The 144,179-nt window shown below is 38.0% G+C and overlaps 2 long non-coding RNA genes and 1 other non-coding gene across 4 annotated transcripts; 1 reads left to right on the plus strand and 2 right to left on the minus strand.

Annotated features, from left to right (window-relative positions):
* Window positions 1-12,299: 12,299 nt before the first annotated feature.
* On the plus strand, window positions 12,300-12,406 carry LOC140840343 (small nucleolar RNA R71). The gene has a single exon (XR_012119930.1). It is a non-coding gene; the product is annotated as a small nucleolar RNA R71 (small nucleolar RNA).
* A 20,197-nt stretch (window positions 12,407-32,603) lies between these two features.
* On the minus strand, window positions 32,604-35,723 carry LOC140837836 (uncharacterized). Its single transcript, XR_012119477.1, has 2 exons — window positions 34,922-35,723; window positions 32,604-32,803 (listed from the first exon to the last, which is right to left on the minus strand). It is a non-coding gene; the product is annotated as an uncharacterized lncRNA (long non-coding RNA).
* A 4,841-nt stretch (window positions 35,724-40,564) lies between these two features.
* On the minus strand, window positions 40,565-101,638 carry LOC140839338 (uncharacterized). 2 transcript variants are annotated; one of them, XR_012119694.1, is made up of 3 exons: window positions 101,529-101,638; window positions 100,409-100,501; window positions 40,565-40,764 (listed from the first exon to the last, which is right to left on the minus strand). It is a non-coding gene; the product is annotated as an uncharacterized lncRNA (long non-coding RNA). The 2 variants fall into 2 exon arrangements; XR_012119693.1 differs by lacking the exons at window positions 100,409-100,501; window positions 101,529-101,638 and adding an exon at window positions 42,883-43,674.
* Window positions 101,639-144,179: the final 42,541 nt, after the last annotated feature.

Raw genomic sequence — 144,179 nt, forward strand, 5'->3', positions numbered from 1 at the left:
GGGATGGAATTTGGACATATCGGGGTAGATTGTGTGTGCCAAAGAAAGGAACGATCAGAAATGACATTCTTATTGATGCTCATGCTACTCCCTATTCGATCCATCCAGGAAGCACGAAAATGTACAAGGATTTTAAACCATTATTTTGGTGGCAAGGTATGAAAAAGGACATTGCTCAATTTGTTGCACAATGTCTAACTTGTCAACAGGTCAAGGCTGAACATCAAAGACCAGCAGGACTTCTGAAACTGCTACCCATTCCTGAGTGGAAATGGGAACATATCACAATGGATTTCATCCTTGGTCTGCCAAGAACACAAAGAGGATTCAATGCTATATGGGTTATTTTCGATCGACTTACAAAATCAGCTCACTTTCTTCCGGTGAAGACCACATACACGATGAATCAATATGCTGAAGAATACATCAAGGAGATAGTGAGGCTTCATGGTATCCCAGTGTCCATTGTATCTGATAGAGATCCAAAATTTACATCAGCATTTTGGAAAAGCTTGCATCATGCTATGGGAACTCGATTGTCATTCAGCACAGCATTCCACCCTCAAACTGATGGACAATCAGAACGAGTGAACCAGATCTTAGAAGATATGTTGAGGGCCTGTACTATTGACTTCCCAGGCAGTTGGGACAGTAAACTACCATTGGCTGAGTTTACATATAATAATAGCTATCAGTCAAGCATTGGAATGGCACCATACACTGCATTATATGGTAGAAAATGTCGCTCTCCAGTACATTGGGATGAAATAGGAGAACGAAAGTTGTTAGGCCATGAATTGGTACAACAGACAGCTGAATTGGTAACCAAGATTAGAGAAAGAATGCACACTGCCCAAAGTCGATAGAAAAGCTATGCTGATGTGCGACGTCGTCGACTGGAATTTCAGATTGGTGACCATGTATTTGTAAAGATATCACCATTGAAGGGCATTTTACGTTTTGGCAAGAAAGGAAAATTGAGTCCAAGATATAACGGTCCATTTGAAATCTTGGAAAGAATAGGAGACAGAGCCTACCGAGTTGCATTACCACCGAGTTTATCAAACGTTCATAACGTTTTTTATGTTTCCTTGCTACGAAAGTATTTGGCCAATCCTTCTCACGTTCTTCATTACGAACCATTGGAGCTTGCATCGAATCTCTCGTATGAAGAACGGCCGGTCCAAATCCTCGATAGGAAATCAAAAGTGTTACGAGGCAAAGAAATACCCTTGGTGAAACTGTTATGGCGAAATCATGCAATCGAAGAAGCAACTTGGGAACGAGAAGACGAGATTCAACAGAGATATCCTGAACTATATAGTACGTCAAATTTTGAGAACGAAATTCTTTGAAAGAGGGGAGAATTGTAATGCCCGGTTACTCGTACAAATGATTAGTAATACGTTTATGTCATTATTAGATAGCTAATTAGCTCATTATGTTTTACATATTGATTGATGTATTGATATTGAGATTGAACATAACTTTTATATTGTTTATGGTGCATTGAGAATGAATATGTGTTAAAATAGTGATAGTAAGAGGTGTACATAGAAATAGTGTAATAGAAGTTGTAGGAAATGAGATGTAGATATTGTAGTTCGTACGGGTTTTAGCATATTGATTTGAATATTGATCCAAATTGAGTGAGGCCATAACCATTAGAAAGCTAAGATATAATGCTACAACTTTCAAGTTTTGAGTTTTGTCCAAATCATTGTGGAAGACAAGCCAAAAGCGGCCCGAAGTGTGTCGTGTATACCGTCATTCCTTCACTGACACATGTTAGGAGAATGGGCATAACTTTTTACTCAGACCTCCAAATGACCTGAAATTTGGGGAGCTTAAAGCCAAGACATAGGGCTAGTACTTTGTAGTTTACGACTTTTCTAGATTATGAAGGGAAGAGCCGTTTCTGGAGCGATTTCTGATGAATCAGTGCGCAGAGCCGAAACTCGCTCGCCCTAGCGGTCAAAAATGTCCGCCCTAGCGATCTTGTGCAGAAATAAAATGTATAGGGCCGAAACTTGCTCGCCCTAGCGGTCAAAAGTGTCCGCCCTAGCAAACCTGTGCAGAAATAAAATGTGTAGGACCGAGATTTACTCGCCCTAGCGGTAAAAAGCGTCCGCCCTAGCGAACCTGCTGTATAAAAAGATAAGTATCGACTTTCTAAACCATTTCCATCAGCTTCCTTCCTTTCTTCTTCAGCAAAACACGAAATAAATCAAGAAAACTTCCTCCCAAAGCTCCCTTCTTCCTTTCCTTCAACATTTTGAAGATAGATCTTAGTTCTCCATCACTAGAACATCATAGAGGTGTAAGTTTTCTTCCTTTTTAGTTATCCTACATGTATAGGAGTGATTTTCAGCTAGTTTATACAATAGTGACTGAATTATTGGTATATTTGACAGTATAGGAGCGTGAAACACCGTCTCAAACCAGTGTTATTAAGCTTGGACTGTAAGTTGGCATGTTCTTGAAGTAATACATGAGTAATATTATGAATTTCAAATGCATCTCATTGTCTATTGATATATGTACATTGTTAGTATGTTTATTGATGAAAACATAGCACCATATTCCATTGTTATGTACTAAATATGTAAGGAACTCATGAATATTGATGATGGGTGCTATGTCATGAACAAGAACATGAACATGAAAAGAAAAGGATTGATTTACATGATATAGAGCTTGTTGACATAATGGGTGGTTTTAAGTCCACCAAATCTATTGGCCAATATATGTTCATGGGGCGTGGGGATGCCAAAGGTTGCTCCCTGACGTCCAACACAGTAGTAGCAATATAATAAAGCAAGCACGGTAGTACAGGTCAACTAATGAGGCTCAAGTACAAAAATGAACATTGAATATATGCTTCGGTATGACATGTTTTTAAGATTCCTTGTTGATCACGACTTGATATGTATGTTCCTTCGATGCATATTGATACGTACAAGTGCCAATGATCGAGCAAAACTTGCACAGTGAATAGTCCCAAAATTTGTTGTATAATTAAAAGCTCGATTTAAATATCGCAAGTGCACGATAGTCAAGTTATAATAAACGTAAGTGAATACGAGTATCGTTCCCCAAGGACTGCGTTACAATATCTTTATTTCCATGTAAATTTCTTTAGCAACGATAGATTGAGTTGGTGATTAAACTAAAGTGAATTTAATAACTAAAATAATTGAAGTGCAAGAAAAAGCAATCAAGAAATCAATGATTAAATTGGATTAAAATCAAATGAGAAACGAATTTGTTGGGAATTATCAGTTCACCTACCGCTCGTGTTCAAATAATTATACTCGACTTTTACTCGTGCATTCGACGGAATTCCCTAGACTAATTAATATACTCTGTCGAGCTATATTAATACTAATCGTAAACATGCAGTAATCAAGTATCCTCAATTATTTAACAGTTCACGATTGCATTACGTTCTATGGAATCCACTAGCTTTCATCCGGGTGAATTATCACTATCGACACGTATCCAATTCCGTATATCTACTAAAATTGTAAATCCGTGGTCTATACTATTCGATCCTATTGTCAATTATTCTATCGAAATCATCAACAACATGAAATAATCAAAGGAAGTTAGCTAGACTTCAATTGAAATAAGAAAGCACAAAAGCATAAACAAATCACTCATAGAAACGTCGAGCAATAATGTTAAACAACGAGTACGGGGTAGGATCCCCTCAAATCCCAACAAATCTAGAGTTTAGCCACTAAAATTCATAATAAAAACCAACAACAATCTAAGAAATAAAAACTGAATAATGAAAATACTAAAGATGACGACGGATGACGGCCACCACGCGTGGAAATCTCGAGGTCTTCGAAATCTCCTTTGCTCCTCGCCTTTTCTCCAAGAAAATCTGATGAAAGTGATGAAAAATCGCCCAAAACGCCGCCTCTCTCGTGTATTAGGTCTATGGTGTAGAATAGAGTCCAAAAAAAAAGGAAACATATCTTTTCAAATCTCGCAGCTCGCTAGGGCGATTACTTTTGACCGCTGGGGCGAGTGGTTCTCGAATTAAAATCATCGGCTATGTCCATGGTCTCGCTGGGGCGGTCACTTTGGACCGCCCTAGCGAGAGGTTCACGCAAAAACTCCTCGGCTAGACCAACATTCTCGCTGGGGCGGTCACTTTTGACCGCCCTAGCGAGACACTCGCGCAACAACTGCTCGACCAAATTAAAATGCTCGCTGGGGCGGTCACTTTTGACCGCCCTAGCGAGATCTCTTCGCTGCTTTGTCAAATAAAATCCCACTTTTCGGTCCAATTCCTACAAAACAACCACAAAATACACGAGATCAGCCATATGCTAAATAATGATAGAAAAATGCTAAATTAAACTAAAACAAACTAATGTGATGCATAAATGCGACTCAAAAACAACACTAAAAACACGTAAAAACGAGTCCTATCAACCTCCTCATACTAACCTTTTGCTCGCCCTCGAGTAAAATAGGTTAAAGCACGAGATACTAAACAAACTCAACAACCACAAAATTACTCAAACAAGAAATAACTAACACGAGTAAATGTCAATGGTCAGTTAACAATGTTTATGTTCATGCCTCAGTTTACTTTCCCACTACCAATCAAGTCAAATCGCAACCGAATACTCATTCTCATCTATACATAAATTTCGACACTAATTTGAACGTGTGTGTGTTTCATGATGGGTCTAGTCATTCGTACTTCAAATAGATCAATTATCAAATCATGCGAGTCACTCAATTAACACTTCAATACAAGTCTCACTAGCATGCATCCCCGTGTCCATTCATCACTAGCCACAAATTGAACTTTATTCAGCTTTTAAGCATAGATAAGGGTGTCGAAAAGAAGGAAAATAAGCTCAAGTGGCTAAAAATTGGGAGTACACCGATCATTTTCATTGTGCAATCGTCAAGACTTTTCGTCTGACTTTCCTCGTCTCCTTACATCTCCAACTTTTAGCCTAGGAATAGAATTTCATTCCTTTTATTTCGGCTCCCCCTCACCTTACATCTCCTTCTTTTTTCTTTCTTTTTCTGTTTTTTTTTTAATTGCACAATTTTCACACATGTACTCCCTAGGCTAAGAATATAATACTTTGGATCACAGCTGGTTAGGAGTATGACATTGTAATTCAGTGCAATGGAAAAGAGGTAAATGTAAAGTTCAAGGCAAATCAAATTTTTTCATTCAAGGTCCCAACTAGCGACTTATTTTCACGGGTTTACATGCCAAATCAACTCATAAATGGTGCCTTTCAAGTTAGCCACACAAAACTTTCAAATTTCACCATTATTCCTACAAAGTTCTAGTCCCCACACATGTGTGCTCAAAAAGTTCAAATTTTGTACCAAAATTCATGCTTTAACAATCAAGAGTATCATTCACGACGTGACCCAATCAACACTTTTGTAAACTATCAATTCAAATCATCATTGGCTCATAAACGATGTTTTCTCACCATAAACGACACCCAACAAAAGAAATGCAACGAAACTAAACCAATTAACTAAACAATCAAAACAATCTACCCATCCCCTCATACTAGAGTTGTGCAATGTCCTCAATGCACAAAACGAAACACACACTAAAAACTAAAAAAAAAAACTCATGAATGCAAATGCAACGACAGAATAAATAAAAAGAAAGGGGAAACAGTAAACTCCCCTGATCAGAAATCCTCCTCCTCGTCATGCTCAGGCGGTGCAACTCCCTCGTCAGCAGCTGGGGGTATAGGATAATGATACTGAAACTGGAAGGGTGGCGGGTATGCGGGTACAGGTGGCCGGCCGGATGTGTCGATGCCCAGATGCGTGGAGATCCCCTGTACCAAGTACTCGACGTTCTGAATATGAGCTTGATTCACGGCCTGATACTCAGTTTGATAAGTGGCCCAAGCGCCCAATTCGTTGATGCGATCTCGCATGGCACGGCGGCTTGGCTGCGGAGGTGGCGGTGCATGTCCTAAAGCCAGAGGTGGTTGAGCTGCTCCCCCATACTCGAAAAATACATCCTCGGGCAGCTCTGCCTGTCTCTTCTCCCTCTTGGATCGATAGAGAGCGTCATCAATGGCTCTCATCGGTGGTAGCCACTCATCATCATCAGCAAATATCACCCCCGCTCGGGCACATAGCTCAGTCACGATCGTCGGAAAATAAAACGCCAAATTGCTGCTGTTTATGCACATGTTGAGCTGTCCAAAGATGAGTCTGCCCACATCAATCGCCATCCCAGTCTGGATGGCATACAGAACAACCGCCCGCTCACGCTGGACATCACTCGTGTGCCCGACCGGCATCAATCTCTTAGATAGAAACGCATACCACATTGCCGCCTCCACTCTCAAAAATTTTTCAAGAAAAACCGTATACGTCCCCGGTTGTTTCCACGTGGTTCTCGGATAACAGAGTGTGTGTATAATCGAATCATAATCCGGGTTAAGTGCCCACGCCTGAAACTCAGAGTCATCCACCGACGGTAAACCCAGCAAGTCATTGATAGTTCTCGAATCATATGGGACTCGACGCCCCCGCACAGATGCCTTATGCTCACTCCCCTCCGGAGCATTCGCATAGAATTCACGCACAACCGGAATCACCGCGGCATTCGGTTGTGCTAAAAAATTACTCCACCCTCGTCCCTCTACTAAGACGTCCGGAAAATAACGAAGTGCAGATGTAGTAAACCCTCGCTCAGGGATTGGTTTTCTATGTAGTTTAGCATGCTCAAACCGCTCCCGAGCTTTCTCATTAACAAAATTAGACGGAGTCGAACGAGAACTAGAGGCACCGTGAGTTACCTTAGACCGTTTAGGTGCCATGTCGAGATGGGAGTGCAAAGAGTCTGAAGTCGCCGGAAAATTTTTGAAGTTCGCCGGAGAAGCTCGCCGGAATCCTTGGAAGATGACCGGAGTAGAAGAAATTGTAGTCTAAGTGCTTCCGGGTGGATTGTAGAAACCAAGATCGAGTCTTTTCCCTGAAAATATCACAAAATAAGAAGATTTGAGCATAAAAGATGGAGGAGGCGCCGATTATTTGAGAGGAGAGGGGTAGGGTTCGAAGTGGGGAAGAAAGGGGAAAGGGAAAGGTTTTTATATCTGCACGACTCGCTAGGGCGGTCAAAAGTGTCCGCCCTAGCGAGTGGTTTTCGGTGACAGACTATTTGAAAAATATGAGGGCTCGCTGGGGCGGTCACTTTTGACCGCCCGAGCGAGTGGTTCTCGCCAGTAAAACAAATTTAAAAAATTCGCTCGCTGGGGCGGTCAAAAGTGACCGCCCTTGCGAGGAGTTTTCGCCAGGAAAACCAATTTTAAAAAAAATTTCTCTCGCTGGGGCGGTCAAAAGGGACCGCTCTAGCGAGGCATTTTCGGTGACAAATTTTCTGAAAAAAAAAAAAAAAAAGGGCGAGAGCTCGAAAGTGACCGCCCTAGCGAGACATTCTCGAAAAAAATAAAATAAAATAAAAATTTTAAAACAATGAATGCCATGCCATGCACTACCTAAATGCAAGTGATGCGATTAATGAATAAAGAAACAGAATAAAAAGGAGAAGAAGCAGTTCTCAATTTACAGTATAGAGCTCGACTTGTCACCCCTGTCCTTAATGACTGTCATGGAGCCGAGTGACTCCAATTTGTGGCTCAAATGTGCCACCGATATAATGCTTCAGTCTTTGAGCGTTCACAGTGAACGTCCCCTCCTTGCCGTCATGCAATACCACTGCACCTGATGGGAACACCTGGGCTATAGTGAAAGGTCCTGACCACCTTGACTTTAGCTTGCCCGGAAAGAGGCGTAAGCGAGAATTGTATAACAACACCGCCTCACCCACTTTAAATTCCCTTCGTACGATGTGTTTATCATGGGCTCGTTTGGTGCGTTCCTTGTAAGATAGTGCCAGGTCATAAGCTTTTCCTCGAAACTCATCCAACTGATTCAACTGCAGCAATCGTTTCTCACCTGCAAGAGCAAAATCAAAGTTTAGTGCTTTGGTCGCCCAATATGCTCTATGCTCTAATTCTACTGGTAGATGACATGCTTTACCAAAAAGCAACCTATATGGTGTAGTTCCTATAGGTGTTTTAAAAGCAGTACGATAAGCCCACAAAGCATCATCTGACCGAACGGACCAGTCCTTCCTATTCACATTGGCCGTCTTCTCTAGAATCCTCTTAATCTCTCGATTGGACACTTCAACTTGTCCACTAGTTTGGGGATGGTATGGAGTGGAAACCTTGTGGGTGACACCATATTTGCCCAGCAGTTTATCAAAAATTTTGTTGCAAAAATGGGTGCCACCATCACTTATGATTGCACGTGGTGCACCAAATCGATTAAAAATGTGTTTCTTCAAAAATTTTAACACCACTTGTGCATCATTAGTGGCACAAGCCTCCGCCTCCACCCATTTCGAAACATACTCCACTGCCACTAAAATAAATTTCTTCGCAAAAGACGCAGGAAAAGGACCCATAAAATCAATCCCCCACACATCAAATATTTCACACTCAATAATGTTATTTAAAGGCATCTCATGACGGTTGGAAATATTACCTGTGCGTTGGCATCTATCACAATTGAGAACATACAAACGAGCATCCTTAAAAAGAGTTGGCCAATAGAAGCCACATTCAAGTACCTTAGACGCCGTCCGTATGGGTCCAAAGTGACCACCTACCTCACGGTCATGACAATGGTTCAGAATTTGTTTGGTTTCCTCCTCCGCCACACATCTTCTTATCATGGAATCTGAACAGATCTTAAACAAAAACGGTTCCTCCCAAAAATAATATTTCACGTCTGAAAAGAATTTCTTTCTTTGGTGAAATAATAAATTAGGTGGAGGTGTGCCGGTGACAAGAAAATTTGCAAAATCGGCATACCAAGGGCACGCATTTACCTCAAGCAATTGTTCATCAGGAAACCAGTCATCTATATCATCGTCATTGCCCTTAATTCTAACATGCTCAAGCCTAGATAGGTGGTCAGCAACTACATTTTCCACACCCTTTTTATCTCGAATCTCGAGATCAAATTCTTGCAGTAATAAAATCCACCTAATTAACCTAGGTTTCGCATCCTTCTTAGCAAGCAAGTATTTCAGGGCAGAATGATCGGTATACACAGTTACTTTAGACAGAACAAGGTATGAATGAAATTTGTCGAAAGCAAATACTATAGCAAGCAATTCCTTTTCAGTAGTAGCGTAATTCAATTGAGCATCATTTAAAGTCTTACTTGCATAGTAGATGGTATGAAATACCTTGTTCTTCCTTTGACCCAGCACCGCACCCACAGCTGTATCACTCGCATCGCACATCACCTCAAACGGTAACTCCCAATCAGGGACAGTCAGAACAGGTGCTGTCACCAAGCTCTCCTTGAGTATCTCGAATGCCTGCAGACAAGTAGAATCAAAATTAAATTCAGCATCTTTCATCAACAAAGAGGATAAAGGTTTAGCAATTTTTGAAAAATCTTTGATGACGCGCCTATAAAAACCAGCATGCCCAAGGAAACTTCTAACTCCTTTTATTGATGAAGGTGGGGGTAAGTTTTTGATTACCTCCACCTTGGCTTTGTCGACCTCAATTCCATTCTCCGATACCTTGTGTCCTAACACAATCCCCTCTTGAACCATAAAGTGACACTTCTCCCAATTCAACACTAAATTGCTCTCCTCACATCTAACTAACACCAAGTTCAAATTTTCTAGACATTCATTAAATGAGGAGCCAAAAATAGAGAAGTCATCCATAAAAATTTCAAGGAAATTCTCATTCATGTCATGAAAGATAGCGGTCATGCATCTTTGAAATGTGGCAGGTGCATTGCATAAACCGAAGGGCATACGCCTAAACGCAAAAGTACCATAAGGACAAGTGAAAGTAGTTTTCTCTTGGTCCTCTGGTGCAATTGTGATTTGATTGTATCCCGAATATCCATCTAAAAAGCAATAGAATTCATGACCTGCTAATCGTTCAATCATTTGATCGATAAATGGCAAGGGAAAGTGATCTTTACGGGTTGCATCATTCAGTTTCCTATAATCTATGCACACACGCCAACCCGTAACAGTTCTAGTGGGAATCAACTCATTTTTTTCATTAGTAATAACAGTAATCCCACCCTTTTTAGGCACACATTGTACAGGACTTACCCACGCACTATCAGAGATAGGATAGATAATACATGCATCCAGAAGTTTAATTGTTTCAGCCTTTACTACCTCTTGCATCTTTGGATTGAATCTCCTTTGTGGTTGTGCTAGAGGTGAGTACTTATCTTCCATCAGAATTTTATGCATGCAGATCGAAGGACTTATCCCTTTTATGTCCGAAACCTTCCAAGCGAATGCTCCTTTATGCTCCTTAAGGACTCCCATGAGCTTACTCTCCATATCATCTGTCAAAGAAGAGGAAATAATAATAGGCAATTTATTATCTTCTCCTAAATATACGTACTTGAGATGTGGAGGTAGTGGTTTGAGCTCCAAAGTAGGTGGCTCCTCTAGGCTTGACTTCTGAGGCATTAAATTTTTTCGGTCTCCCAATTCCTCTAATCTAAGCCTCACTTGCTTTCTCCAAGGTGGAATGGCATTCAAATGAGCTACCATCTCCATCTTTTCCTCGTCTAGCTCGTCCTCCTGCTTTTCAGTAGTGAGAGTGGCCTCCAATGGTTCTTTCAATCCATCCTGCACAAAATCACAAACAATAGAATCTAAGACATCAATACGAAAGCAACTATCATTGTGCATTGTGTGCTTGAGAGTATTGAAAACATCAAAAATAATTTCTTCTTCTCCAACTCTCAGTCTCAACTTCCCCTCTTCCACATCAATTAGCGCTTTCCCTGTAGCCAAAAATGGTCTCCCTAGGATTAAAGGCATCTCTAAATCTTCCTCCATGTCTAGTATCACGAAATCTGCAGGGAAAATGAACTTATCCACTTTCACCAAAACATCTTCGATAATCCCACGTGGATACTTGACAGATCTGTCAGCCAGCTGCAACGACATCCTAGTTGGCTTGGGTTCACCTAATCCCAGTCCCCTAAACACAGAAAAAGGCATCAGGTTAATACTCGCACCAAGATCACATAGAGCTTTATGAAAATTAATATCACCAATAATGCAAGGTATAGAGAAACTCCCTGGATCTTTTTGCTTTGGAGGCATCTTGTTTTGAACTAAAGCGGAGCAATTTTCAGTCAAATTCACCGTCATATGATCTTCTAGCTTCCGCTTATTTGCTAAGATATCTTTCAAGAATTTTGCATAACTTGGCATATTCAATAAGGCATCAGCAAAAGGAATGTTAATATGTAATTTTTTAAATACCTCAAGAAATTTACCAAATTGTGCATCTAATTTAGCTTTCTTCATCGCTGCAGGAAAAGGTGGAGGGATAACAATTTTATTTTGTGCAATAGGTGTTAATGTAGAGTTATAAGACTTACCTCCTCGAGTTTCTACCTCATCCTCGCCATGCTTGGTCTTTTCCTCATGAGACCCGAGTGATTTTCCACTCCGCAATTCCACAGCCTTCACATGCTCTCTTGGGTTAGTTTCCGTGTTGCTTGGCAAAGCTCCTTGCTCCCTATTAGAAATCAACTTTGCCAATTGTCCAATTTGATTCTCTAACCCCTTTATGGATGCATCTTGATTCTGAAATCTCGTCTCTGTTGCAGAAATAAATTTAGTCATCATTTGCTCTAAATTGGACTTCTCCTCCCGAGGCGGCTCTGGTTTGAATCCTTGGTGCATCCCATATGGTGGACCTCTTTGTTGGCGATTTTGGCTATTTTGGCCTCCCCACGAAAAGTTTGGGTGATTCCTCCATCCCGGATTGTATGTATTCGAATAAGGGTCATTTCTAGGACGGTTCTGGAATCCCACTTGTTTCACCGGTGCTCCCTCAGGCACATAAAATGGATTGCCATCTTGGCAATCCTGCACGTCATGCCCACCCACACATTTATCACAGAAAATTTCTTGCAGACGCATAGCCGACCCACTCATGCTCATTCCATCAATCTTTCTACTCAAAGCCTCTAACTGTGCTGAAACCGCAGACAAATCATTAACTTGATGAACTCCAGCACCTCGTCTCTGCCTATCAGACTGAGGATGATAGCTACTCGCAGCCATCTCCTCCAATAACTCATATCCTTCCTCAGTCGTCTTTCTCAGTAAGTTACCACATGCAGCAGCATCTATCATAGTACGGTTAGGAGTAATCAAACCATAGTAGAAAGTTTGAACAACTAACCCAAGCGGTAGCTCATGGTGTGGACATCTCCTCAACAAGTCCTTGTAGCGCTCCCATGCCTCGTAAAGTGACTCGTTCTCATATTGAGCAAACGTAGTAATGTCGGCTCTAAGCTTCATAGTCTTCGACGGAGGAAAGTACTTGATCAGGAATGCCTTTGCCATATCCTCCCATGTAGTGATAGACCCTACAGGCAAACAGTTTAACCACGACTTAGCTTTATCTTTCAGTGAAAATGGAAATAAGCACAAACGAACAGCATCATCAGACACGCCATTAAACTTAAAAGTATCACAAATTTCAAGAAAGTCAGCTATATGAGAATTAGGGTCGTCAAGTGCACTTCCCCCAAATTGAACACTGTTCTGAATCATCTGGATGATAGCTGGCTTGATCTCAAACTGATTAGCTCGGATGACTGGTCTTACGATGCTTGGACGTGCTCCATCAATAGACGGCTGTGGATAATCCAACATTGGAATGCGACGTGGTATCTCAACTTGTCTATTGTCACGCTGTTCCTCTCCACGTTCTTGCTCGTGTCTTTCCATCTGTTCTTTGAGTCTTTGTTGTTGACTTCGACGTCTAGCTGTGCGTTCAATCTCGGGGTCAAAAGGCTCAAGCTTAAATTCGAGTGATCTTCGCATGCACCGCAAGAAAGATCTGCAACACAATGAGAGTATCAAATAACAATAAAATAAATAATACAAAAAATTTAAACGAGAAATAAAAATTGTGAATCAACAGTCCCCGGCAACGGCGCCAAAAACTTGATCGAGCAAAACTTGCACAGTGAATAGTCCCAAAATTTGTTGTATAATTAAAAGCTCGATTTAAATATCGCAAGTGCACGATAGTCAAGTTATAATAAACGTAAGTGAATACGAGTATCGTTCCACAAGGACTGCGTTACAATATCTTTATTTCCAAGTAAATTTCTTTAGCAACGATAGATTGAGTTGGTGATTAAACTAAAGTGAATTTAATAACTAAAATAATTAAAGTGCAAGAAAAAGCAATCAAGAAATCAATGATTAAATTGGATTAAAATCAAATGAGAAACGAATTTGTTGGGAATTATCAGTTCACCTACCGCTCGTGTTCAAATAATTATACTCGACTTTTACTCGTGCATTCGACGGAATTCCCTAGACTAATTAATATACTCTGTCGAGCTATATTAATACTAATCGTAAACATGCAGTAATCAAGTATCCTCAATTATTTAACAGTTCACGATTGCATTACGTTCTATGGAATCCACTAGCTTTCATCCGGGTGAATTATCACTATCGACACGTATCCAATTCCGTATATCTACTAAAATTGTAAATCCGTGGTCTATACTATTCGATCCTATTGTCAATTATTCTATCGAAATCATCAACAACATGAAATAATCAAAGGAAGTTAGCTAGACTTCAATTGAAATAAGAAAGCACAAAAGCATAAACAAATCACTCATAAAAACGTCGAGCAATAATGTTAAACAACGAGTACGGGGTAGGATCCCCTCAAATCCCAACAAATCTAGAGTTTAGCCACTAAAATTCATAATAAAAACCAACAACAATCTAAGAAATAAAAACTGAATAATGAAAATACTAAAGATGACGACGGATGACGGCCACCACGCGTGGAAATCTCGAGGTCTTCGAAATCTCCTTTGCTCCTCGCCTTTTCTCCAAGAAAATCTGATGAAAGTGATGAAAAATCGCCCAAAACGCCGCCTCTCTCGTGTATTAGGTCTATGGTGTAGAATAGAGTCCAAAAAAAAAGGAAACATATCTTTTCAAATCTCGCAGCTCGCTAGGGCGATTACTTTTGACCGCTGGGGCGAGTGGTTCTCGAATTAAAATCATCGGCTATGTCCATGGTCTCGCTGGGGCGGTCACTTTGGACCGCCCTAGCGAGAGGTTCACGCAAAAACTCCTCGGCTAGACCAACATTCTCGAAAGTGACCGCCCTAGCGAGACACTCGCGCAACAACTGCTCGAACAAATTAAAATGCTCGCTGGGGCGGTCACTTTTGACCGCCCTAGCGAGATCTCTTCGCTGCTTTGCCAAATAAAATCCCACTTTTCGGTCCAATTCCTACAAAACAACCACAAAATACACGAGATCAGCCATATGCTAAATAATGATAGAAAAATGCTAAATTAAACTAAAACAAACTAATGTGATGCATGAATGCGACTCGAAAACAACACTAAAAACACGTAAAAAATAGTCCTATCAGCCAACTTATTGAGTTTATAAACTCACGTAGCTCATGTATTACAGGATCAGGTAGTGAAGATGCGTAGGATGCCGGTTCGACAATGGATGCTAGTGACGTGCCTCACCTCGACAAGAACCGGGCTTCTTATTGTATAGCTTCCGCATATGTATTATAATGAATTGAATGTCAGGGTTTGAAACAAGTTTTACAATGTTTATGTCCTAGGGGTATGATGGTACATAATATGTTTGTGTGTAAGAATACGATTATATATATATGGGTTGATGTAATGCCCGAGATTTAATCATTTTAATCAGACGTTGATTAATTGACGTAATGGAAGTCATAGGAACTCAAATGACGAAGCCGGGCGTTGGTTTATGTTAAGCCAAGATGTTGAACCGAACATCTCAAGATGTTAGGCCGAACATCTCGCGCCCGAGCGGCAGAAAAGCACCGCCCGAGCGCGCATGTATAATTGTGAGGGCCGAGAGTTCTTCGCCCTAGCGAGCAACTTTTGACCGCCCGAGCGACAGGAGATGTTCAGCCGAGGATCTCGACCGAAACTGACTCGCCCTAGCGGTAGGTTTTGACCGCCCTAGCGAGAAACGTGCAGAACATGCACAATGCCACTTGCCCTTATATCATGCAATGTATATATATATATATACATACAAACGAAAAATTCTTCAGAAATGAAGGAAACCGAGGCAAGAGGGAAAGAAAGGGTTCGACGCATAGATTTGTGATTTACGAGAAATCCGTCCGTCTGATTTTGAATCCGACTGCAGTACTGTGTTCCTATCAACACAGGCGACAACTGGACGTAAGTTTTGCTAAGTTTTGACATGCTCTGAAATTATGATGTTGTCAGAATTGAATAGAATTCATATATGATGTTCTTGACATGTTAGACATCATAGAATCGAAGTCAGATTTAGAAACTGAATGATTATGAAATTGTTATGATTTTCGGAGTAGTTTTGGAGTCGATTTGATATCAGAATTGAGTTGTTATCGATTATGAGATATTAGAGTTGATATCTGACTGATATGGTATTGCTGGATATATTGGAATTATGACGTGATGTCGTTGAAACAGAATTTGATTGAATTCTGATTATATCCAGTATTGGTTGGATGGTGTATTGATATTATACCCTCAATATCGTTATTGTCAGACTGAGTATTGACAGGCTTGGGGTTCGAGACTTCGACAGAGTCAGAGTATCAGAAAGAAAGGTATAAATTAATGTTGAGTTGGGATTGCACAACTCGAGTGAGGTTTGACTCGAGTTTACCTAAATCACATACTTTTACTTATTGCATTGATATTTGCAATTAATCAGATTGATGATTGTAGTTTATTGAGTTATAGCTACTGTGTGATAAGATTGATAATTGTAGCTTATTGATTTATAGCTACTGCATGTAATGACTGCTGATTCGCTAGTCATTGACTGATTTGCTTAGATACTGACTGTATGTATGGATTACTGAGGCGTTGAGTCATAGGCTGATTCGCCTAGTCACCAGCTGATTCGTCGGGTTATTGTCTGATTCGTCCATTATAGGCTGATTCGCCTAGTCACCGGCTGATTCGTCTGGTGATTGACTGATTCGTCTAAACTTAAGCTGATTCGCTTAATTACAGGCTGAGTTGTCTGATTATGGGCTGATTCGCCTAATTACTGGCTGATTCGTCAGGTTATTGACTGAGTCGTCAATTCTGCGGCTGATTCGCCCAGACACTGAATATATGAATTATATCGATGCCGTTTAGGGATTGAGTCATTCCTATCGACTGAGATTCGGTATATTATCATTATTCAGACATCGGGATCCCTAGGATAGAGTTGAGTCGAGTCTGAGACGACGTGTTAGTTGAGTCGAGTCTGAGATAACGCGTCGGTTGAGTTGAGTCGGATATGACAGGTTGAATTACATTGTTTATATCATTCATGTTTATTGAATGCTTGATATTGATTATGTTTCTGATTTGAGACATGTTATGAATACTTCTTATATGCTTTCGTATATGTTTTTATATGACTGCATGTTTACATTGTTTATACTGGGATATTTATATCTCACCGGAGTTATCCGGCTGTTGTCTTGTTTTGTATGTGTGCATGACAACAGGTGGGGCTGGAGCAGGGTCAAGAAGAGGATGAGAGAAGATTAGATAGCGTGGAGGCTCCGGACTTGGTTAGAGATAGGGTTAGACACTTGATATTAGCTGTTAAACCCTAGTTGAATAAATGTATGTAGTACAGGACTTGTACTTTTATACTGAGTTGTATGTTCATGTTTAATATGTAATTTGAGTAAATTGCATTACGTTTCCGCTTTGTATTTGGAAAAAAATTTAGACCCTGTTTTATAATTGATTAATTAGTCCCAACATGATTAAGTACTTGATTAGCGTCCGGGTCCCTACAACAGGTGGTATCAGAGCCGTAGGTACTAGAACTGTAGATTCTTTAGATTGAGATAGAAGAGGCTAGTGAGCGGGGTAGATTGAATTTTCTTTCCTTGCTTGTGATTGCTAGCATGACTTACTGCTTTATATAATATATATTACTTGATTTATCTGATTTGATTTTGTAATATGTATTATTGGCACGAATCTGAATGGATTCTCGATCAGCAGTAAGATGATCGGGAGGGAGATTGAATTGAAACAGATGTGTTGGATTGGGTCACTAATCCTTTTGGGTTTCAGATATGCCTCCTAGACGAATTCCAGAACAGGGTAGTACATCGAATCCTCCGATGGATGTAACACCGACTCCAATGGAAACCTTACTGAAAAGGTTTCAATCATTCAAACCACCGACTCTGAAAGGTATTGAGACATCAGTTGAGTGTGAGAGTTGGCTGAATGATATCGAAAAGCTGTTTGAATTGCTGGAGTATAGCGATGAGCGCCGAATTAAGTTGATTGGGAACCAGTTGCATGATGTTGCAAAGAGCTGGTGGAGTACGATGAAGAGGGCCTTGGAGCAACGAGGTACGATTATTACTTGGGATGTATTTAAAACTGAGTTTTATCAGAGATTTTTCCCAATATCGTACAGAAAAGACAAGGGGGCGGAGTTTGCCAATTTGAGACAGGGTCAGCTGAACATTGAAGAATACGTGACCAAGTTCTCTACCTTGTTAAAGTTTGCTCCACATGTGTCTGAAAATGACGAAGCCGTTGCTGATCAGTTCATCAATGGCTTGAATCCCGACATTTTTACATTGGTGAACACAGGGCGACCGAATAACTTTGCTGATGCAATGAATAGAGCAAAGGGCGCTGAAGCAGGCCTGATAAGACAGAGAGGAGCTGCATTTGTGTCTCAAGAGTGGAGACCACCGCAACCACCTCCCAGATTTGAGAGTGATAGTAGTGGTGGAAAGACCGATTTTCTGAAGGCTAGAGGAAAGCAGTTTAAGAAGTCTGTCGGCAGTTCTTCTAGCTCTAGTGGTTCTCAGCAGAGTTATACCGGCGTTTACTGCGGAAATTGTGGAGGGAGACATTCCACTGAGCAATGCCAAGGAGTACTTGGTAGTTGCCACTTCTGCAAGCAACAGGGACATTTTGCCAGAGTATGTCCACAGAGGGGTCCCCAAAGATTCCAGGGAGCTGAACCATCTGGATCAGCGGCACAGTGGGGTAGACGATCAGCTGCCGTTCCTTTATTTCAGCCAGCACCATCTCAGTCACAGGAGAGGCCAGGAGGAAGCCAGACAGTCGGCCAGCCTCCTAGACAGCAGGCCAGAGTATTTGCTTTGACCGAGGAGCAGGCTCAGGAAGCACCAGATGATGACGTTGCAGGTAACTGATTTGTTTGATTATCCTGCATATGTATTGAGGGATGCCGGTGCTTCACATACTTTTATTTTTGAAAGATTTGCATTGATGCATGCATCATCTGTTGAGTCTCTATTTACTGTAGTATTTGTTTATTTTCCTTTGGGGAAAAGATCTTGTATCAGTGATTTCTGTTAGATCTTGTGTACTACAGTAGGATGAGAATGAGATCGAGTTAGATCGTGTGGTAGCTTGTGTTGTGCTAGTGTTCTCTGATTTTGGGACGGCATTACTGATATTGATATGCTGACTAAGTACAGAGCTACCCTAGATTAGTTCCAGAAGATGGTTAGAATCAGATCTGAGATGACCAAGAATGAATATGGTACGATAAGGATTCTAGATTGAGAATTCCTTTGATCTTCGTACTAGCTATGACTCGATTATGACAGAAAGGAGCAGAGTGACTCCTTATGTATTCAGTTGATTTACTGAAATTGAGTCTATCATTGGCTGATTTACCAATGATATAAAAGTTATTAATGTTTTCTCTGATAAGACTTCAGATCTGATTCCAATCAGAGAGATTGATTTTAGCCTTGAATCTGATTGAATATTGATGCTTATTCTGAATACGTGTTTAAGACAAATGGTAGGCAATGGAGATTACATTGTACCGTCCGAACCAGAGCTGATGTTGAAACGTTAGCAGTTCAAAAAGCTGATTAGAATGGTTAGAACTCAATAACGATAGTCAGAACAGAGTGTCGATCAGAGTAACAGATATGTGATTTTGTATTTTGTATGAGATTGATTATTCTGTGATGTCAGATGTGTCAGAATGGTACAGTACAGCTTGATATTGATAGGCAGAGCCGAATACCAGGTAGGTATTTCTTCTTTAATTTATGTTATTAACTGATTTGTGTATATCAAATAGTTCGAATCAGAAAGAACAGATATTGTCAGAAGCTTACAGTCATGGATTCAGTGTTCAGTCTGATGATTGAGACTGTATTGTATTCGAACAGATAGTGGTGATATAGACAGATGAGATCAGTTATAACAGAATTGTATTTAAATGTTGGCAGAAATTGTACTGTTATGTCTATATTGCTAACAGAAAAGATAGAAAGATAGAAATCAGAAGAATTATTACAGAATTGTAAAGTTCTAAATAGAAATGAGAGTACATTTCTATAGCCTTCGTAATGAAATTACCGTCTTTTTACAGATTGTAATATGATATGATTGTGATTGACAGATTGTTCAATCTATATCTATTAGTTTGTGCAAGATAACGTACAAACATGACCAGATGACACAGATTGATGTCAGAGAGCTGGTCAGAAAGAGCAGAATGCCACAGTAGACTATGTCAGATTGTAACTTTGCTTGAGTTTGTATTCGTGATAGAGTATATCATGAACTTTCTCTTAGATGGTTTTACAGATTGACAGACCGTCAGAATGTATTAGCCAGATATTGGAAGATTTTTGTACAGCTTTAGTGCTGGATGTTAGCACTACTTGATATAACTTATTATCACTGTGTGAGTACAGCTTTAGTGCTGGATGTTAGCACTACTTGATATAACTTATTATCACTGTGTGACAATAACTATCAACTTATCAGATGGGTAATGAGATAGTTATAGACAAGACAGTATACGATGAGTACTACAGATTTCTTTTGAAGACAATTCGAAGGAAGAGGCAGATAGTTCAGAATGGACAGATTTAAGAAACCAACGTCGGATGATGACGATTGGTAGTTGAAGCTAAAGATTGTTTATGTCTTTGGTTGAGGTAAACAGATTTGTTAACAGCTGATGATACTGATATGTGATAAGATGTAGATTGGTTTATACGGATGTTGTATAGCCAGTAATGCGATATTGATTCCGTCAGAAGGATTGGAGAAGTATTATGATATGATACTTAGTGAATTCTCATTCCAGATTGGAATCAGAAATATGAGTTTTGAATTAAACTCTGTTATATATTTCTTCTGATATATCTGAATTGATTGCTTGTGAGTTCGAGGACGAACTCAGATCTAAGAGGGGGAGAAATGTAATGCCCGAGATTTAATCATTTTAATCAGACGTTGATTAATTGACGTAATGGAAGTCATAGGAACTCAAATGACGAAGCCGGGCGTTGGTTTATGTTAAGCCAAGATGTTGAACCGAACATCTCAAGATGTTAGGCCGAACATCTCGCGCCCGAGCGGCAGAAAAGCACCGCCCGAGCGCGCATGTATAATTGTGAGGGCCGAGAGTTCTTCGCCCTAGCGAGCAACTTTTGACCGCCCGAGCGACAGGAGATGTTCAGCCGAGGATCTCGACCGAAACTGACTCGCCCTAGCGGTAGGTTTTGACCGCCCTAGCGAGAAACGTGCAGAACATGCACAATGCCACTTGCCCTTATATCATGCAATGTATATATATATATATACATACAAACGAAAAATTCTTCAGAAATGAAGGAAACCGAGGCAAGAGGGAAAGAAAGGGTTCGACGCATAGATTTGTGATTTACGAGAAATCCGTCCGTCTGATTTTGAATCCGACTGCAGTACTGTGTTCCTATCAACACAGGCGACAACTGGACGTAAGTTTTGCTAAGTTTTGACATGCTCTGAAATTATGATGTTGTCAGAATTGAATAGAATTCATATATGATGTTCTTGACATGTTAGACATCATAGAATCGAAGTCAGATTTAGAAACTGAATGATTATGAAATTGTTATGATTTTCGGAGTAGTTTTGGAGTCGATTTGATATCAGAATTGAGTTGTTATCGATTATGAGATATTAGAGTTGATATCTGACTGATATGGTATTGCTGGATATATTGGAATTATGACGTGATGTCGTTGAAACAGAATTTGATTGAATTCTGATTATATCCAGTATTGGTTGGATGGTGTATTGATATTATACCCTCAATATCGTTATTGTCAGACTGAGTATTGACAGGCTTGGGGTTCGAGACTTCGACAGAGTCAGAGTATCAGAAAGAAAGGTATAAATTAATGTTGAGTTGGGATTGCACAACTCGAGTGAGGTTTGACTCGAGTTTCCCTAAATCACATACTTTTACTTATTGCATTGATATTTGCAATTAATCAGATTGATGATTGTAGTTTATTGAGTTATAGCTACTGTGTGATAAGATTGATAATTGTAGCTTATTGATTTATAGCTACTGCATGTAATGACTGCTGATTCGCTAGTCATTGACTGATTTGCTTAGATACTGACTGTATGTATGGATTACTGAGTCGTTGAGTCATAGGCTGATTCGCCTAGTCACCGGCTGATTCGTCGGGTTATTGTCTGATTCGTCCATTATAGGCTGATTCGCCTAGTCACCGGCTGATTCGTCTGGTGATTGACTGATTCGTCTAAACTTAAGCTGATTCGCTTAATTACAGGCTGAGTTGTCTGATTATGGGCTGATTCGCCTAATTACTGGCTGATTCGTCAGGTTATTGACTGAGTCGTCAATTCTGCGGCTGATTCGCCCAGACACTGAATATATGAATTATATCGATGCCGTTTAGGGATTGAGTCATTCCTATCGACTGAGATTCTGTATATTATCATTATTCAGACATCGGGATCCCTAGGATAGAGTTGAGTCGAGTCTGAGACGACGTGTTAGTTGAGTCGAGTCTGAGATAACGCGTCGGTTGAGTTGAGTCGGATATGACAGGTTGAATTACATTGTTTATATCATTCATGTTTATTGAATGCTTGATATTGATTATGTTTCTGATTTGAGACATGTTATGAATACTTCTTATATGCTTTCGTATATGTTTTTATATGACTGCATGTTTACATTGTTTATACTGGGATATTTATATCTCACCGGAGTTATCCGGCTGTTGTCTTGTTTTGTATGTGTGCATGACAACAGGTGGGGCTGGAGCAGGGTCAAGAAGAGGATGAGAGAAGATTAGATAGCGTGGAGGCTCCGGACTTGGTTAGAGATAGGGTTAGACACTTGATATTAGCTGTTAAACCCTAGTTGAATAAATGTATGTAGTACAGGACTTGTACTTTTATACTGAGTTGTATGTTCATGTTTAATATGTAATTTGAGTAAATTGCATTACGTTTCCGCTTTGTATTTGGAAAAAAATTTAGACCCTGTTTTATAATTGATTAATTAGTCCCAACATGATTAAGTACTTGATTAGCGTCCGGGTCCCCACAGTTGATGTTGTTGCTTGAGTTGAGTTTGTGTCTATGTATATATGAATATTGTTGCTTGGTTTGGGCTTATACAAAATATAGGGACATCATGCCAAAATTTTTACAAACCGTCAAAGTGATGCCCCTTGTTTGATTTGATTCATAATATAGTTATATCATTCAAACCTTATTTTGATTATGGTAATTATGCTAAGTATAGATTAAGGGTGTGACACCCTATGAATGTCATAGTTATGTTTTTGTATTTGCTACACACTAGTACATGTTGTGCTCGATTTTCTCTTGCAAAACCGAAATTTTGAGCTTCCGTTGCTTTTCGAGCACCTAAAATCGATCCCTATTAAGTGGTATTATGAGCTAAGGGTACTAGTTTTTGTAGCATATACATAATATTATATTGAGATCGATTTCTAACCGCATGAGAAATATTTTTTGCAACAAAACCGAAGCTTATTTTTGGGGAAAAATTCGGGCAGCTTGTTGCTGCCCATTTCTGGCAGCAAGGGCAGCCCGAGGGGCTGCCCGAATAGCCCCTATATTTTAATTAAAAAAATAAAAAAAAATTTGGGTTGGCTGGAATCTGGCGACGGAGCTCCGACGACGGCGATGACGACTAGGGTTTTCAAAAGGTGTTTTTAAATATTAAAGTGTCATGGGCCTTGAGTTTTTGGGCCATTGGATGACTAACATATTTGTGAATTTAAATGGGCCAAAATATTTTTGGTGAAAAATGATTTTTTTGGGATCCTTAAGTTTAAATTTAAAAAAATTGCAAATATTTTCTCATAAAATAAATAATTGAAATTGGACTTCAATTATTTATAGTAAATTGTGATTTACAAGAAATTCGTTAATAAATAAATTAATTGGAAAGTAAACAAAGGTGTTTGTATACTTTGTTAATTTAGTTTATAATCGTGGCGGTTAGTGATTGGATCAAGATATATAATATTGGATCAATTAATTATTTTGATAATTAATTGATGGTGTATGATATGTGATATTATGCATGAAAGATGATCAAAAGCCCAAGCCCAATTTACTAGCTATATGCTAGGATATTTTGTGTTGAATGATTGTAATAATTATCAATTTATAAAGTGGGCTTGGTTTATGGCCCGTTCCCACCCCCATGAGATGTATCCCTATTTGCCATGGATATTTATTTGTAAATATTAGTATAGTGGATGATCAAGATTGTAACATGGTGGCCATGAAGATTATGAAGATCGAAGACATGTATATATTGGAAGCTAATGTAATAATTGCATTTGCATCCCTTGCATTTCCCTAGGATTGGACCTAGGCCCGTGTTTAGCTCACACGGGCCATTAGTTTTGGGGCGATTGATCATCATTATTTTGTTTACTGTTTATAATATATGCATGATATGTTATAAATAATGTGTATGTGCGTTATTATTATGATAATAACAAAGTTGCATGATCCGGCAAACATACGATCAAACATGGCAAGATTTTAAATAAAATTAATGATGAGACCTTTCAAAATTAAAAACTCTCATTTTGAATAAGATTCAAAATTAATATCAAGCCCGAAAAGGGAAATTATAAATTTGTCTTCCATCGACAATGGGTGCATGATGGACGCTACCCGTGCTCAGGGCTCGGCTCATATTATTGGGGGGGGCCCTGAGTGCCGGAAAGCTGTGACATCCATTGACATGGTGATGTGAACTACGTGGAACTCCCATGATTTCGGCTCATATTATTAAGGGAACTCATGACGACCGTCCATTAAGGTTCAACATCGATGGGTAAGGCTTGACACGTGAAGATGAACGACTTCATATTATTGGGTCCTAATCAAACGCGAGACAAAAGTTTACGTAAAGGGTTGCATGGTGATGCAATTGGAAACTACCTTTTAGGAATTGTGATTGGCTAATATTATTCGGGATCATAATTCGCTAATTGGACCTTGCGTACCTACTGAGGAAAAGAGTTTCCCGTTTTCACTAGAGGGTAGTGAAAATGTCAAAAACAGTGGGAGCGAAAATTTATAAAGTAAAAGTCCATACTTTATATCTTACTAAATATTTTAAAATAGTCATTAACATTTATCTGTTTACTTTTCAGTACGATTTATTGACAATGTCTTCGATTCGCAATCCGCTGTCTGCTATACTCGAAAAACACGTATTAACCGGACCTAATTACCTCACTTGGCTAAGAAACCTGAAAATCGTCTTAAACTCGGAAAAGATTGCATATACACTGACTGAGTCGCCCCCTGTTGAGGCTCCGACTAGCTGCACTCCTGAGGAATGACAGACCTACAAGGATTGGTGTGACCATGACTTGAAAGCCAAGTGTTATATGCAGGGTTCTATGAACGATGAGCTGCAGAGGCATTTTGAGGATGAAAAGAATGCTGCTGACATTCATATGCATCTCAAGGAGCTCTTTGGTGAGCAGACTCGACCTCTGAGGCATGCTACCGTCAAGGAGCTTATCACTTTGCGCATGCGAGATGGGGCCTCGGTCCATGAGCATGGCCTAAAGTTGATTGGGCTCGTGGACAAGCTCCTTGGCAAGGATTTGTTGTTGCCTTCGGAGCTGACCACCGACGTGTTGTTGTCGTCATTGCCTAGCTCATTTGATCCTTTTGTGGTGAACTTCAACATGAACAAGATAGAGCCGACACTTGGGGAGTTGGTGAATATGCTTGTGACTTTTGAGTTCACTATCAAGAAAGAGAAGCCGGTTCTTTTTGTGGGCTCTTCATCTGGTACGAAGACCGGTCCACCTGGGAAGGCTATAGGAGATGTTTACTTGCATTTGAACAATGATTTTAAGTTTATTTTAAGAGATGTTTTGTTTGTACCAGACTTGGTGAAAAATATTATTTCCATTTCAATGTTAGATAAAGATGGATTTTCTTGTTTATTTAGCAAAGGTGTTTGCAATATTTACAAGAATGAATGTTTAATTGGTGCTGGAGAACTTGAAAACGATCTCTACACCTTAAAATTAAAAGATATTCCACTAAACAATGTCCAAGCAATAACAACAACAAACAAGCGAAAACAATATGCTCTAAATTCGACACAATTATGGCATGCTCGATTAGGACATATTTCCCGAAGAAGGATGAACAAGTTAGTGGGAGTGGGCATGTTTGATATGTCTGATATTAATGCTCTCACGACTTGTGAATCATGTCTGAAAGAAAAGATGACCAAAATACCCTTTAAGGGCCATGTGGAGCGAGCCAAAGGGTTATTGGATTTGATCCATACCGATGTGTGCGGTCCGCTTAGCATCACCACTAAGCACGGACATGCCTACTTCATCACCTTTACCGATGATTTTTCGAGATATGGGTATGTGTATTTGATGAAATACAAGTCTGAAGCCTTTGAAAGGTTCAAAGAATTCAGAAGTGAAGTAGAGAAACAGTTGGGACGAAGCATCAAGACACTTCGATCGGATCGAGGTGGTGAGTACTTGAGTGCCGAGTTCCAAGAGTATCTTAGGAAGAATGGGATTCTCTCGCAGTGGACTCCGCTCGCTACACCACAGTTGAATGGTGTTTCGGAGAGTCTTAACCGGACTTTGATGGACATGGTTCGGTCTATGATGGGGTTCACGGAGTTGCCGCCATCCTTTTGGGGATATGCGCTTGAGACAGCGACACTGTTGTTGAACAATGTCCATTCAAAGGCAGTTGACAAGGCACCATATGAGATATGGATGGGTAAGCCTCCCAAATATTCTTATCTTAGAATATGGGGGTGTCCTGCTTATGTGAAGTAGGTAGTGGGAGATAAATTGGATAGTCGATCCATTTTATGTTACTTTGTGGGATATTCAAAGAATTTGGTTGGATACTACTTCTATCATCCCCAAGAAACAAAGGTGCTTGTTTCTAGGAATGCAACCTTTTTAGAAAAGGAATTTCTATTAGATAGAAAAGGCGAGATGATAGAACTCGAAGAGGTTTGAGAGACACCCACAATTGTAGAACCCACACCCGAAGAGCCAAGAGAGGAGATACAAGCTCATAGAAGATCCGAGAGAGTCTCGAGACCACCTATGAGGTATGGTCTGCTTCTTGAAGAGGGCCATGATGAGCCTATCCATGGATGTGATCCAAGAACCTTCAAAGAAGCATTATCTGATGTCGATTAATCCAAGTGGCTTGAAGCAATGGAATCTGAGATGAATTCCATGCATTCGAACCAAGTGTGGAATCTCGTGGATCCACCTGAGGGAATTGTTCCCATAGGGTGTAAATGGATTTATAAGAGGAAACTTGGGGCGGATGGGAAGGTATTGACCTTCAAGGCGCGATTGGTGGCAAAAGGATATACTCAAAGACAAGGAGTTGACTTTGAGGAAACCTTTTCTCCAGTTGCAATGTTCAAGTCCATAAGGATATTGCTAGCCATAGCTGCATGGTATGACTATGAGATATGGCAGATGGATGTCAAGATGGCCTTTCTTAATGGGGATATTAAGGAAGAGATTTACATGTCTCAACCTGAAGGGTTTACATCTGTCGGAAGTGAGCATATGGTATGCAAACTTCAAAGATCTATTTATGGTCTAAAGTAGGTATCTAGGAGTTGGAACCTCAGATCCGACAGTACAATCAAAGAGTTTGGTTTTACTAAGAATCCTAAGGAACCTTGTGTGTATAAGAGTTTGGTTAGTGGGAGTGCTGTGACATTCCTAGTGCTTTATGTTGATGATATTCTACTCATTGGGAATGATGTAGGAATGTTGCAATCAACTAAAATATGGTTAGCGAGTAAGTTCTCGATGCAGGACTTGGGTGAAGCATCTTTTGTATTGGGAATACAGATCTATAGAGATAGATCAAAAAGATTGCTTGGTCTCACCAGTCCACATACATTGATACCATCGTGAAGCGGTTCTCGATGGATGGGTCCGAGAGAGGACATCTACCAATGTGTCAGGGCGTGTCCCTATCCAAGTCAATGTCTCTCAAGACTGATGCAGAGATAGCGGCGATGACAAGCATTCCTTATGCATCTGCGATTGGTAGCATCATGTATGAGATGATATCTACACGTCCTGATGTGGCTTTTGCACTAAGTGTAGTGAGTAGATATCAATCGAACCCTGGTCTTCCACATTGGAAAGCTGTGAAAGACATCCTCAACTATTTGAGAAGGACCAATAAGTTGTTCTTGGTTTATGGGGGTGGGGAACTGAAATTTGAAGGCTATACCGACTCTAGCTTGCAAAGCGATATCGATGACTCGTAGTCAACCTCTGGATTCATATTCATGCTCAATGGTGCTGCTGTCTCTTGGAAGAGTTCCAAGCAAGACAGTACAGCTGATTCCACCACTGAGGCAGAATATATTGCTGCATAAGCTGCAGAAAAAGAAGCTGTTTGGATAAGGAATTTCGTCCAAGAGTTGGGCGTCAATCCTAATCGAGTTGCTCCTGTCCCGGTGTTTTGTGACAACACGGGAGCCATGGCTCAAGCAAAGGAGCCGATGTCTCATCAGAAGTCCAAACATGTACTGAGAAAGTACCACATCCTCCGAGACATAGTGGAAAGAGGAGATGTCACGATTGACAAAGTCGGCTCTGCAGATAATGTTGCTGATACGCTAACTAAGCCTTTACCTGGACCATTGTTCGAGAAGCATCGCAAATCGATGGGTTTGAAGCATATGGGTAGTTGGCTCTAGTGCAAGTGGGAGATTGTTAGAGTAGGTGAACGTCGAGCCAAGTGTTGTCCGAGTGTTCACAATGAAACTCTATGTATAAACAATCTTTATTTTAATAATATTTGAATTTTATTGTTTTGTCACTTCTTTATCTGTATACCCATGCTAGTTGCAAAGATAAAGACCTTGAATATACAAATAGTAGAAAGAATACGAAATGCTCATATTATGAGTATCATGAAACTCATATTTGTAATACTGTATATTCTAAACGGTTCCTAGTCTATTCAGCCGCCGCTAAGAAGGATATAGGCAGCTCGAGTTCGAGACTAGTATATGCGATGTGAATATCATGTTTCATTGGTTGGGGACATTGTGATGTCCGAACATGCAGATAGGTGCTCCTTGTAGAGTGCACTGAACAACCCTCCATAAAGGACTTTCCAAGTGGTTCTCACTTATCGAGTGGAAAAGTCCTAGTTTATGGTTTTACAACATTAGTCCTTATGACCCGAGACAACACTTAGACTCTATGTGCTAAAATTACACTTTGACGTGTTTACCGACTCTCATGGGGTCATCAGGTGGCAAGGTTGGGTGTTTTGTCGAAACATATAGGAGTCGATGCATTGTAGTCGGGGATTCACCGCTTACCTTCGGGTATGGATATCCTATGTGTATGTAGTATGAAATCTCTTATCAGAGTATGGTGGTAATTATGAAAGGGGTTTCATAGATTACACCATCGATGTAACTACGACATGACACATAGTATCGATTCATTGACAACTCTCGATAAACCAATGGTTGTCGAATCGGTCGAGATATATGAGTTGAAGGGACCGTACTGTACGCTAACCATAATTGAATGGTTCTTGCAGTCACTATCATTTGATACCTAGGGAATCATGTAAGCGATGCTGCTAGGCGTTTAACATGATTGGTTGAGTACTATCAGACTTGAGTTCTGACGTTCTTATTATCAAGGAGTTGATAATTAAGAATGGATCAATTGAGGTATGCTCGTATAAGGACATGTTTAGTCCGAATCACATGGAGATGTGAACCCACGGCTAGTTGTATCAATGAACCATTGAGGGCCACACAAATACTAGCTTTCTAGATCCCGCTGAGAAGTAAAATAGTTCAATGTGTTGAACGGCTTATAAATGAGTTTATAAGCATAAGGAAAAATAGAAGTATGACTTCTATGAGGGAAATGTAACTTTTAATATTTGGAAGTGTTCCTAAATTAAAAGTTGGCCAAATAAATAATGTATTTGAAAATTGTGATTTTCATAAACATTATTATGGACTAAATTAAAATAATTCAAGTGTTGAATCAATTAAACACTAGTGGGCCTAGTAGAGTCCAAATAATTAAATTAATTCAAGTGTTGAATTAACTAAATCATATTGGGTCTTGTAGAGCCCAATAGTAAAATAATTATTCAACTAGTGACTTGAGTAAATTCAAGTAATGTTTAATTAGTCTCAAATTTGTTTGAGATAATTAAATTAAGTACATGGATTTTTAATTGTTTAAAAAATCAAATAACATTGCATGCATGGGAGGTGAAGGGTTGGAGATTACTTTTTCAATCTCCAAGGCTTGGCATGCTAAAAGTGGTTTTAGCTTTTTACACTACCAAGACTAGTCTTCCTTCCATTCATTCTTTCATGCCTTGGCCGAAATCTTCTTGCTTTTCCCCCTAATTTTTGTTCTTCAATTGTTGAGGAATCCTTACACTTCTCTTTGAAAAATCCTCCTATTTTTCTAATGAGGGGATCTACCTAGCAAATGGTGGGCCTAATTTTGAAGGAAAGGAGGAAGCTTGTAGATCAACTCATTCCTTCAAGAGCTAAGTTGTTTACACCTTAGTTGGAGCCATTACATCAATCTTTGAGATTGATAGGTAATTATCTTAACACCCTATGAATGTCATTGTTATGTTTTTGTATTTGCTACACACTAGTACATGTGGTGCTCGATTTTCTCTTGCAAAACCGAAATTTTGAGCTTCCGTTGCTTTTCGAGCACCTAAAATAGATCCCTGCCAAAACTAACATTTAAATGGTACCAATAAATTTATATTAAGATATATTGATATATAATAAATCAAGACATCTACTTTAAATAGTTGGTAAAACCAAACTAACATTTAAATGGTAACAAGAAATTAATATTACGATATATTCATATAAAATAAATCAAGGTATTCACTTTAAATGGTTTGTAATATCAAACTAACATTTAAATGGTTCCAAAAATTTAGTGTAACATATAGCAACAATAAATCAAAACTCCCACTTATAAGTAGGATGTAATAATGCTTAAAGAAATAAATAAAACATAAACAATAAATAGTAATTAAATAATATAAAACATAGATTCTTTGTGGGGCCATTAGCTCCTAATCGTTATATCAATGTAATTTGATAAAGGTTAATTAATTTTAGCGGAAAAAATTAAAATTTTCTTTACAATAAGCTCAAAATATCTTGTTTGAATATTAAAAATAGTATTTCATTTCATATCACAAAATATGTCCACACAAAATCAAAACCAATCACATATAAACAACTCTTATTCTTGGGACATACCCCGGTATATTGATACATATATACACTGGGAAAAACATAAAACCTCAGCTCAACTGTGATTTCCTCCAGAAACACCCTCTCCGGTCTCTTGATATCCTGGAGTACCTGTCATTATCCATATACAAAGACAGCAACAGCCCCATCTGGGGTGAGCAAAGCTCAGTCTGAAACAACCACAATATATACCACAAGTATCTAAACAATGATATATGATATGCAATGCATGTATGTCATGGAGGTATCGGGTCAAATGCTCATGATCCACTGAGCACACATGTCAGAATCAAAAAAATCGCTATCAAATCAATGCTCGACCTGACACACCGACCTCAATCAGGGATACTCGTATGATAACGTCAACAAAGTGCTATCAAATCCCAAATATCAATCAATCACCGGGGCCACAAATGACTATGCTTTAAGGGCCACATAATGCCAAACATAGCATCGTGTTCACAAACCCAAGAATCAAATCCAATCATATCAAGGTATCCAAATATCCAAAGATCATAGCTCAACGTGTATGTCATGTATGCCACATCAACTCAAAAAATAAGGGATATAGACATATATTCTCAATCAAATCAATCAACATATATCATATGATATAGATACACGTCGTATGTTACTCTGTCACAACATACCTCAATTCTTCGTTCCAGTCGATGTAGCTTGAAGATATGAGTATAAAAATCTATCTACATCAATAACATATTCATTTCAATCAATATATCATTCAAAATCAACAATATAAGTTTCAAATATCTTTTGAAACTTTGAAATTACATATCAAATTGAAATCATAACATAATTCAATTCCGCCTTCAAAACTTAGTTTCTTGTCGGTTATTCTACCGCATATATAATCAAAATTAATAACAAATGACAAGTAATTCTTCAATCTCAACCCAACGATAAAAATTCCCTAATTATAATAAATTGAGAATAATTCAAAATAACATCACTATAATCATTTGTTCTTCGTTAAAATTATACATTATTCAACAATCTTCAATTTCTATATGATTTAAAAATTTATCGGATTTATTCCAAAAATCAACGAATTTCAAACACCATCAAAAATATAAAATTTATACCTCAATTCGAAGACCTCGTGTCAACAATCTCAGAACTGAAGTTGATTCGTCGATTGATAAACCGATAAGTTGCAATATCGAAAAGAAAATTCGAAAACCCTATTTCTTTTCCTCTTTCTCCTCTCGACTCTCTCTCATGTGGAAGATGAATTCAATTCATTCTTTACGTTTAAAATTTATCTTCTTTTTTATTTTTAATTTTATATTATGTTAATAATATTAAATAATATTAATTTTATTATTTAATAATAACTTTCATGTGTTCGAAAGCCACTAAAGAAAAGTTTGGTAAAACAATGCCACGTATCAGATTCTTCTTTTATTTCAAGCCTCAGATGGTATCAGAGCCATGAAATTAGTCTGGTTAATAATTTAACACATTTATTCAAATGAATATTTTCAGTGTGAAAGAAACCGTTCAAAACAATTTAAATGAAGAATATGATTTACCTGAAAATTTAGATTTATTGAATAAATAAACTATTCCTAAAATAGAATCTAAAATGATTTATAAATTAGGAACATTTGAAAGAATTGGTTTCAAACAAGTAGTAAAAACTACAGAATCTTCGCTAACTCTTCGTAATGAAGATGTAAAGTCCCAAAAATCCTTACTTTGAAAATTTGCGGAAAATTTAAAATTTTCTTTTTAAAAGAACTTAAACGGTCTCATTCATAAAATCACAGGTGAATCAAGTTCAATGTTTCAAATTATTGCAGCGGAATAAAAATAAAGTTGCCAAAAATAACTACTTAAAATTTGTCCAACGACTGATAAAAATTATTAGCGGAAAAATAACAACTGCTGCACTGAGGTCCTCGGGTGCCACTACTGCCGACCCAAGCTGGCTCACTGGTCCCCGTCCTCGGCCCTGGCCTCATCAATACCTACAACAATCAAGTCTAGTGAGCCTAAAGACTCAGCATGCATATATCGCAGGTAACGAGTAAAATCTGAAGTAAAATATGCATGGGATAAAATATCATGTCATGAGACGTGCTGAAAGTAATCTGTACTGATGCTGAAAATAATCTGTACTGATGCTGAAAATAATCTGTACTGAGCAATTATAATACGTGCATAACTGAACTGATAATCATAGTAAAAACGTTTGCTCCTTGGAGCCCTGTACTGAAATAACTGGTAAAATTTTCTGTTGAGATTATGTTTTACGCCTGTGGCCACTGCACTAAGCTGAACTGATCGGTAACTGACTACCGGGGAGCCTGAAACTGAGCTGGCGGTCACTGAAGACCCGATGGTACCATCCTGAACTGATAGGTCACTGGCGACCTGATGGTACCAACCTGAACTGAGCGGTCACTGGCGACCGTATAAATAATGCTCCCACATAGTGAATGAACCACAAGCCATATCGCATAAATCTCAAAAATAATCATTTTCTGTTTTCATGCACGTAAAATAATTAACTGGCGATAATGAAAATATCCTGTAATTTTACCAACTGGAGTGGGTTGGATCGTCCCCCAGGCTCGCTGCAACCTAAAGGTGCCATGAAAATATGCAATAGCTTAAACTTGACCAACTATGCAATTTACGTTCAAAAGATGCGGTTATGACGTCTAATGACTTCGTATTTAATCGTGACTCCGAACCAACCCGAACCAACACTGAACCGACATATAGTCATGATTAAAATACGCTGAAAGTAATGAAATAATGCTCCCAAAATTATGATGGTCGAAATCTAGGTGGAATGGAGGCCAAAACAAGAAACGCTCTTTCGAGAGTCAATTTGGCACATCGCACCGTAAATTCTCGTACGACTTCAAAAATGATCCGAATGACAAACGGCCAAAAACATGACCTTCCTAACTTAAAGTAGCACTGTCCAGTCCAAGGCCATAGGCTAAAAGCCGACCGAGAACTCGAACAAGCCTCTGAACCGACACAGCAACTTGCTGTAAAATTTTCCAGCAGCTGCGCAAATTGGCACATCGCACTGTAAATTCTCGTACGACTTCAAAAATGATTCGAATGACAAACGGCCAAAAACATGACCTTCCTAACTTAAAGGGCACTGTTTAGTCCAAGGCCATAGGCTAAAAGCCGACCAAGAACTCGAACGAGCCTCTGAACCGACACAGCAACTTGCTGTCCAAAAATACAGCAGCTGCGCACTTGTTTTCCTTGTGTCGTTTTCGAGTCCGCCGGCCATTGGGGCTTACACCACTGACCAGAGACCCTTACCAACATCCCAAGGAATGATTTGAACCATGGCTAAGGGCACAAGACCAGCCACAATTCGCACCAATCCAGCAAACATCAGAAAAGATTCACCCGAGAGCACAAATTCTGCGCGTCGGACATTGTTCTTGTTTTGTTGTCACGGATCGTTCCATTGGCCATTTGATTGACCATGGCACAATCTAGACATATAGGGGCATGGTATGAACCGTGGCTAAGGGCCATAGGCCAACCAAGATCCATACCAAACCACCAAACTCGAAATACATATGCTGTCCAAAAACTGAAGGGCCGAGAGGGGAGGGGCTGTTGTGATGTTTTAATTAAAAACCGAGGAGTCATGGACCAAGCCACCAAAATGGAGACTTAGTCATGTCTTAGACATGCTAGGGGAGTGATCCAACCATGGCTAAGAGCCCTTAGAGCAGCCAAGATCAGATCCAACCCTCAAGACAAGAAACTGAAATTTTTCGAACACCATTTCCTGCACCTATGGGGAACTTGCTGTCATTTCGGTTTCCAGCAAGGGTGGGGGCTAAATGAATGGACCAACATGGTCCTAATACATCCTATTACATGTCTAGGAACAGCCTTGAGAGCCTGGAGTCGAATCATAACCTGAAATCCACAACACAAAGCAAACCATGAAGCTGCCCAAGAAAAACCGAAAAATCTTCATGCATTTTCTTTTGACAAATTTGATATGTGTTCGGTTTTTGCATGATGAAATCTGATCATGTACTGAAAAATACTTGATAATATGACTTGATTGAGGTTTAGAAAAAGTATATACATGCCTTGGATTCGTTTCGAAAGAAAACGAAAAGATGAGACGATCCGGCGCGGAGGAGATGGAGCGATTTCTTTTCTTGCTACCTTGCTGGATTTTTCTCCCTTGCTCTAGCTATGAGGGTCACGAAATTTCCCCTCTCAAACTCTCTGAATTTCAGTGGGGAGGGGTGTGATGGAGTGGTTATGGAGGTGGGGAGAAAAATGGTTGGAAAGGTGAGAGGCAAGATCCACAAATATAGGATCTCAACTCAAGACTAAGTCCCACACTCCTTAAAATTTGCACATGCTTGTCAAATCTCCTTGGGAATGCCTTGACCGATGTATTGTATGGTATCCAAGGCTAGGATCATGCTTAATAACTAACTAATTAAGGTTTGGTTAATAATTGAAAAGATTAGCATGCTAAAAATTTACATGGAATGGCCAAATGTGGGTTGGCAAAAATAATTGTCTAGGTACTAAGGGGTGGCCGAAATTTCACTTCTAAAAAATGGATGGGGAGTGTTGTTTATCTAGTCAACTAATAATCCTTAAAGGCCTTACTAATCCTTTAATTAATTTAGTGAGCTAACCTTTTAATTATGCAACTTAAATGGGCTTATTTCTTAATCACCTCAAGCAACTTAAATTAAATCCTCACACCTCCCTTATTAACTTAAATGAACTTACTTGCTAGTTAAATTAACTCCCGGAAATAATTCTCGAATCTTAAATCCTATCTCAAAACTCCAACTCCAGTCCGGCCTCACTGAAATAACTGAAATGCTAAAAATCAACTACTGAGATGAAATAATAAAATAATTAACTTCAAAGAAGTGCATTTAAAATAATCATGCAATGGAGTCAATTAAATTTAAAAATCTAGAATTATGCATGGTTTAAACGTAGACTGATTTTCGGGTTCTACAATCCTTCCCCCCTTAAAAGAAATTTCGTCCTCGAAATTAGAACTCACCGAATAACTCGGGGTAACGATCTCTCATCTCCGGCTCAGACTCCCATGTAGCTTCCTCCTCAGAATGATTGAGCCATTTGACTTTGACTCGCTTAACCAGCTTGTTCCGAAGCTTTTTCTCCTGTCTGTCTAGGATCTGCACTGGTCTCTCCTCATAAGATAGGTTCGGAGTAAGCTGCAACGGCTCAAAGTTCAAGACATGCGAAGGATTTGCCATATACTTCCTCAGCATAGAGACGTGGAAGACATTGTGTACTCCGGCCAAATTCGGCGGAAGAGCAACACGATAAGCTAGCGTTCCAACTCTGTCAAGGATCTCAAATGGTCCAATGAATCTCGGACTGAGCTTCCCTTTCTTCCCAAATCTCATGACACCCTTCATAGGTGCCACTTTCACAAAGACATGATCGCCCACTGCAAACTCTAAGTCTCTCCTCCGCTGATCAGCATAACTTTTCTGTCGGCTCTGAGCAGTCCTCATCCTATCACGGATCTTGACTACTACATCTGCTGCCTGCTGAACAATCTCTGGACCCAACTCTGCTCTCTCTCCTACTTCATCCCAATGAACAGGAGATCTGCACTTGCGGCCATACAGTGCTTCATACGGAGCCATACCAATAGAAGATTGGAAACTATTGTTATAGGTGAACTCTACAAATGGCAAGTTCGACTCCCAACTCCCTGAGAAGTCAATCACACAAGCACGAAGAAGATCCTCTAAGATCTGAATAACACGCTCTGACTGTCCATCTGTCTGCGGATGAAAGGCTGTGCTAAACAGCAACTTCGTACCCATAGTCGAATGCAAGCTCTTCCAAAATGAGGAAGTGAATCTGGGATCTCTGTCGGATACTATAGAAACTGGAATACCATGAAGTCGGACTATCTCTCGGATATAAAGCTCTGCATACTGAATCATGGTGAATGTCGTCTTAATAGGCAGAAAGTGCGCTGATTTGGTAAGACGATCTACAATCACCCAAATGGCATTTGATCCTCTGACTGACTTCGGCAAACCGATCACGAAGTCCATGGTAACATTCTCCCACTTCCACTCGGGAATGGGAAGAGGCTTGAGCAAACCTGCTGGTCTCTGATGTTCGGCCTTCACTAACTGACAAGTCAGACACTCGGACACAAACCGTCTGATGTCTCTTTTCATACCCGGCCACCAATACAATAACTGCATATCCTTGTACATCTTCGTACTCCCAGGGTGAATGGAGTACGGGGACGTATGGGCCTCTGATAAGATGTCTGCTCGGATAGAATCACTGCTAGGAACCCATATCCTGTCTCGGTATCTCACAATACCGTCGCTGACTGAATATAAGACACTGCCCTTGGCCTCATCTCTTTTCTTCCACTGTGCCAATTGCTCATCTGCTGACTGACCGCTGCGAATACGGTCAAGAAGAGAGGACTGAATCGTCAAGGTAGATAGACGAGGAACTCTACCGCGAGGATAAGTCTCAAGATCAAACTTATGTATCTCAATCTGAAGAGGTTTCTGAATCGTCAGGTGAGCCATCACTGCGACTTTCCTGCTCAAAGCATCCGCAACTACATTAGCCTTACCCGGGTGGTAGCTAATGTCACAATCGTAGTCTTTCACAAGCTCCAACCAACGCCTCTGACGCATGTTCAGCTCCTTCTGCGTAAAGAAATACTTGAGGCTCTTGTGGTCGGTAAAGATCTGGCATTTCTCTCCATACAGATAGTGCCTCCAAATCTTCAAGGCAAAAACTACAGCCGCTAACTCCAGATCATGGGTAGGGTAGTTCTTCTCATGGACCTTCAGCTGTCGAGAAGCATACGCTATCACTTTCCCATGCTGCATCAGAACTGCACCTAAACCAAGCTTCGAAGCATCTGTGTAAAGGACAAACTCACCGGGTCCTGCTGGCATGGCCAATATTGGTGCTGAGATAAGAGCTTGCTTCAAAGTATCGAAGCTCTTCTGACACTCCTTGCTCCACACAAATTTCACATTTTTCTTGGTCAGTGCTGTGAGTGGAACGGCAATGGAGGAGAATCCCTGAATGAATTTCCTGTAATATCCTGCCAGCCCAAGAAAACTGCGGATCTCGGATGCATTCTGAGGCACAACCCAATCTCGGACTGCTGCAACTTTTGCGGGGTCTACCTCAATACCACTGCTAGAAACAATGTGGCCCAAGAACGCCACCTTCTCTAACCAGAATTCGCACTTGCTGAACTTTGCGAATAACTTGTGTTTCTGCAAGGTCTGCAACACTGTGGTCAAATGTCTGCTGTGATCCTCTTGACTCTTGGAGTAGACAAGAATGTCGTCTATGAACACTATCACAAACTGGTCAAGATACGGCTGAAATACGCGATTCATGAGATCCATGAAGATCGCTGGAGCATTTGTCATCTCAACCTCAACTGATGATAACCAGAACGCAGATCTATCTTAGAGAAAATCGAAGCTCCCTGCAATTGGTCAAACAGATCCTCAATCCTCGGCAGTGGGTATTTGTTCTTAACTGTAACCCTGTTCAACTCCCGATAGTCAATGCAAAGCCTCATGGAGCCATCCTTCTTCTTTACAAATAAGACTGGCGCGCCCCATGGTGAAAAGCTCGGGCGAATGAATTCCTTGTCGAGAAGTTCCTGAATCTGCTTCTTAAGCTCTGCCATCTCTGTCGGTGCAAGTCGGTATGGCGCTTTGGATATCGGAGCCGTACCTGGCATAAGCTCAATGGAAAACTCCACCTCTCTCTCGGGTGGCATACCAGAGACGTCTTCGGGAAAAACGTCTAAGAAGTCTCTGACAATCGGAACATCTGAGGCTGACTGGCTGGGTTCCTCGGGGACAGATAAAAAGGTCGCTAGAAATGCTCGACACCCTCTATGCATGAGTTTCCTAGCCTGAACATATAGAATAATGCGCGGTAACGAAAAGTACCTGTCCGGCTCAAATAAGAACTGCTCCATTCCAGGTGGTCGGACAAGAATAGATCTCCGCTGGAAGTCTATCAACACTCTGTTCTTCAGTAGCCAGTCCATTCCTAGGATGATGTCAAATTCCGGCATCGGTAGCACAATCAGATCCGCATAAACAAGATTACCGTGCAGCTCAAGGTCTATATCTCTGATAACATTGGTAGCTGCCATCTCCTCGCCTGACGGCAACACTACTGAAAAGGCTATGTCTAGCCCAATGGTCTTGATCTTGAGAAAGTTTGCGAAGACCTCCGAAATGAACGAGTGCGTGGCCCCTGAATCTATCAAGGCCTTGGTAGCTGAGCCGGCTATGAAAATTCTTCCTGTCAACAACATGGTCTCCGGGTTGGTTTCTGCGGCATGGAGCGCAAAAACCCTGCCCTGAGTAGGCAGATTCCACTGAGGGCACTGCAGCAACATGTGGTCTGGGCTGCCACACTTGAAACACTTTCCTGAGCCAGACATACATGCTCCAGGATGACGACGTAAGCACCTGGGGCAGACTGGGTGCTCCTGAGTCCTCGGGGCTAAGCGTCCCTGCTGCTGCTGGCCTCTGTTCCTCGGCGGTCCATGGAAAGGCCTCTTGTTCTGCTGCTGATGCTGATGAGGAGGAGGGCGGTGGGGTACCTGGACTGGGCGCTTGCCCTGGCGATCCCTCTCGATGTCCCGCAGATCCTGCTCTGCGGCTAAGGCCTTGGAGACGGCAATCTCATAAGTGGCAGGGTCAGACACCCTAACATCCCGGCGCAAGATCGGTCGTAAACCCACTAGAAAGTGCATCAGCTTCGCTCTGGCATCATTCGCGATCAGGGGCACAAAGTGACAGCCCCTCTCGAACTTACGGATAAACTCCGTAACCGTCATATCCCCCTGTCTCAGGCTCATGAACTCTGTGGTCAGTCTGGTGCGGACCTCCTCAGAAAAATACTTGGAGTAGAAAACCTCCGTAAAGCGGTCCCAAGAAAGTGTAGCCAAAGTCAAGGCTACCGAAGCTCCTTCCCACCATAAGCGAGCGTCTCCAGTGAACAGGTAGGTGGCACATCGGACTCGGTCTGCGTCTCCTAGCTCCATAAACTCGAAAATGACCTCGAGAGATTTGATCCATCCCTCGGCAACCATGGGGTCGGACGTCCCAGAGAATTCCTTCGGACGCATCTTCATGAATCGCTCATAAACAGCCTCGGGTCCTGTCGGCCTGGCTGCGGCAGCGACAGCGGCATTGTTCCCCGCAAACTGTGCGAAGAACTGCGTCATCCCAGCTAGCATCTGGGCATTCATATCAGGCGGAGGGGGTGGAGGTAAGTCTTCCTCCCGCCTACGATCCTCACCGTACTCATGACAGCGCCTCGCGCCACCTCTCGGGCGCCCAACCTGGCGTCTAGGGGGCATACTGTTCCATACATAACCCGTACGTAACTAACATGCATAATTCCATAATTTATTTTAACTGAACACTGAAATACTGAAAATCTGGAAGCATGCTGACAAAATAATTCATGCTTTAAATAAAATGCTGAACAAAATGCTGAACTGTAAAACTTACAGACCGAAGACGTGGCTTCGTGAGTTTCTCGGAGTCAGTAGTAGTGTAACCCTTTACAAGAACATAGGCTCTGATACCAACTGTAAAGTCCCAAAAATCCTTACTTTGAAAATTTGCGGAAAATTTAAAATTTTCTTTTTAAAAGAACTTAAACGGTCTCATTCATAAAATCACAGGTGAATCAAGTTCAATGTTTCAAATTATTGCAGCGGAATAAAAATAAAGTTGCCAAAAATAACTACTTAAAATTTGTCCAACGACTGATAAAAATTATTAGCGGAAAAATAACAACTGCTGCACTGAGGTCCTCGGGTGCCACTACTGCCGACCCAAGCTGGCTCACTGGTCCCCGTCCTCGGCCCTGGCCTCATCAATACCTACAACAATCAAGTCTAGTGAGCCTAAAGACTCAGCATGCATATATCGCAGGTAACGAGTAAAATCTGAAGTAAAATATGCATGGGATAAAATATCATGTCATGAGACGTGCTGAAAGTAATCTGTACTGATGCTGAAAATAATCTGTACTGATGCTGAAAATAATCTGTACTGAGCAATTATAATACGTGCATAACTGAACTGATAATCATAGTAAAAACGTTTGCTCCTTGGAGCCCTGTACTGAAATAACTGGTAAAATTTTCTGTTGAGATTATGTTTTACGCCTGTGGCCACTGCACTAAGCTGAACTGATCGGTAACTGACTACCGGGGAGCCTGAAACTGAGCTGGCGGTCACTGAAGACCCGATGGTACCATCCTGAACTGATAGGTCACTGGCGACCTGATGGTACCAACCTGAACTGAGCGGTCACTGGCGACCGTATAAATAATGCTCCCACATAGTGAATGAACCACAAGCCATATCGCATAAATCTCAAAAATAATCATTTTCTGTTTTCATGCACGTAAAATAATTAACTGGCGATAATGAAAATATCCTGTAATTTTACCAACTGGAGTGGTTTGGATCGTCCCCCAGGCTCGCTGCAACCTAAAGGTGCCATGAAAATATGCAATAGCTTAAACTTGACCAACTATGCAATTTACGTTCAAAAGATGCGGTTATGACGTCTAATGACTTCGTATTTAATCGTGACTCCGAACCAACCCGAACCAACACTGAACCGACATATAGTCATGATTAAAATACGCTGAAAGTAATGAAATAATGCTCCCAAAATTATGATGGTCGAAATCTAGGTGGAATGGAGGCCAAAACAAGAAACGCTCTTTCGAGAGTCAATTTGGCACATCGCACCGTAAATTCTCGTACGACTTCAAAAATGATCCGAATGACAAACGGCCAAAAACATGACCTTCCTAACTTAAAGTAGCACTGTCCAGTCCAAGGCCATAGGCTAAAAGCCGACCGAGAACTCGAACAAGCCTCTGAACCGACACAGCAACTTGCTGTAAAATTTTCCAGCAGCTGCGCAAATTGGCACATCGCACTGTAAATTCTCGTACGACTTCAAAAATGATTCGAATGACAAACGGCCAAAAACATGACCTTCCTAACTTAAAGGGCACTGTTCAGTCCAAGGCCATAGGCTAAAAGCCGACCAAGAACTCGAACGAGCCTCTGAACCGACACAGCAACTTGCTGTCCAAAAATACAGCAGCTGCGCACTTGTTTTCCTTGTGTCGTTTTCGAGTCCGCCGGCCATTGGGGCTTACACCACTGACCAGAGACCCTTACCAACATCCCAAGGAATGATTTGAACCATGGCTAAGGGCACAAGACCAGCCACAATTCGCACCAATCCAGCAAACATCAGAAAAGATTCACCCGAGAGCACAAATTCTGCGCGTCGGACATTGTTCTTGTTTTGTTGTCACGGATCGTTCCATTGGCCATTTGATTGACCATGGCACAATCTAGACATATAGGGGCATGGTATGAACCGTGGCTAAGGGCCATAGGCCAACCAAGATCCATACCAAACCACCAAACTCGAAATACATATGCTGTCCAAAAACTGAAGGGCCGAGAGGGGAGGGGCTGTTGTGATGTTTTAATTAAAAACCGAGGAGTCATGGACCAAGCCACCAAAATGGAGACTTAGTCATGTCTTAGACATGCTAGGGGAGTGATCCAACCATGGCTAAGAGCCCTTAGAGCAGCCAAGATCAGATCCAACCCTCAAGACAAGAAACTGAAATTTTTCGAACACCATTTCCTGCACCTATGGGGAACTTGCTGTCATTTCGGTTTCCAGCAAGGGTGGGGGCTAAATGAATGGACCAACATGGTCCTAATACATCCTATTACATGTCTAGGAACAGCCTTGAGAGCCTGGAGTCGAATCATAACCTGAAATCCACAACACAAAGCAAACCATGAAGCTGCCCAAGAAAAACCGAAAAATCTTCATGCATTTTCTTTTGACAAATTTGATATGTGTTCGGTTTTTGCATGATGAAATCTGATCATGTACTGAAAAATACTTGATAATATGACTTGATTGAGGTTTAGAAAAAGTATATACATGCCTTGGATTCGTTTCGAAAGAAAACGAAAAGATGAGACGATCCGGCGCGGAGGAGATGGAGCGATTTCTTTTCTTGCTACCTTGCTGGATTTTTCTCCCTTGCTCTAGCTATGAGGGTCACGAAATTTCCCCTCTCAAACTCTCTGAATTTCAGTGGGGAGGGGTGTGATGGAGTGGTTATGGAGGTGGGGAGAAAAATGGTTGGAAAGGTGAGAGGCAAGATCCACAAATATAGGATCTCAACTCAAGACTAAGTCCCACACTCCTTAAAATTTGCACATGCTTGTCAAATCTCCTTGGGAATGCCTTGACCGATGTATTGTATGGTATCCAAGGCTAGGATCATGCTTAATAACTAACTAATTAAGGTTTGGTTAATAATTGAAAAGATTAGCATGCTAAAAATTTACATGGAATGGCCAAATGTGGGTTGGCAAAAATAATTGTCTAGGTACTAAGGGGTGGCCGAAATTTCACTTCTAAAAAATGGATGGGGAGTGTTGTTTATCTAGTCAACTAATAATCCTTAAAGGCCTTACTAATCCTTTAATTAATTTAGTGAGCTAACCTTTTAATTATGCAACTTAAATGGGCTTATTTCTTAATCACCTCAAGCAACTTAAATTAAATCCTCACACCTCCCTTATTAACTTAAATGAACTTACTTGCTAGTTAAATTAACTCCCGGAAATAATTCTCGAATCTTAAATCCTATCTCAAAACTCCAACTCCAGTCCGGCCTCACTGAAATAACTGAAATGCTAAAAATCAACTACTGAGATGAAATAATAAAATAATTAACTTCAAAGAAGTGCATTTAAAATAATCATGCAATGGAGTCAATTAAATTTAAAAATCTAGAATTATGCATGGTTTAAACGTAGACTGATTTTCGGGTTCTACAGAAGAAATGGTTATTAGATTATTGAATAATAAAGATATTTTACCTTATATGAAAAATTATAGATTTATTCATATAGGTTTAATACAAATAGCATTCAGACCTTTAATCTTAGAAGGTTTACCAGAAAGCTTTATAGCATTTTTAAGAGATGGTAGAAATTTGAATTGGAAACAATCCCTTATGGGATTAATTCAATCTAGTCTGGCACATGGTCCAGTATATTTTGATGTTTATCAAAATCTATCTTTATCTTTGTCTGATATAAATATTTATATTCTTTACCATTAAATGTTAAAACTCATCGTTATAATTATACTCCTGGTACAGAAGTAATATGTATCTGTTATCGTATTTATTATAGACCACTTTTTACACTGAATCCTATGTGTAAAAGAATAGATAAAAAATTAAATGAAACTATTCTTATAGAAACTAATTTTAATGGATCTAATATTACAAATCGTAGTTCTATAAAATGAGGAGAAATAGAATTCCAGAAAGCTGGATAATTGAACAAGATGTTCCTAGAAGTCCTATAATAAATAGGGATTTACAACAAGTTATACAAATTAATGAAGCATCTGTTCAAATACAATTCAATAATGAACAAAAATACGCTCTTCTAATTATGCTAAATTAAGATCTAGTCATTCTTTTATTTCTCCTTTGGATTATATTGTTGATATACCACAAACTTCTAGAGCATCTACTTCTCAAATAAGAGAAGATTTAGAATCTACTGATACAGTAGATGATTTAATTATAAATCAAAATAATATTGTTCATAAAAGTAGCTTTCAAAAAGTTAGAGAAACTGATACTGTTTCAGAGATGAATTTTAGTATTTAATGGATAGTAAATCAAAAATTGATTTTACTAAAGGATCTCTTGCAAGAGCAAAGATCAATAGAGAATTTTATTTACCCAAATGGAAATCTTTCAGAGATTGATATTTTAAAAGTTTCTTTGAAGAAAAATTTGAATTTATTTTTTCAGCATTTTATAAATATTATGAAAACCAAAATAAATTAATACATTTTGTTCCTTGGTTTTTCAAAACATTTATTATTGATTATATTTCTATACTTGAAAGAAATTATAAGCTTTCTTCAGGACAGATTTAAAAATCTGTTTATCCTCCCCAACAATCTTTTATTATAGAAAAGAATAATAAAATTTAAAATTTGTTGCTTTTTCAAAATTATTTAATAATGATATGTTACAAATAACTGTTAAACATATTAATCAGATAATTGAAAAACCAAATTATACAAATTTATATTTAACGATAATAGGAGAAGAAATAAATTCTGTTAGAATTAAAATTATTGTCGAGATGCTAAGGAAAAACCAGTAGATGTTGGATTAGTACAAAACCAGTAGAATCAGTAGACGTTGCAAAAAAAAAGTACTGGTATCACGCTAAAAAAAAGGCTCGAATAATTTCTTAGCTAAAACCAGAACGAGAAGGATACAAAATTCGAAATATACACTAACAGAATCTTGCGTATCTCAAGAATCTCGAAAAATACCGTTGATCTATTAACATGATAGCAGCATTTATTGCTTCACTAAATGCCATTAAATGCTTTACAAGAACATTTAAGACGGTATATCATTTTTGGTATGAACTGCAACTGATTACTTTTGATGTATTCTGCAGGGTCCGTTTTTAGCAATAAAGCTGTACCACCAAAAGAAAAGAGCCGTTCAGTTTTTTAAAATGTTGAATAGAGCCTATATATGGAGATGAAGGATTATGTGAAAGACCACCGAATCATTGAACAACTATCTGAATTGAAATACATCATTTGAGCAATTGTTAGAACTTTCAGTTATTTGAAAGAGCTCAACACTGAAAAAGGCAGCACACGCTTCATTGCATACTGTTGATCATTGAGATCATATTGTGCTAGCTACTTCAGTCATATCTTCTTAAGCTATTCATTTCATCAATTCATTGATAGAAGAATTTGTAACTGGAAAAGAGTCTTTTCCATAAGTTGAGATTATTCAAGAAGTTGAGTTGTAAAGCTAAGAGTTTCAATAGGTAAAAGGCAAGTCCTATTGAAGTGGGTGTGTACAATTGTTGTGCTGTATTCACCAAAGTCTTTTAGTGATACCTTCTGGAAATAGAATAAGGGGAGACGTAGAAGATTTATCTTCGAACTTCCAGAAACAATTCTTGTGCTATCTACTGCTTTTCGGCTTTATCATTTTTCACCACTAACCAACAGATCGTTTTCCGCACATTATTTTGTGATCTGCTGGTCTTTATACTTGAACAAGAATCGTTAAAATCTCTAACAGGATTTTAGCACATCATTCGAAAGAATTTTATAAGTTGGCCACTGAGTTTATTCAACCCCCCTTCTAAACTCAACCCGATCCTCAACAAGTTGTATCAGAGCAGTGTTATTCTTGTTCTGAAAAATACTTAACAGACATGGCTCATTTCAGCAAAGTTCCAATGTTCTCAAAAGAAGATTTCGATGATTGGAAAATCAGAATGCACGCTCATCTTGCAGCTCAAGATGATGACATGTGGTATGTCATCACGGATGGTCCATTAAAGATCCTAAAGCCAAATCCAGCTATTGCTATCACCGAAGGTGCACCTCAGATGCTTGAAAAACCAAGATATGAATGGACAAGTGAGGACAAAAGAAAGCCAATATTGAAAACGTTGCGAAAGACATTTTATACAAGACACTCGACAAAAATACCTTCAACAAAATCAAGATGTGTCATACTGCCAAGGAAATCTGGGAAAAATTAATTCAGATATGTGAAGGAAACGAAGAAACAAAAGAAAACAAACTATCTGTAGCCATGCAGAAGTTTGAGAATATGAAGATGAGGGCTGGAGAAACTATGAATGAATTTGATGAACGATTCAGCAGCCTCGTCAATGAACTCACAGCTCTTGGGAAAGACTTTGGCAATAGAGAAATTGCATTAAAGGTTATTAGAGGCCTACCCAGAGAATTGGACGTCAAAACAATGGCAATGAGAGCTTCCAAGGATCTCAACAAGTTAGAACTGCACGACTTGTTCTCGGATGTAAAGGCATATGAGTTTGAACTTGAAGTTCGAAGTGGAGAAGACCCCTTAGAAAATCCACCAACCAAAGCTCTCGCAGCTACTGCCAACCCTACTGCTACAGTTGCTCCAAGCTCATCTTCTGCTGCTGCTTTAGAGAACACTTCTGAGAGAAGTGCTGAAAAATAAGCAATGACGCAATGTCATTATTTGTTAAGAAGTTTTCCAGATTTATGAAAAAGAATCATAGAATATTTCAAAGTCCCAACCGCAATTTCAAAAAGGAATCATCACCTAGTGATATGGCATGCTTTAACTGTGGAAAAGTTGGACACTTCATTGCTGATTGTCCAAAACCAAAGAAGGATGACCCAAGGAAGAATGGTGTCAAACGCAATGATAAAAAGACCAGAAGAGATAGGAAGGCAATGATTGCAGAATAAAGCAAGTCCAAATGGGCAGACTCAAGTTCTGAATCTTCTGGTTCTGAAAGCCGTTCGAGTGAAAGTGATGAAGATGAGATCAAATGTCTGATGGCGAATACTGATTCAACCTCGACATATGGAGAGGTATTTAACTTTGATTCTGATGAATTTACACACACTGAGTTAGTCAAAGCATTACACGACATGGTAGAAGAGTATTCTAGACTTTCTCAATCATTCGAGGAAGTTAAAATCGAAAATCAAGACTTAAAGGATCAGAATAGTAAGTTAACTTGCTTGCAAGTAGACAACTGTAATGATTTACAAGATGAGTAAATTAAAAACGGAGAATGAAAGAGCAAAAGCAGATTACCAGAAGATGCTTTCTGAAAACCAGAAGTTGTCACTACTGGTAAATACTTGGAACAAGTCTTCTATTTCACTGGAAAAGATGCAAGAGTTACAAAAACAATCTGGAGACAGGAGTGGTCTCGGATTTTGTAATAATGAAGGCACCACTGAAACGAATACTAAGCCAAAATTGGATATGTGCAAAGGGAAGTATATTCACTTTGTGAAATCCAGTGTGGTACATAAACCAGAAGTACCTACTGTTTCAGTAGAAAGGAATGTAAATCAGATGAACAAAAGGGTGCATTATGGTCTGGGTTATGTTGAACCCAAGGAAAAAGTTGACCAGAGTTCTAGAATCAGAAGAGGATTCAACTCAGGAAGACAACCTTCTATGAAGGTTAAAAACTACCAGTACTACAATTCTAGACCTGTTCAGAAGAGATACAGGCTGGACAACAGAAACAGAAGGGAAGAACAACATACTAAGATATACAATGTTAGAAACGACAGACCCTCTGTTGCACACACCTCCATGGATACCCGAAGTACAAGAATTGTACAAATGTGGGTTCCAAAGGGACTAATAAGGTTTGGACCCAAATAGATTGGGTACCAGATACTAAAATTTGTGTTTGCAGGAACAGGTGAAGAAAACCAAGATCAGTAGCTCTACATGGTATTTAGATAGTGGATGTTCAAGACATATGACTGGACAGAAAAGTCTACTATCAGAAGTATTAAGTTGTGCTGGACCAGAGATAACCTTTGGGGATAACTCAAAAGGTAAGACCGTGGGTAAAGATAAGATTATCCATGGTAACATCACTATTAAGGATGTGCTCTTAGTTGAAAATCTTTGTTATAACTTGATCAGTATTAGTCAATTATGCGATAATAGATTTTCAGTAGCATTCCAGAAGCACTCTTGCACAGTTAAAAATGCTGATGATTCTACTGTTATAACCGGAGTAAGAAAAGGCAACACCTATAAAATCTCATGGAACATAGATCATATTATTGCTCCTACATGTTTAGTTGCATCTCTAAGTAATAAACACTGGTTGTGGCACAAAAGATTGAATCATCTAAATTTTAAGTTTATCAACAATCTCAAAAGGCAGAACTTAGTAGATGGATTGCCATACATAAAATTTATTAAGAATCATGTTTGTTCTGCATGTCAACTTGGTAAGCAAGTAAGATCTAGCTTCAAAAATAAAGGCAGCAAATCATCCTCAAGATGTTTAGAATTATTACATATGGACTTATTTGGTCCAATCCCTATCATAAGCTTAGGGGGAATGTGATACATCATTGTTGTTGTTGATGATTTCTCTAGATTTACTTGCGTAATTTTTCTTGCTGGAAAAGATCAAACCAGTAGCCTCCTGATCAAAATTCTGAAAAAGATTCAAAATGAAAAATCATTTTCTGTCATTAGAATCAGAAGTGATCGAGGTACTGAATTTACTAACAAGACTCTTGAGATATATCTAGATGAACAGGGCATTCATCATGAATATTCAGCTCCCAGGACGCCTCAACAAAATGGAGTAGCTGAGAGGAGAAACAGAACACTTAAAGAAGCTGCTAGAACAATGCTAGCAGATGCAGATATCTCTCAGGGCTTCTGGGCAGAAGCTATTAATACAGCTTGCTACACACAAAACAGAACGATGATCAACAAGAGAAACAATAAGACTCCTTATGAAATATGGAAAGGAAATAAACCGAACGTATCTTACTTTCATGTTTTCGTTGCAGATGCTTTGTGCACAATAATGGGAAAAATCTTTTAGCTGCTTTTGATTCAAAATCTGACACTGGTTTATTTCTTGGATATTCAGCAGTTAGTAAGGCTTTTAAAATTTCAATAATAAGACTCTTAATGTTGAAGAATTTATTCATGTTGTCTTTGATGAAGACAACAGTGCTTCCGAGATTACTAACATATCTAATTTAAGTAAGAGATTAGACAAGGTTCATCTGGAACAAGACAGTGAAGATGATGCAGAAGCAAGTGTCAAGGATATTCAAAATCCAGAACCAGACATTCACATTCCAGAACCAGCAGCTGACATTCCAGAACCAGTAGCTGATACTCCAGAACCAGCAGCTGACACTCCAGAACCAGCAGCTGACATTCCAGAACCAGCAGTCGATACTCCAAACAATCTACTGCCTTATATGAAGACAATCTAAATCCTTTTATTTGGAGAAAATCTCATCCTCCATCTTTGGTAATTGGAAATCCAGCAGCTCCACTAAGGACTAGAAAACAGATGATAAATGAATACATGCATGCTGCATTTATTTCTCAAGATGAACCAAAGAAGATTGAAGAAGCTCTTCTGGATCCCAGTTGGATAGAAGCTATGCAAGAAGAGCTGAATCAATTCGAGAGGAATAAAGTTTGGTTTCTAGTACCTAGGCCTTCTCACCAAGCTGTCATTGGAACTCGGTGGGTATTCAGAAACAAACTAAATGAGGAAGGAACAGTTGTAAGAAACAAAGCAAGACTGGTTGCACAAGGTTTTAGACAAGAAGAAGGGATAGACTATGATGAAACCTTTGCACCAGTAGCTAGGCTCGAAGATATCAGAATATTCTTAGCCTTTTCTGCCTTCAAAAACTTCCAAGTATATCAAATGAATGTAAATAGTGCGTTTCTTAATGGTCTACTACAAGAGGAAGTCTATGTTGAACAGCCTCCAGGTTTTTCTAATCATTTGTTACCAATTCATGTTTTTAAATTATATAAAGCATTGTATGGTCTGAAACAAGCACCTAGGGCTTGGTACGACACACTTTCACAATTTCTCATTAATCATGGTTTCATCGTTGGTACTGAAGATAAAACCTTGTTTACCTTAGCAAAATACAAACACATATTATTAGTTCAGATTTATGTTGATGATATCCTATTTGGGTCAACTAACCCCAAATTATGTGCAAAGTTTGCTAAGTTAATGCAGGACCAGTTCGAGATGAGCATGATGGGAGAATTAACATTTTTCTTAGGACTTCAAATCAAGAAACTTGATACTGGAATCTTCATAAACCAAACTAAGTATACAAAGGAACTACTGAAAAAGTTTGGGATGGAAACATGATCTGCTGCTTCCACTCCTATGAGCTCATCTACTAAACTTGATAAAGATGAAGTGGGAATTTCAGTACAGGTAACTCAGTATCGTGGTTTGATTGGTTCATTGTTATACCTTACTTCCAGTAAACCAGATATCATGTTTGGTGTTTGTATTTGTGCTATATTTCAATCAAACCCAAAACAATCATATTATATTGCTGGTAAAAGGATTTTAAAATATCTTAAGGGTACTCAAAATGTAGGCCTCTGGTATCCCAAGGACTCATCGTTTAATCTTATTGGATACTCAGATGCTGATTATGCAGGATGTAAACTGGATAGGAAAAGCACAAGTGGTTTTTGTCAATTTCTTGGTGATAGGTTGATCTCCTGGTTTAGCAAAAAGCAGACTTCCATAGCCACGTCTACTGCAGAAGCTGTATATCTTGCTGCTGGAAGCTGCTGTTCTCAAATACTTTGGATACAACAACAACTCAAAGACTATGGATTTCAAGCCTCGGAATCACCTATATTTTGTGACAATACTAGTGCAATTGATATATCACATAATCCAGTACTCCATTCCAGAACTAAACACATTGATATCAGACATCATTTTATCAGAGATCATGTGCAAAAGAAGAACATTCGTCTGGAATACATTCCTACTGATCAGCAAGCAGCAGACATTTTTACAAAACCTCTGCCTGAAAATAAGTTTTCTTATTTTCGAAATACACTTGGATTGATAGATTTAACTTGATTATTTCTCATCATCTTATATTTTGACTTAACTTTTCCTCTATGATTATTCAGTTTTTAATTTTGAAGAAGGTAAAAGCTGAACGATAGAGACAATCAGTAGACATAATATTTCATTTAAAATAATAGAAGCGGGGGCGTACATTTCTCACTTCTGCTTTAACGAAAACTCTCCAGGATGCCAACCAAGTGGTCAGCTCTCCAGTAGAGGTACGAAGAAACTCATCTGAAAAAGCAATCTTTTTCAAAGTTTTTAGCTCTTTTAAGAGCATAAGAAGGTAGACGCCATCATCAGAGACAACGTCTTCACTATCAGCACTATGGAGACGTCGATAATATTTCGACATCATTATCAACTCCTTGGTGGAAGATGTTCGCCCACTCTCGAAGGAGGACTTAAGCTCCTGGATTTTAGTCCAAGTAGCAAGTGTCTTCTTCAGCACCTTGTCTTCTATTGCCTTCTTTCTTGCAGCAATCACCTCCCTCATGAACTCATCAGCCAAATCAGGACTATTATCTCTTGCCATCTCTCTTAAGAACGATTATCTGGTTTACCCCATGTTCATATTTATAGATGAAAACCAGGGACCAAAGCTCGAGAAAGTCTTGACTATAGTAAATATATGAAACATCCCATATCAAGCTATCATCGATTTAGTTACCAAATATTGCACTAATTTAGGTAGAACTTTATTCTGATCTTCTGTGATTCTGTGTCAGATGCAAAAGGTATTTTGTCTCATTAACAAAACTAGGTTTTCTTTAGTTTCCAGTAGAAGTTATCTTAAGACGACTTACTTCCTTCTGAATTTATTCATTTTATTATTTAACATTGAGTTGTTTACAGAAAGGAATAAAGGAACATCAAATACTTCAACTGAAATTTTATTAGAAATTTTCCACTACATTAAACAAAGCAAAAGTTACAGAAATCTGAAGACAATTGAAATGTCTTCTAGAATTCTAGACTAATCAAGCTTATGTCTTCAGTAATATCAGCAGCTTGTAGTATTCTTGCAAAATACTTCAGCAGAAGAAGGAGAGTCTTTCTCGAAAAGAATCTTGCAAGCTTGGATCTTGTTAGCACTAATGTATGATCAGATACTTTGCAGGGCATCATCAATATCGATCCACCAGCTCTCTCTTATTGCATTAGCATGCTTATGGAAGGGATCGATGCTACATATCAATCTCAATGATAGCCAACAATCTTTTTGATTGTTAATATTACAACTCCAGGAGTATGATCCATGGATCATTATGTGCAGAACGACTTTTTCCAACATCTTCTTAGAAATCGCAGCAAGCTGTCTTCTGAACATTGTTGCTTCTGCTTCTGGATCTGGATCAGTTGTTACCTCTTCCCTCATTTGATTTTTATGTTTGTTTAACCTTGTTTAACCCTTGCAGGTATTTATAGTGATATTCAAAGGAGATAAGGATCCATACGACTATTCAAATTCAACGGTTTAAATTGCAAGATTTCCAAGAGTCATTTAGCATTTAATATCCATTACTACTGCATTTATTGAGGGGGAACATCTTTATGGAATTTATATTAGAAACTGATTTGTCTTTTCGATAAAACAGTATATCAACCAGAAGTTGCTGAAGTGCTGCATTTGTTTCAGCACTTTATCCACTTCCAGTAGATATTATCATAAAATGACAAATCAGCTTCTGTTTAATTAGCGACCGCCTCGGACAGCCCGCCAATTTTTTTACAAAATATTTTGAAATGAGTAGAGTAACTGACACTCTTGTCTCTCTCTCTCCTGACATATCGACACGTGTCCCTATGTTCACTGACGGCTGTATATTTAACTTTAACCGTTCATTTTCTTTTCTTCTTCACTACGCTTTAGGAACTCAGATTATTTCCTTGTTTCTACTGCTTTCTCGCATCTACTGCTAACATACTTATATTCTCTTTCAAATTCAACAAAGTTGCCGCAGCATATACTTTGAATGCTTATCAGGTGAATTTTGTTTCTGTTCTCACTATCAAGGATGAGAATCTTGTTAAGATGTTTAAATCATTGGAAAAGTCAGGGCTTCGCATGTTTTTGGAATCACCTGCTGTCATCTACAAGTCTGTTCTTCTGGACTTCTATGCCAAAGCAGAAGTTGTGGAAGGCAAGATTACCTATACACAGGGAGATGCATCGATCTCTATTGATGCTGCACTTCTGGGTTCTACCTTCTTCCTACCGATTTCTGGACTTTCCGAGCTCTCGGACATTTCAAAGGAAGACATGTCAATCGCCTTGACCAATTTTTCAGCCACTGGAGAAGAACTTTCACCCTCTTGCTTTAAAAAGCTACTGAAGATTGAGTACCAGGTACTCGTCGATATAGTAGCCAAAGCCTTGTTATTTAAGGCTGGAACCTTTGATAAACTAACAAAAGAAAAGGTTCAAGTGATGGTGGCCATCACATCAGAAAAGAAAGTCGACTGGGGACGTTTTCTGTTTCGAGTCATGAAGGATATGATTCTCAGGAAAAGTACCGGTTTTGCTGTACAAATCAGTACAATGTTGAAATATGCTGGTTTTCCCGGAACATCAGAAGAGGATGGTTCTTCCGTAACAATGACTAATGCTGATAGCGTGCTTGCTTTAAGGCCAAAGCTAACCGTTGGTGAGTTTGTGGCCATTAAGAAGGAAATTGGAGAATCTAAAACTGAGGGGCAGAAGAAAATTAAACAAAAAAGAGTTGTGGTCTTGACTGATTCTGACAAAACAGAATCTGGAGAATCAGCAGCACCCACTCAGCAAGCTTCACTGCCTCCCACCCCAGCTAAGAAGAAGTCTCGCACAACAATTCGCATCAAGAAAACAACAGTTCTTTCTGAACTGGAGAATGTTCCTCTCCGCCAAGTTTTTTCATTTGTTGTTCCATCCACCAAAGCCAAACCTATTGAATCAGGGCCTTCACCTGCTCAAAGCTTTAGACCAAGTTCTAGTTTGGTCATTCGAGAACCAGCTGTTGGTTCTTCTGCTTTTAAATCAGCAGTCTCCGCCACCTCTGAAAAAGGGAAAGGTAAGGTTACTTAATTGTCTGAATCACAGGTGGCTCCCTCCTCAATCCAAACATCAATAAATCTACATCTGGAAGAAATTGAGGTCTCCACCAGAGAAGATATGAAATTTTTTGACGATTGGCTACAGTCTACCATCCAATCACATTTTTGAAAACTACTGGTGTTTATGCTCAAACAATAGCCAATGAGAAAAGAGTTTTTGATGCTGTCGGGACACGGAATGTGATAGAGGCTATAAATCGTCGCAATTACATTCTGGAAAAATTCAAAATGCAGAAGATGGACAATGTTATGAAAACCTTAAAGTCAAACTTTTACTCTGCAAGTCCTACTGATTTTCTCCATCAGAATGTTATTCAAATTTTGTCAGAGCAGCTGAAAATTCTCTCTGAACAAATTGCTAATAAGGAAAAAGGCTTTTCTCGGCCTCCAAAGTTCAGTCTTCCCTCTGTTTCTGCAATATTGAAGAGTCAGACAGTTGAGGAACCGACCGAAGCTTCTCCTGAAGTCAAGGTCTCTAGTACTCCTGTCCCAGTAGAAGTTCCTACTCAATCTTCGTCTCTGATCTCTGTACAAGATCTGGCCTCTGTTGATGAGGTAATCAAATCGATTGTGCCGACCCAAACGGCACAAGATGAATTGCTTCAAGCTATTCCTGCTTCTACTGATCCTTCTCCAGAATCTGCTTCTGCTAATGCAACTGCTGCTGCCAGTGCTACTGTTATGACTACTGCTTCATCTTCTCTTCCAGCACTTGAGCAATTTTCAGAAGCTCACCAAGCTGAGATGGCAACTTTGTTGCATACTTCATCCTCTGTTGTTGAGCCACAAGCTGTTTCTGTTCCTACTGCTGCTTTGCCGCAACCAGAAGAAGGGCCAACAGAACAGTCTACTACTTCAGAAGGACCTTCTGCTGAACCAGAACCAGTTGTTACAACTCAAGCAGAAGCTGCACAATTCTCTATTCCTTCTTACAGTCTCCTGAGCGTATTGCCCGACTGGAGGAAATGAGACAAAGATTGCGAGCAAGGACTCCTTCCCCAGCTGTGGAACCATTTGATCTAGAATTACAAATTGATGCTCTCCAAAGGGATCTTGTAAATCTTTCAGACGTGGTCGAGCGGATATCTTATGAAAATGCCGCCGAAATTCATGATGCTCAATTCTTCCGAGAACGCATGTCTAAGGAAATACAGACCACTGCGGAATCTCTGAGTAAAATGCATGCTGAGATCATCGTATTTCGACAGGTCATAACCAGAAATGCCAGTCAGATCGCGCTTGCTCAATCTGATATATTTACCAGAATCACCGAGCATGATGAAATGTTTCGATCAATCTCCACCACCATGGACCTGATGGATGCCAAGATTGATTCTCAATCTCAAACGCTCACTGCTATTAATGATCGAGTTTCCAATCAGACTCCTTATCTAGAGATGCTGACAAATGGCATTCACAACTTACCTGGGAGGATGGATGAATTACTTGCTAGGGTCATTCTTGATGATGCCAAAAAGGGGGAAGATGATAGAACTAGAGCAAGTAGCAGCAGACCAACTGGAAGGGATCAAAATCCAGATCAAGCTACCTTCAGGGATATTGGAACAAACTAATCTTTTCTTTGTGTTTTTATTAACTAACTTATATTCACGCTTTACGTGATTTTCTTTGGATATAAATTGTTTTGATTATCTAATCAGCTCTTATCTCGATTTTATTAACACAGAACATCTAGGTTTTGGCATCACCACAAAGGGGGAAATTGTTAGAATTAAAATTATTGTGGAGATGCTAAGGAAAAACCATTAGATGTTGGATTAGTACAAAACCAGTAGAACCAGTAGACGTTCCAAAACAGAAGTACGTGTATCGCGCAAAATTGTTGGAATGGAGACGCTAAGGAAAAACCAGTAGATGATTAGATTAGTACAAAACCAGTAGAACCAGTAGACGTTGCAAAACAGAAGTACTGGTATCACGCTAAAACTTGCTCGAATAATTTCTTAGCTAAAACCAGAACGAGAAGGATAAAAAATTCGAAATATACACTAACAGAATCTTGCGTATCTCAAGAATCTCTAAAAATACCGTTGATCTATTAACATGATAGCAGCATTTATTGCTTCATTAAATGCCATTAAATGCTATACAAGAACATTTAAGACGGTATACCATTTTTGGTATGAACTGCAACTGATTACTTTTGATGTATTCTGCAGGGTCCATTTTTAGCAATAAATTTGTACCACCAAAAGAAAAGAGCCGTTCAGTTTTTTAAAACGTTGAATAGAGCCTATATATGGAGATGAACGATTATGTGAAAGACCACCGAAGCATTGAACAACTATCTGAATTGAAATACATCATCTGAGCAATTGTTAGAACTTTCAGTTATTTGAAAGAGCTCAACACTGAAAAAGACAGCACACGCTTCATTGCATATTGTTGATCATTGAGATCATATTGTGCTAGCTACTTCAGTCATATCTTCTTAAGCTATTCATTTTATCAATTCATTGATAGAAGAATTTGTAACTGGAAAAGAGTCTTTTCCAGAAGTTGGGATTATTCAAGAAGTTGACTTGTAAAGTTAAGAGTTTCAATAGGCGAAAGGCAAGTCCTATTGAAGTGGGTGTGTACAATTGTTGTGCTGTATTCACCAAAGTCTTTTAGTGATACCTTCTGGAAACAGAAGAAGGGGAGACGTAGAAGATTTATCTTCGAACTTCCAGAAACAATTCTTGTGCTATCTACTGCTTTTCGGCTTTATTTTTCACCAACTAACCAACAGATCGTTTTCCACACATTATTTTGTGATCTGCTGGTCTTTATACTTGAACAAGAATCGTTATCTCTAACAGGATTTTAGCACATCATTCAAAAGAATTTTATAAGTTGGCCATTGAGTTTATTCAACCCCCCCTTCTAAACTCAACCCGATCCTCAACAAATTCTCTTAAAGATCGTGTTGATAAAATTATTTTAGCCATTAATCAAATTAAACCAGATGTTCATATACAAGAACCACCAACTAATATTGTTTCTATTGCAACTTCATCTATTCAATCTCCTCTTGATATAAAGAATTTTAAATTTAAATCTTCTGTTTCTGATATAGAAAAATTATTAGAAGAAAAATTTAAAAATAAATTAATAATTTGTAGAAAATGTAAAAAGTCAGGACATTATGCTAATCAATGTTGGGCTAAAAATAAAATTAATAATTTAGATATAGATGAAAATATAAAAGCAATATTATTTAAAATAATAATGGATTCTAATAATAATTCTGATAGTGAAATTGAGAATTCTTCATAATCATATAATTCCGAAGAAATTATAGATAATGAATCAGATATTTTGATTTAGAAGAATGTAATAACTGTATACAAGAAAATCTTGTATTAATCCTATAGAGGAAAATCATAATAAAAATGATGATTTTTATAAATTTATGTCTCAATTTCAAGACTTAAACATAAATGTTTTAACTAATAATAATATTTTAGAAATCCTTAAAATGATCAAGGATCCAATATTGAAATCTACAATTATTGATCAAATGGAAAATACTGCTTCAACAAGCAATAATAACATTCTTGTCAAACAAGAACAAGCTTATTCTACGAAAGAAATAAAAAATCTTTTACAGAGAAAATATAGTCAACAAAATCCAGTTACTATACATGATTTAGTTAAAGAAATAGAAAATCTTAATGAAAAAGTAAAAATTTTACAACATAACAATAATAATTTAAATTATCTTATTTCAATTATTGAAACTAATAATTCAGTTAATAATACTGAAAGTTTTGAAAATATTCAAGATAGTTCTTTCCCTGATATTGATTCAAATAAAAAACATTTACCTGTTTTAAGTATGATAAAATCTCAAAAATGTTATACTAAAATTCCTTTATTAATTGATAACTCATATAAGAGAAATTTCATTATTATGATAGATAGTGGTGCAGATTTAAATGTTATACAGGAAGGATTAATTCCTACTAAATATTTTCATAAAACTACTCATTCTCTTTCTCATGCAGGAGGAGAACCATTAGAAGTAAACTATAAATTACCAAAAACTTATATTTGCAAAGATAAAAACTGTATTCAAATATTTCTAGTCAACTTATACTTGGTCTTCCTTTTATTTATCAAATTTATCCATTCACCTATGTTGATGAAATATGTATTATAGGAACTTATCAAGGTAATCATATTTCTTTTCAGTTTATAACTAAACATGTTCATAGAATTTTAAATGAATTACAAGAACAGATTGAAAGAAAAACCAATAAAATAAATTCTTTAAAAGAAGAAATAAATTTTCTTACAATAGATGATAAATTATAAAATCTTAAATTACAGGAGAAAATTAAAATTATTTATAATAAATTTTGATTAGAAATATGTAATGATCTTCCAAATGCTTTTTGGAATAGAAAGAAGCATATTATATTTATTCCATATAAAGAGAATTTTAATGAGAAAAATATTCCTACCAAGGCTCGTCCTTTTCAGATGAATTTAGAATATTTAGAATTATGTAAGAATAAAATTCATTCTTTACTAGATAAAAGTTTAATAAAACCTTCTCAATCTCCTTGGTCATGTATTGCTTTCTATGTTAATAAACATTCTGAGCAGGAAAGAGGTGTTCCTAGATTAGTCATAAACTATAAACCCCTTGATAAGGTTTTGAAATAGATTAGACATCCTATTCCTAATAAAAAAGATTTATTAGACAGATTAGTACATGCAATCATATTTTTCAAAATTTGATTTAAAATCAAGATTTTGGCAGATTCAAATAAAATAATCTGATAGATATAAAACCGCTTTAATGTTCCAATAGGACATTATGAATGGACAGTAATGTCATTTGGACATAAAAATGCCATTTCAGAATTTCAACAGATTATGAATGATATTTTTTATTCATATAGCAATTTTATAATTGTTTATATAGATGATATCTTAGTATTTTAAAATTGATATTGAAACACATTTTAAACATTTAGATATTTTTAAAAATATTGTTATTCAAAATGGTCTTGTTATTTCAAAATCCAAAATGATTTTATTTCAAACTAATATTCGTTTTTTTGGTCATATGATTGAAAAAGGGAAAATAATTCCTATTCAAATAAGTATTGAATTTGGTTCAAAATTTTCTGATATTATAACTGATAAAGCTCATCTAATGCCCGGAAATTTAATCCTAGTAATCTGTAATTATTGATTTAAAATTTGATATGATTATGAAAGGATTAATCGGGACACGATTTGAGATAATGTGTAAAAAACATGTATGTGCGAGGAAGAGCTCTCGCGCATATGCGCGACCAGCCGGGCACATATGCGCGGAACATTTAGAGAGCCTCGCGCATATGCGCGACGTGTATCCGCGCATGTGCGCGAGACAACCCGAGAGTTGTGAAGAATTCCTCGCGCATATGCGCGGAAGAGGTGTGTGTGCATATGCGCGAGATGCCGTGTACACACGCGCCAGGCTATATTGCCTCGTGCATATGCGCGGAAGAAGGTCGCGCATATGCGCGAGACGTGTTGCGTGAAGGGTGCGCCATTTGCCTTGCTGCATGTACGTTGGTGTGTATATATATGTAGTAGCCCGAATTCCAAATTGGGTAATTAACGGAGTAATGGTGATTAAGAAGGTTTAAGGTGTAATTTTGGCTATGGTCATGATCGGACGGACCGAAGAGGGTTCGGAAGCACCGAAGAGTTCGGACGATCCGAAGTGTAGTTCGGTGAATCCGATCATAGGTGTCAAGTGTTGATCGACACGTCATTTTCCATGCATGTTCGGACGGTCCGAAGTGTATGATCGGAGGATCCGATCATGAGCTGTCAAGAGCCAATGGACACGTAGCGTTCGGACGTTCCGAAGTGTTGTTCGGAGGATCCGAACATGGCCTATAAATAGTGCTCGGATTTCTCATTTGTGACTTGCCAATTCATGATTTTGCCTCATAGTTGAGAGGATTTGGAAGGTTTCTAGGGTTAGTTGTTGGTCGAGCGATAGCCAAGAGCTGCCAGGAGTAGTAGCGTAGCGGCGCCTGAGTTTCAAGGCAATCGACATCAAAGGGCTGTCGACGGACGAAGGTAAACCCTAAACCTTTGGTAGTACTAGGGAACTGGTATAAGTCAATGTGTATTGGGAGATCGACTTGAGTCGGTTTAGACTTGAGTTTCCCTAAATCACATACTTTATTTTATTGCATTGATATTGCATGTATTTGATTAATATACTTGTTCTCTTGATATATAGATAACAGGTATCAGACTACTTGTTCTCTTGATATATAGACAACAGGTATTAGTCGAGTAATCTTATGACAGAAGTGCCTAATAGTGGTGGGATCGCCACGGGCACATTGCACGATGTCATGAGATAGTGTATTGGCGGTAGTGACATAGTCTGTCACCGGATAATTGGCTATCGATGTGGATAGAATTATAGCTCCTTCTATTACTGGTGATCGGTACTGTATCGATGTGAATAGAATTATAACTTCTTCTATTACTGTTGATCGATGTCATATCGATGTGGATAGAATCGGAGTTTCTTCTATTATTGGTGATCGATATTATACCGATGTGGATAGAAACAGAGCTTCTTCTATTACTGATGATCGATACTATATCGACGTGGATAGAACTGGAATCTTTTCTATTACTGTTGGTTGATATGGAATGCAAATGTCTGGAAATCGGGATCCCTAGACGAGGATTGAGTCTAGTCTAAATTGTGTAACTACGAGTATTGTCGACAGTTTGATATTAGTTATGTTCCAGATTTTGATACTGATTATTGTTACCTGTTACATGCTTTATATTGTTTATATGATTGCATGTTCATTGATTTACACTGGGATTATATTCTCACCGGAGTTATCCGGCTGTTTTCTTGTTTGTATGTGTACTTGACAACAGGTGGGACAGGTTCAGGGTCCAGGAGATGAGGAGAGATCGTGATTAGAGTGGAGGCTCCGGACTTGGATTAGAGATAGGGTTTGGACACTTGACATTAGATGTTAAACCTTAGTTGAATAAATGTATGTGGTACAGGACTAGTACTTTTATATACTGAGATGTATATATGTTTTATGTCACTACGTTCCGCATTATTTTAAAAAAAATTAAATTTAGACCCTGTTTATTATAATTGATTAATTAGTCTAAAGGATGATTAAGAACATGATTAGCGTCCGGGTCCCCACAACAGGTTGTATCAGAGCGATAGATCCTTTTGATTGAGATAGGAGCTAGTGAGCGGGGTAGAATGTGTTTTCTTCTCTGCTTTTGATTACTAGCATGAATTCCTGTTTTAATACATATTTGCCTGAATATCTGATTTTGATATGGTATTGTGTATTATTTGGAATGGATCAGCTGTAAGATGATCCGAGGAGGATTGAAACTGGTAAGTGGTATTTGGAATTACTAACCCCTTTAATTATCAGATATTCCTCCGAGAAGAGTGCCAGAACAGGGGAGTACCTCGAATCCTCCCATGGATGTGACAGCTACTCCTATGGAGGAATTGCTGAAAAGGTTTCAGTACTTCCATCCACCGACTTTAAAAGGTACGGAGAATTCCGTGAAATGTGAGAGTTGGTTGGACGATATTGAAATGATGTTCAAATCTTTGGAATATACTAATGAGAAGAGGGTGAAACTGATCGGACACCAGCTGCATGACGTTGCCAAAAACTGGTGGATCACAACGAAACGGGCATTGGAACAACGAGGTACGGCCATTACCTGGAATGTGTTTAAGGTTGAATTTTATCAAAGGTTCTTTCCAGTATCGTATAGGAAGGACAAGGGAGCCGAATTTGCAAACTTGAGACAGGGCCAGTTAAACATTGAGGAATATGTGGCTAAGTTCTCTACACTGCTCTGATTTGCTCCTCATGTGGCTGAACATGATGAGGCCGTTGCGGACCAGTTCATAAATGGCCTAAATCCTAAAATCTTTACCTTGGTGAATACCGGGAGGCCAAACAATTTCACCGATGCCTTGAACCGAGCCAAGGGAGCCGAAGCCGGTTTAATGAGACAGAGAGAGTCTTCATTTGTGCCTTCAGCACCGAGATCACAGCTGCCTCCACCAGCTCCCCAATTTGAGAGCGGCAGTGGTAGTGGGAAGAAAGATTTCCTGAAAGCTAAGGGGAAGAAATTCAAAAAGCTGGAAGTAGCTCATCCAGTTCGAGTGGCTCTAGACAGACTGGTCAGGGCCAGAGTTATACAGGACCCTACTGTAGCACTTGTGGAGGGAAGCATTCCACCGAGCAATGCCGAGGAGTGTTCGGCAACTGCCGCATTTGTAATCATTAGGGACACTTCGCCCAAGTATGTCCCCAGAGAGGTGCCCAGGGATCCCAGGCCGCTGAGTCGTCTGGATCAGTGGCTCCAACAGGAAGACGATCTTCTGCTGTTCATTCTTTTCAGCCAGCACCGCCTACCCAGTCACAGCCGAGGCCAAGAGGGAGCCAGACAGCGAGCCAGCCTCTTAGACAGCAGGCCCGAATATTCGCTTTGACTGAGGAGCAGGCACAGGATGCACCTGATGATGTCGTGGCAGGTAACTGTTTTATTTCTGGTTATCCTGCATATGTGTTGATTGATACTGGTGCATCGCATACTTTTATTTCTGAGAGATTTACATTGAGTCATGCGTTACCTATTGAATCATTGTCTGCGGTAGTGTCTGTCTCTTCTCCGTTAGGGACAGGTTTGATGTCAGTGAAATCTGTTAAATCTAGTATACTGCAGTACGATGGGCATACGATTGAGTTGGACTGTATTGTGCTTGGGATATCTGACTTTGATTGTATTATCGGTATGGATACGTTGACCAAGTACAGAGCTACAGTCGATTGTTTCCACAAAATTGTTCGATTGAGACCTGAGATGGCTGAGGAGTGGAAATTTTATGGTAAGGGTTCTCGTGCAAGAATTCCTTTGATATCTGCTATGAATATGACTCGATTATTGCAAAAAAGAGCGGATGGATTTTTGGTTTATTCAGTTGATTTACTGAAATCGAGTCCACCATTGGCGGATTTGCCAATGGTGTGTGAGTTTGATGATGTCTTTCCAGATGAGATTCCTGGATTGCCTCCGATACGAGAGATCGATTTCAGTATTGAATTGATGCCAGGAACAGTTCCGATTTCGAGAGCTCCATACCGAATGGCACCGATCGAATTGAAAGAGTTGAAAGAACAGTTGGAGGATTTACTTGCCAAGGGGTATATCAGACCGAGTGTATCTCCTTGGGGTGCTCCAATACTGTTTGTGAGGAAGAAAGACGGATCAATGAGACTTTGTATAGACTACCGGCAACTGAACAAGGCAACGGTAAAGAATAAATATCCATTGCCTCGCATTGATGATCTGTTTGATCAGTTGCAGGGTTCTTCAGTGTATTCCAAGATCGACCTGAGATCTGGATACCATCAATTGAGAGTCAGGGAGTCTGATATCTCAAAGACAACATTCAGAACTAGGTATGGACACTATGAATTTATTGTCATGCCGTTTGGTTTGACGAATGCACCGGCAGTATTTATGGGATTAATGAATCGAGTCTTTCAGAAATATCTCGATGATTTCGTGATTATCTTCATCGATGATATTTTGATTTATTTAAAGAATGTGATGGAGCATGCTGAACATTTGAGAACTGTGCTGCGAATTTTGAGGGCGGAGAAGTTATATGCTAAATTGTCGAAATGTAAGTTCTGGTTGAAACATGTGGTATTTCTGGATCATATTATATCAGGAGACGGGATATCACTTGATCCCAGTAAGGTTGAGGCAGTGATTTCGTGGCCAAGACCGACATCTGTACCCGAGATACGCAGTTTTATGGGTTTAGGCAGGATATTATCGTCGATTCATTAAAGATTTTTCGAGTATTGCCAAACCGATTACACAGTTGACTCAGAAGAATGCTCCATTTGTTTGGTCTGAAGAATGTGAGACCAGTTTTCTTGAACTGAAGAAAAGATTGACCAGTGCGCCTGTGTTGACAATTCCTTCAGGTACTGGTGACTTTGTGGTTTATTGCGATGCATCTCACCGGGGATTGGGCTGTGTGTTGATGCAACGAGGACATGTTATCGCTTATGCCTCGAGACAATTGAAATCCCATGAATCTCGTTATCCAATTCATGATCTTGAATTGGCAGCCATAGTCTTTGCTTTGAAGATATGGCGACATTACCTCTACGGTGATAAATTCGAAATCTATTCTGATCATAAAAGCTTGAAATATCTGTTTTCACAGTCAGAGTTGAATATGAGACAGCGAAGATGGCTTGATTTATTGAAAGACTTCGATTGTGAAATCAAATACTATCCGGGGAAATCTAATGCAGCAGCCGATGCACTGAGTCGAAAGGTATGTTCGTTATCCTTATCGACGATAGGTGTAGAACCCGCAAATCAATCTACGTAAGCCATGCATAATTCTAGATTTTTAAATTTAAATCGACTTCATTGCATGATTATTTTAATGCATTCCTTGGAAGTTAATTATACTATGATTTAATGCAGTAGTTTGATCTTTATCATTTCAGTTATTTCAGTGAGGCCGGACTGGAGTTGGAGTTTTGAGATAGAATTTAAGATTTGAGAAATATTTCCAGAAGTTAATTTAGCTAGCAAGTAAGTGCATTTAAGTTAAAAAGGAGGTTTGAGGATTTAATTTAATTACTTGAGGTGATTAAGAAATAAGCCCATTTAAGTTGCATAATTAAGGGGTTAGCTCATTAAATTATTTAAGGGATTATTGAGGCTTTTTAGAGTTATTAATTTAGTAAATAATCAACATTTCCCACTCATTTTTATTAGTAATATTTCGGATCACCCCATTATTGGCTAGACAAACTCTTTGCCAACTCATCAAACTTTGACCCCTTCTTGGTATTTAATTTGTAGGATAATTCTATGATTTTGGGAGCACCATTTAATTAATTATTAGAGCTTATCCTAGTCTACATTAGCAAGCTAATAATCGGCCATACCATTCTAGAAGCACCCCAACAATAGTTGATATCAAACAACCATTCAAATTCAAATTTGAGGGAGACTTGGTCTTGATTCTCCCTTATATTGTGCACCTCTTCTCCTCACCCTCTTAACGACTTATTCTCTCCCTCCCTACCACCGAAATCAACACCATTCAGCAGCCCTTTTCAGATTAAAAATCGTGGGAATTCAGTAGAAATCTAGGAAGAAAATCGAGACCAAGGAAAGGTAGAGAAGCAACTCCGTCTCCTCCGCCCCGCGTCGTCGTTGTTTCGTTCATTTTCTTTCGAAACGAAACCAGGCATGTCTAGATTTCTTTCAAACCTCAATCAAGTCATATTATTAATTATTTTTCAGTACATGATCAGGTTTTATCATTGCAAAAACCGAAAATTTCAGTAGACAAGAAACGAAAATTCTGCACAGATTTTATCGACTTTCATGCTTCACGTGTGGGTATGTTTTGTTTCAATTTCAGGGATGGATCGTTCCAGGGGCTCAAAGCTGCATATGGACATGTAATAGGACATGTTAGGGTCATGATAGAACGTTGGTTCCAGCCCCATACACACTAGAATTCGTCAATGACAGCACATCCCCCATGAGTGTCATATTGAGCTTCAAAAATTCAGATTTTTTGTCCAAGGAGAAGGGATCTGATCTTTGTTGCCCAAGGGCCTATAGCCATGGTTAGATCACTTCTATACCATGTCTAGGATGTGACTAAGTCGCCCTTTTGGTGGCTTGGTCCATGGCTCATCGGTTTTTACGCAAAACATCCAAAACAGCCCCCTCCCCTCTCGCCCCTTCGGTTGGACAGCACTTGTGCCTCGGGTTTGGTTGGTTTGGTATGGATCTAGGTTAGTCTATGGCCCTTAGCCACGGTTCATACCATACTCCTAGATGTCTAGATCGTGCCATGGTCAATCAAATGGCCACTGGAACGACACGAGACATCGATCATAGCCTAAACACCTCACGCATACAAGATGCTCTCGGTTGGACCCTTCGGTTGAGTTATGGTGTGATGCGGATTGTGGCTGGCCTAGGGCCATTAGCCATGGTTCAAATTATTCCTTGGTACGTTGTGGTGAGGTTTTGGCCGGTGGTTCATGCCCCAATGACCATTAGCCTCGCAAACGACGCAAGCAAGCCAAGCAAGGTTGCTGTATTTTTGGGACAGAAACTTGCTGTGTCGGTTCGGTGGCTCGTTCGAGTTCTCGGTTGGCTTTTAGCCTATGGCCTTGTACTGGATAGTGCCCCTTCAAGTTGGGAAGGTCATGTTTTTGACCTTTCGTGATTCGGATCATTTTTGAGGTCGTACGAGAATTTACGGTGCGATGTGCCAAATTGACTCTCGAAAGAGCGTTACAAGTTTTGGCCTCCATTTCACTTAGATTTCGACCCTCATCATTTTAAAAGCATTACTTCAGTATTTTAATCATGACTATACGTCGGTTCAGTTATGGTTCAGGTTGGTTCGGAGTCATGATTAAATACGAAGTCATTAGGCGTCATAGTCGCATTTTTGAAATTAAAGCGCATAGTTGGCCAAGTTTAAGCTATTGCATGTTTTCCATGACGCATTTAGGTTGCAGCGAGCCTGGGGACGATCCAATCCAATCCAGTTGGTAAAATACACAGGTTATTTTCATTATGCCAGTTAATTATTTTACGTGCATGAAAATAGAAAATACTTATTTTGAGATTTATGCGATATTGCTTATGGTCAATTCACTATGATGGGAGCATTATTTTATTCGGTCGCCAGTGACCGATCAGTTCAGTTTGGTACCACCCGGTCGCCAGAGACCGGCCAGCTCAGTTCAGTTTTATACTCCCCGGTAGCCAGTTACCGACCAGTTCAGCTTATTGCAGGGGCCACAAGCGTAGACCATAATCTCAACTGAAAATTTTACCAGTTATTTCAGTACAGGTCTCCAAGGAGCAAACATTTTGACTATTATTTCAGTTCAGTTATGCACGTATTATAATTGCTCAGTACAAGTTATTTTCAGTATGCCTCATGACATGATATTTTATCTAATGCATATTTTACTTCAGTATTTACTCGTTACCTACGATATTTGCATGCTGAGTCTTTAGGCTCACTAGACTTGATTGTTGTAGGTACCGATGAGGTCAGGACCGAGGGCGGGGATCAGTGAGCCAGCTTGGGTCGGCAGTAGTGACACCCGAGGACCTCAGTTTCAGTACTTGCCATATTTTTATGCTCAAACATTTTATCAGTCGTTGAATATTCTTAAACTGTAATTTTTGGAAAACTTTATTTTCTTCCGCTGCTATATTTTTAAACATTGAACTTGATTTATCAGTTGATTTTAAGAATGAGGCAATTTAAGTTCTTTAAAAAGAAAATTTTTAATTTTCCGCCAATTTTCAAAGTAAGGATTTTCGGGCCTTTACAGTTGGTATCAGAGCCAGGTTCTTGTAAAGGGTTACACTACTACTGACCACGAGAAGCTCACGAAGCCACACCTTCGGTCTGTAAGTTTTACATTTCAGCATTTTATTTAAATCATGAATTATTTTGATAGCATGCTTCCATGAAATAATTTCGACCAGATTTTCAGTATTTCAGTGTTCATTTAAAATAAATTATGGAATTATGCATGTTAGTTACGTATGGGTTATGTTGGAACAGTATGCCCCATAGACGTCAAGTAGGATGCCCGAGAGGTGGTGGCGAGCACCGTCGCGAGGACGATGACGATCAGAGACAAGAGAGGCAGACACCTCCTCCTCCTCCACCACCTCCACCACCGCCCCCACCTTACATGAGTGCCCAGATGCTAGCTGGGATGACACAGTTCTTCGCACAGTTTGCGGAGAACAATGCTGTGGTGACAAGGCCGACAGGGCCAGAGGCTGTTTACGAGCGATTCATGAAAATGCGTCCAAAGGAGTTTTCTGGGACGTCTGACCCAATGATTGCCGAGGGATGGATCAAATCCCTCGAGGTCATCTTCGAGTTTATGGAGCTGGGAGACGCAGACCGAGTCCGATGTGCCACCTATTTGTTCACTGGAGACGCCCGCTTATGGTGGGAAGGAGCGTCGGTAGCCCTGACCTTGGCTACACTTTCATGGACACGCTTTACGGAGGTTTTCTACTCCAAGTATTTTGCTGAGGAGGTTCGCACCAGGTTGACCACCGAGTTCATGAGTCTGAGACAGGGGGATATGACGGTTATGGAGTTCATCTGTAAGTTCGAGAGGGGCTGTCACTTTGTGCCCCTGATTGCGAATGATGCCAAGGCCAAGTTGAAGCATTTCCTGGTGGGTCTTCGGCCGATCTTGCGCTGGGATGTTAGGGTGTCTGACCCTGCTACTTATGAGATTGATGTCTCCAAAGCCCTAGCCGCAGAGCAGGACCTGCGGGATATCGAGAGGGATCGCCAGGGCAAGCGCCCAGTCCAGGCACCACACCGCCCTCCTCCTCATCAGCATCAGCAGAAGAATAAAAGGCCTTTTCATGGACCGCCGAGAAACCGAGGCCAGCAGCAGCAGCAGGGACGTCCAGCCCCGAGGACTTATGAGCACCCAGTCTGTCCCAGGTGCTCACGCCGCCATCCTGGAGCATGTATGTCTGGCTTAGGAAAGTGCTTCAAGTGTGGCAGTCCAGACCACATGTTGCTGCAGTGCCCCCAGAGGAATCTGCCTAATCAAGGCAGAGTTTTTGCTCTTCATGCCGCGGAAACAAACCCGGAGACTATGTTATTGACAGGTACCTTTAAGCTTTAAGTTATCATTTGAATTTCCGTGTTTTGGGAATTGGGATTTAGATTTGAACTTAGAACCGCGATAGGATTGCATGCTCTACTCAGTATTAGTTTGGGGATTTAAGTTAGAAGAACTTTGACCTTAGCATGTCTATAAGTTTAGTTCTTGTAGCTATTGGATTCAACTTAGAGTTCCGATCTTTCAGGAAGAATTTTTATATCTGGTTCCGCTACCAAGGCCTTGATAGATTCAGGGGCCACTCACTCGTTTATTTCGGAGGTCTTTGCAAATTTTCTCAAGATCAAGACCATTGGGCTAGACATAGACTTTTCAGTAGTGTTGCCGTCAGGCGAGGAGATGGCAGCTACCAATGTTATCCGAGATATAGACCTTGAGCTGCACGGTAATCTTGTTTATGCGGATCTGATTGTGCTACCGATGCCGGAATTTGACATTATCCTAGGGATGGACTGGCTATTGAAGAACAGAGTGTTGATAGACTTCCTGCGGAGATCTGTCCTCGTCCGACCGCCTGGAATGGAGCAGTTCTTATTTGAGCTGGACAGGTACTTTCCTTTACCGCGCATTATTCCATATGTTCAGGCTAGGAAGCTCATGCATACAGGGTGTCGGGCGTTTCTAGCAACCTTTTTATCTGTCCCCGAGGAACCCAACCAGTCAGCCTCAGATGTTCCGATTGTCAGAGATTTCTTAGACTTTTTTCACGAAGACGTCTCTGGTATGCCACCCGAGAGAGAGGTGGAGTTTTCCATCGAGCTTATGCCAGGTACGGCTCCGATATCCAAAGCGCCGTACCGATTAGCACCGACAGAGTTGGCAGAGCTTAAGAAGCAGATTCAGGAACTTCTCGACAAGGAGTTCGTTCGCCCGAGCTTTTCACCATGGGGCGCGCCGGTCTTATTTGTGAAGAAGAAGGATGGCTCGATGAGGCTTTGCATTGACTATCGGGAGTTGAACAAGGTTACAGTGAAGAATAAATACCCCCTGCCGAGGATTGAGGATCTGTTTGACCAGTTGTAGGGAGCTAGATCTGCGTTCCGGTTATCACCAGTTGAGGGTGACAGATGCTGATGTTTCCAAGACTGCTTTCAGGACTCGTTATGGTCACTACGAGTTCCTTGTGATGCCGTTCGGTCTGACGAATGCGCCAGCGATCTTCATGGATCTCATGAATCGTGTATTTCAGCCGTAACTTGATCATTTTGTGATAGTGTTCATAGACGACATCCTCGTCTACTCCAAGAATCATGAGGATCACAGCAGACATCTGACCACAGTGTTCCAGACATTGCAGAAGCACAAACTATTCGCAAAGTTTAGTAAATGCGAATTCTGGTTAGAGAAGGTGGCGTTTTTAGGCCACATTGTTTCTAGCAGTGGTATTGAGGTAGACCCAGCAAAAGTTGCAGCAGTCAGATATTGGGTTGTGCCTCAGAATGCATCCGAGATCTGCAGTTTTCTTGGGCTAGCATGATATTACAGAAAGTTCATTCAGGGATTCTCCTCCATTGCCGTTCCACTCACAGCACTGACCAAGAAAAATGTGAAGTTTGTGTGGAGCGATGAATGTCAGAAGAGCTTCGATACTTTGAAGCAAGCTCTTATTTCAGCACCAGTTTTGGCCACACCGTCAGGACCCGGCGAGTTTGTTCTGTATACCGATGCTTCGAAGCTCGGTCTTGGCTCAATATTGATGCAGCATGGGAGAGTGATAGCATATGCTTCTCGACAGCTGAAAATCCACGAGAAGAACTACCCCACCCATGATCTAGAGTTGGCCGCAGTAGTTTTTGCCTTGAAGATTTGGAGGCACTATTTGTATGGAGAGAAGTGCCAGATCTTTACCGAGCACAAGAGCCTCAAGTATTTCTTTACGCAGAAGGAGCTGAACATGCGTCAGAGGCGTTGGTTGGAGCTTGTGAAAGACTACGATTGTGACATTAGCTACCACCCGGGTAAAGCTAATGTAGTTGCGGATGCTTTGAGCAGAAAAGCCGCAGTGATGGCCCATTTGACGATTCAGAAACCTCTTCAGTTTGAGATGCAGAGGTTTGATCTTGAGACTTATCCTCGAGGTAGAGTTCCTCGTCTATCAACCTTGACCATTCAGTCTTCCCTTATGGACCGTATTCGCAGTGGACAGTCAGCAGATGAGCAATTGGCACAATGGAAGAAGAGAGATGAAGCCAAGGGCAGTGTCTTGTATACAGTCATCGACGGTATTGTGAGATACCGAGACATGATATGGGTTCCTAGCAGTGATTCTATCCGAGCAGACATCTTATCAGAGGCCCACATGTCCCCGTACTCCATTCACCCTGGGAGTACGAAGATGTACAAAGATCTGCAGCTATTGTATTGGTGGCCAGGGATGAAGAAGGACATCAGGCGTTTTGTATCCGAGTGCCTGACTTGCCAGTTAGTGAAGGCCAAGCATCAGAGACCAGCAGGTTTGCTCAAGCCTCTTCCTATTCCCGAGTGGAAGTGGGAGAACATTACCATGGATTTTGTGACCGGATTGCCGAGGTCAGCCAGAGGATCGAATGCCATCTGGGTGATTGTAGATCGTCTTAACAAATCAGCGCACTTCTTGCCTATTAAGACGACTTTCACCATGGTTCAGTATGCAGAGTTGTATAACCGGGAGATAGTCCGACTTCATGGTATTCCAGTTTCGATTGTATCTGACAGAGACCCTTTATTCACTTCCTCCTTTTGGAAGAGTTTGCATTCGACCATGGGTACGAAGTTGCTGTTTAGCACAGCTTTCCATCCGCAGACAGATGGGCAGTCGGAGCGAGTTATTCAGATTTTGGAGGATCTTTTTCGTGATTGCGTCATTGATTTTTCTGGGAGTTGGGAGGCGAACTTGCCATTGGTAGAGTTCGCCTATAACAACAGCTTCCAGTCTTCTATTGGTATGGCACCGTATGAAGATTTGTACGGCCGTAAGTGTAGATCTCCTGTTCATTGGGATGAAGTAGGAGAGAGAGCAGAGTTGGGTCCAGAAATTGTTCAGCAGGCTGCAAATGTAGTAGTCAAGATCTGTGATCGGATGAGGACTGCTCAGAGTCGACAGAAAAGCTATGCAAATCAACGGAGGAGAGATTTAGAGTTTGCAGTGGGCGATCATGTTTTCGTGAAAGTGGCACCTATGAAGGGTGTCATGAGATTTGGGAAGAAAGGGAAGCTCAGTCCGAGATTCATTGGACCCTTTGAGATCCTTGACAGAGTTGGGACGCTAGCTTATCGTGTAGCTCTTCTGTCGAATCTGGCCGGAGTACACAATGTGTTCCACGTCTCCATGCTGAGAAAGTACATGGCGAACCCTTCGCATGTGCTGAATTTTGAGCCGTTGCAGCTTACCCCGAACTTATCTTATGAGGAGAGACCAGTGCAGATCCTAGACAGACAGGAGAAGAAGCTTCGGAACAAGCTTGTTAAGCGAGTCAAAGTCAAATGGCTCAACCATTCTGAGGAGGAAGCTACGTGGGAGTCTGAGCCGGAGATGAGAGATCGTTACCCTGAGTTATTCGGTGAGTTCTAATTTCGAGGACGAAATTTCTTTTAAGGGGGGAAGGATTGTAGAACCTGTAAATCAGCCTACGTAAGCCATGCATAATTCTAGATTTTTAAATTTAAATCGACTTCATTGCATGATTATTTTAATGCATTCCTTGGAAGTTAATTATACTATGATTTCATGCAGTAGTTTGATCTTTATCATTTCAGTTATTTCAGTGAGTCCGGACTGGAGTTGGAGTTTTGAGATAGAATTTAAGATTTGAGAAATATTTTCAGAAGTTAATTTAGCTAGCAAGTAAGTGCATTTAAGTTAAAAAGGAGGTTTGAGGATTTAATTTAATTACTTGAGGTGATTAAGAAATAAGCCCATTTAAGTTGCATAATTAAGGGGTTAGTTCACTAAATTATTTAAGGGATTAGTGAGGCTTTTTAAAGTTATTAATTTAGTAAATAATCAACATTTCCCACTCATTTTTATTAGTAATATTTCGGTCACCCCATTATTGGCTAGACAAACTCTTTGCCAACTCATCAAACTTTGACCCTTTCTTGGTATTTAATTTGTAGGATAATTCTATGATTTTGGGAGCACCATTTAATTAATTATTAGAGCTTATCCTAGTCTACATTAGCAAGATAATAATCGGCCATACCATTCTAGAAGCACCCCAACAATAGTTGATATCAAACAACCATTCAAATTCAAATTTGAGGGAGACTTGGTCTTGATTCTCCCTTATATTGTGCACCTCTTCTCCTAACCCTCTTAACCACTTATTCTCCCACTCCCTACCACCGAAATCAACACCATTCAGCAGCCCTTTTCAGATTAAAAATCGTGGGAATTCAGTAGAAAGCTAGGAAGAAAATCGAGAGCAAGGAAAGGTAGAGAAGCAACTCCGTCTCCTCCGCGCCGCGTCATCGTCATTTCGTTCATTTTCTTTCGAAACGAAACCAGGCATGTCTAGATTTCTTTCAAACCTCAATCAAGTCATATTATTAATTATTTTTCAGTACATGATCAGGTTTTATCATTGCAAAAACCGAAAATTTCAGTAGACAAGAAACGAAAATTCTGCACAGATTTTTATCGACTTTCATGCTTCACGTGTGGGTATGTTTTGTTTTGATTTCAGGGATGGATCGTTCCAGGGGCTCAAATCTGCATATGGACATGTACTATGACATGTTAGGGTCATGATAGAACGTTGGTTCCAGCCCCATACACACTAGAATTCGTCAATGACAGCACATCCCCCATGAGTGTCATATTGAGCTTCAAAAATTCAGATTTTTTGTCCAAGGAGAAGGGATCTGATCTTGGTTGCCCAATGGCCTATAGCCATGGTTAGATCACTTCTATACCATGTCTAGGACGTGACTAAGTCGCCCTTTTGGTGGCTTGGTCCATGGCTCATCGGTTTTTACGCAAAACATCCAAAACAGCCCCCTCCCCTCTCGCCCCTTCGGTTGGACAGCACTTGTGCCTCGGGTTTGGTTGGTTTGGTATGGATCTTGGTTGGCCTATGGCCCTTAGCCACGGTTCAAACCATGCTCCTAGATTTCTAGATCGTGCCATGGTCAATCAAATGGCCACTGGAACGACACGAGACATCGATCATAGCCTAAACACCTCACGCATACAAGATGCTCTCGGTTGGACCCTTCGGTTGAGTTGTGGTGTGATGCGGATTGTGGCTGGCCTAGGGCCCTTAGCCATGGTTCAAATCATTCCTTGGGACGTTGTGGAGAGGTTTTGGTCGGTGGTTCAAGCCCCAATAGCCATTAGCCTTGCAAACGACGCAAGCAAGCCAAGCAAGGTTGCTGTATTTTTGGGACAGCAACTTGCTGTGTCGGTTCGGTAGCTCGTTCGAGTTCTAGGTTGGCTTTTAGCCTATGGCCTTGGACTGGACAGTGCCCCTTCAAGTTGGGAAGGTCATGTTTTTGACCGTTTGTTATTCGGATCATTTTTGAGGTCGTACGAGAATTTACGGTGCGATGTGCCAAATTGACTCTCGAAAGAGCGTTTCATGTTTTGGCCTCCATTTCACTTAGATTTCAACCCTCATCATTTTAGAAGCATTACTTCAGTATTTTAATCGTATTTTAATCATGATTATACGTTGGTTCAGTGTTGGTTCAGGTTGGTTCGGAGTCATGATTAAATACGAAGTCATTAGGCGTCATAGTCGCATTTTTGAAATTAAAGCGCATAGTTGGCCAAGTTTAAGCTATTGCATGTTTCCCATGACGCATTTAGGTTGCAGCGAGCCTGGGGACAATCCAATCCAATCCAATTGGTAAAATACACAGGATATTTTCATTATGCCAGTTAATTATTTTACGTGCATGAAAATAGAAAATACTTATTTTGAGATTTATGCGATATTGCTTGTGGTCAATTCACTATGATGGGAGCATTATTTTATTCAGTCGCCAGTGACCGATCAGTTCAGTTTGGTACCACCCGGTCGCCAGTGACCGGCCAGCTCAGTTCAGTTTTATACTCCCTGGTAGCCAGTTACCGACCAGTTCAGCTTAGTGCAGGGGCCACAGGCGTAGACCATAATCTCAACAGAAAATTTTACTGGTTATTTCAATACAGGGCTCCAAGGAGCAAACATTTTTACTATGATTTCAGTTCAGTTATGCACGTATTATAATTTCTCAGTACAAGTTATTTTCAGTTTGCCTCATGACATGATATTTTATCCCATGCACATTTTACTTCAGTATTTACTCGTTACCTACGATATTTGCATGCTGAGTCTTTAGGCTCACTAGACTTGATTGTTGTAGGTACCGATGAGGTCAGGGCCGAGGGCAGGATCAGTGAGCCAGCTTGGGTCGGCAGTAGTGACACCCGAGGACCTCAGTTTCAGCACTTGCCATATTTTTATGCTCAAACATTTTATCAGTCGTTGAATATTCTTAAACTGTAATTTTTGGCAAACTTTATTTTCTTCCGCTGCTATATTTTTAAACATTGAACTTGATTTATCAGTTGATTTTATGAATGAGGCAATTTAAGTTCTTTAAAAAGAAAATTTTTAATTTTCCGCCAATTTTCAAAGTAAGGATTTTCGGGCCTTTACAATAGATGTCTCAAATTTGATTGAGGAATGTTGTTTGTCTGGATTAGTATTTGAGACAGATCGGAGACCTATGAGATTATAAACTATTCAAACTGAACCAGAGCCAATTTTGAGAATTAAAGCAGCTCAGAAAGGTGATCAGAATATACAGAAGTCGATTGCTATGGTTAAAGCGGGACATCAATCGGAATATCAGGAGCAAAATGGCATTTTGAATGTGAATAGTCGCCTTGTTGTGCCGAATGTTTCGGATTTAAGACAGCGAATACTATCAGAAGCGTACAACAGTCGTTTTAGCATTCATCCTGGTGGCAGGAAAATGTACGATGATTTAAAGACACGGTATTGGTGGAAACAACTGAAATCTGATGTTACTGAATTTGTAGCCAAGTTTCTGAATTGCCAACAGGTAAAAGCTGAAAGGAAGAAGCCAGGAGGATTGTTGCAGAGTTTGTCCATTCCTGAATGGAAATGGGATCACATTTCCATGGATTTTGTGACACAATTACCACGTTCCTCCCGAGGCTGTGATGCGATTTGGGTTGTGATTGACCGACTGACCAAATCCGCATGTTTTATTCCATACAAGATGACGTACAGATTTGATCAAATGGCAGATATCTATGTCAAGGAAGTTGTTAGACTGCACGGAGTGCCGAAGTCGATTGTCTCCGACCGTGATCCTCGGTTTACTTCGCACTTCTGGCAGAGTCTGCAGCAAGCTCTAGGTACGAAGTTACATCTGAGTACCGCATATCATCCACAGACTGACGGACAGTCAGAACGGACGATTCAGACATTGGAAGATATGCTGAGAGTTGTAGTGCTTAATTTTAGCACTAGCTGGCAAGATGCATTGCCACTTTGCGAGTTTTCGTACAACAACAAATATCAGACGAGTTTTGAGATGGCCCCATTTGAAGCGCTATACGGAAAAAAATGCAGATCCCAATTATATTGGGATGATATCTCTGAAGTTCCTAAGACTGGACCTGATATGATCAGAGATATGACAGAAAAGGTGAAACTGATTCAAAAGAAAATGAAGGCAGCCCAGGACAGACAAGCCAAATATGCCAACCTTCGACGACGACCGTTGGCATTTGAAGCAGGAGACCGGGTGTTACTAAAAATTTAGCCTTTTGGAAGTGTAGTTAGATTTGGAAAGAAGGGAAAGTTGTCTCCACGATACGTCGGTCCTTATGAGATTCTCGAAAAGATAGGAGATCGTGCCTATCGACTAGTATTGCTGCCTTCATTATCTGGAATACATGATGTCTTTCATGTATCGATGCTGCGGAAGCATCTCCCTGATGATTCTCACGTTATTCAACCAGACGAGACCGAGCTGGATGAGACATTAAGTTATGTTGAGAAACCGATTCGGATTATCGATCGTAAAGAAAAACAGCTCAGAACAAAGACGATTCCTCTTGTGAAAGTTCAATTGACTCGTCATGGCGTTGAAAAAGCCACTTGGGAGACTGAATCGGATATGAGACAAGAATTCCCAGCATTATTTCACTGATGTAAATTTTTATTCAACTTTATTTACATTTCTTCTTAATGAGATGATTTGACTATCTGTGATTTCGGGGACGAAATCATATCTTAGGGGGGGAGAAATGTAATGCCCGGAAATTTAATCCTAGTAATATGTAATTATTGATTTATAATTTGATATGATTATAAAAGGATTAATCGGGACACGATTTGAGATAACGTCTAAAAAACATGTATGTGCGAGGAAGAGCTCTCGCGCATATGCGCGACCAGCCGGGCGCATATGCGCGAAACATCCAGAGAGCCTCGCGCATATGCGCGACGTGTATCCGCGCATGTGCGCGAGACAACCCGAGAGTTGTGAAGAATTCCTCGCGCATATGCGCGGAAGAGGTGTGCGCATATGCACGAGATGCCGTGTACACACGCGCCAGGCTATATTGCCTCGTGCATATGCGCGGAAGAAGGTCGCGCATATGCGCGAGACCTGTTGCGTGAAGGGTGCGCCATTTGCCTTGCTGCATGTACGTTGGTGTGTGTGTGTGTGTGTGTATATATATATATATTTATATATATATATATATATATATATATATATATATATATACAATGCAATTCCTTCGTTCCTTCAGAAGAAAATCGAGAAAGGGTCAGGGGAAAGTTGTGAAAAATCCTTACGCCTTTTGTGAAAAATCCGTCCATCTGATTTTGAATCTGATTGCAGTACTGTGTTCATATCAACGCAGGCTACAACTGGACGTAAGTTTTGCTACGTTTTGACATGCTTTGAAATTATGCTATTGTCAGAATTGAATAGGATTCATATATGATGTCCTGGACATGTTAGACATCATAGAATCGAAGTCAGATTTAGAAACGGACTGATTATGGAATTGTTATAAATTTTTAGGGTATATTGAGTTATACCGGACAGATTTGAATCATGATTGGATTATAGATTGTATTGGATATTGGTTATGGATTGTAACTGTTATCTGCTGGTGTGGTATTGACGGGGATATTGAAATTGTACCGTTATACCGTTGATTCAAATTAAATCCAGATTATTCAGATTCAGTGTTAAATTGAGAATGGAATATTGATATTATGATTCCCGATATATCGTTTCAGATTTACAGAGACAGTCTTGAGTTCAGAACCGATATTGCTTCAGACCGAAACTGCAAACGAAAGGTATAAGTCAATGTGTATTGGGAGATCGACTTGAGTCGGTTTATACTTGAGTTTCCCTAAATCACATACTTTATTTTATTGCATTGATATTGCATGTATTTGATTGATATACTTGTTCTCTTGATATATAGATAACAGGTATCAGATTACTTGTTCTCTTGATATATAGACAGCAGATATTAGTCGAGTAATCTTATGACAGAAGTGCCTAATAGTGGTGGGATCGTCACGGGCACATTGCACGATGTCATGAGATAGTGTATTGGCGGTTGTGGGGACCCGGACGCTAATCATCTTCTTAATCTTCTTTTGGGATTTAATTATCAATTAAGATAAAACAGGGTCTAAAATTTTTTTTAAAAAAATGCGGAACATAGTGAAATCAAACATATATACATCTCAGTATATATAAAATACAATACAAGTCCTGTACTGCATGCATTCAAACTAAACTAAGGTTTAACAACTAATGTCAAGTGTTCAAACCCTGTTATACATCAAAATCAAAGTCCGGAATCTCCACTCTAATCACGATCTTTCTTCATCTCCTCAACCCTGAACCTGTCCCACCTGTTGTCATGTACACATACAGACAAGACAACAGCCGGATAATTCCTGTGAGAATATAATCCCAGTATAAATAAACGAAACATGCAAACATATAAACAAATATAAAGCATGTAATCAGGTAACAAAGATATGTATCAATATCTGAAACATAATCAATATCAAACTGTCGACAATGCTCGTGACTCCACGACTCAGACTAGACTCAATCCTAGCCTAGGGATCCCGGTTTCCAGACATTGGCATTCCATATCGACCACCAGTAATAGAAAAGACTCCAGTTCTATCCAAGTCGATATAGTATCGATCACCAGTAATAGAAGAAGCTCTGTTTCTATCCACATCAGTATAGTATCGATCACCAGTAATAGAAGAAACTCCGATTCTATCCACATCGATATAACATCGATCAACAGTAATAGAAGAAGTTATAATTCTATCAACATCGATACAATACTGATCACCAGTAATAGAATGAGCTATAATTCTATCCACATCGATAGCCAATTATCCAGTAGCAGACTATGGCACTTCCGCCAATACAATATCTCATGACATCGTGCATGTGCCCGTGGTGATCCAACCACTATCAGGCACTTCTGTCATAAGACTACTCGTCTAATACCTGCCATCTATAATCAAGAGAACAAGTATATCAATCAAATCAATGCAATATCAATGCAATAAAGTAAAGTATGTGATTTAGGGAAACTCAAGTCTAAACCGACTCAAGTCGATCTCCCAATACCACATTGACTTATACCTTTCTTTCGTCGGTTTCTGGCTCAGTCGCAGTCCTGAACTCACAGCCTATCTGGCAATGAAAATATCGATAATCTCATATCAATATACCTTTCAAATTACTAACAATCTGATTAATCTGGATTTAATTCAAAATCAACGGCATAACGGTACAATTTCGTTATCCCCGTCAATACAATATCCTCATATCACAGTTACAATCCATAACCCATATCCAATACAATCCGTAATCCAATTCACAATTCAAATCTGTCTGGTATAAATCAATATACCCTAGAAATTCATAACAATTCCATAATCAGTTTGTTTCTTAATCTGACTTTGATTCTACGATGTCTAACATATCAATAACATCATATCTGAATCCTATTCAATTCTGACAATAGCATAATTTCAAAGCATGTCAAAACGTAGTAAAACTTACGTCAAGTTGTAGCCTACGTTGATAGGATTACAGTACTGAAGTCAGATTACAATTCGGACGGACGGATTTCTCAGAAAAGGCGTAAGGATATTTCACTCTTTTTCCCCGAGCCGTTCTCGATTTCCCCCTTTTCTTTTTCATTTCTGAAGTAAGGATATACATATATATATCACAAGTTGCATGTTGCAGAAACGTGGCTATTTTTCATACAAATCAGGCGGCGCTCGAGCGGTCAAAAATTGCCGCTCGGGCGCCGAACACTCTGTCCAAGTTCTCGGCTGGTCACGCACTGGCGCTCGGGCGGTCACAAACTACCGCCCGGGCGCCACTTCTTCTGCCCGACGCATGTGCTTATTGAACATTGGCGCTCGGGCGGTTATTTTCTACCGCTCGGGCGCCAATAGTTCTGTCCAAAAATGCACCCTTCATATGATTTGGCCAATCTGGTCTCGTAATAGCCCATTATAATTATATCTATTCATAATCAATAATCATCTCACATTACGATAATTAATTTCTCGGGCATTACATTTCTCCCCCCCTAAGATACGATTTCGTCCCCGAAATCACACGCCTTTCATTCGTATCAGTAAGGAGTATATACAGAAACTGTACAAGAAATGTAATAAACTTTTACATCAGTGAAACAATGCTGGGAATTCTTGTCTTATATCAGATTCAGTCTCCCAAGTGGCTTCTTCAATACCATGACGAGTCCATTGTACTTTCCCCAACGGAATCATCTTCGTTCTGAGCTGTTTTTCTTTCCGATCGATAATCCGGATCGGCTTCTCGATATAACTCAATGTCTCATCCAGCTCAGTCTCGTTTGGTTGAATAACATGTGAATCATCAGGGAGATATTTCCGCATCATCGATACATGAAAAACATCATGTATCCCAGATAATGAAGGCGGCAAGGCGAGTCGATAGGCACGATCTCCTATCTTTTCAAGAATTTCATAAGGACCAACGTATCGTGGAGACAGTTTCCCTTTCTTGCCAAATCTGACAACTCCTCTGAAAGGCGAAATTTTCAGGAATACTCGGTCTCCAGCCTCAAATACCAACAGTCGTCGTCTGAGGTTGGCATATTTGTCTTGTCGATCTTGAGCTGCCTTCATTTTCTTCTGAATCAATTTCACTTTTTCAGTCATATCTCTGATCATATCAGGTCCAGTCTCAGGAACTTCAGAGATATCATCCCAATAAAGAGGAGATCTGCATTTCTTTCCATACAACGCTTCAAATGGGGCCATTTCAATACTCGTTTGATAGCTGTTGTTGTACGAAAACTCGCAAAGTGGCAATGCATCTTGCCAATTAGTGCTAAAATCAAGCACTACAGCTCTCAGCATATCTTCCAATGTCTGAATCGTCCGCTCTGACTGTCCGTCAGTCTGTGGATGATATGCGGTACTCAGATGTAACTTCGTACCGAGAGCTTGCTGCAAACTCTGCCAGAAGTGCGAAGTAAACCGAGGATCACGGTCTGAAACAATCGACTTCGGTTGTGGGGATCCGGGCTCTAAATCTTTTTCTTGGGATTAAATGGATTGTTATTCTAAAATGTGGGTCAATTTTTCGCTTTTATATTTAAATCAAAATGTAACTAGACAAGCACAAGTTCTTTATTTAATTTACAACATACAAACATAAAATCTATGTCCTGTCCGTATGTCCTCAACTAACCAGTAATAAAATACAGTACATAACAAAAGACAACTACTGGTCCGTCTGCTAGGCCCGAGATCTCCACGCTAACACGATCATCTCTGTCTCGACCCAAATCCTGCCCCACCTGTTGTTATGCACACATACAGACATAACAACAGCCGGAAAACCGGTGAGAACACATCCCAGTATAAACATGTGAACATGCATATAAATACTATAAAACATGAAACATGCTGATATGAATGTCATTCATATAAAATCATGAAATGCGAGCCTAATCATGTCTAGATGCGACTCGACTAAAACTCTAGGGATCCCGGTGTGAATAAGACGATCTATCACCTACCCTCCCAATCGGGGTGACGGTACGTCTTATTCCTAGACTTCGGCCTGATCTGTATCCACGTCTACAAAGGGGCGGTGATCTTCCCCTAAGCTGGGATAGAACCGAACATCTAGAAGTCTGCCTGATCTCCAGACTGTCCTATCTTAATGCATGAATACAAAATCTGTAAACAAGCATAATCATCTAATGCAATGTAACATGATTTGTAAACAAAGCATAATAAGAATTGAATACAAGTTCTAATAAACATCTAATGCAATGTAACATGATCTGTAAACAAAGCATAGCGAGATTTGCATACAAGATCTATAAACAATTCTATAATAATAATACCTATATCAAGATATAAACAATAAAACTCGTATGTGGTTTTGGTTGGGAAACTCAAATGTGATCTCATTTGAGTCGTGATTCCCCAAAACAAAACATGTATTATACCTTTCGTCGTAGAATTGCTGTTACAGTCGTGAAGATGAATCTGCAATAGAATGTCTAACACTTTCTAGGAAATGTTTCTTTAACACTTACTAATCAAATGAAATCTCGCGCCTCTATTTATAGACAATGATCGGAAGATCCGATCCACTTCGGACGCTCCGATCTGACACACTTCGGACGCTCCGAACTCACTTCGGACGTTCCGAATCCTGCATGTCTTCCACGTCTCTAGCCAACTGTCTCGGATGATCCGAACTACGATCGGTCGATCCGAACTCTGCATGCCATCCATGTGTCCAGCCACCTGGCTCGGACGCTCCGAACGCCGAACGGACGATCCGAACGCATCGGACGATCCGATCCTGGTTCGGTCCTTCCGGTCTCACCGAAATATAAATAATCCAACATTCTCGATATCGGTCAATCTAATCTCAATAGATATCATTTCTTATTTCTTATGGTTATGTACAATCTTCACAACATATCTATGAATTCGTACATGTCAATCATTGCTCTGGGCATTACATTTCTCCCCCTCTAAGACAGAAGTTCGTCCTCGAACTGAAGTAACCATACAAAGTATCTAAAACAGTTTGATAATCTAAAACTGAATACATACTCATATCATATAAATAACTCGGGGTGTTTCTGCCTCATGTTTTCTTCCGTTTCCCACGTCGCTTCCTCAATGCCATGTCGACTCCACTGAACTTTCACAAGTGGAATGGTCTTCGTTCTGAGCTGTTTGTCCTTTCGATCAAGAATCTGTATCGGTCGTTCTATATAGCTCAAGGTTTGATCAAGTTCAGCTTCGTTCGGTTGAATAACATGAGAAACATCTGGCATATATCTGCGTAACATTGATACATGAAATACGTCATGTATTCCGGATAAAGAAGGAGGAAGAGCAAGTCGATAAGCTCGATCGCCAATCTTTTCAAGAATCTCGTACGGACCAATGTATCGAGGAGATAGCTTCCCACGTTTGCCAAATCGCACAACGCCTCTAAAAGGAGAAATTTTCAAGAATACCCTATCTCCTACCTCAAATACTAACGGTCTACGTCTGATATTGGCGTACTTTGCTTGCCTATCCTGTGCTGTCTTCATTCTTTTCTGAATAACCTTTACCTTCTCAGTCATGTCACGAATCATATCTGGCCCAAGTTCTGGTACTTCTGAAACATCATCCCAATATAGCGGAGATCTGCACCTCTTGCCATACAAAGCTTCAAACGGTGCCATCTCAATGCTCGTCTGATAGCTATTATTGTACGAGAATTCGCAAAGAGGTAGGGAATCTTGCCAACTAATGCCAAAATCTAGCACGACGGCTCTCAACATATCCTCTAATGTCTGGATAGTCCGTTCTGACTGTCCGTCTGTCTGAGGATGGTAAGCAGTGCTAAGGTGTAAGGTCGTACCTAACGCCTGCTGTAAACTGTGCCAGAAGTGTGAAGTGAATCGTGGATCACGATCTGATACGATAGACTTCGGCACTCCATGCAATCTGACTACCTCACGAATATAAATCTCCGCCATCTGATCCTGTCTATACGTCATTCTATAAGGGATGAAACAAGCAGATTTGGTCAATCTGTCAATAATGACCCAAATCGCATCGCAACCTCTGGATGATCGAGGTAACTTTGTCACGAAATCCATGGAAATGTGGTCCCATTTCCATTCTGGAATGGATAAACTCTGAAGTAAACCCCCCGGCTTCTTCCTCTCGGCCTTCACCTGTTGGCAGTTCAAGCATTTAGACACAAATTCGGCAATGTCTGACTTCATTTGTTTCCACCAGAATTGGGTCTTCAAGTCATTGTACATCTTCCTGCCACCAGGATGAATGCTGAACCGACTACAATGTGCCTCTGTCAGAATCTGCTGCCTCAAATCTGCAACATCTGGCACAACTAGACGGTTATTCACGTACAACACATGATCTCGTACCTGATATTCTGATACATGCCCTGATCTGACCATTTGGATTGATCTTTGCACATTCTGATCAGTTTTTTGTGCTTCCTTAATCCTCATAATCAAATTGGGCTCAACTTGGATCGTAAAGAGTCGTAGTGGCTTACTATCTGTATCAAATTCTAATCCAGACATACAGCAATTTTCAACTAACTTGTTAACACCTATCGTCGATAAGGACAATGAACATACCTTACGACTCAAGGCATCTGCTGCTGCATTTGACTTACCTGGATAATATTTGATTTCACAGTCAAAGTCTTTCAGAAGATCTAGCCATCTTCGCTGTCGCATATTTAGTTCTGATTGCGAAAATAGGTACTTCAGGCTCTTGTGATCTGAAAATATTTCAAATTTTTCGCCATAGAGATAATGACGCCAAATCTTTAATGCAAATACGATAGCCGCCAATTCAAGATCATGAATGGGGTATCGAACTTCATGTGGCTTCAATTGTCTCGAGGCGTATGCGATCACATGACCTCGCTGCATAAGAACACATCCCAAACCTCTATGAGAAGCATCACAATATACAACAAAATCACCTGTACCTGAAGGTATCGTCAATACTGGAGCACTGGTCAGCCTTTTCTTCAATTCAACAAAGCTAGACTCACACTCCTCTGACCAAACAAATGGTGCATTCTTTTGTGTTAATTGAGTTATTGGTTTTGCAATACTGGAGAAATCTTTGATAAATCTTCTGTAGTATCCGGCTAAGCCCATGAAACTGCGTATTTCTGGTACAGAAGTCGGTCTCGACCAACTAATCACAGCTTCCACTTTACTCGGATCAACAGAAATACCATCTCCAGAAATGATATGTCCTAAGAAGACAACTCTATTCAACCAAAACTCACACTTTGACAATTTAGCATACAGTCGCTCGTTTCTCAACGTCTGCAAAACAATTCTGAGATGCTCTGCATGCTCATTTCTGTTCTTCGAATACACCAAAATGTCATCAATGAAGACAATCACAAATTCATCTAGATATCTCTGAAACACTTGGTTCATCAAGCCCATAAATACCGCAGGAGCATTTGTTAAACCAAAAGGCATGACAATAAATTCGTAATGTCCATACCTGGTTCGAAACGCTGTCTTTGGTATGTCTATATCTCGAACTCTGAGCTGATGATAACCAGAACGTAAATCAATCTTAGAATAGACCGAGGATCCCTGCAACTGATCAAATAGGTCATCGATCCTAGGCAAAGGATATTTATTCTTGATCGTTGCCTTGTTCAACTGCCGGTAATCGATACACAACCGCATCGACCCATATTTCTTTCGCACGAACAGCACCGGAGCGCCCCAAGGAGATACACTAGGTCTGATATATCCCTTGGCTAGAAGATCTTCTAATTGTGCTTTCAATTCTTTGAGTTCGATGGGTGCCATCCTATATGGAGCTCTCGAAATAGGTACGGTACCTGGCGCAAGTTCAATGCTGAAATCTACCTCACGAACCGGAGGTAATCCTGGGATCTCATCTGGAAAAATATCTGGAAATTCCCGTACTACTGGCAGATCTGCCAATGCCGGGCTCGACTTCTGCATATCTACAGCATAAACAAAGAAACCATCCGCTCCTTTCTGTAACAGTCTGTTCATAGTAAGAGCCGAAATCAAGGGAATCCGAGATCTGGAACCCTTCCCGTAGAATTTCCACTCGTCTGTCATCTCGGGTCTGAATCTGACAATCTTGTGGAAACAATCCACGGTGGCTCTGTACTTCGTTAGCATGTCAATACCGACTATACAATCAAAATCAGCTAGACCCAACACTATACAATCTAGGTCAATCTCATGCCCCTCAAACTGTAGAATGCAATGTCTAACCGTAGTTACAGATATTAATCCACTTCCCAACGGAGAATTAATAGACACAACGTCTAACAAAGACTCAACAGGCAATGAATGCAACAATGCAAATCGTTCTGAGATGAATGTATGCGATGCACCTGTATCTATCAAGATATAAGCAGGATAACCATAAAGGAGACAGTTACCTGCTATAACATCATCTGGTGCATCTTGTGCTTGCTCCTCTGTCAACGCAAACACTTGGGCCTGTTGCCTCGGAGGTTGAGTCACAGTCTGACTACCTCGGCCTCTGGGTGGAGTCGGTGCTGGTGGAGGCTGAAAAGAGTGAACCGACGATGCCTGCCGCTCAAACTGAGGTACTGAACCGGATGCTCTTCCACTCTGGCCTTGCTGTACACCTCTCTGTGGACAGACTTTGGCAAAATGCCCCGGTTGCCTACAAATGTTGCATCGGCCTGTAACTCCTTGGCACTGTTCAGTCGCATGCCTACCTCCACAATTATTGCAATATACACCTGAAGTCCTTGAACTTTGATCAAAACCAGTCTGTCTTGATCCGCTGGAGCTGGATGAACTGCTCCCAGGTCGCTTAAACTGCTTCCCCTTCGCCTTCAACTGTTCTTTGCGTCCACTACCACTACCACCACTTTCGAATCGAGGAGGAGGAACTTGGGATGGAGGTAGTGGCGGTCTCGGACTCGGTGCAACATACGGAGCACTCCGTTGTCTAAGCAATCCTGCTTCAGCTCCTTTGGCACGATTCAATGCATCCGAGAAGTTATCGGGTCTCCCAGTATTGACCAACGTAAAGATATCTGGATTCAGGCCATTTATAAACTGATCCGCCATGGCCTCGTCATTTCCTGAAACATGGGGTGCAAAACGAAGCAAAGAAGAGAATTTAGCAACGTACTCCTCAATGTTCAATGGCCCTTGCCTCAGGTTTGCGAATTCAGCGCCTTTATCTTTACGGTAGGATACAGGGAAGAATCGCTGATAAAACTCGGTCTTGAATACCTTCCAAGAAATTTCGGTACCCCGCTGCTCTAAAGCTCTCCTAATGTTCAACCACCAATTCTTTGCTATATCTTGCAATTGATGGCCAATTAGCTTGATCCTCTTCTCATCACTGTACTCCAACGAGTCGAATAGCATCTCAATATCTTCAAGCCAACTTTCGCACTCGATGGCATTCTCGGTACCTTTTAAAGTGGGAGGTCAAAAGGATTGGAATCGCTTCAGCAACGTCTCCATAGGGGTCGCCGTAACATCCATAGGATCTCCGGATGTACTCCCCTGCTCTGGCGCTGCTGGTCGTAGAGGTACGGCTGCTCTTCTAGGAGGCATATCTAATAATCCAACTGATTAGTAAACAAGATATACAACTGTCTCAGCCATCATCTAGTCAGTTACCTCTGATCTAGAATCGGTTCTGATTCAGTCAATCACATGCTGAAATTAATCAAATACCAAACAACATGTAATAAGAAAGCAATAATCATGCTAGCACATCATCAAGCAAGGAAGAAGACTCGATCTACCCCGCTCATTCTATCCTATTTCAGTCTAACAGAACTATCGGCTCTGATACCACCTGTTGTGGGGACCCGGGCTCTAAATCTTTTTCTTGGGATTAAATGGATTGTTATTCTAAAATGTGGGTCAATTTTTCGCTTTTATATTTAAATCAAAATGTAACTAGACAAGCACAAGTTCTTTATTTAATTTACAACATACAAACATAAAATCTATGTCCTGTCCGTATGTCCTCAACTAACCAGTAATAAAATACAGTACATAACAAAAGACAACTACTGGTCCGTCTGCTAGGCCCGAGATCTCCACGCTAACACGATCATCTCTGTCTCGACCCAAATCCTGCCCCACCTGTTGTTATGCACACATACAGACATAACAACAGCCGGAAAACCGGTGAGAACACATCCCAGTATAAACATGTGAACATGCATATAAATACTATAAAACATGAAACATGCTGATATGAATGTCATTCATATAAAATCATGAAATGCGAGCCTAATCATGTCTAGATGCGACTCGACTAAAACTCTAGGGATCCCGGTGTGAATAAGACGATCTATCACCTACCCTCCCAATCGGGGTGACGGTACGTCTTATTCCTAGACTTCGGCCTGATCTGTATCCACGTCTACAAAGGGGCGGTGATCTTCCCCTAAGCTGGGATAGAACCGAACATCTAGAAGTCTGCCTGATCTCCAGACTGTCCTATCTTAATGCATGAATACAAAATCTGTAAACAAGCATAATCATCTAATGCAATGTAACATGATTTGTAAACAAAGCATAATAAGAATTGAATACAAGTTCTAATAAACATCTAATGCAATGTAACATGATCTGTAAACAAAGCATAGCGAGATTTGCATACAAGATCTATAAACAATTCTATAATAATAATACCTATATCAAGATATAAACAATAAAACTCGTATGTGGTTTTGGTTGGGAAACTCAAATGTGATCTCATTTGAGTCGTGATTCCCCAAAACAAAACATGTATTATACCTTTCGTCGTAGAATTGCTGTTACAGTCGTGAAGATGAATCTGCAATAGAATGTCTAACACTTTCTAGGAAATGTTTCTTTAACACTTACTAATCAAATGAAATCTCGCGCCTCTATTTATAGACAATGATCGGAAGATCCGATCCACTTCGGACGCTCCGATCTGACACACTTCGGACGCTCCGAACTCACTTCGGACGTTCCGAATCCTGCATGTCTTCCACGTCTCTAGCCAACTGTCTCGGATGATCCGAACTACGATCGGTCGATCCGAACTCTGCATGCCATCCATGTGTCCAGCCACCTGGCTCGGACGCTCCGAACGCCGAACGGACGATCCGAACGCATCGGACGATCCGATCCTGGTTCGGTCCTTCCGGTCTCACCGAAATATAAATAATCCAACATTCTCGATATCGGTCAATCTAATCTCAATAGATATCATTTCTTATTTCTTATGGTTATGTACAATCTTCACAACATATCTATGAATTCGTACATGTCAATCATTGCTCTGGGCATTACATCGGTACTCCGTGCAGTCTAATCACTTCTCGAACATAAATATCGGCCATCTGATCATATCTGTAAGTCATTTTGTATGGAATAAAACATGCAGATTTAGTCAATCGATCAATCACGACCCAAATCGCATCACAACCTCGGGACGATCTCGGTAACTGTGTCACAAAATCCATGGAAATGTGATCACATTTCCATTCAGGAATGGACAAACTCTGTAACAATCCTCCTGGTTTCTTCCTCTCAGCTTTCACCTGTTGGCAATTCAGACACTTGGCTACAAATTCAGTCACATCAGATTTCATTTGTTTCCACCAATATTGTGTCTTCAAATCATTATACATTTTCCTGCCACCAGGATGAACGCTAAAACGACTGTTGTGCGCTTCTGTCAGTATTCGCTGTCTCAAATCCGAAACATTCGGCACAACCAGACGATTATTCACATACAAAATGCCATTTCTCACCTGATATTCCGATTGATGACCAGCTCTGACCATTGCAATTGACTTCTGGATATTCTGATCACTTTTCTGTGCCTCTTTGATTCTCAATATCAATGCCGGTTCAGCTCGAATCGTACATAATCTCAGAGGCTGATGATCTGTTTCAAAAGCTAATCCAGACAAACAGCAGTCTTCTATCAAATTCGAAACACCTATCGTCGATAAGGATAGTGCACATACCTTTCGACTTAGTGCATCAGCTGCTGCATTGGACATCCCTGGATAATATTTAATCTCAAAAGTCTTTCAATAAATCCAGCCACCTCCGCTGTCTCATATTTAACTCTGATTGTGAAAACAGATATTTCAAGCTTTTGTGATCAGAATAAATCTCGAATTTCTCACCGTAAAGGTAATGTCGCCATATCTTCAGTGCAAAGACTATGGCTGCCAATTCAAGATCATGAATTGGGTAACGAGTTTCATGGGGTTTTAGCTGTCTCGAGGCATAAGCAATCACATGCCTCCGCTACATCAATACACAACTCAATCCTCGGTGAGATGCATCGCAATAAACGACAAATCCACCAGTGCCTGAAGGAATCGTCAACACAGGTGCATTGGTCAGTCTCTTTTTCAACTCAAGAAAACTGGATTCACAGTCTTCTGTCCACAAAAATGGAGCATTCTTCTGAGTCAACTGTGTAATAGGTTTGGCAATACTCGAAAAATCTTTAATGAATCGGCGATAATATCCTGCCAAACCCATAAAGCTGCGTATCTCTGGTACAGATGTCGGTCTCGGCCACGAAATCACTGCCTCAACCTTACTGGGATCAACTGATATCCCGTCTCCGGATATGATATGTCCCAGAAATACCACCTGTTTCAACCAGAACTCGCATTTCGACAACTTAGCATACAATTTCTCAGCCCTCAAAATTCTCAACACAGTCCTCAGATGATCAGCATGTTCCATCATATTCTTTGAATAAATCAATATATCATCAATGAATATGATAACAAAATCATCCAAATATTTCTGGAAGACGCGGTTCATCAATCCCATAAATACTGCTGGTGAATTCGTCAAACCAAAAGGCATGACAATAAACTCATAGTGTCCATACCTGGTTTTGAATGCAGTCTTAGAGATATCAGACTCCTTGACTCTCAGTTGATGGTATCCATATCTCATATCGATCTTGGAATATCAGATGAACCCTGCAACTGATCAAATAAATCATCAATCCGAGGCAATGGATATTTATTCTTTACTGTTGCCTTATTCAGTTGCCTGTAGTCGATACAAAGTCTCATTGACCCATCTTTCTTCTTTACGAACAGTACTGGAGCACCCCAAGGAGACACACTCGGTCTAATGTACCCCTTGGCCAGTAAATCCTCCAACTGTTCTTTCAGCTCTTTTAATTCGATCGGTGCCATCCGGTATGGGGCCCTCGAAATCGTAACTGTTCCTGGCATCAATTCAATGCTGAAGTCTATCTCTCAAATCGGAGGTAATCCAGGAATCTCGTCTGGAAAGACATCAGCAAACTCACACACCACTGGCAAATCCGCCAATGATGGGCTCGATTTCAGTAAATCAACTGAATATACCAGGAATCCATCCGCTCCCTTCTGCAATAATCGAGTCATATTCATTGCAGATATCAACGGAATTCTAGCACGAGAACCCTTACCATAAAATTTCCACTCCTCAGCCATCTCAGGTCTGAATCGAACTATCTTGTGGAAACAATCGACTGTAGCTCGGTGCTTGGTCAACATATCGATACCGACAATACAATCAAAATCAGATAAACCAAGCACAATACAGTCTAACTCAATCGTATGCCCATCGTACTGCAGTATACACGATTTAACAGATTTTACTGATATCAAACCTGTTCCTAACGGCGAAGAGACAGACACTACCGCAGACAATGACTCAATGGGTAACGCATGACTCAATGCAAATCTCTCAGAAATAAAAGTATGCGATGCACCAGTATCAATCAGTACATATGCAGGATAGCCAGAAATAAAACAGTTACCTGCCACGACATCATCAGGTGCATCATGTGCTTGCTCCTCAGTCAAAGCGAATAGTCGGGCCTGCTGTCGAGGAGGTTGGCTCGCTGTCTGGATCCCTCCTGGCCTCTGCTGTGACTGAGTAGACGGTGCTGGCTGAAAGGAATGAACGGCAGAAGATCGTCTTCCTGTCTGAGCCACTGATCCAGATGACTCAGCGGCCTGGAATCCCTGGGCATCACGCTGTGGACACACTCGGGCAAAGTTTCCATGCTGCTTACAAATGCGGCAGTTGCCAAACACTCCTCGGCACTGCTCGGTGGAATGCTTCCCTCCACAAGTGCTACAGTAGGGTCCTGTGTAATCTGGCCCTGACCAGTCTGTCTAGAGCCACTCGAACTGGATGAACTACTTCCAGCTTTCTTAATTTTCTTCCCCTTAGCTTTCAGGAAGTCTTTCTTCCCACTAACACTGCCGCTCTCAAATCGAGGAGCTGGTGGAGGCAGCTGTGATCTCGGTGCTGAAGGCACAAACGAGGCCTCTCTCTGTCTCATTAAACCGGCTTCGGCTCCTTTGGCTCGGTTCAAGGCATCGGTGAAATTGTTTGGCCTCCCGGTATTCACCAAGGTAAAGATTTCCGGATTTAGGCCATTTATGAACTGATCCGCAACTGCCTCATCATGTTCAGCCACATGAGGAGCAAATCGGAGCAGTGTAGAGAACTTAGCCACATAGTCCTCAATGTTTAACTGGCCCTGTATCAAGTTGGCGAACTCGGCTTCTTTGTCCTTCCTATATGAAACTGGAAAGAACAGTTGATAAAATTCAGTTCTAAACACATTCCAGGTAATGGCCGTACCTCGTTGTTCCAATGTCCGTTTTGTCGTGATCCACAAGTTTTTAGCAACGTCATGCAGCTGGTGTCCGATCAGTTTCACCCTCTTTTCATCAGTATACTCCAAAGATTCAAACATCATTTCAATATCATCCAACCAGCTTTCACATTCCACGGAGTTCTCCGTATCCTTCAAAGTCGGGGGACGGAAGGACTGAAATCTTTTCAAAAATTTCTCCATGGGAGTAGCTGACACATCCATGGGAGGATTTGAAGTACTACCCTGTTCAGGTACTCTTCTCGGAGGCATATCTGATAATCGAAGAGGTTAGTAATTCCAAATACCACTTACCAGTTTCAATCCTCCTCGGATCATCTTACAGCTGATCCATTCCAAATAATACACAATACCATATCAAAAGTAGATATTCAGGCAAATATGTATCAAAACAGGAATTCATGCTAGCAATCAAAAGCAGGAAAGAAAACACATTATACCCCGCTCACTAGCTCCTATCTCAGTCTCAAGGATCTATCGCTCTGATACCACCTGTTGTGGGGACCCGGACGCTAATCATCTTCTTAATCTTCTTTTGGGATTTAATTATCAATTAAGATAAAACATGGTCTAAATTTTTTTTTTTTAAAATGCGGAACGTAGTGAAATCAAACATATATACATCTCAGTATATATAAAATACAATACAAGTCCTGTACTGCATGCATTCAAACTAAACTAAGGTTTAACAACTAATGTCAAGTGTTCAAACCCTATTATACATCAAAATCAAAGTCCAGAATCTCCACTCTAATCACGATCTTTCTTCATCTCCTCAACCCTGAACCTGTCCCACCTGTTGTCATGTACACATACAGACAAGACAACAGCCGGATAATTCCGGTGAGAATATAATCCCAGTATAAATCAACGAAACATGCAATCATATAAACAAATATAAAGCATGTAATCAGGTAACAAAGATATGTATCAATATCTGAAACATAATCAATATCAAATTGTCGACAATGCTCGTGACTCCACGACTCAGACTAGACTCAATCCTAGCCTAGGGATCCCGGTTTCCAGACATTGGCATTCCATATCGACCACCAGTAATAGAAAAGACTCCAGTTCTATCCACGTCGATATAGTATTGATCACCAGTAATAGAAGAAGCTCTGTTTCTATCCACATCAATATAGTATCGATAACCAGTAATAGAAGAAACTCCGATTCTATCCACATCGATATAACATCGATCAACAATATTAGAACATGTTAAAATTCTATCCACATCGATACAATACTGATCACCAGTAATAGAATGAGCTATAATTCTATCCACATCGATAGCCAATTATCCAGTAGCAGACTATGGCACTTCCGCCAATACAATATTTCATGACATCGTGCAATGTGCCCGTGGTGATCCCACCACTATCAGGCACTTCTGTCATAAGACTACTCGTCTAATACCTGCCATCTATAATCAAGAGAACAAGTATATCAATCAAATCAATGCAATATCAATGCAATAAAGTAAAGTATGTGATTTAGGGAAACTCAAGTCTAAACCGACTCAAGTCGATCTCCCAATACCACATTGACTTATACCTTTCTTTCGTCGGTTTCTGGCTCAGTCGCAGTCCTGAACTCACAGCCTATCTGGCAATGACAATATCGATAATCTCATATCAATATACCTTTCAAATTACTAACAATCTGATTAATCTGGATTTAATTCAAAATCAACGGTATAACGGTACAATTTCAGTATCCCGTCAATACAATATCCTCATATCACAGTTACAATCCATAACCCATATCCAATACAATCCGTAATCCAATTCACAATTCAAATATGTCTGGTATAAATCAATATACCTTAGAAATTCATAACAATTCCATAATCAGTCTATTTCTTAATCTGACTTTGATTCTACGATGTCTAACATATCAATAACATCATATATGAATACTATTCAATTCTGACAATAGCATAATTTCAAAGCATGTCAAAACGTAGTAAAACTTACGTCAAGTTGTAGCCTACGTTGATAGGATTACAGTACTGAAGTCAGATTACAATTCGGACGGACGGATTTCTCAGAAAAGGCGTAAGGATATTTCACTCTTTTTCCCCGAGCCGTTCTCGATTTCCCCTTTTCTTTTTCATTTCTGAAGTAAGGATATACATATATATATCACAAGTTGCATGTTGAAGAAACGTGGCTATTTTTCATACAAATCAGGCGGCGCTCGAGCGGTCAAAAACTGCCGCTCGTGCGCCGAACACTCTGTCCAAGTTCTCGGCTGGTCACGCACTTGCGCTCGGGCGGTCACAAACTACCGCCCGGGCGCCACTTCTTCTGCCTGACGCATGTGCTTATTGAACACTGGCGCTCGGGCGGTTATTTTCTACCGCTCGGGCGCCAATAGTTCTGTCCAAAAATGCACCCTTCATATGATTTGGCCAATCTGGTCTTGTAATAGCCCATTATAATTATATCTATTCATAATCAATAATCATCTCAGATTTCGATAATTAATTTCTTGGGCATTACAGCGGTAGTGCCATAGTCTGTCACCGGATAATTGGCTATCAATGTGCATAGAATTATAGCTCCTTCTATTACTGGTGATCGGTACTGTATCGATGTGGATAGAATTATAACTTCATCTATTACTGTTGATCGATGTCATATCGATGTGGATAGACTCGGAGTTTCTTCTATTACTGGTGATCGATACTATACCGATATGGATAGAAACAAAGCTTCTTCTATTACTGGTGATCGATACTATATCGACATGGATAGAACTGGAGTCTTTTCTATTACTGTTGGTTGATATGGAATGCCAATGTCTGGAAACCGGGATCCCTAGACTAGGATTGAGTCTAGTCTAAATTGTGTAACTACGAGTATTGTCGACAGTTTGATATTAGTTATGTTCCAGATTTTGATACTGATTATTGTTACCTGTTACATGCTTTATATTGTTTATATGATTGCATGTTCATTGATTTACACTGGGATTATATTATCACCGGAGTTATCCGGCTGTTGTCTTGTTTGTATGTGTACTTGACAACATGTGGGACATGTTCAGGGTCTAGGAGATGAGGAGAGATCGTGATTAGAGTGGAGGCTCCGGACTTGGATTAGAGATAGGGTTGGGACACTTGACATTAGATGTTAAACCTTAGTTGAATAAATGTATGTGGTACAGGACTAGTACTTTTATATACTGAGATGTATATATGTTTTATGTCACTACGTTCCGCATTATTTAAAAAAAAAAATTTAGAACCTGTTTATTATAATTGATTAATTAGTCCCAATGATGATTAAGAACATGATTAGCGTCTGGGTCCCCACAGCTCAGTTACAAAGATTTTTAGGAAGTTTAAATTATATTTCTCCTTATATAAAAAATTTAATAAATGATTCGGCTATCTTATATGATAGACTGAAGAAAAATCCTTTACATTTGTCTGAAAATCATACTAAGTCAGTTAAAAATATTAAGGAAAATGTTAAAAATCTCCCTTGTCTTATGCTGGCAAATCCTCAATGGGATAAAATTTTTGAAACTGATGCTTCAGATAAATGTTTTGGAGGTATCTTAAAACAGATAGATCCTCAATCAAAACAAGAATATCTTATTAGATTTTATTCTGGGAAATGGAATAATGCCCAGAAAAATTACTCCACAGTAGCAAAAGAAAGTTTGGCTATTATAAGATGTATTTTAAATTTTCAAGATGATTTATATAATCAAAAGTTTATTATAAAACCGACTGCATATCTGCAAAATTTATGTTTAATAAAGATTTTAAACATGATGTATCTAAACAAATGTTTGCAAGATGGCAGGCTCATTTAGCTCATTTTGATTTTGAAATTATTTATAAAAAAGGTGAAGATAATCACTTAGCTTATTTTTTAACTCGAGAATATTTATCCTAATGTTTTTATTTACAGATATGAACTCTCGAGGAAGAGAAGAGTCCTCTTATAGAAGACGAGGTGGTAGGGGAAAACCACCTAATATTAATGCACAGCATGGAAAATAGAGGCTAATAGCCTAGAACTTATTCTGGCAAATCTTTGCAGATGAACCAAATATCTTTCATCAAATGAAAAACCAATTTGGATAGGATGATGAAATTTTTTTTTGCAAATCTTTAGAAACCATATATGTTTCCTTTTTACATTTTCATAAAACAAAGTTTTATTAAAACTTTCAATATAATCCAAAAAACTGAATTTAAAACTCATTTTATGATTTTCAGAATAAAACTCTTTTTCCACCAAAAGAGATATACCCCATTCCTCAATAGATATTATCTTCTTAATAATAAACTTGGAGAAGTTATAACTTCCTTTCTGCTGAATATTACTGAAAAAGTGAGTTATATTCACACTTTTTGTATATAACAGAAGCTTTTCATAAAATCCTCTTTGCTTATAAGAACCATATACATATGATGTATTGGTTAGATATATTTCCATGATAGTCCATGGAGTTTTTACCCATTGGGTATCTTTTTCTTCTATTAGAAGAATTATTTCTCGATGTTTTGTCTCTGTATATAGAGCTGAATCATTATCATCTTCTTTGATGATATTAACATATGATGTTGAAGCTTGAGAATCTGTATTATTTTTCTGCTTTTGTTTCAAGAATTCTTGAAATTCATTGTATAATTCATTTTGCTCAGTATTACTGGCTGATGAACTTGATAAGTTCTGGGCTATTAGCCTCTGTTTTCCATGCTGTGAAATAATATTAGGGGGTTTTTCCCTACCACCTCGTCCTCTATAAGAGGACTCTCCTCTTCCTCGAGAGTTCATATCTGTAAATAAAAACATTAAGATAAATATTCTCGAGTTAAAAAATCAGGTAAGTGATTATCTTTACTTTTTTTATAAATAATTTCAAAATCAAAAGGAGCTAAATGAGCCTGTCATCTTGCAAACATTTGTTTAGATACATCATGTTTAAAATCTTTATTAAACATAAATTTTGCAGATTTGCAGTTGTTTTTATAATAAACTTTTGATTATATAATTCATCTTGAAATTTTAAAATACATTTTACAATAGCCAAAATTTCTTTTGCTACTGTAGAGTAATTTTTCTGGGCATTATTTCATTTCACAGAATAAAATCTAATAAGATATTCTTGTTTTGATTGAGGATCTATCTGTTTTAAGATAAATCCAAAACCTATATCCAAAGCATCAGTTTCAACAATTTTATCCCATTGAGGATTTGCCAGCATAAGACAAGGGAGATTTTTAACCTTTTCCTTAATATTTTTAACTGTCTTATTATGATTTTCAGACCAAGGTAAAGGATTTTTTTTCAGTTTATCATATAAGATAGCCGAATCATTTATTAAATTTTTTATATAAGGAGAAATATAATTTAAACTTCCTAAAAATATTTGTAACTGAGTTTTATCAGTTATAATATTAGGAAATTTTGAATAAATTCAATATTTCTTTGAATATGAATTATTTTCCCTTTTTCAATCATATGACCAAGAAAACGAATATTAGTTTGAAATAAAATCATTTTGGATTTTGAAATAACAAGACCATTTTGAATAACAATATTTTTAAACATATCTACATGTTTAAAATGTATTTCAATATCATTTGAAAATACTAAGATATCATCTATATAAACAATTATAAAATTTCTATATGAAAAAAAATATCATTCATAATGTGTTGAAATTCTGAAGGGGCATTTTTAAGTACAAATGACATTACTGTCCATTCATAATGTCCTGTTGGAACTTTAAAAGCAGTTTTATATCTATCAGATTCTTTTATTTGAATCGGCCAAAATCCTGATTTTAAATCAAATTTTGAAAATATGATTGCATGTACTAATCTTTCTAATAAATCTTTTTTATTAGGAATAGGATGTCTAATCCATTTCAAAACCTTATCAAGGGGTTTATAGTTTATGACTAATCTAGGAACACCTCTTTCCTGCTCAGAATGTTTATTAACATAGAAAGCAGTACATGACCATAGAGATTGAGAAAGTTTTATTAAACCTTTATCTAGTAAAGAATGAATTTCATTCTTAATATTATTATTTAATAATAATATAATATATAACATTTTAACACTGATATATCCCTTCGGACCAGTGAAACGATCAAATTTTCCAAAAATCAAAACATGAAAGTTTTAGCACTATGTATTAGCTTTCCAATGAAATTTGTCTCATTCAATTTGAACTAATACTCAGATAATTATGCTAAAAACCATAATATGTGTCACTAATTACCATTTTGTCCTTAAAATTAATTCATTAATTTTCAACTTATTTACAAAAATACCATCAAAATAAATTGAATGTTATAATTATTTACAAAAATGCCATCAAAATTATTTTAAAAGTTGTTGGACTATTGTAAAGGCCCGAAAATTCGTGCTTGAAAATTTGCGGAAAAATTAAAAATTTTCTTTTAAACTAAACGGAGAATCAAATTCATAAAATAAACTGTTAAAAAATGTTTAATGTTTAAAAATAGCAGCACAAGAATTTAATGTTTGCAAAGTAACAATTTAAAATAATTCAACAAGAGATAAAATGTTTGAGCATAAAAATCGTAAGTGCTGAAAATGAGGTCCTCAGGTTCCACTACTGCCGATTCGAGCTGGCTCACTGGTCCCCGTCCTCAGTCCTGACATCATCAGTACCTACAACAATCAAGTCTAGTGAGTCTAAAGACTCAGCATGCATATATCGTAAATAACAAGTAAATAATATAGTAAAATTTGCATGGGATAAGATGTCGTATCAGGAGTCATAAAGTGAAAATACTTCGCCATAAACAATTATAATACGTGCATAACTAAACTGAACATCGTAGTAAAAATGGTTGCTCCATCGAGCCCTGTCATAAATATCAAGTAATAATTTTTTGGTGAGATTATGGTATCCGCAAGTGGCCACTGCACTAATATAAACTGCAAAATGACCGGTGACTGGCGACCGGACCGATAACTGGCGATCGGATTTAAATATGCTCGTCTGATCAGACAAAATGCCAAAGTATACTGGGTGGTACAAACTGAAACTGACCGGTAACTGGCGACCGGATTTACAAAGTCTCCCATGATAGTGCTACGACCACAAGCAATATCGCATAAATCTCAAAAATGAACATTTTAAATTTCTATGCACGTAATATAATTAAATGGCATCAGCAAATCTGAAAATTTCAATCTCCTGTATTAAAATCATTTACTTGCGATAATTTAAAAATATCTATATGACTTGATTGAAGAGTCAAAGGAGATATAAACATGCCTTGGTTTGTTTTGACAGAAAACAAACGAAATAACGACGCGGCGCGGCGGAGACGGAGTGCTCTTCACTTTCTTACTTTTTCTCTCTTAATTCCTTTAAATCAAGCATGCACACCATCATTATTATAATAGCGAAAAAAATCATAAACGTGATGCATGAACATTTTAAAATATCATGATTTGTGCTCAGGGCGCTGCTATGACCAAAATCTCACCTCGGGTGCAAAATGACCATTTTGACCCTGGAAACCCAAAAATTATTGTTTCAACCCTGGACTTCTAAAATTGACCCGAAGCTTACCAAACTTCTTAAAATGTTCCAAAACATTATTAAAAGCATTCCTAGATGTAAATTAGATCCTAAAACCAAGCTTAACCGCCTCGTTTAAGAACTTAGACCGGAGTCCCGGTTTTAACCCGAATCGACTCGAAACTTAACCGAAATTTTCCCAACTCTTATCCACACCTTATAAACACTTAAATGACCCTAAAATTATCCAGACCAGACCTCTACCCCTCTACCATAACCCATTTGTTGCTGGAAAATTTTCCATCTGTTGTTCGAACTCCTATGCGTGATAACTCTCAAGTTCTCGCCTCTAGCTCAACACCAAGTGGACCAGTTACTAACACACCTTTCTTGGGTCATCCTAAGGCCCCTCTAAACCCAAGGAACCAATAGATACACCCCCATGCAGAAGCACAACCCACTCACTCGGTAATCACCTCAACCGCAACTCCCTTGCACCCGATTCACTTGTGCTTCTCTAGGGTTCGACCAGCGGTGTTTAAGGTCCTTCCAGGTTATGGTTCGGTCCCATCAGAGACAGGTCCAAGGCCTGGAACCAACCCCTCACCGCTTACACCCCTCATACCGCCGATCTCCCAACCTCACGCGAGAACCCATGCTACAACCCCTCCTATTTTCCACCCACAGCAACAATGATCGATGTTGCTCCCAAAACCACTGCTTGATGCCACTAACAGTCCCTTAACAGCCCTCAACCGCAGCCCCTTGCACAAAATGTGAAAACGTGAGCAACGAATGCAATAATCACATGAAACCGCAAAATCTCACACACAAAAGTTTGGATCGAGAGTTTGGATGCATGAACACCTACATCAGTAAATATTACGTGTATGATGCGTCAAGAATAATACAATGCGTGCATGATGATTCTTCGGTGAACAAATGCTAGAAGGGAACACGACCGAGGCATGAGGAAGGTTTGATATCAAAGGAAAAGATGCAACCGACTTCTTGTTGATGCAGCTCACGGGGAGGCGTGTGAGTGGAGGGGTGGGCGGCTGAGTGGAGAGAATTTAGTTTAGGTTAAACGAGTTTTAGGGTTAATTAGTGCTTAGGAGCTTAATAAATAATAAACAAATGGTTAATGGGACCTCAATTATTTAATTAAAAGTTTTAAAATAGTATTAAGCTCAATAAGCTTAAAAGTGGGCCCATTAAATCCAAACACGCTCCCGGAAAATATTTCGAGTTGAAAAGATTTTGAAAATATTAGCCGAACCCTTAAAAAGTCCTCAGATTCGATAAAATTATTGTACCGCTAAAAATTAAAATGATGCGGGTAAAAATATCTAAAACTCCCATTTTTGAAAAATATATATTTAAAAATGCTTTAAATTAATTTTAAAAATAAATCGTGTAATAAAATAATTTTCTGAAAATTCTCCGGTCTCCGATCCTCGTTCGAACGTGAAATGCACCTAGAAATCCTAATGCGTGAACTTTTAAAATTTCATGAATTAAATTCTACCATGCATGAATTATGCATAAAATGCATAAAAATAATTAAACATAAATTAATGAAATAACCATGCATTTCATGCTTCAAAAGAATTTAATAAAATACTGCAGAAATTTAATAACTTGCATGCATACCAACTTTTTAAATTATATTTACTAACACGCTAAATTACCACTTCTTAAATAAGCCTTTATTAACTTATCTCAATACTCCATCTCCAGTCCGGCCTCACTTATTTAACTGAAAAGATAACAATTAAACTACTGCGTAAAATAAATAAATTTAAAGAAAAGAATTTAAATACTCATACAATAAAACTCATTTTAAATTTTTAAATACTAGAATTATGCATGGCTTATAAGCAGTCTAATTTACGGGTTCTACAACTATTCTCACATTCTTACCTTTTAATAACCTTATTATCATGCCAAGAGTTTCGTCTTTTCTCAACGTTGGGAAGTTAGCTACTCATAATTCAAAGTATAAAACTTTGAATATGAAATTTACATGCTAATTATATTTAAATAAAGAAATAAAGGAAAAACAAAGAGAGAAATATTATGAACTCAAAGGTTTGTTCATAAAATGAGGGATATATCAATACATTACAATGTACCCCTATTTAAAGCCAAATTCGAGGAGACAACTGCAAATAAATAATTATTTTTTTACACATAAATTTTCATTGGTGTTCCAAGAAATTATGTCATCATACACATCATTTTTGGAAAATCTTCCATCCGAATTTTCTTTTCCACATAAAACAAAAAATCTAGACAATTGAATTGTTTGAATTGTGGTATTTTTTTAACCATTTGACCAAGTAATTTGAGAGATATAGTCAAAATGATAGAGAATGGTAAAACTGTCATTCCGTTGATAACTTTATTTGTTGCTTAATTTGATCCCAATTGTGAGAATATTTTTATCTCATGATCGTCATCAATATTGTAGATATTATCATCAACTTTCTACAGGTCCAAGAATCATCTTAATCTCATTTGCAACGCCAAAATTATTCTTGTTTTATCGAACTTGTAAAAATAGTAAAATTTATAATTACACAACAACTTAATTTTTATACACTTTATTACAAAACATATAATATTTAAACATTTAATAAAACAAAAATTATAAATTTATATTATAAAACATTTAATTAATGTACAATTTTTATGTTTATCATACCCCCAACCAGTTTATTGCTATAGTACCTAGTAATTTAAGCGTTGATAACAATACAAAACATATTGATTAATTTAAATAGAAATGTAATTAGAACTATCCAAATGTTTAAATTAAATTTGAAAACTGTCAAAGTTATATCAAGATCATCATAATTATAATTTATGAAATAATCTAAGCATGAAATAATCTAAGCTGATCAATTCAAAGCTTATTTTCAGGTAATTAAATGTACATGGCCTTCAGAAATTCCTAGTAATAGTCTCAACTCCATATCCTCATAGGTTAATAAATGTACCAATTCACGGGACAATTTCTCTCATGGAGTTGGAATACAGATAATTGCTCAGGAAAATTATTTAAAAAATACAGACAGACAAACGAGCCAAATTAATCAAAAGATAGGAAATCAATTGATTCAAAATCTAGTTATTCTTATTATATATTTGTTTCCTGATTTTTTTATAACATCACGGAATCAAACTAAGTTTATGCTTCTTGACCACATGTTTATTTAATTTTTACAATATATTTCTCTCTTTCTATTTTCTTTCTTCTTTTTAATGAGAGATAAATAGGTCGTAGCATATAACTGTAAAATTACATAGATCTTCAACACCTTTCCCTTTATTTTATCCTTTTTTTTTCTCCAGGAAATATCATTTTTTTTTCAAAATAAGAACTCAAGATCTAAGCAATAGATAGCCTCTCTCATGATCAATAAAGGCTCGCAAGATGTTTTCTCAATCCTCTCCACTCACTCACAAAATATATACGAGTTTAAAAATTTTAGGCACTCTTATCAGGTATATCTTGGGCCACATACTTTAATAACTTGTTTTGTCACAATGGTTAATCACTCAAAAAGATTTCATAAATCAAATTTTTATATTGATCAAAATATTAAAATGTTTTTTTTTCAATTAAAAATTTAAACATCCTTAGATAGATTAATACATTTTTCCAATTTAAACCTTTCAAACATGTAATATATGATATTTTTGCAAAAATTACAAAAAATACAAACAATAAACATGTTATATATATATATATATATATATATATATATATATATATATATATACATATAATATATTTATATTTATATTACAATATATTTTTTTTAAGTTTTTTTTTATAAGTTTGTGCTCCCCCCAATCAGAATATGACATTGTCCCTAATGTCAAAATAACTACTAATAAAGAGTACATAATGAAAGAGATATCACCTGGAATTTTATTGAAGATAACAAACTGAAACAATCGCAAACCAATCCACGAATTTTGAGTCAATGATTCAACTTTCTTTTCATACTACTAGATTGAGACCAATTGATCTTTGTTATCATCGGATCGTACTTATGAACAAAAGCTTCCAAATTATCAATTAATTGGTCGGCAGTCGAAGTAGAGATGAGCATCCGTCATGAATTTTTTGAAATGAAATTCTGACCACAACTTTATCAAGAAATGTCAAAAGACTGTCATAATAATTATTGATATTCAACAAGCCCACAGGTTTATTATGGGTATTAAGTTGTGCCCAAGAAACAGTGTGAAAAATTTCTTCTAATATACCAAAACCACCTGGTAGTGCGATAAAAGCATCAAAATTTTCAATCACTTTGGTGATTCTTTCATATATAGAAGAAACTTTTAATTCATCCTCAATCGTAACACATGTAATATTTCCTTCAGCTAAGGCTATATGAATAATACCCAAAACCTGACTACCTCCAAGATGAGAAGATGTTAAAACAGATCTGATTAACATAATATTACCTCCGCCATATACCAAGCGAATTTTTCTCTCAGTAAATACCTTTCCAAGATTATTAGTTGCTTCTACAAAAACTTCATTTTTTCTAGGAATCGACTCACAAAATACAAAAATATTTTTCAATGTTTGTACAGAGTATCCAACCATATTTTTACTTTCTTTTTGGTTTGTGAAAATAGAAAGAAAGATGAGAGATTTTATAGGGGTAATATGTTATCATGAAAAACTATGGGTCACAGTTGTAAGCAGGATAAACAGTAAAAACAATAATGACACACATGCATATAAACAGTGGTGTGATTGTGGCTCACAATTTTCCTCTCGTGTTACGTCCAGAAAATATCTTCAACGCATTCTATGAGTCGAAGATATGCTTCCCATCCAATTTTCATGTAAATTGTCAAACAGAGTCTTTTTTAGTCGGATTCCCCAGACTATTAAGATGACACTCATCTTGGAATTTTTCCCATAAACGGAGAAGTTCAATATGCATGTGTCCACTAGAATGTGTCTGAAGAGTCAATAAGAGGTTATCTAAAGACTCCTTACTCAGCTCATTCTTAATGAAATCAATTTTATCTTCTATGTTATTGGAAACACATCCCAAAGATCTGTATCGTTTGTCACAAGTCCATCTTGTACACTTATGGCGAACCCCTAACCTTTTGGCCCTTTGTTTTTTCGCATAAGTCTTTTTCCTAATCCAGGAAATACCGAATGAGCAATGATTGTGGAACTTCTCCTCCTAATCGGACCTTAGCTTCTATTACAAGACGAATATCTTCTGGAATTCCTTTTTTCATTAGCAATCTCTATTTTTCGCACCTACCAGCATAAATTTTTCTTAAAACATTTTCAGAAACAGAGGGAAAATATTTATAAATTTTTTAGAGAATTTCATCCATTTTGAAAAGAAAAGATATGATTTTTTTAATTTTTGTATAATCTATTGTGGGAAACTAATTTAACCGACTATGAGAGTTACGGAGTACCGTTATCCGCCATTTAACCCGGAAAATAAAAAGATTAAGGAAACCTCAAATAATAAAAAAAAATACAACACAAATAAATCAAGGATCGGAAAGGGAAATAAACTACTCTTGAAAGATTTCATTTTATAAAAATGGTTTAAGCCTTTGTCCATTTACTTTAAAAAAACATCACCATTTTTATGATTTTCAATGTCCACATCTCCATAAGGATACACATGCTTTACAATATATGGGCCTGTCCATTTGATCGTAATTTTCCTAGGAATATGTAAAGTCGAGAATTATATAGCAAAATTTTTTACCAATCTCAAAAGATTTTCTAAGAATTGTTTTATCAAGATGATTTTTGCTTTATACATCTTTGAATTCTCATATGCGTCATTTCCGAGTTCATCAAGTTCATAAAGTTGCAATTTGCGCAATTTGTTGGCATCATCCATGCTTGAATTAAAAGTTTTGATCGCCCAATAAACTTTATTTTCCAACTCCTCAGGCAAATGACAATATTTTTCATTAACCAACCTATAGGTAGACATAATCTATGATGTTTTAAAAGTTATTCGATATGCCCAAAGTGCATCATTAAGTCGTAGAGACCAATCTTTTCTATTTGGATTAACAGTTTTTTTTCAAAATTTGCTTTATCACCCTATTATCAAATTCAACTTGTTCATTTGTTTGAAGATGATAAAGAGTAGTTACTTTGTGAGTAATACCATATTTTTTCATTAATGAAGCAAATTATTTAGTGATTTCCCCCATCACTTATCATTGTTCGAGGAATTCCAAATCTGCTAAAAATATTTCTTTCAAAATTTGACGACGATTTTATAATCATTTGTTCGACTTGTAATTGCCTCTATCCATTTGGAAACATAATCAACTGCAACTAAAATATACAAGTATCCAAACGTAGGTGGAAAAGGTCCCATAAATCAATTCGCCAACAGTCAAAGTTTCAATTCAATTATAGGATTCAAAAGCGTCATGATTCTTTTTGAAATCGCATCAAATTTTTGACAATTTTCACAGATCTTGCAGATTCCATGGGTGTCTTTAAACAAAGTGGGCCAATAAAATCCACAATGCAAGATTTTTGCAGCCGTTTTCTTTGAAGAAAAATTGTCCTTTGCATGCTTCTGAAGACAAAATTCAATGACACTACTGACCTCATTGTCGGGTATACAACGTCGAAAAATTTGATCTGGACAATACTTCAACAAATACGGATCATTCCAATAAAAGTTTTTACCTAATTCAAAAATTTTCTTTTAACTTGGGAACTCCATTGCGGTGACATGTTTCCTGTCACAAGAAAATAACAAGGTGTAGTAGTAACTAAAAATAGATGTTCATCAGGAAAATTACTGTAATTGGTGTCATTTCACAATATGATCTTGTTACTAGTATCGATAAATGATCGGCTACGACATTATCGGTTCCTTTTTTTATCTTTGATCACAATGTCAAATTCTTAGAGCAACAAAATCCATCGTATCAGTCGTGGCTTTGCATCCTGTTTGGTCAATAAATATCTAAAAGCAGAGTGATCAGTAAACACAATAGTCATTGATCTAATCAAATAAGAACGAAATTTATCTAATGCAAATATTACAACAAGTAGTTCTTTTTCAGTTGCGAAGTAATTCATTTTAGCATTGTTTAAAGTTCTACTTGCATAATATCACATAAGGCTTACCTTTTCTTCTTTGACCCAATACTGCACCGACTGCATAATCACTCGCGTCGCACATGATTTCAAATGGTAAATTCCAATCAGGAGGTTGCATGATAGGAGCTGATGTTAAATGTCGAATGATTTTATCAAAAGCATTTGGACATTCTTGAGTCCACTCAAATGCAGTATCTTTTGTTAAGAGGTTACAAATGAGTTTAGAAATTAAACTAAAGTCCTTTATAAACCTCCTATAAAATCCAGCATGTCCCAAAAATGAGCGAATTTCTTTAATGGTTTTTGGAGAGATTAAATTTGAAACGACATCAACTTTTGCTTTATCAACTTCAATTCAATGAGATGACATGACATGTCCCAAAACAATCGCCGAAGTAATCATGTAATGACATTTTTCCCAATTTAAAATAAGACATTTTTCCTCGCATCTTTTTAAATTTTTTTCCAAATTTTCAAGACAATTAAATGTATTCCCAAAAACATTTAAATCAACCATGAAAATCTCCAAACAATTTTCAACCATGTCGCTAAAAATGCTTAAAATAAATCTTTGAAATGTTGCTGGGGCATTGTATAATCCAAATGACATCCTTCTGAATGCAAACGTTCCAAAAAGACATGTGAATGTAGTTTTATCTTGATCTTCGAATGCAATGGGAATTTGACAATAGCTTGAATATATGTCAAGAAAACAGTAGTAGGGATGACTTGCTACTCTTTCTAAAATTTGATCCAAAAATGGTAATGGAAAATGAACTTTTCTAGTGGCGTCATTTAATTTTCTATAATCAATACACAGCCGCAACTAGATCGGACGGGACTCGACTTGTTAATAATTCACCTTTTTCATTTTTTATCAATGTGATGCAAGATTTTTTTGGAACTACTTGTGTTGGGCTTACTCACTTACTATCAGAAATATGGTAGATAATTCCATTATCAAGTAGTTTTAGAACTTCAGTTTTCACAACATCTATCATGTGTAGATTTAATCTTCTTTGTGGTTTTTGAGATGTTTTAGCATTTTATTCTAAGTGAATTTTGTGAGTGCAAATTATTGGATTAATACCCTTGATATCTTTTAGTGTCCAACCAATTGTATTTTTATGTCTTTTAAGTATATCAACTAATTTACCTTCCTAATCACTTGCTCGTTTGGAAGAAATTACCATCGGATATGTTTAATCTTCTCCAAGAAATACATACTTCAATTCTTCTGGCAAATCTTTTAACTCCAATATGGGTGGTTCGTCTTTGTTATCATATTGCATCAAATTCTTTCTCTAATCCCGGTAACGAGTGATACCTGATAAAATAATCAAGATCAATTTCAATATTTTCTTAACAGTATCAATTGAACAAATATCTAATTGATCACGAGTACACCCTTCTTGAATGTTTTCTTCCTCAAGCGTTTCAATAAAATTTTCATCTTCACTTTCATCTCCTTTGTCATGCGGTTGCTTACAAAGATTAAAAACATTAAGCTCCAAGGTCATGTTACCAAACGACAACTTCATTAATCAACCTGCAATTTATACGAGCATTAGAAGTTGCTAAAAATGGACGAACCAAAATTACAGGAATTGCATTACAAGCTTCGATAGGTTGTGTATCTAAAACTATGAAATCGATAGGATATACAAAATTATCATCTTGGACCAACACATCTTCTACCATACCTCTCGGAACTTTAACAGATCTATCGGTAAGTAAAAGGGTTACTGAAGTAGGTTTTAACTCGCCTACATTGAGTTTTTGATAAACTGAATATGAAAGTAAATTCACACTAGCTCCAAGATCAATCAAGGCTTTTTTAATATTTCGTTCTCCAATAATACATGAAATAGTAGGACAGCCAAGGTCTTTGTATTTCAGAGTATTATTATTTTGAATGATTGCACTTACTTGTTCGGCTAAAAATACTTTCTTTTTCACATTCAATTTTATTTTCACAGTGCACAAGTCTTTCAAAAATTTGGCATACGATGGTACCTGCTTTATTGCATAAAGGAATATTAACTTTTACTTGTTTAAAAATATCATATACATCAGAATTCAAATTTGATTTTTTTTTTGTATTTCTCAATGCATGAGGGAATGGTGGTGGCACTGTATTTTGATCCTCCTCTTCGCAAGTTATGGGTTCCACTTCCTTACCCTTTGGAGTTGATTATCATCATCTTCACAAAGTTCAAGAATGGATTTTTCCACAACCTTACCACTGCGAAGGGTAATAACGGATTTTACCTGATCCATCGGTTGAGTTCCAGAAGTTCCAGTTTGTGAATGATGATCCTGGGGATTAGGCTGTGGTTGTTAAGGAAATTTTTCATTTCTCATGAACATTAAGTGCAGATGCAAATTTAGCAAGAATATTTTTCAAATCTGTCATGGTTTGAGCAGTTTGAGTATTAATAGAATCTTGCTTTGCAATGAAAGAATTCAATGTATCTTCTAAATTTCTTTTTGGTGGAGGAACATAAGGTGAGTAATTTTGAAAATTTTGTTGATTTTGGAAATGTAATTGTGAAAATTGTGCAGCATTATCATTCCTCCGAATAAAATTTTGATGATTTCGCCAACCTTGATTGTAACTTTGAGAAAATGGTTCAAAATTTGGCCTTTTGAAATTGTTCAAAACATTGGCTTGTACATGGAGAGATTCTTTAAAAGAGAGCAAAGTGGGACAATCTTTTGTAGAATGATCACTTGTATCACAGATGTGGCACACAATTTCTTAAACAGATTTTAATTGACCATTCTATTTCAATTCAAATGCCTCAAATTTTCTTGCCAAAGAGGTAAATCTAGCTTGGAGATCATGTTCATTTTTTAGGGTGTACATACCTCCACTAGATGTGGGAGATTGAATCTTGTTGATGGTTCGATTATACCTATAGCATCTCAATTACGATCATTTTCAGCTAATGAATCGAGATACTCAATTGCCTCGTTTGGATCTTTATCTTCAAATGTTCCATTACACATAAATTCAACATTTGCCTATCTTTAGGTGTTAAGACTTCATAAAATTGAGAAAAAACTCTCAAAATTTCAAAATCATGATGTGGACCAAGATTAAGCAATTCTGTGTATCTATCCCAACACTGATAAAAATTTTCTCCTTGTTTTTTTAGTGAAAGTGATTATTTGACTTTTGAAAGAATTTGTCCTATGAGATGGAAAAAACTTTTTCAAAAAATTCATCCCGTTCGAATGGATCCCGATCTAAGATTTTGTAGCCAAGTTTTAGGTTTATCTTTTAAAGAAAAAGGAAAAAGCTTAAGTTGAATGATGTTCATGCTACAATTTAGATCATTATAGGTGTTGCACCCTTATTCAAACTCTCGTAAATGAATGTATGAATTTTCAGAATCTAAGCCATGAAATTTAGGTAAAAGTTGGATAATACCAGGCTTAAAATTGAAATGAGATGCATCAAGTGGAAAAACTAAACATGAAGGTGCACTAGTACGTGTAGGTTCATGTGATATCTAAGTGTGCATCGTCTATCATGATCATGTTGAGATTGAATTTCATCTTCATTTTCTTGGATGGGTTCTTCCGTCATGTTTTGTGAAAATAAAGGGTTATTTTGAATTAGTCGACCACTAAGTGTACGTGACCAAATGCTCATTCAAATGCAAAAGAAAACACACAAAAGAAATAAAACTTCAAAGAAAGAAAAACAAACTATAAAAAAAAATTAAATAGACTTGAAATTAAATTATACTTTCTTGGCAACGACGCCAAAAGCATGATGCGACTTTTATTGTTGCACTCCCGAAAGTAGGTTTTCCACAAGTAGTATAATTCGGTGAGTCCGAAATCGTATTCACAGGGTAACTAAGGTAATTACAAGTCCACTACAATGTCTTTTTGTTTTGTTTTTGTTTTTTTTCTTTTAATTCTTAGAATCTTTAATTGGTAATTTTTAATTGTTCAAATTTTAATTTAAGTAGTTGAGGTTAAAGGATCCACTCTTGGTATTTTAATAAAATTAACATTAATGAATATTATTGAAATCCACTTAATAAAATGATTACAATATATTAAATAATTATATTTATATTATGTTATGTGTTATTATCTTATAAGTATATGTACCAAAACTTATAAATGTTGACAAGTATTTATTGTGCTATATATATATATAAACACTAAATCAAAGTTCCCACTTTAAATGGTTGGTAAAACCAAACTAACATTTTAAATGGTACCAAGAAATTAATATGATGATATATTGAAATATAATAAATCAAGGCATCCACTTTAAATGGTTGGTAAAACCAAATTAACATTTAAATGGTACCAAGAAATTAATATTATGATATATTCATTTATAATAAATCAAGGCATCTAATTTAAATGGTTGGTAATACCAAACTAAAATTTAAATGGTTCGAAGAATTTAGTGTAACATATAACAACAATAAATCAAAACTCCCACTTATAAGTAGGTTATAATAATGCTTAAAGAAATAAATATAACATAAATAATAAGTAATGATTAAAAAATATGAAACATAGATTCTTACTTTTTAATAACCTTATTATCATGACAGGAGTTTCACCTTTCCATCTCAACTTAAGGAAGTTAGCTACTCATTATTCAAAGTGTAAAACTTTGAATATGAAATTAACATTCTAATTATATTTAAATGAAGAAATAAAGAAAAAAACAAAGAGAGAAATATTATGAACTCAAATATTTGTTCATAAAATGAGGGATATCTCAATACATTACAATGCACATCTATTTATAGCCAAATTTGGGGAGATAACCACAAATAAAATATTACTTTTTTTACACATAAGTCTTCATTTGTGTTCCAAGAAATTATGTAATCATACACATCACTTTTGAAAATATTCGCATCCGAATTTTTTTTTCCACATTAAAAAAACATGTAGATAATTGAATTTTTGAATTGTGGTATTTTTTTCACCATTTGACACAGAAATTTGAGAGATATGATCAAAATGTCAGAGCATGGTAAAACTGCCACTCTTTTGATAACTTTATTTGTTGCCTAATTTGATACCAATTGTGAGGAGATTTTTATCTCATGCTTGTCATCAATATTGTAGATATTATCATAAATTTTCTATAGGTCCAAGAATCATCTTAATCTCATTTGAAACATCAAGGTTATTATTATTTTATCGAACCTGTAAAAATAGTAAAAAATTATAATTACAGAACAACTTATTTTTTATATACTTTATTATAAAACATATAATATTTAAACATTTAATAAAACAAAAATTATAAATTTATATTATAAAACATTTAATTAATGTAAAATTTTTATGTTTATCAGACAATGTAGAGGCTCTACGTACTAGCATGCACTTTGATCCCTTTACCGACTTCGTAGACGGTCATCAGATGACGAGGTTGGGTGTACTTTCGAAATACGTAGAAGCAAATGCGTTGTAGTTCGGGATTCACCGTTTGCCTACGGACAAAGATATCCTACGTGGTCTGATGAGTTAATAGTACAAGGAATCTCTATCCAGAATAAGATATGTGCATTTTGGAAATGTGTTTCCTCAGTTGCAGATATCATGACAATTTTATAATTCAAAGATACATCATATCGTTATCGAATTCATACACAACTCTCGATATACCAATTGTTGGAGATTCGATCGGGATGTATGAATTGAAGAGACCATAATATACGCTAATCGTAACTTAAAGTTCTTGCAGGCACTATCAGTGATATCTACGGGATCATGAAGAAATGCTGCTAAACTCTCTTACCATGATCCGATGGATGTAATCAGATATGAGTTCTAACATTATTATTCAAGAAGTCGATGAAAAGAATGGGGCTAATTAGGTTAATCCCGAATAAGAATAAATGTTATTCTGAATAACATGGAGATGTGCACTCACAACTAGCTGTATCCCTGAACCATTGAAGGTCACACACGTATATGATTCTGTGTTCCAGTTGTGAAAAGTTTAAATGAATTGAATTTGAAGACTATTATTAGATGGAGATCGAACAAAATTTTTATAAAGAAGTTTATAAATTGATTTCATAAGATAAAAAGAAATTGAAGTTAAGCTTAATAGCTTGTGCGGCCTTGGGTCCGATATCTAATACTAATAATTATAATTGTAACAAAACAAATGATTGAGTAAATTACTTAATTTGTGGTTTGCAAATCCACATAAACATCGTCAAAATAATTTAAATGTCTCAAATGTTTGAAATAAAAATGCCGAAATAACCTTGTAAGCCAAAGTAATCCAAACATCATCAAATAGCTCCTAAGACCCGAGAATCCCACTCTAACTCGTATCTCCTCGCCTGGAGCTGGACTCTGGAATCCCAAGACTCGCCTCACCTACCGTCAAGCACATGAAAACAAGAGGTACCGGACATACTGGTGAGTATAAACCCAGTATGATATAATCAATAATACATGAGAATTAAATTTTCAAATAGTTCATATAAATTCATAAAGATACAATATAATGCAATGCATGATCAGAAGCTGTGGGCTATCAATAAATCTAAAGATCAAGTGAATCGTCTGGTCATAGGGTACCCAAGGATAGAGAATCTCCCAGCAATATCCACCGACTCATCAGCTCGAGGTGGGTTGTTGTGTTCTACAATCCCAGGACTATGGTGCGCTTATAGAGAGTGTTCAGGCCATAGCAGCGACCTCCGCATACACTATGCAAACTCAACTATAGCCCCATACGTCCATCAAATCAATAAATCAAGGCGACCTCTGCCATAATAAATCTGAATCGAAAAGTGGCTCAATATGCAATGTAATGATGCAAATCAACATCATCATCTTGATATCATATTAAACTCATCTCAAGAGAATAATCATCGTCAAATCACAAACAATTCATCGAGCCATAAAATTTTTAATTTAAAATAAAAAAAGACACTTTTACCTCGTATGTTACCGACCGTAAAATACTTTTCAAATATTACCAAAAGAAGATCGAAATGTGTAGGTGATAAGTCTTGAACCTCTGAATTCTACTATAACTCAAGAAATCGGATCATTTATCAAAAGAGAGCAATTTCTGTACAAAATTCATAATTAATTCAATACGGCTTTAAATCAAGATCCGCAATTACATATTCAAGAAAACTCAAATCCCAACAATTGTGTAAAGAAGGAATCCATATCATTTCTTAATTGTAGTATGCCATAAAAACATTCATCGAATCATTTTATCAAACACGTGGCGTGCTTGCTAAAGAGTTAGCTCCTTTACTTTGCCCTTGGCTTCAATTCCATTTCTTTTCAAAATATCAATACATACAATATACATAATCATTAATTTAAAGGAGCTAAAATCAATTGAATATTCATTTATCATATACATAGCTCATGAGATGCATTCAAAGGAAGAATCTACTTATAAACACTTGAAAATTTGATAATGATTGTTGTATTGAGATGAGTTTATTATGATATCGAAATGATGAGATTGATTTGCATCATTACATTGCATATTGAGCCAATTGTCGATTCAGATTTGATATGGCGGAGGTCGCCTTGATATATTGATTTGTTGGACGTATGGGGCCCCACATTAAGTGATATTTTTCATACCGTTTCTGCACTTCCATTACCTATTTAGCTCAAATTCAACCTTTGATTCTACCCATTCATTATCTATTCCATTCTGTAACATTCATTATCATTCATACCATAACGTAAAACCATAAACCATCACAACTAATGCCACATTTGTTTTTTAAAATTGGGGCATCACATAGCTAATTAAGGAAAGAGAGTGGATTAGCTTGTTTTGGTCAAAGAGTTAATAAACTTGTAGCTGCTCAATATGGTAAGTGAAAATTTTTAGATTAGAAATTTTCAATTTTCATTATGTGAACAAGTCTTGTAACTTTGAACATCGGCATGGTAAGATCTTTGATATGAGTTTTAAAGAGTTCAAAATCATTTATTTAGTGAATTTAAAATTTATTTATTAAATGATTGTATTAATAGTGGTGATTACTAATATGTAAAAATTCTCATAAAATATTCTAGAGGGATCTAGAATTAATTAAATAATGGTTATTTAATTTTAATTAATATATTTATGTGTGTATTAATTATGCATGTATAAATATATTAATATTTATATATACACTTTATACGGAGATATAAAAATATCTATATATATAATATAAATATATAATACATTATCAAAAGTTGATAAATATATGACATAATAATATTATGAGAACTTTCATTAATGGAAATATGGAATCCTGATAGGAGTAGGATTATGACACCTAATAGGAGAAGGACTCCAGATATGATCAGGAATCAACCTCTATATATATTTAATTGAGGATAATATGAAATGACATGAGTTTTTGCAAACAAAAACAAGCACAAAAGTTCACCAAAAATTCATCCTTCCACTCAATACAAGCCTCAGCCACTTGAATTATTTTTCACAAAAAAATTTGGCCAAGCTCTTCTGCAGCTGCCGCGTCCTGCCAGTGTTGCACCGACTCTGGATTTTTGAAATTCAGACGTTCCAATATCAACAAAAAATTGTTTGCGATTTATAGTGTAATACAAACAAAGAACACAAACAAAGAACACTGTCTATGATTATGGACCTAATTCGATGATCAAAAGGCGGAGATCCATTTGAAGAGAGCTACAAGAAGAGACATCTCCACGAATCCTAGATTGGTTTTGAGTCTAGTGTAATTAATGCGAAGTTAACGATTCTAAATGCCCAATGAATATTGAATAACATACGACGTCCATGGAAAGTTTCGAGCATCGAAACTAAATTTAGAACTTCCACTCATTTTGGGTGTGAGAAAACAGAACACCAACAGTTGTATCAGAGCCAATTTTCTAATCTCAAAATGCAACCCCTGAAAATAAATTTTTGGAAACAGAAAAAATATTTTCTCGGCTGCCCGGAACGACAAAACATTGCTCGGCAAAAATGTTAAACAAATTTTTTTAGGGTACGGGAAGGGCTGTGCGCCGCCCATGCCTGCCCGTGGGACTGTCCGAAGAGTTAGGGCAGAGCGCAGCCCGTTGCCTAAACTATTCGAGCAGCAGTGTGAGGCTCGGCCAGGCTGCCCGAGATGGTCTCGGGGAGTCCTGCCTGACGGAAACTCTTTTTCTGGAGTCCCTGGGGCATTTTTCAAATTTTTGAAATGTATGACCAAATTCGATATTTTATGAAAATTGATGAAATTGACCCACAAAAATTAATTTTGATTAAATCACGGAATTTTCTTACCAAATAAATAATTAGATTTTTATTTTAATTATTTGTAGTAAAAAAGAGTTTTTACAAGAAATTTAATTAATTGAAGTTAAATAAATATTTTATTTAACTTATTAATTATGACTGTTGGTGATAATTTATCAGATACATGCTTTGCAGATAATATGTGATATTATCGATTTAATATAATATTTGATGTTATATGATACAAGGATGATCGAGAGAAATAATCAATTTGCTAGGTGTATGCTAATATATTTTATATGTTGTATTTTTAATTATTAGATAATAGATAATTAAAAGTGGACATTTAGTTGTATCCTAACGTGCCTTGAAAATTTAATGTAAATATTATATTTACTGGGATATCGAAATTTGAAGATGGTGGGCCCGGATCATCAAAATGAGTTTGAAGATCGACGTGTAAAATATTGAAAACTTATGTAATATTGTATTTTCATCCCTGCATTTAACTATGTTCTGGACATGGATCCGTATATGGCTCATATGGTACAATTAGCTCTTGATTATCGATCATCTTTTATTATTTATGATGTATGTGACATGTTATAAATAATCAATATGTTTGTCATTATTAATATAATAACAAGAGTTGTATAAATCCGGCAAACATACAAACAAACATGACACATGTTTTTTAAAACTAATTACAAGACAAATTTTAAAATAAAATTCCTCATTTTGTATAAGATCCAAAATTTAAATCATGCTCATTGCAATGAAAAATAAAAACAAGTTTAATGTTGCTCGCCTTCCATCGACAGTGGTTGCATGATGAACGCAACTTGCGGAGTGTCTAGCTCATATTATTGGGGAGGCTTGGACGCTGGAAATCTGTAATTTACACTAACATATTTGATGTGAACTACATGGAACTCTCATGACTTTGGCTCATATTATTGAGAGATCTCATGGCGACCGTCCACTAAGGTTTAACATTGATGGATTGGGCTCGACACATGAGGAGAGAGGTGATGTTCTATGATTTACAAGAAAAATAAGCTCAATAAGAGATAAGCTCCAAAAGATACTTAAAGTGATGTGCTCACAAAGTCTGATAAGCCAGAACATGTTTGTTTCATTACAAGATTATCTGGGCCAAAAATATTTGAGCAATAATAAGTGAAAAGCGATAACGACAACAATAAATAAAAGAAGACGATAGTTTAAATTAAGCATACTTGTGACACACTAGACTAGGACATATTTCCCAAAGAAGGATGCACAAGCTACTGGGAGAAGGCATATTTGACTCGTTAGACATAAACTCTCTAGAGACATGTGTGTCTTGTATGAATGGAAAGATGACCAAAGCCCCTTTCCTTTCCTAGGGAAAGTGGAATGTGCACATGATTTGTTGGATTTGATCCACACAGATCTGAGTGGCCCGCTAAGTGTTAGCACGAGATATGGCCAATCCTATTTTATTACTTTTACTGATGGCCACTCGAGGTATGAGTACGTGTATTTAATGAAATACAAGTCTTAAGTCTTTGAAATGTTCAAAGAATTCAGAGCAGAAGTAGAGAAAAGTTAGGAAAGATTATTAAAACACTTCGATCAGATCGAGGTGGAGAATAATTAAGTACTGACTTTGAAGACTACCTTAAAGAGAATATGTAACGAATCGTATTTTTAAACTACTTTAAAATTTGCGGAAAAATAAAATTTTTCTTAATTAAATATAAACCTTCGAATTGCGATAACAATAAACTGATCATTCAAAATATTTGCAACAAAAAGATAACAAACAAGTTTGCTAAAACAATTGGTTAAATATCGTAAACAATAACGTGAAATAAGAGTATTTGAAACATTGCATAATTTCTTAAAAACATGGGCGGTCATCGGGTTTAGCCTCCTGCTCAGTCCAAGCCGGCTCATTGGTCCCCACCCCTCGACTGCTCAAAGTCATCATCACCTGCATGGATCAAGTCTAGTGAGTCTAAAGAATCCACATGTATAAACTAGAGATAGCAAATACTACATAATAAAACCATATGCATCTTTAAAGTAGGGCTTACACATTTGAAACTTGAACGTAATAGCATAAACATTCTTGAAACTTGAACGTAGTAGCATAAACATAGACGTGCCATCATCATAAAACCTTTCTTAAACATACTTGCATCATACATACTTGAGCATACATAACATCATTTTGCGTAAAGATATGTTTCAAAGTAAGTGACTCATACATAAATGCGCCTGATCAGACTAAACCACAGTACTGGGCTGGCAGGGAAAGTCTACTACCTCATACATGAGATCCCCGGTCATACTTTACCGGGTGGATTGGTCCCTGGTCATGCTTTATCGCTTTCCAATCCTGATCTAAACCTGGTCATGCTTCACCGGGGTAGAGAGGTCCTCGGCTAAGTTCACCGACTTCCAAACCCGTTCATAATTTGGTCACAAGACATTTAGCATACTTCAAAAACATAAAATATTTTCTTTTGCATGTCAAACATACTTACTTGGCGTTGAGAGATTCGTTGGATCTCGCATGGGACCACTGCTGCAGATACTAACATGAGTTCAAATCCTATCTTGCATAAATTAGATGTATAGTCATGCTCTCACCCAAAAAAAATGACAAATTTCCTTATGACGTTCTAAATCTCTCGGGACTTGACCTCGTTTAATCATCGTACTAAATCATTACATCAAAACCCCAAAACAATTCGAAAGAAAATTATTTTTTTTAAAAGGACACGGACCTCGTGTAAGGGTCCAGGTCGAGGTCCGTGTAGGTGTTGAAAATTCACATTTCGAAGGAAAAAGAGCACGAACCCCATGCCAGGGTCCGGCTACTGGTCCGTGTACCTACTGGAATCGCGAACCAACGATAATTCACTACATTTTGACTTAATTCTCCTAACTCGATCATACGACTCGTGAACCAACACATCAAGACTTGTCCTAGGCTGATATGGCAATGACTAAACTTATACAAACTCCCCGAAAACAACGACGTCCAACCTACAACGCAATACAACACATGAACATGAAATTTGACACCAAATCAATTCCTACGACTTCTAATTCAACCAAGTGCCTAATGACACGAAACGAAACACGAACAATCATCTCAACATAATTTTTGATATACTTAAACTCAGCAGCAATCACACGTCGATCCCCAACGAAGCCCGCAAACTTCAAGAACACATTTTCCAGAAAAACACAGTTTGAGCAGTCGCACGAAAATGATCATAACTCACTCATTTATTATCCAAATATTTTGAATTTACTGTCAAATTGAAGAAATGATTATATGTAATCGCAATTGTGCTTGTATTATCCCAAAAGATTGGTGATTCTTTTGCAGTGACTCCATAGTCTTTCTGTTTTTGCTGAACCTAGAGAATTTGAGCGCAGCAGCTTCTAGCAGCAAGATATTCTGCTTCAGTTGTGGAAGTTGCTATGGATGTTTGCTTCATGCTGAACCATGAAATAAGTCTACATTAACCTTATAGTATTTTCGATGCCCAAGTTGACATCATTCTAGGAATGGATTGGTTGTCAAAAAATGGAGTGATGATTGAATTTCAAAAAAAAATAATCGAGGGTCAGGCCATTGGGCAAGGAGATGATATCATGTTTTCAAGCTAGGAAGCTTATGCTCAAGGAGTTCCAGGTGTTCTTAGCGATCATTATTTCAGCCCCTGTTACTATTAGTCAAACAGTATCAGACGTCCCAGTTGTCAGAGATTTTCCTGACGTGTTTCCTGACGTCATCGCGAGTATACACCTGAGTGTTATGTGGAGTTCTCTATAGATCTTATGTCGGGTAACGTGCTAATCGTCAAGGCAGCGTACAATTTAGCACCAGTGGAGATGAAAGAGCTCAAAGAGCATATACAAAAGCTATTGGAGAAAGGATTCATACGCCCTAGTTTTTTCACATTGGGGCGCACCGGTACTCTTCTGAAGAAGAATGACGGAAGAATGAGACTTTGTATCGACTACCGGGAGCTGAATAGAGTCACAATGAAGAATAAGTACTCATTGCCTAGAATCGAGGACTTATTCAATCAATTTCAAGGATATTCCATGTTTTCCAAGATAGATATTTGCCATAGGTATCACCAGCTGAGGATCAAGGACGCAGATTTGCAGAAGAAAGCCTTCAACTCGCTATGGGCATTACGAGTTCCTAGTAATACCATTTGGATTGACAAATGCTTCAGCGATCTTCACGGATCTCATGAATCGCTTATTTCAGCCTTACTTGAATCTGTTTGTCATCGTATTCATAGATAAAATCCTCATTTATTCAAAGAACCAGGAGGAGCATGGCTAGCATCTACGTACCGCATTGCAAGTGTTGCAAAATCACAAGTTGTTTGCAAAAGTCAGCAAGTGTGAATTTTGGTTAGAGAATGTGGCATTTTTGGGACATGTTATTTCTAGTAGTGGCATTGAGGTTGACCCGTCCAAAGTGGAAACACCGAAGGAATGGGTTGAGCTGTAGAACACATCAGAAATCCGCAGTTTCTTGGGCTTAGCGGGTTACTATAGAAAATTCATTAAAGGATTTTCTTCTATTGATGTGCCACTCAACTCGATGACGAAGAAGAATGCCAAATTTATATGGAATGCTAATTGGCAGAAGATCTTCCATACTTTGAAACAAGATCTTATAACAAAGCTAGTATTAGCCATATCATCAGGGTAAGGCAATTTTTATTGTACATAGATGCCTCTAAGCTCGTATTAGGCGTCTTATTGATGCTACATTGTCGAATCATCACATATGTCTCTAGTTAGTTGAAGGTGCATAAAAAGAATTATTCGACTCATTATCTGGAGTTAGCTGTCGTGTTCTTTGCCTTGAAGATATGGAGACACTACTTATATGGTGAGAAATGCCAGATATTTATTGATCACAAGGGTCTCAAATATTTCTTCACTCCGAAGGATTTACACATGAGACATGGATGGTGGCTACAGTTGGTGAAAAACTGTGATTGCGATATCAGCTATCATCTGAGAAAAGCCAACGTAGACACTGATTCCATGAGTAGGAAAGCGGGAGTTATGTCAGAGCTGCCAGTACAGAGACATCTAAAACTAGCGATTCATAAATTCGATCTCGAGGTTTATCCTAGGGGAAGAGCTCCTAGATTATCCACCTTGACAGTGCAGTCCACTTTGATAGACCGTATTCTTGGTGGATAGAAATCTGAAGAGCAATTGCATAAATGATGATCGAGAGATGATTCTAAGGATCATAATATATATACAATGAGCAATGAGATTGAAAGATATAGAGGAAAGATTTAGGTGCCTAGAGATGATTCGATTCGAGGGGATATATTATCTGAAGTGCATACAACACCATATTCTATTCATCTAGGAGGCACCAATATGTATAAAGACTTGCAAATTCTTTACTTGTGGCAAGTAATGAAACGACATATTCGACGATTTGTATCTGAATACTAACTTGCCAGCATGTGAAACCAGAGCATCAGAGACCGACAGGGATTCTCAAGCCTCTTCCTATTCCCGAGTGAAAATGAGATAACATTACCATGGATTTTGTAGTCGATTTGCCAAGATCAGTCAGATGATCTAACCCAATTTGGGTAATCGTTGATCATTTTAGCAAGTCGGCGCATTTCTTGCTGGTAAAGATGACATTTTCCATGACGCAGTATGCAGAGTTTTATATCCGAGAATAATCAGATTACACAAGAACTTAGTTACCTTTGTATCTGGTAGAGACCCGAGGTTCACGTTGTCCTTTTGGAAGAGTTTGCATTCCGCAATGAGGACAAAATTTCTATTCAGCACAACATTCCATCCTCAGAGAGATGGTCAGTTCGAGAGGGTGATACAGATTTTAGAAGACCTACTGCTAGCATGTGTGATCGATTTCTATGGGAATTGGGAATCAAAGTTACCTCTAGTGGAGTTCACCTACAACAATAGTTTCAAGTCATATATACGCATGGCTCCCTACCAGGCATTTGATGGAAAGAAATGCAGATCGCCAATTCACTGGGATGAAGTCGGCGAGATCAGAACTTGGTCCAAAAATTTTTTAGCACACAGTGGATATAGTAGTCAATCCAAGACAGGGTGAAGACTGCTCAGAGTCGTCAAAAGAGGTACGCTGACAAAAGAAGAAGGGACCTCGAATTTTCCGTAGGAGACCACGTCTTCGTAAAAATAACACCTATGCAGGGTGTTATGTGATCTGGGAAGAGGCAAATTAAGTCCAAGATTCATAGGACCATTCGAGATCCTTTGGAAATTGGGAACACTAGCCTATTGAGTAGCACTATAGCTGAATCAGGCAGGTATACACAAGTGTGTTAAATGTAAGTGTGTGTGTGTGTGTGTAAATGTTGGTGTGTGCGTGAGTTTTGAAGTAAATAGGGAATAAAGATTGCTTAATTAGATAATTACAAGCTAATTAAGTTACCCACTCAATTAACAAGTTAATCAAAATAGTAAACTAACACTCACTTTACTAAAATCCTCTAATGAAAATAAAATGCACAATTGTTAATCTTTAAAAGTTTTAAAATCCTAAAATCACTAAATATTGTGAAAATCGTCGCCGGTCTGTGAAACCCTAAAAACAAAGATGCATAAATGCATTTTATTAGTATAAATTTTATTATTTTCACTTTTAAAATTTTATCACATTATTTTTCGGTACAAATTTTATTTGTCCAAAGTGTCTAGAAATACATTAAAATACATCACAATACACTAAAAAATTCATCAAGCACTATGATGTTCCCATTCCAAAATCTAATACCCAAAATATAATAAAATATTATAATTGAGTTCAATATATATGTTAAATAATTAAGTACAATAATTATTATGATCAATATAAGATAATTAGGTTCAATAATTAGATACACGAATATAATAATATTAAGTTTGGATAAACATGAGATTTTTCTATTTAATAAATAAATAAATAAAAATTAAAAAAATAAAAATAATAATAAAGGGATAAACATAGAATACTCGGCTATATATATATATATATATATATATGTGCGCTCTTTCATTCTAAAATCAAAACCAGCCGAGAGACAGTAGGAAAAGAAGAAAGCAACCGAGAGAGAAGGAAGAAGGAAGAGGAGAGGACGAAAAAAATAGAAGGAAAAGCTATACCCTTTCCGAAAAATCCCAAAAAATCAGAAACTATTCACCTCATATCATAAAAAAATATAGCGCTGGAGGTGACGTAAGAGGATCGACCGAAAACAAGGAAATCCAACAAAGATATTCCGCAAAACGGCAACGGTATCCCGTATTCAAGCTAGGTACTTTTCGCTCATTTCTCTTATAGCTACACACCAAACTAGAGGTCGGCTTGAATAACAAAGTTGTATCTCTTGTTGCATAGATGAGGTACGTACCGCCCGTCATCCCAAAATATTGCCGGAACTAAGATTTCCGGAATGCCGGAGTACCTCCGTTAGCCATACGACAATATTTAATTCTGGTATCGTTCGGTTAGGAATTTGACAAAACTTTCAATAAGAGAATTCAATATCATAAAAATTTAAACATGCTGGAAAAAAACGGGCCGCGCGTGGCCGTCGTCCGGCACCATCGGCGCGTGTACCCCACGCACCACCGGAACGGCGATCTTCCGGCGACCGAATGTTTCTGATGATATTTCCAAATTTTTGGCCAACTTTCGTAATATTTGGATATACCTTCTAATTAATATGAATTTTTCAAACTTAAGTTTGAACAAAAAATGATCTGGAAATGATCAGCTAGTTACTTAAAAACCTCTAACATAGAAATATCATTCATAATATATTTTAGGACTTGCTCCAGGAACTCGGAGTATTAATCAAGCCTAAACTGTAAGATATCAGGTGAGGAAATTACTATTCATTCTTCTATTAAAGCTTTTGGCATTTGGCCTGGAAATTTCAATAGCATTTATTTAATTTTCAAATATCATCCACTGTTCATTTCAATTACTGATATATTTTATTGCATATTTATGAATGGATTGATATATCATGAATGAATGGAGTCATGGACAACGGATTTCGGTCCGAAAATTGAGTCCACTGGACAACGTGGCTTCGGCCCGGAAAATGAGTCCAATGAACAACGGGTCAAAAGTCCCAGGTATATGGTTCATCTGAACAACGCGCACCGAATATTTCGGTCCGGAGAATTGTTCAACCGGCTCGTAAAAAGTGCTCGATTAGAACCACCAATGTTAATTTATGGAGTTTTCGTTTATCTATTATTTCATTGCATATCATTCATAATATCTAAATTTTTATTCCTATTATTTCATGTATAATTATGATGAAGTGTTATTTAAAAGCCATATACTAATTTAAACTCACTAAGTCCTCAAAGACTTAACCCTCTATTTCTTTTCGTCTATTGTAATTTCCAGACACAGGAACCCCCGAATTGGAACAAGAGGAAAATAACTGAAGCTGAAATAAGAGCATTTGAAAGTTTAGATGATCTGTTTATAAATGAATGTTAAACTTCCGCTGTAACATAATTGTACATATGAATGTTAAACTTCCGCTGTAAAATAATTGTACATATTTGAAATAAGAATGTAAATATTTGAAGATAATCTTTAAATTATTGTAGAACGTAATTAAATTTTTATCTACAATATCTTTGTAATAATAAAAATGGTAAAAATATAAATAGATTTTCACTAAAGAAAGATTGAAAGTAAATGTGGCACCTAGTAAGGGAATAATTATGAATTCCTAAACAGGGCGCCACACGGTCTCTATTCCTCGATCCCGCATTGAATAATCGCCTGAAACATGAAGCTCGAAAAACATTTTAACGTGCATCAAAAACCATAATTAATTTAAAATAATGCATTTGAGTAAATCACGCATCTCTAAAATCATTTTAAACTTAAATAATTGATTTAACAGTTTAATTAAATGCATGTGTTTTACGTGTACTGAATTTGGCTTTACAGAATAAGATTCTCTCACAGTGGACTTTTCATGCCACACAAAGTTGAATGGTGTGTCAGAACGTCGTAATCGGACATTGATGGACATGATTCGATCTATGATCGGATTTGGTGAATTGTCGTCATCCTTTTGGGGACTTGCGCTTGAAACAAGGACAAAGTTGTTGAACCAAGTTCTTACAAAGGCAGTGGATAAAACTCCATATGAGATATGGATGGGAAAGACACCCGATTTTTCTTACCTATGAATATGGTGATGTCCTGCTTACGTGAAGAAGGCTGTGAGAGACAATTGGATAGTAGAGCCAATTTGTGCTACTTTGTGGGATATCTATGAATTATGTTGGATATTATTTATATGATGCGAAACATGTGTTTGTTTCAAAGAATGTCATCTTCTTAGAGAATGAGTTTCTATAGGATAGAAAATGTGGGATGATAGAACTCGAAGAGATTCGGGAACAAACCTATACAAAAATAACAGAACCCACACCCCAATAGCTAGTCGTAGAAATACAACCTCCTAGGAGATCCGAAATGGTCCCAAGGTAGCCTAATAAGATGAGCTTGCTTCTTGAAAAGGTCCAATGTGAGACCATTCCTGAATGTGATCCAAGAAATTTCAAAGAAGCGTTGTCTGATGTTGATTCATCTAAATGATTTGAAGCCATGCTTTATGAGATAGACTCTATGTATTCAAACTAAGTAAAGTTCTTAATAGATCCACATGTGGGAATTGTTCCCATAGGATGGGAATTTTTCCCGTAAGATGCAAATGGATTTAAAAAAGAAAACTCGGGGCGGAAGGGAAGGTGGTGACGTTCAAAGAAATATTGGTAGCAAAAGGATATACTCAAAGGCAAGTTGTTAACTATGAGGAAACTTGTTATCCAGTCGCGATTTTCAAGTCCTTTAGGATATTGCTAGTCATAGCAGCATGATACGACTATGAAATATGAGAGATGAATGTGAAAACAACACTCTTTAATGGGGACATTAAGGAACAGATTTACATATCTCAACCAGAATATTTCACATCAGTAGGAAGTAAGCATAATGTATGCAAACTTGAGAGATCTATTTATGGACTCAATCAGACATCAAGGTGATGGAACCTCAGATTTGACAAAACTATCAAAGAGTTTGATTTTGCCAAGAATCATAAGGAACTTTTTGTGTACATGAAGGTTAGTGGGAGTGCAGTGACATTCCTGATACTTTATGTTGATGACATACTACTCACTGTGAATGATATAGGGATGTTGTAATAAACTAAAGTATGATTACCTCGGAAATTCTCCATGAAGGATATGAGTGAAGAATACTATGTATTATAAATACATATCTATGGGGATAGACCGAATAGAATGCTAGGGCTCACCCAATCCAAATATATATCGATACCATACTAAGGAAATTATCTATGAAGGAGTACAAGAGAGGATATCTCCTAATGTGTAATTTTTTGAATCTATCAAGGTCTATGTGTCCTAAGACAGATAAGAAGATAGAAACCACGAGCTTCATATCATATGCATCTGCTATAGGCGTATAATATATGGTATGATATCTACTCGACCTGATATTGCATATGCACTGAGTGTTTCTAAAAGATATCAGTCAAATCATGATCCATTGCATTGGAAAACCACGAAGGACTTTCTTAAGTACTTTAGAATAACTAAGAATTCGTTCTTGGTTAAAGGAGTGGACAATTTAAATTGCAAAACTATACCGATTCTACCTTATAATAAGATGTGGATTATTCGAAATCATCCTCTGTATATGTATTCAAGCTCAATTATGATGTTGTATTCTAGAAGAGTTCCAAGCAAGATACCACAACATATTAAATCAATGAGGCTGAATACATAGCTACGTCAGCTGCAGCAAAGAAGGGTGTATGGATGAAGAATTTCGTTCAATATTTGGGAGTCATTCCTCAAACAGTAGATCCAGCCCCAATCTACTAAGATAACACCAGTGCCATTGCAGAATCAAAGGAACCGAGGTCTCATCAGCGATCCAAATATATACAGAGGAAGTTCCACATTGTAACGCCCTGAAAATTTAAAGGTCCACGCGAACCACATGCATTTGAATTATTAAATTCTTATGTATTTTTAATCAAATGTTTTAATTGCATTAATTAATTATGTTGTGCATATATACATGTTTAAAATATACCTTTCTATATGATTGCATTAAAATGTATTTTTAAAGGTTATTCGAGTTGCGATCGAAGAACGGAGATGAGGGCTGAAAAATGTAAAATGTTTTTATTAAATAATTTTTTAATTATTTTAATTAAGGGTGATGCTATTTAGTATTTTTGAAAATAAGGGGTTTTGAGGTGATTTTATATGCCGGGACGAAATTTTTATCGGTGTTGGATTTTCAACTAAAATATGAGCATTTAAGCAGTCCGGCTGTTTAATTCACAGAATTTTTTTTTTATCAAAACCATTTTATGATTTATTTAAATCCCATTTAGTACTAGTGGGCTTAATTAGGGGCTTAATAGGCCTTAAGTCTATTTAATGAATTAATTAGTATTTAAAGTACACTAAAACCCTAAGCTTGAAAAGAAAACTCACGCCTCACAATTTGTGAAACTCGAAACTCATCCCTCGGCGCAGCAAACTATCGGCCTTGGGAAGCAGCTTTTTCTTCGAAAATTTAAGGGAAGCTAGCCTTGGTTCTCTCTGTTCTTCGTCGTCATCGGTATTTTGTGTGTACATAACGCAAAGGCACGTCTAAATCTTCCTTTTCTCATCCATCATATCATATTATTATTTGAATTATTGTTTGTACGAAGAAGCATGAAATATTTTTAAGGATTTTCGCAACATTGCATGGGTGCATGAGGAAAGTTGATTTTTGATTAAAATAAGTTGTTATTTGCATGCTAAGGGACTGCCATGATGCCATATTATGTTTAAGTAAAGCTTTCAAGTAAAACAAAGCCACACACGTACAACCAAGATCGATAGAAACCAATGGAAACCAGGAAAAATCTGTTTGCGGCTCTCATGTGGTGACGGGGTTGGGTTTCTGATGTATAAAGGCTAGGGCTTGGTTGGCTTGTCCAGGGGCTAGCCAAGGTCGTGGGTGAGTCAGGGAGAGGGTCCTAGTCAAGCTATAACTCTCCGTCAGGGTTGGGGAAGAGTCCTAGCAACGCTAGGACTCTACCCGAGAACACAGCCGAAGCTGCGCAGGGTTCGCACGGCTTCAGGGACTCAAGGGCTCGTTGCGTGGGGCACGGGCTGGGCTAGGATGGTTCAATAGGGTCCTAAGCAAGTGCTCATGAGTTGGGTTTGGGTGGTAGGGCGTTGGCCGGGTTCACACGATCGCAAACATGGAGTCCATGCAAAGTGGGATTCTCGGTCAGCTTATGCAGTGAGGTATGGGCTTCGTTTTTGGCTTTGGATGAGGGTTTCTAATGGTTTGAGGGTCCAGTAGGTTACTTTAGGGTGTTGGTCAAGTTTTGGATCGACTTCGTTCGGGGGTAACTCGTGAAAATCAAAAGATGACTCTGGGTCGAAGTTCAGGTGTCAAATAGGGTTTTTAAAAGAAGAAAAAATTGGAAAACGGCTCACGTGGGTCGAGTCGTGGTCCATAAGGTCTAAAATAATATAAAAAGACTAAATCTAGAATTTAGGAATTTTATATTAAAGTTTGGTATTTTCGAGATTAAAACACCGTTAAAACAATTAAGTAAAGAAAAATGAAACAGTCTAAGTTTTAAGCCAAATAAAATTAGGAAAAAAATTCATGTAGGCTTAAATAATTATTTGGGACATGTCATAGTGATGAAATCAAGAAAAAAGCTGAAATCGTAAAACGTCGAGTCTAGGGGTAAAACGGTCTTTTTACACCTAGAAATTAGTAAAGGTCATGGCAATGCCCTAAATTCTGTTTAATGATATTATGATTATTTTTAAATGTTTATGAAATGTTCATGATTTATTTATGATTTATTTTAAATGTCCATGAAATTTTATGATTAAAAGTTGACATTTAAAATACATGGTGCATGCTTGGTTTCAAAAGAAAGTATATTTATGCATGATTTTTTAAAGTGATGAAAACATTGATGAAAGTGAAGTAATTGTGACCATGAGGATATGAGGATATGATTGAGGATAGGCCAAGGCTCAGTTAACGATCTTGTGTCGCTGATGTCCCCGCCGCCCAGTACTGTGGTTTCATGTAGATGGTACCATCGACTTTTGAGGATTGAGAAAAGCCACAATTAACGATCTGAAATCAATAAAGAAAAAAATAATGTTTACGATCATGAAAAAGGTTTATGTCATGTTATGATTGAGGAAAAAGGTAAAGGTGAGGTTCATGTTATGCATATCATGAAAACGTTATTTTACGTAAAAGTATTTTCACTGTTGCATGTAGTTTTATATATGATGGTGTGTTGAGTCTTTAGACTCACTAGGTGTGATGGATGCAGGTGGTATTGAGGGAGGACTTGATGAATGACTTGATTGGACTGAAGGCGCACACAACCCGATGACCAGTGCTTCTATTATTCCGCATTTACGACTTTTGATTCATGATTTATGTTAAAGATTTTTAAGACTATTTATTTATGCTTTTTTGAGAGATTTTTTGACAGGTTTAGGATGGGCTATACTTTTCAAAATTATTGCTTTTTAGGTTTGGTAAACATGGGACGATTTTATTTTTCGACCATTGCACTTGATTTTCAAAATGTTAGATGGTTGGTATTTTATTTTAAGGGGTAAAATTTTTTATAAAAATATTTTCATGTGGTAAATGTAAATGGCCGAAAATGGAGTGTTTATAAAAAAAATAAAAACTTCTATTACTTTTAAATCAATAAAAAGGGCAGACGTTTCAGTTGGTATCAGAGCGAAGGTTCTGTAAAGGGTTGTGCCACCATCAGTGCCGGGAATTTCAGTCGTCAAGCCTCAAATTTGTAAGTTTAAATGCTTTATATGATTTTGTAATGTTTACGTCACATGTTTAGTAGCTTGATGATAATATATGTTTTATATTCTTTGAATTTTTATACGTGATACGATATGAAATGAAAAATTACTTTTTTCAACGCATGTTGGTTTTGTGGTGGAATGGGAATATATTTATATTTGGGTTTTAGTGTTGACGTTCTATTTTTGGGCTATAAGTTAATCGTGAATATTATGAACGCTTTTGGGACACGTAGATTTTTCTAAGAAAATATTTATGATTCATGGTTACTAGTCGAATTAATTTTTTGGAATTAGACGTAAGGAATAATTATTCGAGGATTGCAATGACTTTGGGAATAAGAAAATGAATAAATTGGGATTTTAAGTTGATGAAAAATAAGATTGGTTATAGGAATTGATTTTGGGTAAATAAGTTTAAGTTTATTGAAATTATATTATGGGAAACCTGTAGAAGAAAATTAAGAATGCCAAGAACTTATGGGTTAATTATAGGATTTTTGAAATTTAAGGACGAATTAGGATAAATTTTGAGGAAATTAAGAATTTATTTTATAATTATTAAGGAATTTGGGGACTAGTTTAGTGATAAGCGAGAATTGAATGGTTTAAATGATAAGAATTTTGAGGATTTAGACTTTTAAGATTATGTAGAACCTTGGGATATCTCGGTTTCAGTAATATAAGAAATTTTATCAAGGGTTTTTAAGGATGAATCGATACTAGGCTTGAAAATTTAAAGCGTTAGCGGATGCGTTTGGGATTTTAAGATCGAAATTGGATAAGTCGACAAACATTTTGGGTATAAATTAAGGAAAGAAATATACGATAAGTTCGGTTGTTAATATTTTAATGTTTGGAATCGTAAGAAAAATTTAAATTCGAGGTTATAATAGTAATAGCACTAAGTATTTGGGTCTTTTTAAGTTGCGATTTGAAAATAAGGATTTAAGAAGGAAAATTTAATTGGGATCAAGGAGACGTAAGGACATTCTAGAGTTTAAGTTTTATCAAAATAGTGCAGCGGAAGCGTGGATTTTTGGATACTAGAACTAAGTCTAAATTTTGGGTTATTAAGAATAAGCGAATTTCGAGGACGAAATTCAATTTAAGGGGGGAAGATTGTAACGCCCCGAAAATTTAAAGGTCCACGCGAACCACATGCATTTGAATTATTAAATTCTTCTGTATTTTTAATCAAATGTTTTAATTGCATTAATTAATTATGTTGTGCATATATACATGTTTAAAATATACTTTTCTACATGATTGCATTAAAATGTATTTTTAAAGGTTATTCGAGTTGCGATCGAAGAACGGAGACGAGGGCTGAAAAATGTAAAATGTTTTTATTAAATAATTGTTTTTAATTTTTTTAATTAAGGGTGATGCTATTTATTATTTTTGAAAATAAGGGGTTTTGAGGTGATTTTATATGCCAGGAAGAAATTTTTATCGGTGTTGGATTTTCAACTAAAATATGAGCATTTAAGCAGTCCGGCTATTTAATTCACGAACTTATTTTTATCAAAACCATTTTATGATTTATTTAAATCCCATTTAGTACTAGTGGGATTAATTAGGGGCTTAATAGGCCTTAAGTCTATTTAATGAATTAATTAGTATTTAAAGTACACTAAAACCCTAAGCTTGAAAAGAAAATTCACGCCTCACAATTTGTGAAACTCGAAACTCCTCCCTCGGCGCAGCAAACTCTCGGCCTTGGGAAGCAGCTTTTTCTTCGAAAATTTAAGGGAAGCTAGCCTTGGTTCTCTCCGTTCTTCGTCGTCATCGGTATTTCGTGCGTACATAACGCAAAGGCACGCCTAAATCTTCCTTTTCTCTTCCATCATATCATATTATGATTTGAATTATTGTGTGTATGAAGAAGCATGAAATATTTTTAAGGATTTTCGCAACATTGCATGGGTGCATGAGAAAAGTTGATTTTTGATTCAAATAAATTGTTATTTGCATGCTAATGGACTGCCATGATGCCATATTATGTTTAATTAAAGCTTTCAAGTAAAACAAAGCCACACACGTACAACAAAGATCGATAGAAACCAACGGAAACCAGGAAAATTCTGTTTGCGGCTGTCATGTGGTGAGGGGGTTGGGTTTCTGATGTATAAAGGCTAGGGCTTGGTTGGCTTGTCCAGTGGCTAGCCAAGGTCGTGGGTGAGTCAAGGAGAGGGTCCTAGTCAAGCTATAACTCTCGGTCAGGGCTGGGGAAGAGTCCTAGCCACGTTAGGTGTGGGGACCCGGACGCTAATCGAGTTCTTAATCATCATTGGGACTAATTAATCAATTATAAAACAGGGTCTAAAATTTTTTTTTAAAAATGCGGAACGTAGAGAAATCAAACTCATATACATATCAGTATAAAATACAATACAAGTCCTGTACTGCATGCATTCAACTAAACTAAGGTTTAACAACTAATGTCAAGTGTTCAAACCCTATTATACATCATAATCAAAGTCCGTAGTCTCCACTCTAATCACGAATCTCTCTTCATCTCCTGGACCCTGATCCTGCCCCACCTGTTATCATGTACACATACAAACAAGACAACAGCCGGATAATTCCGGTGAGAATAAATCCCAGTATAAATCAACGAACATGCAATCATATAAATAAATATAAAGCATGCAACAGGTAACAACATTATGTATAAAATCTGAAACATAATCAATATAAAACTGTCAAACATATATGTGACTCCACGTCTCAGACTAGACTCAATCCTAGTCTAGGGATCCCGGTTTCCAAATGTGGTGTTCCTATATCGAATTCTGTAATAGAAGGAACTCTGATCCTATTACTCGATATAACCAAACATGGTGTTCCTATATCGAATTCCGTAATAGAAGAATTCCAATCCTATTTACTCGATATAACCAAACATCCGGTGTCCTGACCTACCCGTCATGGACTGTAGCTCTATCGCTAATATCCTATCTTGAGACATCGTGCAATGTGCCCGTGGCGATCCCGCCACTGTCAGGCACTTCCGTCTCAAGAGTTCTACACTATCCTGTGACATCGTGCAATGTGCCCGTGGCGATCCCACCACTATCAGGCACGTCTGTCACAAGATTACTCGTCTGATACCTGCTATCTATAATTCAAGAAAACAAGTATATCAATCATATCAATGCAATAGAGTAAAGTATGTGATTTAGAGAAACTCAAGTCTAAACCGACTCAAGTCGATCTCCCAATACCACATTGACTTATACCTTTCTTTCGTCGGTTTCTAGCTCAGTCGTAGTCCTGAATTCACAGTCTGTCTGGCAATGACAATATCAATAATCTCATGTCAATATACCTTTCAAATCAATAACAATCTGATCAATCTGGATTTAATTCAAAATCAACGGCATAACGGTACAATTTCAATATCCCCGTCAATACAATATCCTCAAATCACAGTTACAATCCATGACCCATATCCAATACAATCCGTAATCCAATCACAATTCAAATCTGTCTGGTATAAATCAATATACCCTAAAAATTCATAACAATTCCATAATCAATCCGTTTCTTAATCTGACTTCGATTCTATGATGTCTAATATGTCAAGAACAACATATATGAGTTCCATTCAATTTTGACCATATCATAATTTCAAAGCATGTCAAAACGTTGTAAAACTTACGTCCAGTTGTAGCCTACGTCTATAGGAACTCAGTACCGAAGTCGGATTCAAAATTAGACATACGGATTTCTCACAAAAGGCGTAAGGATTTTTCACAACTTTCCTCTGAACCTTCTCTCGATTTTTGGCTGAATTTTCGAAGGAATCCTACTATATATATATATATATCATTGCATGCATACGTCGAGGTGGCCCATTTCTTTGCAAAACACGTCGCACCGAGGGTGCGCTACATTCCGGACCGCGGGTGCGCTCAGCATATTGATCCACATCCATTTTCCAAAACTCATGACCGCGGGTGCGGTCTTGTTTGCACCGCGGGTGCGGTCTTGTTTCTTACCGCGGGTGCGGCTCAATTTTGCAAAAAACTAGCTACCCTACTGGACATGCACCACGGGTGTGGTGTCTTCCTGAGCGCGGGTGCGGTGTTGCTTCGGCAGCACATTCTGAAATTCACAATAAATGGCCGCACATTATCTTAAATCGTGTCTCAGTGGGCCCTTTTATAATCACGTTAAATTATAAGTCAATAATCGTTAATTCACAGTGATTAATTTTCGGGCATTACATTTCTCCCCCCCTAAGATACGATTTCGTCCCCGAAATCACAGATAGTCAAATCATATCATTAAGAGAGAATGTAATTCAAACTGAACAAATATTTACATTACTGAAATAATGCTGGGAATTCTTGTCTCATATCTGATTCAGTTTCCCAAGTGGCTTCTTCAACACCATGACGAGTCCATTGAACTTTCACAAAAGGAATCGTCTTTGTTCTGAGCTGTTTTTCTTTACGATCGATAATCCGGATCGGTTTCTCGACATAACTCAATGTCTCATCCAGCTCGGTCTCGTCTGGCTGAATCACGTGAGAATCATCAGGGAGATATTTCCGCAGCATCGATACATGAAAGACATCATGTATTCCAGATAATGAAGGCGGCAAGGCGAGTCGATAGGCACGATCTCCTATCTTTTCAAGAATCTCATAAGGATCAACATATCTCGGAGACAATTTTCCTTTCTTTCCAAATCGGACAACACCCCTGAAAGGAGAAATCTTCAGGAACACTCGGTTTCCTGCCTCAAATACCAACGGTCTACGTCTAAGGTTGGCATATTTGGCTTGTCTATCCTGGGCTACCTTCATTTTCTTTTGAATCAATTTCACTTTCTCGGTCATATCTCTGATCATATCAGATCCAGTCTCAGGAGCTTCAGAGATATCATCCCAATATAATGGGGATCTGCATTTCTTTCCGTACAACGCTTCGAAAAGAGCCATTTCAATACTCGTTTGATAGCTGTTGTTGTACGAAAACTCGCAAAGAGGCAATGCATCTTGCCAATTGGTGCTAAAATCAAGCACTACTGCTCTCAGCATATCTTCCAATGTCTGAATCGTCCGTTCTGACTGTCCATCAGTCTGTGGATGATATGCGGTACTCAGATGTAACTTCGTACCTAGAGCCTGCTGTAGATTCTGCCAGAAGTGCGAAGTAAATCGAGGATCACGATCTGAAACAATCTACTTCGGCACTCCGTGCAATCTAACCACTTCTCGGACATAAACATCGGCCATCTAATCATAACTGTAGGTCATTTTGTATGGAAAAAAACATATCTTGGGACATTTCAGAGTCATGAAATCAAGAAAAAAGTCGAAATCGTAAAATGTCGAGTCTAGGGGTAAAACGGTCTTTTTACACCTAGAAATTAGTAAAGGTCATGGCAGTGCCCTAAATTCTGTTTAATGATATTATGATTGTTTTTAAATATTTATGAAATGTTCATGATTTATTTTTAATTTATTTTAAATGTCCATGAAATTTTATGATTAAAAGTTGACATTTAAAATACATGGTGCATGCTTGGTTTCAAAAGAAAGTATATTTATGCATGATTTTATAAAGTGATGAAAACATTGATGAAAGTGAAGTAATTGTGACTATGAGGATATGAGGATATGCCAAGGCTCAGTTGACGATCTTGTGTCGCCGATGTCCCCGCCGTCCAGTACTGTGGTTTCATGTAGATGGTACAATCGACTTTTGAGGATTGAGGAAAGTCACAATTAACGATCTGAAATCAATAAAGGAAAAAAATAATGTTTACGATCATGAAAAAGGTTTATGTCATGTTATGATTGAGGAAAAGGTAAAGGTGAGGTTCATGTTATGCATATCATGAAAACGTTATTTTACGTAAAAGTATTTTCACTGTTGCATGTGGTTTTATATATATTATTTGCTATAAAGATGATGGTGTGTTGAGTCTTTAGACTCACTAGGTGTGATGGATGCTGTTGGTATTGAGGGAGGACTTGATGAATGACTTGACTAGACTGAAGGCGCACACGACCCGAGGACCATCTCTTCTATTATTCTGCATTTACGACTTTTAACTCATGATTTATGTTAAAGATTTTTAAGACTTTTTATTTATGCTTTTGAGAAATTTTTTGAGAGGTTTAGGATGGGCTATACTTTTAAAAATTATTGCTTTTTAGGTTTGGTAAACATGCGACGATTTTATTTTTCGACTATTGCACTTGATTTTCAAAATGCTAGATGGTTGGTATTTTATTTTAAGGGGTAAAATATTTTATAAAAATATTTTCATGTGGTAAATGTAAATGTCCGAAAATGGAGTGTTTATAAAAAAAAAAAACTTCTAGCACTTTTAAAGCAATAAAAAGGGCATACGTTTCAGTATTCCTTGAGATTGTGGGAAGATGAGAGATATCAGTAGAGAGAGTTGCCTCTGCGGACAACATTGCTGATCCACTAATGAAGCCCCTGCCAGGACAATTGTTTGAGAAGCATTTTGAAACAATGGGTCTAAGATTTATCGGTAGTTGGCTATAGGGAAAGTGAGAGATTGTTAGAGTAGGTACCCAATAAGCGAACTTGTGGCTTGAGTTTTAGTGACTGTAATGTAAAACAATTTTTATTTTAATCATATTTTATGTTTTTATCTAATTATGGTATTATGCTTTATCTGTATACTCATGTTTATTGCATAGATAAAGTTATTGAATATACAATAGATATCATAAGGTATGCCTCACAAAGTAAGTTCATGAAACACATTAGGAAGTGTATCGTATATTATAAACAAGTTATTAGTCGAATCAACAATCTAAAATAAGGATATAGGTCACTTGAAATTAAGTCTAGTATCTGCGATGTAAACGTCATGTTTCATTGGTAAAGGAATGAAGATGTCAATTCGTACAAATGGGTGATCATATATACACTGAATAATCCTAACTTATATTGTCCAAGTGGTTCTCCTTATCAAGTGGAATAGTCCTCGGTTATGTTTGTGTACAATTATTCCTCTGACCTGGGACAAAGTAGAGGCACTACATACTAGCATGCACTTTGATCCGTTTACTGGCTCCATTGAGGGTCATCAGGTGGCGACATTGGGTTCAATTTCAAAATACGTAGGAGAAAATTTAATGTAGTTGGGAATTCACCGTTTGCCTACAGACGAAAATATCCTATGTGGTAGGATGAGTTAATATGCAAGGATCTCTGGCCAGAATAAGACGTGCATTTTGGATAGATGTTTCCTCAGTTGCACATATCATGATACTATTACTACTCAAAAATACATCACAACATTATCGAATTCATAGGCAACTCTCGATATACTAATGGTTGTAAATCATATCGGGATATATGAGTTGAAGGGACCTTACTATACGCTAACCATAACTTAAGGTTCTTGCAGGAACTATCAACGACACCTAATGGATCATAGGTCGATGATGATGCAGCTAGAGGTTCTTACCATGATCCGATGGGTACAATCAGAAATGTGTTATAACATTCTTGATCAAGAAGTTGATGAAAAGAATGAGGCTAATTAGAATAAATCTGAATTGTATCCTTGATCCTTTGAGGGTCACACAAGTATCAGATTATGTGTTCCCATTGAGAAAATCAAAGTTCAAGGAGTTGAATTTGACGAATATTGTTTGATGGAGATAAAAAAGAATGCTTATAAAGGAGTTTATAAGTTGATTTCATAAGATGGAAGAAATGAAAGTTAGATTAATAGGTAATTAAGGGAAGAAATTGGATATGTCTGTTTGGTAAACTAGTTCACAAAACTGGCAGCTGCGCAATATAGCAAGTGAATATTTTGATATTAGAAATTTTAAAATTTCATTATATGAACAAGAATTGTATCCTTGACATATTGACACTATCAAGACCTCCAACAACATAATTATCATTATCACCTGCATCGATCACACCTAGTGAGTCTAAAGACTCAACATAACATATTCGTCATAAAAAAGAATACGTATAAAATCACATACAACAGTGAAAATAATTGTACTTAAAATATCGTTTTCATAAAAAAGCATAAACTTTAAACATAAAAATTTTCATAAACATTCTCATATCATCTTCAACATATTCGTATACATGTTATCATCAACATATACGTATTATTTTTTCCTTTCGTTCAATTCAGATCGTTAATTGTGACTTACGTGTTCGTCTACGTATGGGCGATGATTCATCTACATGTATCCACAGTACTGGGCGGCGGGGACATCAGCGACACTCTCATTCGCCAACTGAGCCTTGGTCATATGTATTAACATATCATCATATTCGTATTCATATAAATGGAAATATGATCGTCGAGCTCCCACTGGGAGCTTTATCCTCACGATATCTCCCATATATCATCGTATTATTCACAATTACTTCACTTCCTTCAATGTTTCATATTCTCATCACTTTATAAAATAAACATGCATCTAACGTTCCTTTTTTCCTTTTAAACTAAGCAAGCAACATATCTTTTAAATGTCCACATTAAATCATAAAATACAAAAACATTTTAAAATAAAAAGTTTAACATATAAATATCCATTAACATTTAAAATAAACACATTAACATATAAAACAACAATCAGAGCACTGTCATGACGTTTCCTAATTTTTTGGTGTAACATTACCGTTTTATCCCTAGACGTAAAATTTCACGTTTTTGACATTTTCCTAATTTCATAGACTCTAACATGTCCCAAATAATTATTTAAGCTTAAATTAATTTTCTCATAATTTTATTTAACTTAAATACTAGACTTATAATTACTCCTTAATTAATAGTTTTTAAGGCGTTTTAATCCCGAAAAATTTCAAACTTTAAGATAAAATTTCTAAATTCAAAACTTAAACTTTTTAATAATATTCTATCCCTCGTGAACAACGACTCGACCCCCGTCTTTCGATTTTATTTTTATAGAAAAACCCTAACCTTTGAACAAAGTCTTCTTCGAGCCTTCTTGTTATCCTCTTGAGCCAAGCTCGAGCCAACATAAGCCAACCTCGAGCCAAGCCCCCTATTGACCCTACTGGACTCTTAGAACCCTCAGGAACCAATCCAAGCCCCAAAACCAAGCAAGGCCGAGACTCCCTTTGTGTGTGGACTCCAATTTGTGTTCCTAGGACTCTAGCCATCGACCCGGCCCTTGAACCAGCTTCTTGTACACCCACCTAGGACCTAAGGAGTCACCCTAGCCCAGCCATGAGCCCCCTGGATGTGCCCCTTAGCCTTTGCGTGGCTGCTGCACAAAACGTGACAGCATGGGATTCTCTCGGGTTGGAGTCCTGCCCAGCCCTTGAATCGAGTCCTGCAATGGCTAGGACTCCTTCCTAGACTCATACCATACCTAGCTAGCCCTGGCCCCAAGCCGAGACGAAGCTAGCCATCGTCTCATGAAACCGAGCCATACATACACCATGACAGAATTTTTGGTTCTAGCTTGATCGTTTCTTGATGTGCAGCATTTTGTGTTTGTTCTTAGGACTCTAAACTTGTGTAAAGCAATTCTTGATCATTTGTTAATCATGGCAGCCCCTTGAACAACATAAAACATGATTTTGGAACCACAATTCAAGAGTTTAATACACATATATGCATAGTTACGAAAATATCAAGTTGTGTGCGTTGTTTTATTTCAAAACATGTTCAAATATATGTTGTGATAGATATTTAAAGGAAAGAAACATGGCGTGCCTTTGCATATTTAACGCACGAATTCTCGTTGACGATTATGAAGAATAGTGACGAATGACCTTGACTTGATTACCTTTGAAACTTTCGAATTTTCTCTTCAAAAATATTGTTTGTGCCGTGTAATTGTGCTCAGAGAAGTTTGCAATTGTAGAGGAAAGAGGTGTGGCGTTTAATGGGGTTATGAGGTGAAATTGTATATTATATACTAAATTAATCCACTAACAAGTTTTAGGCCCATTAAGGAGGTTAATTATTCCCACTAGTTTTTAATTAAAATATAAAAATTATTTTGAGTAGAAAAGTTTGTGAATTTATTAGCCGGGTTGCCAACACGTTCATATTTTTGTTGAAAGTCTAACACCGATAAAATTTACGTCCCGAAGTATAAAATCACCTCAAAACTCCTTATTTTCAAAAATATGAAAAATCATCAATCATGTTTTAAATAATTAAAAACATTTATTTAATAAAAAACGTTTTTTTTTCATTTTAAGCCCTCGGTCTCCGTTCCTCGATCGCAACTCGAAGAACTCTTAGAAATACATTTCAATGCATGTAAGTAGAAAAACTACTAAAACATTGTGAGGCCCGGGCTCGAAGAGGGCGGGGGGTGATCGCCGGTGCCATCAGTTGCACGGACAATGAGCGGCTCCTAGCAGGCTTCTAGGTGGAGGGAACATAAAAGAACCGACCCACACGGGAATGAGAGGGATTCCGAGACTGTTCAATGTAATGGACTGTACAGTTGAAGAGGGCTTAAAAAGATTTTATTTGTACTACTCATATCACAAAGATGCATCTTCTTTTCGGTAGCTCATCATATAAGAACTCCAAAGTTAAGCGTGCTTGACTTGGGGCAATTTTGGGATGGGCGACCTCCTGGGAAGTTTCCTAGGGTGCGTGTGAGTGAGGACATAAGCACGTTGGAAAGACTCGTCTTGGTACATTGAGGACAGTCGTCAAATCTGGGGCGTTACAAGTGGTATCAGAGCCGACCTCTCTTAGTACGGTGTGGTTTGGGGACGAACCAAGCGGAAGCTGGTGGGCATGTGAGGCCCGGGGCCGAAGAGGGCGGGGGGGTGATCGCCGGTGCCATCAGTTGCACGGACAATGAGCGGCTCCTGGCAGGCTTCTAGGTGGAGGGAACATGAAAGAACCGACCCACACGGGAATGAGGGGGATTCCGAGACTGTTCAATGTAATGGACTGTACAGTTGAAGAGGGCTTAAAATATTTGATTTGTACTACTCATATCACGAAGGTGCATCTTCTTTTCGGTAGCTCATAACATAAGAACTCTAAAGTTAAGCGTGCTTGACTTGGGGCAATTTTGGGATGGGTGACCTCCTGGGAATTTTCCCAAGGTGCGTGTGAGTGAGGACATAAGCACGCTGGAAAGACTCGTCTTGGTACAGTGAGGACAGTCGTCAAATCTGGGGCGTATAACCCTTGCACTTATTTAATTATTAAAGCACTTATTTAATTTTAGAACGAGTCTTAGTAGTGCATGATCTATTTAAATACATTATTTTAAATTCATTATGTTTATGCGATGCACGTTAAAATGTTTTTCGAGTTTCATGTTTCAGGCGATTATTCGAGGCGGGATCGAGGAAAAGACCGGGGACGATCCTTGACAATTTGAAATGCGGTATTTTATTTTTAAAAGTTAGCAAAAGGCATTTTAAATAATTTATTTAGTTTAGCATTTTATAGCCTTATTTATGTTTTTAGTTATTTAAGAGTTTAAAACTTTTAAAATTAGCATTTTTGTGTGCATTATTTTAATTGAGGGATTTTAGTAAAGTTTAAAGAGTGTAAGTATTTTAAATAGTTTTATTTATTATTTAATTAAGCAATTTTTCCCTAAATTACTAATCACACACACACACTTTTACACACACTAAATAGCGACACACACACACAAGTCTTTTCAGATTTTAAAATTTTTGAGAAGATAGAAAACCTAGGGTCTCCTCCCTAGAGCAGCCGCCCCTTCCACTCGATATTCCAGTAGGTTTTCGGTGATTTTATTGCAAGATTTTAGCGCCATGATCGTCCCGAATCAAACTCGCTTCTTTCTCCGCTTCGGTATCGTCGCTACGGTATTTTGAATATCAAAAGGCACGTATAATATCTCTTTTCTGCGTCGATCATGTCATAGTATGTGTTGCGTTATTTTTATGCGTAAAATCCACGTATGATGTGTAGTAGTTTGAGCAGAAAATTTATCGATGCCTTTTGAAAGAGTTTTTAGATTTGAAATCCCGTTTTTTATTGTATTTTGAGTTACTGCGAATTTTCGGTCAAGATTTTTAGAAAACTTTCAACGGGAAAAACGTAGAACGTTTTGATACCTTCGATTTGATATAAAATTCGAAATTTTTGGACGACAATCGAGTGAGTTATGGAGTTTTTCGTGGGACTGCTCAAGCTGCGACTTTTATGTAAATTGTGTTCTTGAAGTTATTTGTTGCAGGCTTCGTTGGACATCGCCGGGCTTGTGCTACTGCATTTAGATATGTTACGATATGTATTTAGGTGTTATTTGGTGGTTCGTTTGGGTCGTGATTGGCTTGTGATGTAATAGAAGTCGTAGGAAGCGAAACGATGCCTAATTACGGGTTATTGTTGTGTTGGAATTAATTGTTGATGCTTAGGGACGTTTGGAGAATTTTTACGGGTTTGAATCAATGTAATAACATCCTAGGATGAGTCTAGAGGTGTTGGTTCATGGTCCTTAGGCTTGGATTGAATGGGTGAAAGATTAAGTTAGCGAATTTTCGTGAATTTGCAAAGAAAGAGGGTACTCGGACCCCTTCCCGGACCCCGGCACGGAGTCCGTGTCCTTTTTCCTTCAAAAATATGAATTTCCAGAGTCTACCTGGACCCGTACACGGACCCCTACACGGGGTCCGTGTACCCCCTTTTAAAAAAAATTTAAAAAAAATTTTATTTTTTTTTTTGGATTTGCTTCGGGGTTCTTTATCATGGTTTAGCACCATGGTTAAAATTTATTTATGTAAAAATATAGGATTTGTTTTGTGGTTTTACGTCATGGTTTAGTACGATGATTAAACGAGGTCAAGCAAGGAGCGAACTAGAATGTCCTAAGCTACTTATTCACTTTGGTGGTGAGCTCGAGTGCAGTAGCGGCCCCAAGTGAGATCCAACGAATCTCCCAACGCCAAGTAAGTATGATGACGTGCAAAGAAAATATTTTAAGTTTTTTGGAGGTATACTAAATGTCTTGTGACCAAATTATGTTAGGATTGGAAATCATTAAATTATGAACGGGGACCAATCCGCCCGTTAAATTAGGAACGGGTTAGATCGAGGTTGGAAAGCGTTAAATTATGAACAGGGACCAACCAACCCGTTAAATTATGAACGGGGATCTCATGTATGTGGCAAT

The sequence above is a fragment of the Primulina eburnea genome, chromosome 8 (assembly GCF_022965805.1).
Source record: "Primulina eburnea isolate SZY01 chromosome 8, ASM2296580v1, whole genome shotgun sequence".
NCBI lineage: Eukaryota > Viridiplantae > Streptophyta > Magnoliopsida > Lamiales > Gesneriaceae > Primulina > Primulina eburnea.